Raw genomic sequence first — 144,179 nt, 5'->3', positions numbered from 1 at the left:
GAGGATGGTGTCGCCCTCCACAACACAACCATCTACTATTTCCATCAACTTGAAACCCATGAATACCAAGTCGCAATTTCTACTGAGGTCAGTAACTCCTATGTGCAAGACATTCATGGGGTTTCCTCATCGCAAATCCTCTGCGCTCTTGCGATGTCATTGATCATGATGATCTTTCCTATTGCGATGCTTGTGTGGCAGTCGTCCTCAATAGCGTCGTCGCATTATGTTGTAATATCTCTCATTTCAAACATATGGGTAGTGACCTCCTATCGTAGCAACGCTACCGTATGCATCAACGTCATTACCCAATGCAATGCCAATAATCACAACAAGCCATTGCCCTTCAAAATATCTCCATCAACAATATACTACCAACAATAGACGCCAATCAAAATCGAGAGTAGTATGTTTCAAATGCCCCAATACAGTAACTTCGTATCTAAATCTGCCCACGAGGGTAAGAAAACTTCTAACACAAATATGTAAACAATATGAAGGGAAAGATAACATATACAATATCCTAATGATCGGAGGCGATATAATTTTATATTAGGATTAAAATCAAATATTGTAAATCACAAACAAAGGGTGCATATTTTTTAACACAATAATTAATATGATATCTCGAACATTGCCGAGCAACGCATCGTGATGATATACATGAGTTGTGAATATGTATAGAAAAAAAACTAGATTCTTCTTCTCCTTTTTTATTCTATTTTTAGAATCATTATAATTAATTGATGATATACATCGTGATGATATACACTTCGTGGTAGCTGTCGCCGTCTCTCCCTCCCTCTCTCTCTTTCTCTCGCTCTCTCTTCCACCAATGGAATCATTCTGCTTGACTTGGCTGCCCTGCCCCGACTCTTGAGGTTGTCAGCCTGCAGCAGCTGCATGCAAAGTGCATGGTTTTAGATTCCATGCTTAGCTTCCTCCCTTCGCCTAACGTTGCGGCTGTGGAGTGCTGAGGCAGTTAGCAGACTGAAACCACTCTCATTAATATACGGCACAGTGATAACCAAACCGTAACTTACTCTCATTAATACTCAAGCTGGAGCGCGCTTTGACAGCCTGTCACACGTCTCGCTGCATCAGGTGATGCACCCACGTGTCACGATCTCTTTCGCCCGTTCTAGCTATAAGTAATGCCCCAAGGGATGGCGTCTTGTACCCGCATCAGCCCGCGTTCGGCCTTATACTCCGAGGAGTCGTCCTTCGCCGCCGGAGGAAGAGGAAGAGGCGATCAGGGTTTTGTAGTCATGGCCGCCTCTGGTTCGCTTGGTGCAGGTCGGGAACGCTTCGATCCGGCGGCGGGACGAGCCGGATCCCGCCTTGCACCAACTGAATCGGAGGCGGAGACGCGACCATCTCGACCTCCCGCCAGCCCGTCCCGTTTCTTGCATCCCAAGGTCCGATTCGTTCTTCTCTCTTTAGATTTTGTTGGGCAGTTTTCCTTCTCCGAGATGTAGCTTCTACCTATTCCGGGAAAATTTCTTGCATAAATGGAGAAAGCTTTGACCCTTTGCTTTCTTAAGTTGTCTGATCTGATTCAGATCTTAGGTTGGTGACTGGGTTTTGGGGGTTCGCTTCTATTTACTTGTTTCGCCTCAATTGGTTGTAGAAGGTGTTAGATATCCAGTTTGCTTTTTTTGTCTGATTTTGATTGAGTTGTTTCGACCTATATTTACCGATTCATAGCCTTGTCCAGAAAAATCTGGTTCAAGTGGGGTTCTTCATAGTCAGAATCCATTTTAGGCAGTAGATATATGTTCCTAAGGTTCATCCCAATTTGTGGTACATTCTTTTGCATACAATTGCAGTACATGCAATTAAATGTTTAATATAGATCATGCGTCATCCGTTTTTAGATAGAACTACGTTGATAAAAGATTTAATATGGTTTCAGAGTAAAAGAATGTGTCTTCAAATCTTCTTCAGGTCAAGCTTATTAAAATATGCATGTCTGACCAAAATTCATATGTTGGATTGAGCCATCTGTCATCTACACCACATGTGAGGAAAGTTGTAAGAATAGGATTGATGACCACATCGTAAGCGAAAGTCTAGTAAGACCCGAGAGAGGATTCATCGACGTAATGCTCCTCGTGGTTCCTTATCGCTTCACTTATAATACTAGGCGAGTTCATGAAAAGGAAAGAGAGATTACTTTTGTTAGCCTCTTTTGCATGTCTCTCCCTCTCACTCGGTCATGTTAATGTGCATTGATGAACTTCCTCTTCGAAAATAAGTTAAGCAATATTTCTATTTAACTTTGTTTTTTATGAGCTAGTTGATAAAATGAAATGTAATGACAAAGCTCAATTGAATTAAATGAATATAATGTCTATTTATATATATATATATATATATATATATATATATATATATGTATATATGTATATATGTATATATATATATATGTATATATGTATATATATGTATATATGTATATATATATATATGTATATATGTATACATATATATATATACATATATATATATACATATACATATATATATATACATATACATATATATATATATATATATATATATGTTAGAAGAGAAGATTTTCTTCAATTGATCAGTGAGATTTTTTTTGTGTAGTTGAAAAAATCTTATATGTTATTATACTCTCGCAATATTGAGCTCCTATTAAGGATGTCGATTTTAGAGTGATGCAACGAAAATAATTTGCGAACGAGAGGTTTCGTGAGTGAGTCTGCTAGTTGATTAGCCATATTTATGTGAGAAACACATAGTTGATGTCTGATAACTTGATCTCGCATGAAGTGAAAGTCGATGATAATATATTTAATACGTGAGTAGAACATTAGATTGATGCATAAGTATGTAGCTTTAACATTATCATAATATATTATAGGAGTAAGAGCGGAGTTGACGTTAAGTTCGTATATTCGTGACCCAATTGAGTTCTGCAGCAACGACGATGATGGCACAGTATTTAGTTTCAGTTGTAAACAATGTGATTGTCTTTTATTTTTTAGAACTCCAACGGATTAAATTAACTCTAATGAAGATAATATACCTCGATGTTGATGTTCTATCATCAATGTTTTATGCCCAATTAGCATCAACAAAGACAGAGTTGAAGTGGGCAAGTTTGTATAGAAAGAAGCCATGATTGCATCTCTTTAAGATACCATATAATTAGTTTGATGGTAGACCAATGCATAGTAGAAGGTTGATGTATAAATTGTGATAATTTATTGATTGCAAATGAGATATCTGGACAGGTGAGGGCTAAATACTATAAGGAGCCAAGTACTTATCGGTATTGAATAGACCAATTGTTTTAGGAATGTTTGAATCTTTAAATGATCATTGTTTGTGATAATAATATCATCAACATATACCAAAAGATATATTGTGCTTTCATTTTGTTATCGTAGGAATAACAAGGTATTAGACTTTGAGTTAATGAAACTTAGAGTTGATGAAGCTAGTTGATGTTAGAAATGAGCCAAGTTTAGTATACCAAACTCGTGATGTTTGACGAAGTCCATAAATAGCTTTAAGATGACCAAACTCGGGATAAGTCAGATTATTATAGGTTTAACGAGACTGAATGTCTTTGTGAAGTCAACATCAGGTCGTTGATGAAACCCTTTAGCTACTAGATATGCTTTATATTTGACAACGGATCCATTTGGGCTTTGCTTAATTCGAAAGATACATTTACACATGATAATGTTTTCTAGGTAATGAAAGGGTACTAGGATCAATGTAAAGTTATCGAGGAGGGTATCATATTCTTCACATATGGTTTTATACCAGTGAGGAGATTTTTGAGCTTGAGTAATTGTGGTGGATTCACTAGCCTCAAGGGAGGATTTTGTTATTGGATGTAGTTCAAGTACTTGACATGATTTGAAAAGATCACTTTTGGAGTGTGTTGTCATTGGATGTCTAGGGGCTATGGAAGTGGTAGGTTGTGTTGTTGGTATAGTCGGTGGTGAGTCACTAACACGGGTCGGGCCAGCTTGGTGTGATGGCTTGTGAGGTCAGGACGTCGATGATTATTGAAGTTGCCACCTTGATAGTTATGATTGAAATGTTGATAATGTGGATAAGGCAAGGGGGTTTGTTTGGGACCTATAGAGTCAGAAGGTAGCTTAGTCAAACTTTTGTGGACGTGCTTATTGTATTGGTTGTTCTTTCTCTTGGATTTTTGACTGACTTGAGCTATAATAGTTGGTCCGGGCAACCTATCCTCTTCAAATATGTCTAATAGTTAGTCAACTTGTCATAGAGTTCTTCGAATGATATTAGTGAGTCGTGTGTCTGAATTGCTACTGATAGTTCCTTGTACTTATCTCTTAGACCATTAAGGGTATGGATTATAGCTTCTTCATCACTAAGGGAATGACTTATCAAGTGAATTCATCGATAAAAACTTTGATATTTTGTAGATAATCAATAATAATACTTTCCTCTTGTTTCATTTTCATCAGATTGGATAGAAGACCAAGCATGCGAGTACATGAGCGATTTGTCAAGATGGTTTGTAATTTGTACCATCTTTCTATAACAGTCATACATGAAGATATCAGTGGGGCGACGAACCCAGCGATTAAGGCTTGAATAGTTTGGAGGATGAGATAATCTTAGCATAACCATAGTTTGTGGGTTAGATTTAGTACTGGACTGGATTCTCCTAGGATGTTGATCATTGCAGGTGGATAATGTAGACAGTCGTCGATGTAGCCTAGTAGATCATATTCAAAGAGGAGATTAGAAAGTTGTGAATGTCAAAATGCATAGTTATTGTCTTTGGATAATTTGAAGGGGATGAGTACTGTAGCATTTGATGGTGATAAGGCCTGCATGTTGAGAAGTGCTATGGTTCCTTATGGGGACAATAACTAGAGCGTTAGAGATAGATAATAAAGATATTTTGAGGATATGTATTTGAGGGAGCACGTTGATAGTCGTCGGTTATAGGAGGGTGGAAGATGGTTGCCACGAGGTGTAGTGCTTCTTCCTAGGGCACAATTGCTGTAGCAAGCAAGGCAAAGTTGTTGCAGTTCTGCAAATCTTGTGGCGGGAGATCTGAGTGGTGAACAACTTGTCGTCACGTCAGATTCACCTGGAGGGGAGAAACTCGAGGAAGGAACTTCGTCGAAGCTTTGCCGAAGAAGGAAGCGAACTGATCTAGTAGATCAGGGTTGCAACTGCAGTGATGTGAGCGTTGCTGGAGATGTGAAAGCAAGAGGTGAAGTCGAGTGTTTGTTTCACGATGCGGCGTGAAACACCTTTGCTGTTTGCAGTGAAGCTGGCTGCCAGAAGTGCTCCGGCTTTGGGTATAAAAGGTCTTAGATCCGCAGATATGAGCAGCTCTCGATGGGATGAAGGTGCATCCTATAGGAGGGTGGTTTTTGCTACGAGCGGTGCTTGTGGCAGTTGACGGCAAGGCAGCGGTTGGCAATAGGCAATAGCAGTGGCGTGAAGTCCACCGTGGTTTGCTGTCATCATGGGTAGTTGGACGGTGCAGTTGTGATGGCGTCTAAATTGTGAAATCTACTGGTGTAAGAGAACTAGGGGTAGAGGGAGAGATCAATAGTCGAGAAGCGTACCGGTGCAAATTGGGCTTGTGATCGCCATTAATGGAGAGGTGGATGTAGGCTATTGTGATGGGGAAGAGGAAGGTGCGGCGGACGACAAGGAACAGTGGGGAGCGAGTAGTGAAACCCACACGAGCATATGGTGGTGCGAGGGCAAATAGCGTAGTAGTTCGCTGAGGGCAGCGAGAGGGTTATCCGTATTGGGGATGCTGTGTACCTTCGAGGATAAGGCAGCAGGCGCTCAACCTCCTGCTTTGCAACCACTGAGAGGAGATGGTGGGCGCTTCATTGATGTCTTCTGTAGCTCCTATTGTTTAGGGTGATGAATGGAGAAAGGCTAAGTGGAAGCAGAGGCGAAGATGTTTCAGCAGCGATGGCAGCGGATCAACGATGTCCCAGTGTTAAAGGTGCTCTACAATTAGGTGAGTGGGCCAATTCTACACTCGGTGCAGAGTTGAGTGTTCAACGCAGAGTCAGAGATGTAGATCAATGCTCGGTAAAGGAAAGGGATTCTACGCTGGTGGTCCTCGATGAGGCCAGTGAATTTGATGGAGAGTGGCATCGGTGAGTGCAGCGCTAGAGGCATTGCAACGGGGAGATTGATCGCAGTAGAGAGTAGCGACGCTAGCTTTGGGAGCCTTTGCAATAATGGCAAGTGTAGTAGGGCTGCTCTTTGTAGTCGTCGAAGGAGTAAGGGTGGCATCATTGCTAGTTAGAGCTGGTGCGATGATGGCGGAGCTCGAGGACTTTAGAGGTGTCGTGGGAGCAGCGGGGCTAGTCATGTTCGTTGCAATCATTGCCTTTGAGATGTCGTCTGATGGCTTCACCGTCGGTGGCAGAGCTACGACTTGAGAGGCTAGAGAGTGATGACGTGGTAGGGGAGAGGAGAGGCAGTAGTGAGGCAGCCAATGTTGCGCTCTCGCAAAGAAGGTAGATCAGCCACTTGGTGGTTTATGCGATGTAGTTCTGCAGTCGAACCCGACTGAGGAGTTGTCCGTGGCGCTGCACCTGAGCTTAACGGTTGATTCGTCAATGGCTCTAGAGTTGGAGTTACTGGAGGAGTGGCTTGGATATTGAAAATGAAGGCGGATGTGCGATTGGAGGAGAAGAATGTTACTAGTCATGTGCCCTGCAAACCAATCACGTGAGTGATGGCATGTGTGATGTGATACACATTATTTTTGCTTATTATATTTTGGTATTTTATCACTTTATATTGCTTGTTACATATATGTATATATATTATGATGTTCATGAATCATGCAATAAGAATTAGATCGTGATGTAATCACGATAATGAGACCGATTCACCTTTAAACATAGACCATAAATAATCCTGGTCATAGGTTACTCGAAAGGGATATTGAGATAACTAGACAGACTGGTGTGTTGTATACCCGTCTATATGATGGAGCAGTGATTTTAATATACGCTCGGGCGCTCGCCTAGGCGCTTGGGCGAGGTGAGGCCCGAGCGCCTCGGCACTTCGGGCGAGCGCCTGGGTTAAAACAGGCGATCGAATCAGATTTTTAGGTATGGTTGGTCTCTGATGCTTTAGTTGGTTCAATCGAACCAACTAAATCATCGATATCAGGCTCCCTCTCGCGATTTCCTCGACTTCCCCAACCCTAACACTTACTATCGCGATTTCTTCTTTGCTGTCGCTGCTCTCTACTGTCATTGCCACTGATGCTGCTCGTCGCTACTATCGCTGCTCGTCGCTATTGTCGCTACTCACTGTTGGATCAAGAGCACTAAGAGGGGGGGGGGGGGGTGAATTAGTGCAGCGGAAATTTTTCAGCGATTAAAACGAAAGCTGCGTTCGTTCGATAAAAACGATTTCGATGTGAAAGCCGATTCTAAGATTAATTTAACTTGAGATTAAGCGAGATGACGTCAAAGTAGATCTACGAAGGCAGTTTGCAGTTTATGATGGAAAGCAGAATATAAGCGCAAACTGAAATGCGACGTTCGTACGATAAAAGTCGATTTACGTCTAAACGCAGATTTAGAAAGTTCTGAACTTAGAAACTTATTCGTAAGATTGCAGAAGGCAGTAAACAGTTATGATTGAAATCAAAACGTAAACGTAAACTGAAATATGATGATCGTACGAGAAAAGCTGATTTACGTCTAAACGCATATTCGGAAAGTTTTGAACTTAGAAACTCGTTCGTAAAATCGCAGAAGGCAGTAAGCTATTGAGAAGTTTGCAGTAAAGGTAAAATGCTCAAAGGAAATGCAAACCGAGATTTAGAGTGGTTCGGTCAATCTTGACCTACTCCACTTTTGGCTTCCTCCACCGACGAGGTCACCGACGTCAACTAGAGGCCTTCCTTCAATAGGCAAAGGCCAACCACCTTTTTACAGATTCACTCCTTTTGACGGGCTTAGGAGACAACCCTTACAGAAGTTTTCTCTCCTCTCTTTACAACTCAAACTTTGAAGAACAGAAGGAGGAGACCTTTTGATCTTTATAACAGTTTTGAGCTCAAAGAATCACAGAAAGATATCAAGATTTCGAGTGTTAGTTGCTCCTTTCAGTACTGAATGGGTGGGGTATTTATAGGCCCCAACCCAGTTCAATTTTGGAGCTCAAAACTGTCAATTTCCGGAATTTCGGGATCAGGCGGTTGCACCTCCTGACTGGGGCGGTTGCACCGCCTGGCAGAGCTCGAAGACTGAGCCTCTGGGCGGTGCCATCTCTGTCAGGGGCGGTTGCGCACCTCTCTGCTAGAGCTCGAAGACCGAGCTCAGGCGATTGCACCTCTTGACTGGGGTGGTTGCACCGCCTGGCAGAGCTCAAAACTTGAGCTTAGGCGGTGCCACCTGCACCGCCCAGTCTCACTCGGAGACTGAGCCCAGGCGGTTGCACCTCCTGGCTGGGGCGATTGCACCGCCCAGTCTCCCTGGGAGACTTAAGCCCAGGCGGTGCTACCTCCTGGCTTGGGCGGTTGCACCTCCCACAGCAACCAGGGTCCGAATGGGTTGATTCATTCGGCCCAATTTGGGTTTTTCAGGGGCCCAATTGCCCCAAGATTAAGCTAATGGGATCACCTCTCATTTTCAACTTAATCATTAGTGCTAACTACGATAAATCCTAAGACAATTTTTGCAGCTTGCTCCGGTGCGTCAATCGCTTCTTCCGTCGAGTTTTCGGCGAACTTCCGTCGATCATCCGATGAACCCTCGGTGATACTCCTGCGGACTTCCGGCAAACTCCTGGACTTGCGACGATCCACTTGGCAAGTTCCGACGAGCTTCTTTGGCAAGCTTCTGGACTTCTTGGATTTGTTCCCGCAGAACCTCCGACGACTGTCCGAACTTCCGTCGAGCTCTCGAACTCCCAACGTGATCATTGTCATGACTCCGGCGCAACTCCTGCTGCATGTCTTACTTTCATCGTAGTTAATCCTGCACACTTATCCTAACACATAGATTAGACAATAAATGACAATTGACTTCATCATCAAAATCCGAGATTCAACAATCTCTCCCTTTTTTATGATGACAATCAATTGATAATGGAGTTAACCTTAACTCCCCCTGTCTATATGCCATACTTGAGATAAGTCATTCTTGAATTTAAAACCTTATAAATTCAAGAGACATATTGATAAGTTAAAATCATTTAAACTTATCAATATTCCCATCATGATTCCTATCATGATGTATCTCTTTGAAGATGATGTCACGGCTTGACATTCATTTTCAAATTTTACATTACAAGTTTGAATGACGGTAATAGTAGCAATTCATGTCTTTGTAAGATATCAACATGTAAAGCTGTGAAGTAAGATTTTGATATCATTACATGATGCACACATTTCTTATATTTTAGCAAGTGTTGCATGGCATCTTTTCATATATCTCTTGATGATGCAAGCATGGGATAATCATAGCATTAGTGTTTATAGCATCAAATCAATTCATTTATTTCTCCCCCTTTGTCATCAACAAAAAGCATGGTAGATGTGATACCAGGAGAACAATATAAGCAAGTTATCAAGCGTATAAAGGAAGGCATGATAAGTATAATGCTTTGAATACTTATTCTCCTTGTATGTTATAATTCTTTGTGCATGAAGGAGGAAAGTCATTTTATCAAATCCATTTCGAAAGAATATTTTTCATAAGAGTGTGTTTGATTTTTGTCATTCCAGCTGTTAAGTGAGTCCGAAAATGAAATGAATTCTTTCATGTATTCGGACAAGATTATGCTACAAAAATCAAAACATTTCAACACATGGCAATCAAGTGATTTGATCATTTAATAAAGTCCGAAAAGTAATTTTAACTAGTTTAAGTATTCGGACACATCAACATTCCTAATTCTCTTCTTATAAAATCAAATTGTTCTTCACTTAGAGGCTTTGTAAAAATATCGGCTAGTTGATGTTTAGTATCAATGAACTCTATAATTACATCATGATTAGTAACATGATCTCGTATAAAATGATGTCTAATATCAATATGTTTTGTTCTTGAGTGTTGTATAGGGTTCTTTGTTAAGCATATTGCACTTGTGTTATCACATTTAATGGGAATATTTTTAAGATGAACTTTATAATCTTCTAAGGTATTTTTAATCCATACAACTTGTGCACAGCATGCACTTGCTGCAATATATTCAGCTTCGGTTGTCGATAGTGCAACCGAGTTTTGTTTCTTAGATGACCAGGAAATAAGGGCATGTCCTAAGAATTGACATGTTCCTGATGTGCTTTTTCTATCTAATCTACAGTCAGCAAAGTCCGCATCAGCATAAGCAATTAACTCAAGATTCTCTGATTTTGGGTATCATAATCCTAGATTTGTGGTACCATTAAGATATCTGAGTATTCTTTTAACTGCTTTGAGATGAGATATCTTAGGGTTTGATTGAAATCTAGCACAAAGTTCTACACTGAACATAATGTCTGGTCTAGTTGCAGTGAGGTAAAGTAAACTTTCTATCATACCCCTATAAGTTTTTTGATCGAAGCTTTCTCCACTTTCATCAATTTCTAACTTAGTGGAGGTGTTCATAGGAGTGTTAATAGCTTTTGAGTTATTCATATTAAACTTCTTTAGTAAATTCATAGCATATTTAGTTTGACTAATAAAGATGTCATTGCTTAGTTGTTTGATTTGTAAACCTAAGAAGAATGTTAACTCTCCCATTAAACTCGTTTCGAATTCAAGACTCATAGTTTTAGCAAAAGATTCATAGAGAGATTCATTCGTAGAACCAAAGATAATATCATCAACATAAATTTGAACAATGAGAAAATTATTTTCAAAGTTCTTGATGAATAATGTAGTATCAACCTTGCCTTTTATGAAATTATTTTCAATAAGAAAAGAACTAAGTCTCTCGTACCAAGCCCTTGGAGCTTGTTTTAAACCATAGAGAGCTTTAGTTAATCTAAACACATGATTAGGGAGACTATTATTTTCAAATCCAGGAGGTTGTTCAACATAGACTTCTTCGGAAATAAAGCCATTAAGAAAAGCGCTTTTAACATCCATTTGAAACAACTTAAAATTATTACTACTAGCGTAGGCAAGGAGCATCCTTATAACTTCTAATCGAGCCACAGGAGCGAAGGTTTCTTCGTAATCGATACCTTCTTCTTGGTTGAAACCTTTGGCCACTAATCTAGCCTTGTTTCTAACCACAATACCATTTTCATCTTGCTTGTTTCTAAAGACCCATTTAGTACCAATAACTAAATGGTCATTTGGCCTAGGAACAAGCGTCCACACCTCATTTCTCTCAAATTGATTCAATTCATCTTGCATTGCGATAATCCATGAATCATCTTTCATGGCTTCATCAACACATTTGGGTTCAATTTGGGAGAGAAAAGCGGCGTTGGCACAAAAAATTTTAAGAGAAGATCGTGTTTGAACCCCCTTTGATGTGTCTCCTAAGATTAGCTCCTTAGGATGAGCATCTACATACTTCCAATCCTTGGGTAAGGAAATCTGGGAAGTGGATGCATCCAAGTTGCTAGATGGAGACGGGGTTTCATTTAAATTCAAAGAATCAAAATTAACATCATCATCAAGATCATTTTTCCTAATTTCGGAAATCTCATTGAAAACAACATGAATTGATTCTTCAATAATTAAAGTTCTTTTATTGAAGATACGAAAAGCTTTAGAAACCGAAGAATAACCAAGAAAGATTCCTTCATCGGATTTAGCATCAAATTTTCCTAAGTTATCCTTTTCATTCAATATAAAACACTTACACCCAAAGACTTTAAAATATGAAACATTAGGTTTTTTGTTATTCCATAACTCATAAGAAGTTTTGGTGAGTAAGGGTCTTACTAGAACTCTATTCAAAATATAGCATGCAGTATTTACGGCTTCGGCCCAAAAGAATTTGGGTAGGCTATGTTCATTCAACATGGTTCTTGCCATTTCTTGTAAATTTCGATTTTTTCTTTCTACTACCCCATTTTGTTGAGGATTTCTTGGAGTAGAGAAATTATGGTTGTATCCATTGAGTTCACAGAATTCTTGGAAATCATAGTTTTGAAATTCTCCACCATGATCACTTCTAATTGACGAAATCATAGAACCCTTCTCATTTTGAACAAGTTTACAAAACTTGGTAAAATATCTAAAGCATTCATTTTTCTGTTTTAAGAAGTAGGTCCATGTATATATGCTATAGTCATCAACAATGACAAAGGCGTATTTGCTACCTCCTAGACTCAATGTAGAGATTGGTCCGAACAAGTCCATATGGATCAATTGTAAGGGCCTAGAGGTGCTTATTTGATTCTTAGTTTTGAAACTATCCTTAATTTGTTTACCTAACTGGCAAGCATCACATACATTATCTTTGATGAACTTGATATGAGGAATTCCTCTTGCAAGTTCTTTGGATGATATTTGAGTGATTAGTTTCATGCTAGCATGACCGAATCTTCTATGCCATAGCCAAGCATCCTCATTCAAAACCGAAAAACACATTTCATTACACAAATCATTGATGTCAATAGTGTATACGTTATTTTATTTTAATGCAATCATAGATATGTTTTTATGTGGTTTTTCAATGATGCAAGCATTAGATTCGAATTTGACAGTGTATCCTTTATCACATAATTGACTAATGCTCAAGAGGTTATGTTTTAAACCATCAACTAACAAAACATCTTCAATAAAGAAGTTGGATTTGTTACCTATGGTTCCTTTGCCAATAATTTTACCCTTGTTGTTGTCTCCGAAGGTGACATAGCCTTCGTCTATGCTAGTGAGCTTAGAGAATTGAGATGAATCTCCGGTCATATGCCTTGAGCATCCACTATCAAGGTACCATCTCTTGCTCCTAGCTTGCGATGGTGTGGGTTTCTACAAGAAAGGATGATTTTTAGGTACCCATTTGCTTTTGGGTGCCTCAAAGATAGATCTACATTGTCTATCATGTTGCATAGAATTTATCATGGTTCCTTTAGGAACCCAAATCAATTTGTTTGGACTAATTTTCTTGAATGGACAATAGTGTGTATTGTGTCCAAGTTTGCAACAAAAGTTGCATTTGGTTTGGTGTTGAATATGTAAGATGGGGCCTTTTATGAAGGTGGTTGGATTTTAGTGAGAACTTCTCACAAATCCAATTCCACTCCTTTTTGGAACGTGACCCTTGTTTGCAAGGATCATGTTTAATGACTTGCTACCAACCTCGAATTTCTTCAAGGTGTCTTTAAGTAGTAAGTTTTCTTTTTGGAGAGTTTTTAGATCATGGCATTTGATGCATGGATCTAAACTATCATGATATTCAGTTTTTAACTTATCAAAATCACAAGTAAGACTATCATGCTCCTTTTTTAGCAATTTATATTTTCTATTGATAATCTTGCATTCATCAAATAAGTCATGGAAGGCATTTAATAATTCATCAAAAGATAAATCTGCATCTAATAAATTTGTTACCTCCTCTCCGATGGCCATTAAGGCATAATGAGCAACTTGCTCGGTGTTGGACTCCTCTTCTTCGGACGCGCTCGAATCATCCCATGTTGCTTTGAGCGCCTTCTTCTTTGTTGTTCTCTTTTTGGCTTGGGGACAATCACTCTTGTAGTGTCCCGGCTTTTTGCACTCATAGTAAATAACTTGGTCCTTCTTGGGTTCAAGTTTATTTTTAGTGTCATTCTTAATCTTGTTTCTTTTAATAAATTTTTTAAATTTTCTTGTTAGAAGTGCCAAGTCATCGTCACAGTCCTCATCACTTGAGTTTTCTTTCAAGTGGTCTTCCAAAGTTCTAAGTGTCATATCCTTCGTGTTCTTTGGAAGGATGTCTTCTTGCTCTTCATGAGCTTTGCAAGTCATCTCCTAGGTCATTAATGACCCAATTAGTTCTTCAAGAGGGAAGTTGTTTAGATCTTTCGCCTCTTGAATAGCAGTGACTTTAGGATCCCAACTCTTATGAAGGGATCTTAGAATCTTATTTACGAGCTCAAAATCCGAAAAACTTTTTCCGAGTCCTTTTAGACCGTTGACGACATCCGTGAAACGGGTAAACATATCGCCAATAGTCTCACTCGGTTTCATCCGGAAAAGTTCGAAAGAGTGTAACAAAAGATTGATTTTTGACTCTTTCACTCTACTTGTGCCTTCATGAGTCACTTCGAGTATGTGCCAAATATCAAATGCAGTTTCACAAATCGAAACACGATTAAACTCGTTTTTATCAAGTGCACAAAATAAGGCATTCATAGCCTTTGCATTAAGAGCGAAAGCCTTCTTCTCCAAATCATTCCAATCGATCATTGGAAGAGAAGACTTCAAAAAACTATTCTCGACAAGATTCCAAAGTTCAAAGTCCATAAAAATAAGAAAGATCCTCATTCGAGTCTTCCAATAGGTGTAGTCCGTCCCATTAAACATGGGTGGACGTGTAATAGAATGACCCTCTTGGTTTCCGACGTAAGCCATCTCTCTTGGGTTTTAATCCGTTTGAGAGTTAACCGGGCTCTGATACCAATTGTTAGGATCAAGAGCACTAAGGGGGGGGGGGGGGGGGGGGGGGGTGAATTAGTGTAGCGAAAATTTTTCAGCGATTAAAACGAAAGCTGCATTCGTTCGATAAAAACGATTTCGATGTGAAAGCCGATTCTAAGATTACTTTAACTTGAGATTAAGCGAGATGACGTCAAAGTAGATCTACGAAGGCAGTTTGCAGTTTATGATGGAAAGCATAATACAAGCGCAAACTGAAATGCGACGTTCGTACGATAAAAGCCGATTTACGTCTAAATGCAGATTTAGAAAGTTCTGAACTTAGAAACTTATTCGTAAGATCGCAGAAGGCAGTAAATAGTTATGATTGAAATCAAAACGTAAACGTAAACTGAAATATGATGATCGTACGAGAAAAGCTGATTTACGTCTAAACGCAGATTCGGAAAGTTCTGAACTTAAAAACTCGTTTGTAAAATCGCAGAAGGCAGTAAGCTATTGAGAAGTTTGCAGTAAAGGTAAAATGCTCAAAGGAAATGCAAACCGAGATTTAGAGTGGTTCGGTCAATCTTGACCTACTCCACTTTTGGCTTCCTCCACCAACGAGGTCACCGACGTCAACTAGAGGCCTTCCTTCAATAAGCGAAGGCCAACCACCTTTTTACAGATTCACTCCTTTTGACGGGCTTAGGAGACAACCCTTACAGAAGTTTTCTCTCCTCTCTTTACAACTAAACTTTGAAGAACAGAAGGAGGAGAACTTTTGATCTTTACAACAGTTTTGAGCTCTAAGAATCACAGAAAGATATCAAGATTTCGAGTGTTAGTTGCTCCTTTCAGTGCTGAATGGGTGGGGTATTTATAGGCTCCAACCCAGTTCAATTTTGGAGCTCAAAACTGTCAATTCCCGGAATTCCGGGATCAGGCGGTTGCACCTCCTGACTGGGGCGGTTGCACCGCCTGGCAGAGCTCAAAGACTGAACCTCTGGGCGGTGCCACCTCTGTCAGGGGCGGTGCCACCTCTCTGCCAGAGCTCGAAGACCGAGCTCAGGCGGTTGCACCTACTGACTGGGGCGGTTGCACTGCCTGGCAGAGCTCGAAACTTGAGCTCAGGCGGTGCCACCTCTTGTCAAGAGAGGTTGCACCGCCCAGTCTCGCTCGGAGACTGAGCCCAAGCGGTTGCACCTCCTGGCTGGGGCGGTTGCACCGCCCAGTCTCCCTGGGAGACTTAGCCCAAGCGGTGCTACCTCCTGGCTTGGGCGGTTGCACCTCCCACAGCAACCAGGGTCCGAATGGGTTGATCCATTCGGCCCAATTTGGGTTTTTCAGGGGCCCAATTGCCCCAAGATTAAGTTAATGAGATCACCTCCCATTTTCAACTTAATCATTAGTGCTAACTACGATAAATCCTAAGACAATTTCTGCATCTTGCTCCGGTGCGTCAATCGCTTCTTCCGGCGAGTTTCCGGCAAACTTCCGTCGATCATCCGATGAACCCTCGGTGATACTCCTGCGGACTTCCGGCAAACTCCTGGACTTGCGACGATCCACTTGGCAAGTTCCGACGAGCTTCTTTGGCAAGCTTCTGGACTTCTCGGATTTTTTCCCGCAGAACCTCCGACGACTGTCCGAACTTCCGTCGAGCTCTCGAACTCCCAACGTGATCATTGTCATGACTCCGGCGCAACTCCTGCTGCATGTCTTACTTTCATCGTAGTTAATCCTGCGCACTTATCTCAACACATAGATTAGACAACAAATGACAATTGACTTCATCATCAAAATCCGAGATTCAACACTCACCACTGCCACAATCGTTGCTCGTCACTCGCCGTTGCTGTCGCCGCTCCCACTCCCGATGTCGCTCGTCGCTCCCGCTGTCGTCGCCGCTCCCACTCCAGCTACGGTTGTCGCCTGCTACCGTTGCTGTTGCCTTGATAGCCTCGGTCTTCTCACACTCTTCTCATTATATTGTTAACAATATATTAACAATATACTGCTAACTATATACTAATAATAGTATTTTTATTAGGTTAATAATATATTATTTTAATTTTAATACTATTATTTTTTATTTATTTAATAGTATATATTTTTATTTAAAAAATAAAAAAATATACTATTATGATTTATTTATTAATTATGATTTTGTACCTGATTTTCTTACTTTAATAGCATATTTTTATTTAAATAATTATATTTATTAATTATATTATATATTTTTATATTTTAGCATCTCGTTTCGCTCGGGTGAGCGCCTAGCGCCTCGGGCGTTCTTGGACCTTGACGCCTAGCGCCTTTTAAATCACTATGATGGAGGCAACTGGTCCCATAGTTGTTCATGTGAGGACACTAGGGCTACAGTGCAGTGCAGGTGCTCATTGGAGAATGAGTTCACTTATTGATCCACTCAAAAAATGTTGATGGTTAATGATACCTCATTATCAGACAGTGATTCTGTTATCCTAGTAGTGTACCTGGTCCTTAGACTTGAGACACCAATTATATCATGTATGAGTACTCCACTCTTTGATACTAGACTTATAGGCTTGAAAGTTTTAGATCCAACACAACCGGTCGTCGGAAGTGGTAGCCAACCTTATGAGAACTATTAAGTGTCGATAGAGGATAATCCAATCTCGGTGTCATGAGAGGAATATCCCATGTATTCTTGCTTAGACAAGTCTCTAGCCAGGGTCATTCGGATTGAGAGAGAAATAGTTCTCTAGGAGAATCCGATTAGAGCGAGACTTGAGTAGAAACCGTATGAGTCTAACAGCATCATGCTTGGTATATAGTCTCTGAGATATTAGATAGATGAGAGACTATATGTACATGATAACTGAGAATAGATAGGTCTAAAGAATTAGATTCCCTTGTATTGTCTGAGGACTACGATGTAGTGGCCTAATACGTTCGTAGTCGATAAGTTGAGTTAATTATTATGGAGATAATAATTCATTAAGTCAAAAGAAGTTTTGACATGTATAACTCACAGCCAGCTCGATATTGGGTCTAGAGGGTCACACACATATGGTAGGCGTTGCAAAAAGTAGAGGTTCAGATATGAGATATCCACTAGAGCCCCTACCTTATTGGATATCCAATAAATCTTTGAATTATTGAATCCTGCGAATGAGATCTAATAAGAACCAATGAAAGATTATTTGATAGAGATCCACGAATCTAAGATGTTTGGGTAGTTGGATGGTGATCTAATACCCAATAGGGCATGATCTATTAAATAGAAGTGAACTAAACACTCATAGGCCAGAGGTTTTTGGTTACCACTTCCTATTCTTCTCTCCCCTTCTTCTCCTCAGATAGCAGGTGTGGAGTTTGGGCAATGATTTGAGGAGCATCGTCATAGTCCTGATGTATGGATCACTACTAGTGAGGACGCTTGACTTCCTTCACCCTCTCCTACAAATCTGTAGGGATTCAGGAATATACGATCTCCCTAAGTCAAACATAATCTTTCATATACGCAATTTTTTGTTTTGCAGCGTGCACCAATCTTCGCATGACAATGAACATATCATTAAGAAATTTAAGGATTTTTATTTTTTGTTCTTCTATTGCGCATGTGGTGTCGCCCCTAGATTATCCTACAAATATCGTAGCATAGGGGATCCTGATAGCTCCGTAGATGCGTTCAACGATAGTGACAATGTACGCGGCATGCAGATCTCCACCGGAATGCTTCGGTTGGAGGAAGGAGCAGTGATCAGTGACAAAAGCAGGGGCTGCAATCGCTAAGGAGGATCAACCACACGTTATCACCAAGGAGATGTTGCTGCCATCCTTTGCATTGGATCGATCCATAATGTTAGACGGTATAGTCACAATGTCTTTGTATGGTCTTATAAAACACTGGTGTATTTATATGGTCTTATAAAACAATGGTGTCTTTCTATGGGCTTACAAAATACTAGTAACTGACAATAAAGTCAAGTTTCCTTTTCATGCTCTTATTCTAAATTAATAAAAATACCTATTTGAGATCCGACAAAGGGTGATAAGCTAGTTTGTATTTGTCTTTTTAATCATCGTTATTAGTTATAGTATTTTTATTAAATTTATTATATAAGTAGCAAAAGATTATAATCTTATTAAAAACTTTATGATTGGACTAATTCAAAGGAAAGGGTGAGAATTATTGTGGATGTCTTCTTAAGGGGATATTTTAGGAATTAAGAGACGGGGGCAGTCAGAAAAGCAAAATGTGAGGACGTCTTTTGGAAGAAAAAAAAACCTAAAATGAGGAGCTTTTCTCAAAAATTCGCATTGTTCTTTTACCTAGTTCAATACAAGAAAAGTTCCATATATTTAACTTTTAGATCGTTAGAATAGTATTAACTTGTCATTATTTTTATTTAAATCATAATAGAACTATTTTTTTGTGTTGATATATTTGCATGTATGCATTGAATCAGGCATGTATCTTGTTGTTTTGATAAAAATATGTATCAAGATTGAGATGCGTAGTGCATTTTTTAGTTGGAGCAGCTGGTGATCTCTAATTTTAATAAGGTATTTTTGGTGCTGTACTTGCTTACCTCTTTAGCTATCTTTTGATGTTCAATGATAGCTAGCTTCTATTTTGTTATTTATTCCCTTGGGAAGAATCAGATTAGTTTTCTTATCTTTGGTATTCGGTGTTTTGGAATAAGATGTTGTATGAAAGATTTGAAGAATCGATAGCTCTATGACCTTCAAATCTGATTATATTTTTATTTCCTAGTTAGATTGAACCAAGGTTTGTAATTTTGTATTATATCGGAGCATTGAGTTCAACTCGATATGATACAGTATACCAAGCGATACATTCTTTTATATATATATATATATATATATATATATATATATATAGTTAAAAAAAAAAAAAAAAAAAAAAAAAGAGTGACGTCGCCTCGTTTTTCTGCTCGCATGGGGAGAAGAAACCGAGGTTTTCTTCTTCCCACGTAAAAAAGGGTGACGAGACGATGTCGTCACCTTGTTTCCTTTGCCTGCGCGGGGAGACGAAACATCACCTCGACAATGCTCGATTTCTTTTCCTCGCAACGTCGTCGATGCTTCTTCTCCTCACACAGATGAGGAGAAGTCATCAATGATACTGAGACCTCATCACCACAGACGAGGAGGAGGTGATATCTTATCTGCGACATTCAACGAGGGAGGGTGATGACGGATCAAGATCGTCGAGGGAGAGCGCCATCGGATCTCCAAGTTCTCCCTTTCCTTCTCCCTCTTCTTCTCTCTCTTCTTTATTCTCCCTCAGCTAATACCATCCGGTAGCGGGCGGTGATGACCGAAGTCAATCATCACCGACTGATTTAGGATGGTAATAGGATGGAAACAATCTCAATCAACGGTACCACTCGATAACAGGCAGTCCGTGTACTGATCTACTGACGGACCGATACGGATGGTATTATTCAAAATTAAAATCCTTGGATTGAAATATTGTAATTGTGTTGAATGGTTTGGCAGCTTGCCTAGGCACCAGACAAAAACTCCTGAAGTGAACACCAAATAGCTATAAAAGAAAGCCCTAATCATTATTTCTGAGGTTACACTAGCTCAATCATTATTTCTGAGGTTGATTTTTTTCATTTTGCTTAACTGAATTGTTGTCATCTTCCAGAGTGATTTTGATCTCCTATGGCAATCAAGCTGTTTCTGCAGAAAGACAGACGAGATCCAATAGTTACACTAATCACAAGTGATAAAAAAAAAGGAAGAACAAGAAAAGAACAATGATAGAGGGCACGTTAGTGGAGACATGAGATTAGATGGTTATCGAAACCCATGGCTACCTCCGTTGACTTTTCATCTTGAGAGTAGTAATTACAAGAAGAAAACTCATAATTCTTTCTACTGATATTATTTATTAGATTATTGAGTTCTTCAATAAAATGATGGGTGATTTTTTTGGAAATAAAATATTTTTAGGCTTTTTTTGCGAGATGTTCTATTTTTCGTAATTTTCAAAGGCATTCTCTATTTGTTATAATCCCTAAATATTAGCTAACAAGATAATTGGAGTAGTTCCAACTCGTGTAGATCAATCTATATCTACAGGATGAATCAGCTTTAGTTTAGGAATAAACTTAGTGTTTTAGTGGATGTGTAAAAAAATAATGGTACATATTTGATTTTGTATATGAGCTAGTTTGTATTAGGTTTTGAGTTCATTTGTCTTAGTCATAGTGTTTTTCAATAGGTTTCAAGAACATTACAGGTCTATTTAAAAACAATATATTTAATGTAAAAGTTTCTTTGTTTGGTTGTTCGTATTCTTGGATCAATTAAGAAACTTATTTGAAATCTTATTTTTGTAGATGATCTAATTTTTAATGGGTTTTGAGTTCAGTTGCTTAGTTATTATAGTGTTTTTGATGGATATGCTAAAAACATTATATATCTATTAAAAGATAATATAATTGATAATATAAATCTTATACATGAGAATTGTGGATCGGTTCACAGTAGTATCCAGATATTGCTTAGTTATCTTATCATGAGGGCATTTTAGGAATTATATCAAATAGGGAAGTCCTTCCGGAAAGAACACCTCCCAAGAAAACTTCAAAAAACAAAAATTCCAAGAATTTATCCTAAAACATTGCATACGTGGAACTTCAAGTTCGACGTGACGCACATGTGGCGGGCAACTGCTCGCCACCCCCTTCATTCGAAACAACATCATCATGGTATAGTCGTCTCGAAAAGCTCGGGACGACATCGCACAGCGCCAATCCGTGCAGGTCGATCAGCGCTCACATAGAAGCTTAAGTCAGTTACCTGAAGAGCCGATTGTAGTTAATTAGCCCCGTACAATCAACTCATCCTCGTAGGTATAAAAGTTAACCCTCTTTAATGAGAAGGAGGAGGGAACTTTGGAGGAAAAAGCTCACTCTTTTTTTAAACTACACTGGTGCTAACTTAACCTTTGGAGGGGCTAAGTCAGGAAACCCCTCCCCTCCCGACTGAGGCCTCTATGCAGGAGTCTACTGATGACGAAGCAAACTATGTACCGATAGAAGGAGTGCGTGTGGAGCCAACTCTGAGTCTGACTCGACTCCGACAAAGGCCCCGTCATTGGAATAATCTTGAACATCGACAATTGCACCGTGTCGACACCTCGGCCACGGTCAGAGAAATCTGTTAACACCATCGACTAAGGTTCTTAGTTGTCACGATTGAATTGCTGTAGTTGAGTAGGATTTTGTTGCATGTCAGGTTTTAATGTTTTCAATATTTGTATGTATATGGTACACATGATTCCTTCCTCGTATCCATACAATTGTGATCTCGACCGTCCATCAAATAAACTCGATCAGCATATTCATTTTGCCCAATACGTGGCCGCACTCAAGATTAAGCTTAACCACGACGGCACCACGCTTCGAACCCAGTCACATTTGGGATCGCGACGGGTCAAAGACCTCACGCTTTCTCCGCTTTTTGCACCCTCACAAGCGTACGTGTGGGTCCCGCCCTAACCGCATGTGCGACTCCCACCGTCCCACGGAATCACAAACAACAAAAGAAGCCTTTCTTTCCTTCCTCTCTCTCTCTCTCTCTCGCTCTCGCTCTCGCTCGCCGGGCTTGTCGACATAGACGGCGATCCTTCTCTTCGTGTTCATCATGTCAAGGACATAGCACGTTTTTCTCGATTTAGGAGTTGATTTCATGGCTGCTAATATGTATACGTATATATATACGACTGTGCATCTGATCATGGCTTACTGCTAACATGGGCTTTGGTGCCGATATTTCAATTGAATTACTTGTTTTTTTTTCTCCATCTTTAACAGCCACAAAAAAAAAAAATTTTGAGAAAAAGGGAAAATAAGAGGAAAAGAAAACATGGTTTACGTTGTCTCTGCGGAACCGTCGACTGCACCGTGGCACATCCTGGGGAGTACGTGGACGGCCACCACCCGCTTCCCCGTCGGGGGCTCCACCGTCCACATCCTCCCCGGCCTCGACTTCACGTCCACCACCACCACGGCGGCCCCGCCGTGGCACACCACGCACGCCCTCCCCCCTCCGGCCGCCACCTGCTCCGCCCTGATCAGCCGCTCCGACTCGGCCAGCACCACCCACCGCTCCGCCCCCCAGTCGTAGGCCTTGAGGGCGCCGCGCTCCTCGTCCACCACGTAGATCGGGCCGCCCTCCTCCACCGCGGCTGCTGGCCCGGTCCATCCCTCGAGCATCCCCGCCGGCATCTCCTGCCACCGATCCGACCGGACGTCGTACACTGCCCCCTCCTTCGCGGCGCGTCCCCGGACGTTGACCATGCAGAGCTTTCCTTCCGAGGCCACCGCTTCCACTGCCTCCCGGCTGAACCGCCCGTTCCGGACCGGAGCCACCCGATCCCAGACGGCGCCAGGGGCGGCCGGGTCCCATCTCTCGGCGGAGCGGGCCACCTCGGTGTTGTAGCCCGTGCCGACGCCGGAGGCAATGACGACCACCCCGCCCGCCGACCCGGCGGCGCACCAGCGACGCGGGGCACGGAGGGGCGGTCCGAGGCGCCAGCTTCGGGAGGACGGGTGGAAGACCAGCGGCCGGGGGAAGGCCGGGAGAAGGCGATGGTCGGTGGCCGCGAGGACTACGAGGTGCCCGCCGGCTGCGACGGACTGCACCGGGAGGCTTCGGGCGATGAAGGATGGATGCCGCAGGAGCAAGCTCCGCAGTGGCGTGTGCGGCGGCGGGGACGGGAGCGGGCTCCACTTGGCAGAGAGTGGGTCGAAGGTGTAGAATCCGATGGGGTCGTCGTCCGCGGACGCGCCGCCGTCGTCCGAGGGGCAGACCACGGCATAGAGTGACAGGAAGGGCGGGAAACAAGGGGAGTACACAAGGCGGCGCCACTGTCGGCAGACGGCGAAAAGGAGCCGAGGTGGGAGACGAGAGAGGCAGCGGTGAGCCACGTGGTCGGGCAACCCAGGCAGCAGCGGCTGCTCCTCTTCCTCTTCTTGCACGACGCTGGATGAAGAAAGCTTGTGGCGCTTGCAGGCCGCGTCGGCCATGGTGCTTGGAGAGAGGAAGCGAGAGTTGTGGGCAACCTTGGTTCCCACTTCCAACTCGCCTATTTATGAAGAGAGAGCAAGTTGGGACGGTGGGATGACGTCACCCAAGTGGCATTCCTTCCCCGTCTTCTTCCTTCTTCACCATGCTTCCATGCAAGCTATCTATCCTGTCCTCGAGACTAGACATGGATCATTTCACTTGAAGCGATCAAAAGAAAACTTTTCCACACAATACTCTACATTTTATCTTGGATTCATCTCCTCTCTGGTAAATATCTGAGTCACAATGTCATGGTGAGTTCATCAGCTGTGGATGGAGATTGTGGTGTGGGGATGAGATGTATGTGGAGGGAGATGAGTGGTGTAGTTGGGCTCTGTTGGGGGAATTGGCCAAAGTCCTCCAAGAGATATCGCCAACACCGGCCATGCCTTCCTCCCTCTTCCCTCTTATCGGGTAACGCGCAAAGGCAGGGGAACCACAAAACCTCCATGAGAACAAACCGAAGCAACTTTTGAATCTTCTTGCCGGGCCGTCTGTGTTTGTCAACGTTCCCCCCTTCCCCTCCATCCACATCATCGGGGCCAAAACACACGCAAACCACAACTGCTTTCTCATCCCTCTCCTCATCATGGCGATGCCCTAAAAGTGTTCCACTGGCTTTATTATTAGAGGGTCAAGCATTTAACATTGGTGCATCTTCACAGCGTGATAAATACAATTGCTTGGATAATAATAAATTTTTAATTTTTAATTATAATTTTTAACCTGGAACTATAATCAAATCGATAAGCAGTCATATTTTTTTAATTCAAAATTTAGAATTTAAAAATTTTATAATTTTATTTTTAAAATTTAAAAAATAAATGTACAACTATAATGAGTGTGATGGCATAAAAATAATTAAAATTATAAAAATTTTAATCGCTTTGGAGGTTCGATACGTTAATCGTCCTTTCGTTTAATGTATCGAACAAATAGTCATTGTCTTTGCGAATGATCTTTTGGTTTCATTTTTGTCACTTTGGTCAAATTGTCGATGCATGCTTAAACTTTAATTGATTTGGAGGTCATGCTCAAGAATAAGAACTCTATACTTGTAACGTTGTCACTAAACTCAAAAGAAGTTAAATACGCATCAATCTTGGAGTTCAAGCTTGATGATCTCTTGGTTAATTTTATTTTTATAATAATAATTTCTCTCCCTTAAAGATTTTACTACTGGTGTGCAAACTTGATCCATAAATAGACAAGTTTCGAAGGGAGTTTATTGTCTACTATAATTAGCACTAGAATAATTATATAAGTTAATGATCAGTTTTTTATTTTTCTAATTTTATCATAAAATATCAACTTTTATTTCTAAACTTTCATAATAAGTAGTTAAATAATCACTTGAGCCATCTAATCAACCAACTAAATAAATCAATAGAATTCTAAAAAATAATTTATCCATTTTGATTTTATAGCCATTATAGTCATATTTAAATTGTTATCATGTTGATATTCTTCTATAGCACCAATAATATTCATACAAACAACTAAAAAATATATATGAACAATAGGATAATAAACACCAGATAAATTATAGTTAGCATCATTAAAAAAATAAAATTTTAAAATACTTTCATAAATATTCCAATGTTATGGATATGAAGTAACTTATCTGATATTATTTATAATAAAAGTACACAATAATTTTTTAGACTCAAAGTCACTTATCTAACATTTTTAAGAATTATTTTGAGTCTTATGTCATTTAATTTGGAAAATCTATCTAACTCTTTCACTACTTCTAGATAACCCCACAAGAATAAAATTACTTGCTTAATTGGAGAAAGAAGAGTTTCAAGAAACTATAAGCCTACTTATACACATAAATCTAAGACATGACAAGAACACCTAACATGAAATAAATACCACCAAAAGACAATTGATATAATTTTTATAATTCCGAAGAAAAAAATGGTATTTGCTACTATATTGTCAAAATCAATTGAAAAAATTAAAATTAAATAATACTCTTCTAAAATAGTTTTTATCATTCTATAAATATTATCACCAGTATGGCATTAATCAAAAACTCTAAAGTAATTATTCATTTTTATATGATCCAATCACTATTAATCCAATGATAAGTGATTCTCATATAAGAGTGCATTTGCCAATGATTACTACAAATATTAGCATAAATAAAAAAAAATGATCCTCAAAAGTTCAAAATATTTTTTTTTTAAATTATGTAAAATACGAGTAAGAACAGTTTAAGAAACGCGTTAGGTAGCAAGATTCAAAGCTTCTTAACAATAATCAACAAAATAAACTTTTTCACCAAAACTAAGAGAAAAATATTCAAAGAAAATTAATCTAGCTAATGTTTCAAGATTTTTTTTTCAAGAAAAAAGTGAAAAGTAGGATTAGTGGGGTACCTAAAAATTTATGTTTATTTTTTTTTTTCCATTGAATGTTTCTTCTTAATATATTGACAAAAATTCTATATCCATCTCTTTTAAATTTAAAATTTTGGTCATAGTAGTTGTAGATGACAAGGAAGGAGTTATCGGTGTTTCAGACTTTCTTAAAATACACCTTAAAGATATCTAACTTTGGCTACACCATATTGAATTTCTCGAACTTCAATTAGATGTTGATGAAGTGATGATTTCCACTTGCTAATAAGATATGGGAGAGAGCAATTAGAGATCCTATGAGAGATCAACCATGCTTAAGAAGTGCTTAATCAAATGTCCAAGGAAGCATGAGAGGTATAAGGGGGTATTAATACGATTTTTAGATTTTTTAAATATCCCAAAACTATTAATTATTTGATAGTCAGAAGAATACATATATTTTTTAAAATTTTTATATTTTAAATTTAAAAAATAATTAAAAAAATCTTTAAAAATAATCATTATATGATCATTAAGAGAGACAAATGAATAAGATTAAAATTGACTTATAAGGATCTGATGAGTATATCATTATCAATTTTGACGTAAGTATTTTAACTAATAGTATAAGCTAAACGAAATTGATAGGCTAGTTAGCCCATATAGACCAAATCATGATATATTTTCATAATAAACTTGATTTTTAAATGATTATTGGGGAAAAAAAAGTAATTAACTGTTCCTAAACCTCATATAGACCAAATCACAAAGAATAAATAAAACATCACAATTGTTTTGGATATGACAATTTTAACGTTTTAGCCGAATGAGTGCATATGGAAGGAGGTATGAGAGTGGCTAATCACATATTTAATATGTTGTAAAGGTGTGAGCAAGTCAAATCTACTTTATATGAGATATGTCATGAATGAATGTGCAATCTAGTTTAGGACCCAATTTAGCAATCCAATCCGATCCAATTAGAAGTCTGAAGACGTTGGGCTGTTTTAATGGGCCGGCCCATTAAGGTCCACGAGAGAGAGACGAAGCAAGACTCCAAGTTCCCAAGGTCACATCGTCCGACGATCCACGTGCACCACGAGAGGATGATTGGTGGATCCCACCGGACCCCACTTTCTCTGTCCAATTAAGTTAGTTGATTACCGACGCAGGGTGCTTATCGAACGGTCATGCAGATTGCCGCGAGAGAAATCAAATCGAAGACTCCGAGTTCCTACGGTCACGTCGTCCCCCAATTCACGTGAACTCCAAATCTCACCCGGCGAGGAAGCCGGGGCCCACCCACCCGAGCTACGTAATCCCGAAGCAGGTTTCCTTCGAACGCGTGGCCTGGACATTGCCCACCCTAATCCCGAGTTCCTAAGTTAGTTAATATCTTTGGCTCGGCGTCACCGCGAGCGCCATCTTTGCGCTCGCTTCACCCTCGCTTCCGACGGGCTTGGACTGGGTCTCGGTCTCCGACACTGAACGCCCGTCACCCGAGTCATTAGACGCCGGAGCACAGACGAAGTCCGCGAAGATGAGGCCCAGCGGCGCCAGGATCGCCTTCTGGTTCGCCCGGAGTGCCCTCAGATCGAATCGCATCGAGAGTTCCCCGGTCGGTTCCGTGAGATCCTTACTTCCCCCGTGTTTCGTCGTTCTACATGTTTCGATACAAAAGGTGTAAGCTTTTTGATCTTTTTTGCAGCTGGGGACTCCACTCGCGTACTGGCTTCGGGAATTTGCAGTTTCTCTCGGAGTAGTGTTGATGGAATGTTCGAAGTTGGTGAGTCGGGCTCTTGTCGTGATTCTTGTTTTTTGTTGGAGTTTGGGATGGCCAATATCTTATTTTCTTATCAATTATATTGTTCTTTTGTTTTCTTTTCTTTTTCTTGGGTGAATTATAAACAAGTCGAAGTTTTGCAGTGAGATTGAGAGGTGGGACATTGAATGGTGATTTTCACAGGCAATTTTGTCCTAGAGATCATTTCATAGTAAAGTATAATGATCCCTTTCTTTTGGATGAACTAGGAATAGAATCTTTTTTCTCATTGTTTTTCTTTTTTGTTTATATTCTTTCATTTTCTGATGCTTAGGAACACGATTATTGCCTTTGAGGGATTATTATGATGTGCTCGGTGTAAGCAAGGATGCGAGTGCTTCAGATATCAAGAAAGCTCACTACGGGGTAGGTTCTTTGCTACAGAGCATACTGATAATGATTGTGGATTCTGCCTGTGTACGAGCCTATGGACTGTAGTTATTAGCTTGCACAATATTAAGTTTGCAATTTGATTTGGCTTTTGTTTACAAACGAGCAGTTTTCAGTTTTGTTTATCTGTTGAATAGCATTACATCACATCTCTTGTTGTCTTTATTATGTTAAAGATCATTACGATGCGCTTAAAATTAAAACATTATGCGCTTCTATAATGAATTAGTTGAGCATGACCAGACTATCCGATTCATGGCTGCACTAGGAGCCTATGGTAAAGAGTGGCATGCTAAATTAGTCATTGGGGTCACATGTTGACTTTTGAACTTACTGAAATTTCATGAACATTTTCGAAGATGGTAGTTCATTTAGCCTATCTATATGCACTCCGCTTGTTTACTAGAATTCACTGCTACAAGTTATACAAGATTATGATGTCCTTTATGATTTATCATTATCTTAAAATAAGAGTGATACTTCATTATTTAATAGGTACATGCCTGTGCTTTTCTTTCCAAGTTACAGGTTTAAAAAACTAATCTAAAATATAGGCAAGTGTTTTCTGTTTGCAGCATTTTCATATGTTTGTATGGTGCACTGGAAAAAGCTCGAGTTTACCAAAACTCAAATAATTACTATGTCTATTATCAGGGAACTTAAATAGATTTTTATGTTGTCCTGCTTTATTGTGTCATCAGTTATATTTGCTAGGGATGTCCTATATTTGATGTATCATGTTTATCAACAAATGATATGCGATTACATCCTCAAAACAAAATTTAATGATGCAGATTGGCCAGGTTGCAGATATGAAGGTTTTTTATAGGTTTCTGTTCTTGAAAGTAACAAACTAAGTTAAAATTTGAATTAGTTGCAGCATTTCTTGATCGATGATGATCAACATGTTTTTCTTTGTCTTATTTGAGAGTACTTGCAGGAAGAATAATGCACAAGTATGTGCAAGTTAATATTTGTTCTTTTCCTGCTTTGTCCTACATCATGGGGCATGTCCTTTCCCTAAATACTATAATATCAGGCATATATTTTGTATGCCGCTTGCAAAGAAACTCCATACGAACGCAAACAAGGATGACACTGATGCAGAAAGGAAGCTCCAGGAAGTTCACGGGCATATGAGGTTAACCTTGGATATGTTCTGAGCACACATGATAAAAAAGTTGCCGGAGTTTGATAGGAAAATTAGATGTTCTATTTGTCATAAGTATGAAAAAAAAGATGTATTTGTCCTTTTCAGGTCCTGAAAGACGAGGATAAACGAAGACTATAGGACCAGGTGTCCCCCCTTCTCTTCAAGAAAAAGGAAGAAAAAGTTGAATGGCATGTTTGTTATATTATTTACTTGATGAATGTTTTAGTGCAGCTGATTTTGTTGGTTGGTTTACTAAATGTGCATAATATTCTCATACAGATAGTGCACCGAGTAAACAAATAAATACAAGAAAAAGAAGTTACACTGAACAAGATGAGATAGAAGAGATCATGAAAGTAGGAGAATGAAGAAAGCAAGAGAGATAGAGAGTCTAAGAAGAAGACAAAACAGTATATGCATATCCACTGCTGAAAAGGATATTATCTTTAAGTCACAAAAAAATTTTTCATCAAAAAATAATTTATACCGTCTCCATCTTCTTTGAGATTTGGACAGAAGAGCTGTGTTAATTAGGTTAGAGATGGATTCTGCTGGCATCTTTCCAGCCAATGAATAAAAGTGAAACTAAATGGAACATTATAGGTGTTTTCCCAGTGAAAGCAAAAAATTGAGTTATATTTCAACATCAGCTAGTTCAATCACTGTTGCTTTTTATTCTGCATTCTGAAAAGAAAAACATTTATGCTTTTTACTGAGCTAGTGCAATTTGCTGAGTCCATTCAATAGCTGTGCACCCTTCTTTCTGGTCCAATATTTATAATGTGGTGCCCATCAGGTCAGTCCCAATGTTGAATAAGCTGCTTCAGGTGGTGACCCTGGTGGGCCATTTGATGCTGGAAATGCTGAAGACGAATTCAGCATGAATGATGTCTGTAGACTTCCCTCAGTGATATTTCTATCTGCAGTTAAAGCCCTGTTTAGCTTATCATAATACATTTATTTAATCTTAATGTCATGAGATAAATTTCCTTGTCTTTTTGACATAGCTATAATACAGTAATACACCATTTAAATATGTCTCATCTGCAATTGTTAGACATATAATAACCCTATTTGTTTGAAAATTGTGTCCTTTCACCACTCTAGAGGTCTTTTTTGAGTCACCCAACTTTTCCATCATGTGATTAACTTTTGTTGTGTAGCAAGATTATGTTTTTTTCTTACTTCAGATGCTTTTGATAGTGATTTCAGTGTAGTTTTATTTTTGAATGGTGCTATGTAGTCTACCTTTCACTGCATATTTATGAATCTCTTCAATTTCATCTGTCGGTGCATAATCCATGTAATCATGTTAGTCTGTCACATACCAAATTCTTTATCATGCTTGACACTGCATTACTTAATTAAGCACATTGTCTCTCCTTATTTGATAGATGCCATACTACATTGCTACTATCATACGTGCCTGTAGATGTGTAAGCTATGTATATAAACTTAATAGCTGATAAGGCTTGGTATGCCTGAAAGCTGAACCTATTTTCCTTGGTTGTTAGTGGCTTTCGAAAATCTTGAACTTCAGCAACGCGATGGTGATTAGGGTAACCTGTTTGTGTGGGCTAAAGTGTTGTCTGAGTTGTAAATTTGCATTTGCAGATTAATGTGCTACTCTTGGAAGCACATTTCGAGTTGTCAAAGTCAGTGAACTAATTCCTAGTTTTTTATACGTGATATTTAACCAATATTAGTAATATGTTCTGATTGTTTCTTCCGTTCATGTAACCAGTTCTTTAGCAACATGTTCAGATATGATGACTATGGATGACAAGATGTCAAGGTTCTCTCTTTCTCCAGTTAATTCTTGTTATATTTAATGCCACTAATAAATAACGTGGCTCTGTATATCTCTCTGACAATTTTGGTAGGTTTCTCTTGAAATATCATTCATGGAAGCAGTTCAAGGATGCACAAAAACAATTACATTTCAAGCTCCTGTAAACTGTAGAGCTTGTGGTATGACACTGTCCTTTCAAGAAAGCCTACCATTTTCAGTGGTTCAAATATGAAATTTGATTTAACCAACATAAAGTGATGCTATTGACATACTACCATCACTTTTCTGTAGGTGGAAGTGGTGTCCCTCCTGGAACTAGACCTGAAACTTGTTGGCGCTGCAGAGGCTCGGGAATGGTTAGGTTATGAATAATTCTGTTCTGTTGATCTATCTTATGTAGCATGTTTTGCTACAGTTAATTGTCATGCTCTCATATGACTGCAGATTTAAATGCAAACTGGTCCCTTCAGGTTGCAGACCACACGTTCACGCTGTGGAGGTTTTGGGCAAACTGTAAAGGTAGAACATATTACATACACAAATTTGTTTTGAGATATAAAATATTGGCTTATCTTTACTCAGAAATGAACAACTTCTCTTCTGCATACTTCTTTGAAGTGTTGGAATTACAATGAGAACTTGTACTTATTTCTACTTGAGGAATGGTGAAGTGTTCTTTGGTAGAAACTGCCAGTGAGAAATATATCAAGAAAGCCAGGTAAAGAAAAATCTTGCATGGTTTGTCTAAACCAGAAGATGAAACTTTAAACCAATGTTTTCATTGAGTAAGTGTTGTGAGAACTGCTTCACAGAATTGTTTGAAGGTTATTAGGAGATAATCCTTCAAAGTAGATGGCGTGAGAGGTAAACCATTACACAAGAGAAGGAACACGGGAAGATGAAAAGGAACTAGTCAATACATTTTAGGAGTTAATCAACTTGTTTATTGAGTGGATCATCATAAGTACTATTGTATTTATAAGTGTCTGATCTTTTTGCTGCAGATATATATGAAAATGCATATTCATATAAAATGTATGCATGGATACATATATGTTGTTTGCATGATATTTAGTTTTGAAGCCTGGATGTTTCACTAGGTAGTTGGCTGCCAACTTGATGTTGAACACCCAAAGGGTTAAAGTGGCAGCTCAAAGTAATGAAGGGGTCCAGTCATAAGAACTTTCTTGTGGTTGAGAAAACATTGCTTATTTTCAGATTTTTTATACAATGCATATGTATTTTGTAGGAACCTTATTTTCATGTTGTAGGCACATTATGCAATTTATAATTGTCCTAAGAAAACTAATATGCTTTCTGATCACATTTCTTCTAATGTTTTAGAGCCTCTGCAAGTCATGCAAAGGACAAAAAGTTGTGAGAGGAACCAAGTCAGTCAAGCTGGATGTGATGGCTGGTATGTCTGAAAGATTTCTTAATTCCTCTTTTTTTTTCATCTGAAAAGGAGCAATGTGAATGAGTTGTTTGTTGTCCCTGAGGAGACCCACTAATAGTCATAATACTGATTGATTCAATGTGCTAACATTTAACCACTTACCAAGCACAGCTTCCTTACTAAAACAGAGAAGACTTAAAAAGTGCAATGCTGTCTATGCTTATTCATACCCTACTATGATCCTCAAACAATGTGATACATTGTTTATTTGGTTGCATATAAATGCTGGGGTGGATGACAATGAAACTATAAAAGTTTATAGAAGTGGTGGTGCTGATCCTGATACCAGGCAACCTGGTGATCTTTTTGTTACTATCAAGGTAACTTTTTTATAATGCTCGTCTTCATTAAACTAGACATGAACATGCTAACTCTCTCAAATCCTATTTTAGGTTCGGGAGGATCCTGTTTTTCGTAGGGACAAAGCTAATATTCATGTTGATGCCGTCCTCAGTGTAACCCAGGTATATACTGCTTTGATGTGCAACTTTATATTTATGCATACCTTAGGTATTCGAATGGATTTTGAGTGGGTCCATTCCATTCCATTAGGTAATAGGAAGGATCCATTTATATTTTGACACTGGAATCATTTTTCTGCTTTTGATCTTTTGTGCATTGGTTGGTAAGAAACTAATTGTTGGCTTTCTGCATAAAGTCGACATTGGAAACCATGTTTATGTTAATGTCTGATGTTTATGTTTGATCAGAACTGTGATTTTTTAATATATATCATCATTGTTTATCATTTATCATTTATCATCAACTATTATAATGCATACTCTGTGTGGCTAGTTTGAATTGGTTCTGCTCCAATTGAATGTTCTGTGTTTGACAAATTGATATTATTCAAGATAGAAAAAACAGCACTGCTTGGTTCATTCTTGAAGGAGAAACAGGAGAAAGTACAGCAAACCCTAAAAATAGGGCAAATGCTAAATTACACAAATAGTTAAAACAAATCCCTTTTTATTTTCATTACAATGATGTGCAGCTGTAACAAGCATCTCTTGACTAACTTCATTCTGTAAATTAATTGCACAAAACCAATATTTTGAGGAACCTATTATTTGCTCGAGAAGGGCATCAAACTAACAAGATGTTGAATTTTCAGGCAATATTAGGAGGAACTATTCAAGTACCAACTCTCACAGGAGATGTGGTTCTTAAGGTTTGTCAGATGCATCTTTCAGCCTTTTGACCATTAATGAGATCTCAAGTCGCATCATCTAAATGACATTAAGCATATGATGTGATGAGTGCTGAATATTTTTGTTTACAGGTTAAGCCTGGTACTCAACCTGGTCAGCAGGTTGTTTTACAGGGGGAAAGGTAACAGTAACCAGCATATGCTCACCAAATTTACTCGACTTCTAAGCATCGCATTTCTAGATTTTAGACTTAGTGCTACTTACTAGTTTATCCATTTTCATGTGAAAGAAAACAAATGTTGCGGAAGCTTATTACCAGCAGTTGGTCTGCAGGAATAAAGGCGAGGAGCAATTCCTACTATGGAGACCAATTTGTTCATTTTAGTGTCACCATACCGGCGTAAAATTCTTTTTCTAGTCTGATCCCGTCTTTGCTCTAAGCTTACTTGCTGGCTGGTTCCAGGTTCTTTTTTTCTCTCTATCGTGCAGGAATTTGAGTAAGAGACAATGCAATCTGAACGTGGAGTTTGTAAAGGAGGAACGAGATGATGATGAAGATGACGAGGCTGCTGCAGGAGCATCATGATAATATATTATTACACAGTTTTGAAATCATTTTTGGCTAAAACTACATGTTTTAGTTCTTATGACCTTCTTGAGTTTCTTATTTGATATTTATAGATGTATAATTTTGCTAACAATTACCAGAATTATTAACTGTAGAGATGATCCCTTTATGAGATCAGTTCTTTTTTGTAAATACCTTAGATTAATTATTATGATGATTGATGAAGTTGAACTCAACATTTGGGTATGTTTTATTTCATGTTGTAAAGAATCATGGATAATTATGCTCCTTTATTCTATAAGATTGGTGGCAATGCGTGTTATTTTAAGTGGAATGTCTGCTTTAAGATCAGTGCAATGAAGTTCGATTCGAGGAATTCTCTGCCACAGAGAATCAAGCGGTGGGGGGAGAAGCGCGAGGTGTCATTTCACGGATCTTACAGTGGGGATCACGAGAATCGTAACTGCCGATGTCTGCTTTAAGATGCGAGCCTCTTGAGAAATCCTTCGGCGTCCCGAAAGAGCTGCCCCAAACACACTTAGACGACGGGTTGTGGAGCTCACAACTGAGGTCAGCATGACATCCCCGTGGGCTTCGTGGGTGAAAGGCCTGCGTGAGAGCCACCGCTGAACGCACGCAGGGAGGAGACGGCTCGCTAGGGCACAGGGGCGACACACGGGGCCGGCCGCGCTCGAGTCGACGAAACAAGGAACAGCACCGGCTCGCCCTCCTTCCTCTCCCCCCGACCCCTCCCCGCGCGAGCGAGCCAACAAGTGCGCGCCATTTGCCGCACGCGAATCATCCCGTCCAAAAGCCCCCCCCCAGCAGAGACAACAAAGCGTGATTCGGTTGCACCGGAGCACCACTAAAGGCGCAACAGAAGTAACCATCGACTCCAGAGTGTGGTCCGGTCCGCGAGCGTAGGAAATAGTGGAGCAGAAAGAGAAAGAGAAATATAAGGAGGAGGAGAAGAGAGAGGGATCCGTTTCTCGCTCACCGATCTTGCTCGAATGAGGTATTTGGAGTCCAAATTTCCCTTTTGCTTCTGACGTTCGTTTGTGGTTACAATATAATTGCGTTCTTTTCTTTTTATTCCGTTTGCCGTGGGAAACTCGATTCTTTGGGTGCGGATTGGCTCGCCGATCGATTTCTTTCGTTTGTAGATGATTTCCGCCTACTTCACTCCTCAGAGCATCTTGATTATTCTTGGAATCATCGACTTACCTCCTGTGGGTAAAATAGCTGAGGAGGTGGATCAGCATGTCTAAGTAAAAGTGGAACTTTTGATCCGATTGATGTTAACGATTTATATATTAGAGGTGGCTTAGCGTTTTTTGTAAGTAGAAATCTCTCTAAAAGAAATAGAAAATTTTTTTCTTGCAATGGAACTTGTTTTTGTGGATTGGAGTTCCATGGGTATGCACATAACTGACAAGTCCTGATTGTTGCACCATTTTCTTGGTCTTACCTACCAAAGAGGTAGCAACATTGTTTTGTAATGGAGATCTACTCTGCCTGTACCTTTGTTCTCGCGGATGTTTATACCCCGGATTACGAGACTTGTGAATTGGAAACATTGTATTATGCAAGAATAGTTGCATTTTATTATTAGGTTATGGGTTTCAAAACCCCATTTGAAGAACTTTATGAGAGTTTGGGAACTAGAAAGAAATATAAATAGCACCTGTTGGAATTGAGACCAACAAATTGCTTGGGTTTAGTGGGGATTATTATACTTATAGGTAGAATGTGTGTCTTAATACCAAGGTACGATAATAAAGCTTGAGGCCAGTGATTTAGCATATTAATCTTGTACCGGGTATATGATGGTGACAGTAATGAACATACTCAATTTGGAAAGAAAACAATGGCAATGAAGTTAATCATGATTGTAAAAGGGAAAAAGTAAGGGAGCAAATAACTAATGTTTTATATCACACTGTTGCTGTGGTAACGTCTGATACTGAGTCTGATTTTGGACATGTACTTTACAAGATATTGTTTGATTTGACATGAAATAAGAGTTAAAACAGGAAGAGAGAAGAGAAATGTGAGAAAGCGGAAAAATATATGATAAGTACTAGCGCAGTTAGTTATTCCGCTTGCTTTTGTTTCTATGTTGCCAAAATCAAACCAAGAATCTGTCTTTGTGCTACCTGATCATTGTACCTAAGCTTGGTTACTGACTTATACAATAATGATCTTGTATGCCTGACCATTATTCACCAGTGGTACATCTGTCTGTTGTACGTCCTTTCTTGTCTATTGATAGTTACTGACCTTTTGTTGCAACATCATGAAAGAGAAAGGTTATTTGTTTCATGTATGTTTTTTTTGGTTATATTTTTTTTTTTTGCAGACTCTAGCCCTATGGAATGACTCTCCCTTTGCCTTAAGTTGTATCTTTCATAGGGAAAAGCATCTGCCTCTCCATTATCTTCTGAACTAGTTGCTTATCCTAAAATACTGGACTTTGGTGCGTGTATAGTGTAAACTTATAAATCATTTTTCCTCCAACACTTTGTTTCCTTGCTAGATGAAATCAAAAACAAATGGGACTGGAACCTCTCAAGCAGCTCAAAAGACGAATGTTCTTCAAGGTGAGGGCCCAAATTGGGTATTTGTTGTAGGTGGTGCCTTGTTGAGCACACTTTCAATTAAGCTTGGATGCCAACTGAAACGGGCCTTTGATAACAAACGACATGATGAGGCAAACAAAGGTCAAAATTTCTAATTCTTACTTGATCCTATATTCATTCATGATCCTACTCACTGTTAACAATCTAAGTTATTCACGCAGAAAATAGAAAATCTACTGCTGACAGAAGATCAAGAGCTTGCAATTTGCATAATCTCTATCACTTTGCTCAAGATGAGGATAATCATTATCACTTTCTTTCGGGTATGTTGCTTGATCTAAATTTAATTCTATATAGAAGAGCAAAGAGAAAACATTGTTTTAAGTAAACAATATAATTTGATGCACATCTCTTAGATTATCAGTTTGATAATATATACACTAAGGTTTATTATGGTGTATGATATTCACTTAGCTTGCTACCCTAATTTTCATTATTGTACATTTGTATATATGCTGACACATTAATGTTAGGGCATCCCTGTTATCATATTTGTAGTTCTAGTGATTTGACATGGGTGGCTGTAAGTAGTCGCACAATTACCTTAGTGAATCTCTCCATTTCATCTTATGCGATGGGCATAGATCTATTGACAAAATTAAGTGCATCTTTTTTCTGTGATTGATTGCTATTCTCATTTTACCAAAATAGTCCTATCTTGGTGTTTTACTATTACAAGGTTGAAATTGATGGATTGATTTTTTTAAAGTTTTAATGTAGCCATACCATTGGATATCTGGCATGAATTGCCTTTGTCGCATAGTTTCGTGGCCAGTTGTTTCTTTCTAGGTAAAAATCATTAAATTTGGACAAAAGTCTGATTAAATGGACTTGAGTGCATTGTATTCTATCATTTTGCATCTGCAAGTACTGATGACAAAATAAGATACACTTTCTTATTTAAAACTGTCATTTTGTGGCCATAGTGTAATTTTGATGACATAAGAAACAATATCTGATTTAGGGCAAACAATACAGGAGAAAAAGAGAGACACAATATATTTTGCCACAAAGAGAAACGCACTGAAGAGACAGGTTTAGATGAAAACAAGGTATTATAAGTCAGAAGAGACGATAACCCTTGCTATACAAAGCTCGTTCATTTTTGGTTTTTCTTAATGCCGCCAAGAAAATCTGTTTATAGACCCATTAGGTAATGGCTTTCCTTTAGCATGGAGTGTAACTATCAGTCTACCAATCCCCTGGTCAATCCTACCCAAAATGAACAACAGAGAGAGTTTTGAACGAGTGCTTAATCTGAGTGATGACCTAGGGTTTTGAAGGAGTGCTTAATCTAAGTTAAGAACCTGGTCTCTCCACACCTTTGGCAACTAGTCAGCCATCGTCAACATCAAATTCTAAAACTTTTTGTAGTTGTCAATTCAGATAAATCCTAGGCTGATTTCTGTATCGAGATGACTCCTGAGCATGAGGATTGCTGAAGTTCCTTGTCTGGATCATCATCCACAGGAGTATGGTGGAATTCGGTTATGCAATTTATGTATCCATCTTTCCTTGATGAGCTATTAATCATCACGGAACCTTATCTACTGTTGTATCAAGTTTCGACATCATTTAAAAGCTAATGTGAACCTTATGGGCAATGTCTTGTCATTTCAATTGATTTAGGACAAGCATATATCTTCTTGGGAAACAAGGTGAAGAAAATAAGAGAGGATGAAGTATATTAGGCACAGGGGTTTAAAGCGCCCGTGCGCTCGCCTAGATGCTTGGGTGAGGCGAGCGAGGCCCAAGCGTCTCAAGCCTCGACCAAGTGACGTGCTTTAGTGAAGCGCCGCCTGGGCGCTCGCTTAAACCCAGGCGTCAGACGCCTCAGGCGAGCACCTGATTGAAACAAAGCAATCGAACCAAACTATTAAGTTTGGTTTGGCTGAACAGTAGCTTATGTGGTTTGATTGAACCAATTAAGCTATATAATGTTACTAAATCTACACACGTAAACCCCGCCCCCCTCCTCCCCCCGCGTGACCCCAAACCATAAACCCTATTTTGTGCACAGTCACTGCCTTCACTGTCATTTCCTCTGCTGCTGCCTCTGTCGTTGACGCACATGATCGATGCTTCCTTTGTCGCCGACAGATGGGTCCAAAGGTCTAGCTTTCATGTGCAATTCCCTCCACTATTGCTGCTTTCATGTGCAACTCCTTCCATCGTCGAGGGAGAGGATCGTAGCTTCCTTTGCCACTGACAGATATATCTGAAGCTTCCTCCGCCCACGATGCCATCGTCCACAGTTTCCGTCATCGTTGCTATCATCGTCTAAAGCTTTCTCCATCACTGCTGCTGTCATTCGCAGCTTCCTCCGTCGTCGCTATCATCGTTCGATACTGCCTTTGTCGTTGCTACTGTCGTCCGCAACTTCCTCCATCGCTATCGTTGTCGTCCGAAAGTTCTTCCATCACTGCCACCCTCTCCTTCCCCACTTTCCACCGTTGATGACTCTTTTCTCCCCTCTAACTACTATTAACAGTAGATTGTTAAGTATTGTTATTATATAGTAGTCCCTATTTAGATTTTAGCACTGTTAACCTCTATTTATTAATTATATTTTATATTTTTATATTTTAATATTTTAGAACATCTTGCTTTACTCAGGTGGGTACCTAAGCGAGCGCCTAGCGCTTCAGGCATTTTCGGATCTTGACATCTTTTGATGCCTAGCGCTTTTTATATCACTGATTAGAGAACAAGGATTCCCTTTTCACATAACATATATCCATGCATGGAAAAAGAATTAAAAGGAAAAAAAAAGGAGAAACAAATAGTAGACAAGGAAGATAATGAAAAAAACACGTACAAGACTGTTGGCAAAAAGTCTAGTATTTTCAGCTGTGCTTTAGAGATGCTCCATTTCCTAGCCGTCTAAGCTAATTGGTCAGATAGAGTTGGAATTGTTTCAAGCCATTTGTGCACCATGGTTCATTACCTAACTAGATCAAACTGGTATATGAGCCGCAGCACACCTTGTATGAACTGGTACCTACTTGTTAGGAAAGATCAATTTGGATATCCAGTAACAGACCACCCAAAACGATATGGGTTGAAACATTCAGTGTTGCTGGATTGCTTTTTGGTGAATTTTTTACTAATTGGTCTAGCCATTATATATATATATATATATATATATATATATATATATAGGCAGCTTTTTCCTAACGTTGCCCTTGCACTATGAATTTGGTAATATTTTAATGCATCTTTCATTGTTAACTAATCCAAAGAAATATTCTTTTAAAGAATTTGTATTTGTTCATGTTGTAGGATGTCCATTAAGAAGCCTTTAAGGCTCACTACATTGAAGTTGAATGCATTTATTTCATGCACCAAATTTTTTAGCAAATAACCTATTATTTATTTGGTGCACATAATTCTTAGCAAAAACTCAGTAATTTCTAAAGGCAGCTCTTTTTTTCTAATGTCGTTTCTCCTGATATTTTGTTGCAATTGGTAACATTATGTTTGTAAATTGATGTAATGCTAGTTATGACCTGCCTGAGAAACTGGACCCTTGTGGAGCTAATTCACTGGACTGTTTCAAATTTAGTTTCTGGCTTTTTAGATGCCTTTTTTTTGGGATGTTATGTTATTCCTGAAGTTGTTCTACTTTTCCGACCAAAGATAAAATCAGAGTTGGGGAATTTGTGTGTTTTAGTAGCTCATCTTATGGTGCAGAAACTTCAAGAGTTGGAGTAGATGCCAAGCGACCCAAAAGTCCAATAGTAATGGAAGCAGATCTCTCTCTTCCACTGGTGAAAATCCCAGCCACCGAAACCAACAAAGTTGTCGAGGACATAATGCGAGCATCATCGCTTGATCGCCTGGAGCTCCCCTGGAAGCCATTCCACCACTCAAACTGCTCAGACTCATGCATCTCAGAGTCTGGATCTGACGTCTACAGCAAGAGAGAACTGATACAAAAACTACGCCAACAGCTGAAGCAACGAGATGAAATGATCATGGAGATGCAGACCCAGATTACAGATGTGCAGAATTCTTTGCATATTCAAAGGGCCCAAACTGCACATCTTCAGAGCCAGCTCGATTCTGCCAATAAAGACTTGTTCAATTCTGAGAGAGAGGTCCGCCGATTAAGAAAGGTTATCACCGACCATCATGTTGCGGAGGTGACCTCTCCCGACAAGCTCGTAGTGGCAGGAAACTGGCATCCAGAATCTGCAAATGGGCTGGCAAATGGCTATGCTGATAGCGTCAATGATTTGGAGTTGCATCGTGTTGGAGTGGACAAAAGAGAAATAGATGTTGAGAAAGTTGGGATGTTGAAGAGAGAGGTAAGCGAACTGAAGGAGGTAATTGAAGGAAAAGATTTCCTGCTCCAGAGCTACAAGGATCAGAAGGTTGAGTTTTGCTCGAAGATCAAGGAGTTGCAGCTAAAACTAGCTTCGCAAGTACCGAACATATTGTAATTCTTTTCTTTTCTTTCTTTCTTTTTTTTTCCCTTTTTTCTGCTCCACAAGCTCTTCCTTCGTCGATGTTGTCTGAAATGTAGTGTTTGTACAGGTTTTGGTATCTGGGTTTGCTTTCCTTTTATCCTTTTATTTTTCTAATTCAACCTGTTTTGCATGAGAGATCTTTATATTGTTTGGTCAAGGCAAGTCATTGATGATGTTCTTTTCCATTCTTCTCTGTATATGCTTTGAAGATGTTCAACCAAAATGAAATTCTTTATACCTAACATATTAATCAACACAAGGATGAAAGGTTTTGGAGGAAACTTACATTAAAACAGTAAATCAAACGATTGTAACCAATCCTGCTGCGCCGCAACAACCCAAAAAGTGAGATCGCAAGGTGGATATCTCTCTCCCAAAAATAATCAGAATGAGTTCTGGCAAAATTAGCAAGCCAGTTAGCTGCCTTGTTACCCTCCCTTACTGCATGATTCACACGAAACTCATTTTCTCGAAGAATATGCGTGTATCATCTTCAAAAACATCGATCAAAACCTTATAGTCTGTCTGCACCTGGATTCGTTGTAGCAGCTTCTATCCGTCTAGCCAAAAGCAGTCCTCGCACTGCAACAGCGGATATTTTTTATACAAAAAATATTAATCTAATAATGATGAGATGTATCACATTTAATCAGCAAAAATTAAAAGTTTAAGGTTTCATCCGATAAATTTTTCGGATGTCCCGTTAGAATCTGTAATAGCAACATTTTATCGTTTAGACATGAACGGTGGAATATAAACAAATAAAGAAAAAGGAATATGATGAAGCTTTTCCACTACCTAATAAGCTTGTAAGTAGTCCCAAGAAATTGATGCCATGCTTCACAGTCGGAAATAATTCGGAAAAAAAAAAGTCTAAATAAGCTTCTTTTTTTTTCTTTTTTTCTTTTTTGGAGAGAAGAGAGTTATGTGCTAATGGTTAGCATTTATTCAAGAATACATCAACACACTTTAAAATTACAGAGACGATAACTTAGCTTTTAAAATTAACAGCATTTTATACGTCCCTGAATATACAAATTTAATATGGAACAATGATGGATTCTATAAGCTCCTGAAGTGGCGCAAGTTCCTTCTTGTCAATTAGGCCAAACTCCTGTACAAACAATCACATGAAGATATTAGCCACTGGAACATGCTTTGCATGTATGGTATATATTTGGGCTTTTAATTAGAAATGCATGCTCAAGAAACAGCAAGCAATGGTTCGAAACACAATGATTCCAAAGTGAACATTAGCTTCACAACTCGACTGGGAATTCTTGATCGAAGAAGGATGAATAGAACTGGAATACAAACCAGGCATGAAAAGGGAGCCATTTTAAATTTGGAAGAACACCTGAAATTTTTTTTAAAATTTCAAAACACTTGGAACTTTTTAAGAAAATTTTCAAACTTCATCCCGGTAGACTGTCCGTAGTAAGAGCAGCTACTACTGCTTTAACACTTTCACTCTGAGCCGATTGCAATCTACTATGTCACCATCATTTATTTATATAATTGAGTCACCAGATAAAGAAGAGATTCATGGCACCACAAATGAAGGTTCATGTTCTTCAGTAGCGAGTACTTTAAGAAAAAGATTCCTCCAGGTGAGTTAAAAAAGTTGGCTCATAACATAGTTTAAGGTTGAACAAGTGATTTGGGCTAGGTAAGACATGGCCGGATTTAGGTCATTTATAGATCTGCCAAGGGTATGACTTGTCGTTTGACCATTTGCCTCGTGAAACTTTAAATTGGAAGGCACATCCCTGTGTTGATGCATCAAATAATCTTCTCAGGACATGTCTGAACTAACTAAAACAAGTTTTCCATAATTGTATTCTAGAACATTAACACACAACAATTCCCAGCACATCAGAATGTAATTATTCTTCTCAAATTCACCACACCTTTTCATAAGTTCCCATGCTTAAACAAAGCATTCAGGCAGTGGCTCTTTGGCAAGATGGTTGATCTTACTTTCTTCGAGAATGACTTCTTTCCATGTCTAAGAAATGTTGGATATTGTTCAAGTAGATCTTCCTCTAACCACGAATTTTGTCTTTTTGTGGCTAAAAACCGCTTCATGCCAAAAGTTACTAACATTTACACACCAACCATGGCTTCTCTCAATTTCGACTACTTGCACCTTTTGCCCCTTGTTTCTAAACCATCAAGATGATATCTGCCACTCAAAACTTCTTTTGTGGTCACATTATAACCTCAAATCCTATCCTTCTTCACCAGCACATCTCCATTTTCAGTTTTCATTCATTCTGCTTTTTAACCTCCATTCAAGTACTTGGTCCTTTTAGTATGTAGAAAATCACTATTGTATAACAAAGAATCTTATTTGAACAGTTGGTGAAACATTGCAGAAAGATCCAAACCACAGAAGATACCATCTCTTATTTATACTATCCTACTAGACTATTAATCATCAAAATAGTAAAACACCATTCTTCCTATGCTAGATTCACGCCCACTTGAAGCACCTCACTCGGACAATACCAAGGGATGCTTGAGTAGGGAACTCCACCATTTTTTTCTGAGAATTTAAGTGAATTTATTAGTTCCCATCTAAATAACAAAAAAAAGAACTTACCGCATATAATAATATTATTAATAAACTTTCATATTGAGAAAATTCTGTACCGGAGAGTAGGGATGATCAGGACCATATCTATCCTGTTTGACTTCCCTTTTGCTAAAAAGGTTTGGGCTACATTGGGCCACAAACTGGGCTAAATAACATATCCTGTTTGACTTCATATTAAATATTTTGGGAACCGGAAGCATGGTTGAGAGAAGGTAAGGATTCACCCAAAGAGACTGGGATGATCCTCAGAGCTATGATTGCCTACTGCTTACGGTTGATCTGAAAGGTCAAGAATGACATTACCTTTAATAAAAAGAGGGTTGGTTTCTCATCTATTGTATACAAAGTTGTTTCATATGTAATGAACAGCAGATTTGATGTTCTGTCTGAAGGAAACAGGGAGAAGATATGACACAAGCTTAAAACAGAGTAACTAACAGAGTAAGGAGGGGGTGCTGGATTTCTGATCAGATTTTCTAATGGGATTTGCATCATTGCAGGAGTTCTTATATTGCTGAGGGGAGCTGCTGGTTGAATGAGATAACTGCTATTAAGCAGAGGTTGAAAGCTGCACGAAAAGAAAGCATTCAAGGATCATAGAGACAGATGCGGAGGCGCCAGTGAAAGTCGTAAACATGGAAGAAAAGCCACCTTGATCTGTCTGTCCTTATTCTGGAGTCTTTATCTGAATGTTAAGTTGTGCATGCTTTCAGGAAGTGCAAATAGAATTGCCCATTGGCTTGCAATGTCTGTTAAAAACTATAAAATGAGTAGGTTTCGGAAGGATGACTGGCATCCTGCGTTGTATTCCATTTTGTGCCCCGTGGAGCATGGTCAAGTTTGTAGTTGTTTCCTTTCTAGAGAAATATAATTTTGTTTCTTGGAAAAGAGTAGCAAGTTCTCCACCATTCTGTCAGGAGGGCAAGAGGCTGATAAATCTTGAGGCATTCAAGTTGCACATCATGATTTTATTAGTTAGGAAATTTTCTACCATTCTGAGGATACCATACACAGTTGTCATCCTTTCAATGTAAACCTTCTGGAATTCATTATACACCCTACACCAAAACCATCAACCTAGGTACAGAACCATATCCATCTCCTGTGTCAGTTACACTAGCAGAAGGATAACAAAGGACCAAAGAAAAAGACTGAGGACTAACAACACCAGCTAATCTATATAATACCTTGAGAAAAAGGGGCTCGATCTTTAAGAATATCCAATCCAGGTCAATGGTACATCCTCTGACAATTTTTGGTTCGATCCACAAGAGTATGGAAGATTAAAATGATTGTATATAGACAATTTAGATATAATTGAGTGTTGCCTGAAGACAAATTAGTTTTCACTAATGAGATTCACTAGAATGTCATGAGTTTCTCCAGATTTTTTAAGAAATTGGACAATATCGATAATGTCTAGATCACAAAGTTGTTTGAGTTCGTCTTAACATATAGAAGAGAAAAGCAGATGCTAAAAAAGTGTTGCACAAATCATTATTCTAAGCAAGGTTCGCAATACCGTACCGTACCGGAGTTTCGATCTGGGCTCGGTACCGGTACGGTATACCGCTCGGTACACCCAGGTGTACCGAGCGGTATATTCAGGCGTGCCGAGCACTGTAGCAGTGCTACAGTACTGTTACAGTGTCGGAACGGTAACATATGGTCCGCATACCGAAAGTCTGTCGGACCGGTACTGCAAACCATGATTCTAAGTACTATCTGAATTTATGGGCATGTCAAGGAGCTATCATTAAGATGCAAGAAACATAGACAATTACAAGGAAGAAAAAAATGCTTACATATGTGAAAAGAATGAAATGCTTGAAGCAGGTGTTAAGATGTGCTTCTTCCTTAAGGCTGACAATCTTCTGAAAATGCGAATGGTATATATGGGCATAAACCCGAAACAAACGCTTAAAAAGTGTCTTTACAACTTCTTTGAAGTTTGGAGGGAAAGGTGCACCTACATAATAATAGAGATTATATGAGTAAATAACTTTGTACACTTAACGGAGAATTGAAATTCACTTGCAAAAAATGAGATTAATTAATTTGTCTCAATAGGCCCAACCTATCTTTTGAGGGAATATAGACTCATCATCAAGCTGAACTTCAATCCACTCCATGAGGTACTCCACATACTTCGGTGCTGACACTTCAATAGGCTTCTTTATTTGTACACCATCTGCCCATCTATATTCATACCTGAATATTCAAGTCCGCTCATAAACAGATGTTCGACATTAAAGCAACTAATATAACATGCGACACAAAGTGAGACAGCTTTTATATGATAGAAGTGAATTCTTTCATTCTCAAATTCAATATAACAATATATTCAGCTCATTTGCACCAGACTAAGTCTAATTTTGGACTATGTTAGGACGTCTTGAGTGGGGAGATTGGAACACCCAGTTTGGTTTGAGGCTAAGAACTTGAATTGACTTATAAGGGATTGATGGGACTATTGTTATTAAATTATGCTTACAAATTTTGGACCAGTATTTCAAACTCAACAAAGATAATCAATCAATTATCCCTTCAGGCCGGATCGTGACAAGAAACCTTTTCAGGTTCGAACAGTGCTTGACCAATTTGGTTGCAATTTCCTTATCTAGGAGACTGCCTTAGATGGGTATTACAATTTCCAATTCTCAAGAAAGCAAAACTGACAAGTATTACAAGTTCAGTAGTAAAAAGGCAATCAAGAATATTTTCAAAAGCGTGAACAAGTAAACATTTCTAATGTATTTGCTGCCGGAGATGTTACATAACAAAGATATGGAATCAACGACTTACAATTTCCTTATGTCAAAATGAATTAGATATGGAAGATCCACTGAAAAGATAAGATATAATGTTTTCCATAGGTATTCTTTGACAAGAAGTGATTATTAACAGGATACAAGATCCTAGTTTTACATATAGAAGTTTGTAACCAGACTGCCATACCATCAACTATGTTAAGTGTCATGGGATTGTTTATCATCACAAGAATTTTATGAATGTTATTTCACTTCAGGGTGACAAAAGATGGTCATATGGTCTAGTCTAAGAGTCAATCTTCCAAGATTTGTCGATTTCATCAGCATCACCAATGGAAGGTTTACTTGAAAAGACAACAACAGAGGGTGAAAATAGGCAGATTAGAACAAACAAATGAAGAAAGATGATTATACAACCTAAATCTTAATCTTACTTTCATTTTCTAAGCTCAGCTGCTCAACATTAACCATCTGGAAGTTAAACCAAAAACAATCATATAAAGGTTTTAGGATTAAAGAATTAAAGAAACCTAAGCAAACACCATTAACCAGGACATCAGCTGATGATGGTCCTGAAGTCTAGTGATTCTCAAAGTCAAACTACTAAAATCATAGTAGAATAATAACTGGCTGAAAGTGAAAAGACACCTTCTAAAAGCATGCTTTCATTGCACATTAAGTAACTATTGACAACTCAGACAGGCAAACAATAGTACTTGATTCAAAAGTAAATTATGAAAACTTTTGCATATAAAAGAACACTACCTAGTGGAGCATTCAACCATACAGCTTGGCCAATCATATACTCAAAACTGTCATGGTGCAGTATGATGATAAGCCTACTATAAAGCACTACTCACTAATAAAAAGTGCACAGCTTTCAACAAATTAAATACAATATACATCTTATGTAACATACTTTGGACCTGCAGTCATTGTAGGACAATTCTCAGGTGTGCAGAACTCTGTAAGTGTACCATAAAGCAGATTCACCTGATTGAAGAAATCAACAGCTGAAAAATAAAAAAGAAGAATTTAACCTCATGATCTGCATCTCAAATGAAGATATTTGATCTAATTTTGATCGATAATAACTTTTTCTGAACAAATCATGAAGCTGCATAAAACTATGATATCATATTAAAACAACAACTGATGAACTGACTTAAAAATAGCATTTGGTCAATTGCAAAACATCCAAAAAAAAGAACCACAAAATGCTTAGAAGCATCCATTTTCAAGGATGGAAAGAGAATTACTGTTGACGGCAAGCCATTCATTCAAATCCTCCCCAGGTGGGAGTCTTACTGCTTCCCTTAGGTTTCCACTACCTAGAGTTGCATCAATGTGTTTCCGGAGTTGGGCTCCCTGCAGATGAAAAGATAAAAAATTTAGGATGAGCTGCCTCCTTGCATTCATAGTTCTCCCAGCATCTTAATAAGAAGGTATCTAAGATATCACAACTCAAAGGTCCTGTATCAAATTAGGAAGTTGCCTTATATCATACCATGGACTACAGTAAGTGTTTAGGTAAGCAAAATTGTAAATGGAGAGTCACAAGAGCTTCCACTTTAACAAATCCTTTCCTAAAGGATAAGAAATAGCATCATTTAAGTGGAATCTCTTGTCCAGTGAAAGAAGTGACAATTGTTGTACTTTCCCACCTAAGTCATTCTATTTTCGAGAGATTTTCTTCCACCAGGATATGCCACCAAAGGGAAAAAAGGATATGCTCAAGAATGAAAGACAAAACTCATTTGTTGTGCAAATAAATAAATCATCACAACACAGGTTTATTGGCAGAATAATTATGTTCATATGTATACATAAAGATTGGCATTTGTAACAAATTTCATATGTAGTATAAGATCGTATGAGATTCAAATTTCATATGTAGGATATAAATGAATGAGATCATTTTGAGAATCACAATGAATGGAAGTCGAAAAAGTAAATTATTCTGATGCAATGAATTGTCCAAGTGAGAATTTTAAATTCAAAGAACACCAATGAATTATATAGACCTACGGAAATGAGAAAACTGATGTTTATAGTCACACATTTATACATGAAATAGATAACATAGAAAGAGACTACCTTACTACCAGATGGCGCACTTTTTTTAGGTCGAAAAGTCCTCTGGTTCCTGGAAAGAGCAAATAAATATAAGAGATGGAGCGATCGTAAAATTTAAAGTCATTGATTTGCTAATGAAGTTCCTTATGATTCCGACAAAGCCCTTTACTCCAGGATCCTAATATTTATTGCATGCCCAAAAAGATTTCGTCTCCACCTTGCCACAATGTAAATTCATCTCACTTTTGGATTTTGATCCGCTCTTGCAGAAACTGACTACTGGCTTTGGCCGGTTTCAAGGTCATGTAAAAACTACTTTCTATCATGGAATTCCAATAAAAATTGACTTAAAAAGAACGGTAAATAACACGCAATCTCCCAGCTTCCATCTTCAAAGTGCATGTGACCTGAACGCTGAATCTATAGAGTTCTAAAGGTTATTATTCCTTATTTTGCTGAACGAAAATCCAAGTTTAAGCGACACCGTTCCTACACTCCCACAATGGCAAAACTTCAACCTCATGATAATACTCAGCGACTCTAACCCAGCGCTTCGCGTTCTTGATCAAACCCACACAGCATCTAACCGCAATTCGGCTTCCTACTTGCATCCAAGCGATCAAAATCAGATCTCCAATCATCAAGAATCATCACCGATCCAAAAACGATCCCAACGACTAACCCACAATTCCTTGCCAGCTAGAAGCAGGAAAATGCGAGGACAAAAAGATAAAAGGGGAAGAACAAATCAAGAAATTGCGCAACCTAATTCGGATCGAGGAGGAAATCGAGACGTGAAGGGGCCGAGCGGTACCTTCCGAGGCCGAAGAGGCTCATGGCTGATCGGATCTGATCCCGATATCGACCTCCTCTTCTCCTTGCCTCTGTCGCTTCGGACCGAGCTCCTCCGACCCGAAACCACCCCCCGCGACCGACGATATAGAGGAAAAAGGAAATCTTAGCCACCGTGTCCTATTCGAGACAGGGAACGCAAACCATAACGGTAGAGATAACGTCATGGAAGAAAACACTGTTCCGCGTCTGGGACGAGACAGGCGATCAGTGAATGCTGCTCGGCTGTATCGCACGGGAGTACACAAGTCGTAATTTTGGCGAATTCCATAATCCCATTTTTGGGTTTTCTAGCAAAATATTCTCATTTTATTTTCTTTTCTACAAAATATCCTCAAAGGCACTTTCCATTTTGTTTACTTCAATTGAATTCGGTTCAATCGATCATTAATTTTTCAACCAGTTCAAATCATTTGTTTGAAACTGTTGTGGGAAACAACTTTGAGCGGTGGCCTCAGGGCCGACGTGGCTCGGTTCGGGTCCAGACGACGGGGATCTCCCTAGGGCGTTCCTCGAGCCCGCTGAGGCGGTCGGGTGCGGTGTCCGATCGGGACGGTGTAGCCGTCTCCTCCGGGCAGGAACTCCTCGCCTACGTGTTCGGAGGGGACCTTCGGCTTCACACCTGCACAAAGGTCGAGCCGAGGTGCTCGGCCCGAACCCTCCGACGATCAAGTTAGCAGATGTGGAGGGGGTTTTAGATGAAGAAGTGTTTTTGTGTGTCTGTCTCTCCCCCCTCTTTCTGATGAACGAGAGAGTATTTATAGGGAAGCTTACTACTTCCTAAGCTGCCCGCTTGTAGGGGGTAGGCGGGTAGCGTCTGACTTTGCGTTGGCATGGCGTGAAGAATTGAGCTTTGGCAGGATGTTAATGCGCCTCGGTCGGCGTTCCGATCTGCATTGACCAGGTGTTGTTGCGTGAGGCGTCAGTTGACGTCAGTCAAGTCTTATCATAATTACTATCCTCATCATATTCCCCCCCCCCCCCCCCCCGAAAAGAAGCTATGTGTCGGTCGTTGTAACGGGAGTCCGAGGCATGGGTTCAACCTTCAGGTGGGCTGGCCGCGCAGACGTGGTCTCGGGGAGCATGGAGCCAAGGCGGGCTGGCCACGCAGGCGTGTCTCGGGTCATGGGGCCGAGGAGCACGACGCAGGCGGGCTGGCCGCACAAGTGTGTCTTAGGGAGCATGGAGCCGAGGAGCACGTCGCAGGCGGGCTGGACGCATAGGCGCGGTCTCGGGGCATGGGGCCGAGGAGCCGAGGAGCACGACGCAGGCGGGTTGGCCGCGCAGGCGTGTCTCGGGTCATGGGGCCGAGGAGCCGAGGAGCACGACGCAGGCGGGCTGACCGCGTAGGTGTGTCTCGGGTCATTGGGTCGAGGAGCCGAGGAGCACTACGCAGGCGGGCTAGCCGCACAGGCATGTCTCGGGTCATGGGGCTGAAGAGCCGAGGAGCACAACTCAGTCGGGAAGCCGAGCAAAGGTCGTGGTCTCGGACAACGTGCGGTCGAGGAGCACGGTGCAGGCGGGCAGGACGCACAGGCGTGGTCTCGGGCAACATGTAACCGAGGAGCACGACACAGGAGGGCAGGCCGCGCAGGTGTGGTCTCGGGCAACACGCAGTCGAGGAGCACGGCGCAGGCGAGCTGGCCACGCAGGCGTGGTCTCGGGCAACACGCAGCCGAGGAGCACAACTCAGTCGGGCAAGCCGAGCAGAGGCGGACTCAGGAAGAATCGGATAGCCACCACGGGTGCTTGACCTCTGTTGCCGAAAGTCGCCGCTTCTCCTCATGGCTACCCAGGCCTCCGCCGCGATGTACTGGTTAGCCCGCTGGAGCATATCTGGCACCGTGGTGGGGGGTCGCTCCACGAGGGACCAAAGGAATCTGGAAGGTCGCAGGCCTATCATAAACGCCTGCACCAACAGAGAGGGATGAGCGTTTGGCCACCCCCGAATTTGTGTTGTAAAGCGATTCACAAAATGGGAGAAGGGTTCGTCCTCCCTTTGGTTGAGTCTGAGGAGCAGCACAACGGACGGCTTTGGCCGAGAATAGGCCAGGAAGTTGAGCTCGAAGTCTTTGACGAGCTGATCGAAGGAAGCGATTGTCCCGGTCTTTAGATTGCAGTACCACGTGTGGGCTGGCCCCCTCAAAATCGTGGGAAACGCACTGCACATCAAAGCGTCAGAGGCTCCGCACATTGGGCACTGAAAGCGGCCACGTGGTCCGCTGGGTCGGTGGAGCCGTCATATGCGTCCAAAGAGGGGAGCTGGAAGTTCGGGGAAACCGTCTGATCTCGTATCTTGGGCGCGAACGGAGACCCTTGATGTGTGTCCACCCCGAGCTCTCCCTTTGATCTGTGAACGTCCTCCTCTACTTCGTTGAGCCGCTGACTAACAAGGCGTAGCTGGGCTCGCAGGGAGTCCGTTGAGTCCGGAGATAGCGCCTCAGGTTCCGAGTGGCTCCTCGGGCCGGCCGCTGCTGGGTTCCCTAGTGGGGCCGATCGATCCCGAGGCAAAGTAGGGAGCTCAGGAGCTGGCGTGTGGACCCAACCGGGCAGCTCTCGTTGCCGTAGCGACTGGGCTGCCGACGGGTGCAGCGGACGAGGAATGAGCGGGATAATGGTTTGCACCATACCCGTCAGAGCTCGGACTTGAAGAGCGAGGTCCTGAAAGACCTCGGATGACACGGGCGTTGAGTCGGCTGGGGCACCACCGGGCGACGGCAAGCCCGGGTCATTGAATATTCGCCAATATCGTTCGGAGGTCGTGGCAGGGTGTTCGTCACGATGGTCTCCGTGCGGGGGAGGTTCCCCTGAGGCTTCGGTCGGGTGTGACCTCTCAGCCGTGGGCTCATCTAAGCCGCTCGGGTGGTCACCCGACATTCCGGGCCCTCCTTCTAGCGCCAATCTGTTGTGGGAAACAACTTTGAGCCGTGGCCTCGGGGCCGACGCGGCTCGGTTCGGGTCCAAACGACGGGGATCTCCCTAGGGCGTTCCTCGAGCCCGCTGAGGCGATCGGGTGCGGTGTCCGATCGGGACGGTGTAGCCGTCTCCTCCGGGCAAGAACTCCTCGCCTGTGCGTTCGGATGGGACCTTCGGCTTCGCACCTGCACAAAGGTCAAGCCGAGTTGCTCGGCCCGAACCCTCCGACGATCAAGTTAGCTGATGTGGAGGGGGTTTCAAATGAAGAAGTGTTTTTGTGTGTCTGTCTCTCCCCCCCTCTTTCTGATGAACGAGAGGGTATTTATAGGGAAGTTTACTACTTCCTGAGCTGCCCGCTTGCAGGGGGCAGGCTAGTAATGTCTGACTTTGTGTTGGCGTGGCGTGAAAAGTTAAGCTTTGGCAGGATGTTAATGTGCCTCGGTCGACGTTCCGGTCTGCATTGACCAGGTGCTGTTGCGTGAGGCGTCAGCTGACGTCAGCCGAGTCTTATCATAATTACTATCCTCATCAGAACCGACTTAAAGTAATGTTATAGTATTAATAAATATGAATAATATATATTTTTATATAATTAAATTAATAAAAATAAATAATGTAAAATTATATAAAATTTAAGATATATGAATATATTATAATAATATATATAATAACAACAATAACAATCATAAATTTTTAACTATTTAGGATTGATTAGATATTTTTTTGTGAAATCGATAAAAAGTTATATGTTTAGTTAAATTTAAAATATTTAAATCTTTATTATAATTTTTATTAAAATCTTTTTATATCTTCTTTTATCTACCATTAATATTAATTATTTCATGTTCTCAAATTATCACATCCGGAGGTCTCACCAGACATGCTCATATAATTTTAAATAATCTTCGGTTATTATCTTTTATCAAAATGGTATCTAATTATTCACGAATAAAAATATATGTTTATCTTTTTATATAAAAAATAATATTTATATAATTAGTTTTATAATATTTTATTATAATTTTTTTTTTATAATTTTTATAAGTTTATTAATTTAAAAAATATATTATTTATATTAAACATTATTTATTTATAGGTTTAAATGAATGGGTCCAACAGGTTTGAAAATGAGTGATTAGTTTAAATACTCTAATACTTTGATATAAAAATATCTTTCATAAAATTTGATTATTTTCTATAAGCTTCTTTTCAAATATGAAATTAATTTGACTATTAGTAACTTATATGATGTTAGAAGTAGTTCAGTGTGACCGGTTGGATTGACCCTCTGTCACGTCTTCGGTTGGGATTATCTAAGGCACACCTAAGCTATATTAGTTCATAAGGATCAGTCTAGATCTTAATCTCGTATAGTTCACAAAGGACTTGCTAAGCAAAATAAATATTAGAATGACAAACGTATAACTATTTTATCATTGTTGCAAATGAAAAAAATAAGATAATCAGGATCCAAAGCAACTAGTTTTTACGTCGCTAAAGATGAGATAAACGTATCATCTTTAGCGATGTAAAAAATGAGATGAACATATCTAAAAAATGAGACGAACGAGCACACACAAAGGGATCCTGAAAGTAGATATAGGTCCAATATTCACCTAACACTTTTGTGAAGTAAAAAATGAGTATGCTAAAGATGTTACATTTTGCTGCAACTAGAAATCATTTTGTGGTATACAAGAATAATACTGTTTTAGGTCATTTTTCATACCCCATACAGCTAAAAATATTTTGAGTGTTGCATGGTGATAACATGAAGCAAAAACATTATAAAACAAGAATCGCATCAAAGATCATTAAACAAGAACCTCAAACACTTTGTTTGTATTACTTCATAAGACTACGGGTCTTAATGTCTTTAGACTAACTGAAATGATATATTTTTAAACCTGTGACATAGCTAACCTATTATATATTTTTAAATAAAAAATATTTTTAAATGAAAAAAAGTCAGTTATGTCATTTGCTCTAACAAGTCTTTTTTTTTTAATCTTTTCAAAGTATAGGCCTAATTTCATCATAAATTTGGGCTACTTCAGACTAAATAGATTTGTTTAAGATAGTCTTGATTTACAGCCAAATCCAAATCAAGTTGGTCTGATCCTAGAATTTTTGGGTGTTAGATACCATATAAAATTTTTTGCTAATAAAAAAAACTTTAGTTAGAGTGAGTTCTTCACCTGGCAGATCTTTAAGCACTCATATGCCTCTAAATGGTGTGCTTTCAATAACTTCATATCTTCTTTAGCATTCAACAGCTTTGATTACGTGGAAGAATTAATAGCAGACCTCCATTGTTAACAATACATTCCAGACAACAAGTCTATTCACCATGATGTATTGACTTAAGCTAGCTATTTATTTTCTAGCAATCCTTTTAGTTGTTGTGTGTTATTTTTCCACTAACTTTTTTATTAATAATTATGTACTTTATGGAAATAACTTTTTTTTTCCTTTTAGTTCTTCTTCCTCTCTATTTTTGCATTTGTTTGCAGGGATCAGTGAGCTGCTGAAGTTAAGTGTAACAACTATAACATAAAATAAAGAGAAAGAAACACAAAGAACTGCACAGATGCTTTTTTTTTTTTTCAGACCTTAACTTACACCTAAAATGCTGGGTGAATTTTTAGGAAAAGTTTCTCATTTTGGCTTTTAGTCTTTTCTGTGATCTAAAAATCTTTTCCTTAGTCTAAAAAATACTTTTGATAAGATATATTTCTGCACCGATCCATGATATGAATGGATTCAGTTAAAATATTTTTGTGAAAATGCCAAAAACATGTAATCCTAAGAAAGAAAATTGTAAAACAATTTACAAAGAAAACTAAAATTATTATTATACAATATCAATTACAAATACCCTTGAGTTGAAATTCAACTCAACCACAAATCTATCTGTTCAAAGAGAAAGTTTTCTCTCACTCTCTTTGGAGTTACTAGAGAAAAATCTAATAATATTTTCTCTTTCCAGATCAAGATTTAGAGATACATAGAGTATTTATTGAATAATTAAACTTTAATTTTCAGATTTCTTTGCTTGGTAAGAAGTCATTTCTATATTAGAATTCATTTCTAAAAAGTCTGATTTACTTTATGAATTGATCCAATACAGAGTTTTTTAGCTTATCCATCAGCAGTATTTTAAGAATATAAAAAAAGTAAGTACACTGGTAGGGAAAACAAAAGGCTAAAAGAAAAAACCTCAAACCGAAATTTTTTTTTTTTCTGAGGATTCATCCTAAAATTATGTTATTTTTTTATGAGTTTGAATTTATTTTTCAGAACTCATGTACACTTTTCATGACTCACATCAGGGGAATTGCTTGATTGTAGGCTGTGGAATCAGTGTATGAACTTGCAGAGATCATGAACAATGTCTCAGCCATCTCTTGTGATGGATTAGGCACAGCCTCTGTTCTTCATAACTGCTGGTGCCCAACTGGTTAGCTCCTGAAGCATGCTGCATGAGCATGGCACACATGGTGATGGAATGGATTACAATATCTAAACTTTGAGTGTGTGTGTGTCCACTTCTTATGTGTTCTTGCAGCCTTTTGTTCAGACTGAACTAGTTCTGTCATGCCAAACCACCTGCCTATTTGGGCCCATATCTCAGATCAGTTGGCTATTGAAACCTGGAGGTGTTTCTTCTTTGGTCATAGTTTGCCTGCAGTTTGCAGGGAAACTCAAATGACTTACTTGAAAGTTCTTGGAAGTAATCAGTCAGTCATTGGATGGGGGCATCTCTTCTCCCCAAGGAGCAAAAAAAAAGGGGGGGGGGGGGGGGGTTTTGTGGATGCATATCTCAAGGTAGAGGCTTTTAGATTGAGACAACAGTATCTCTTTCACTCATGCAAGTCATGTGAGCATCCAAACATTAGTCTCTGGAGCCCACCTGGTTTTAATTGGAACAGTTCTGCATTTAATGCCTTTCTTAGCTTTATATATGTGTGTATTAGTGAGAAGAGGAGTTACATTTATCCCTCAGCTGACTCCAAACAGTGAAGTAAATGCTATGTTCTTGTTGGATTCTTGGTTGTCTTCCTCCCCCCTTCTTGGTGTTTCCTTGCCTGCCTGGAAATCTCTGTCACTGGGAACTCCTAATCCATGACCATCTTATCCTCTTCAATTAATTGTGACTTGCCATTCCTATGTCAGATCCATGTATTCATTTTGTTCTGCCACATTTTTTAAATTAATTGCCCAATAACAAAAAAAAAAATATTGGGTTTTTTCCAATAACTTTTTTTATTTTTTTTTCTCCCCAATATATATTTTTAAAAAATATTATTAAAAATAACATGATATATATATATATATATATATTATAACATAATATTTATTTTACTGCATTATGGTATTTTCATGATATTACTGGAAATACAGTGTCAAAAAAGAATAAAAGGAAAGAGGAAAAAAGATAAGTGATTAATTTTCAAATCAAAAATATTATATCATTAATACATTCTAAAAATGAGGGATAATTTAAAAAAAAAACCCTAAAAAATAATTATTTATGGGATTCTTCCAAGAAATTAAGTGAGAAAAAAGGATCTGAGAAAAGTCACATTTGGCTCGTCTAATATATATATATGTGCTTCTCCTTTTCCTACTTATCTCGCAGGCAGTGAGAGAATACATGTAGATTAGCATTACTACGTAATTGCTGGCACACAAAGCCACTGTTCCTCACTGTGCTCATAAGATTGCACATACACAATTGCTGCACACAGGACTCTCTCTCTCTCTCTCGCTCACAGCAGCGTACTGCTCCTCCATCTCTCCTTATCAGCCTCTCAACTACCGACAAGTGATGGTCCCTGAAATCTACATACCACCTAAGCAGCAGTTCTCTTTTGGGCCGGTCGCGGACGTACCCATCACATGCACTTGCTGTCATGCCAAGGAGCAGCAGCTCGCTGTGGGGACTCCTCCCTTCCCTTCGCCATTGAACCCTAAAGCCACACACAGCTAAAAGGACCCTCATCTAACATCCTTAATCGAAGGAGTGTCGCACAAGTCATGCCTCATAACCCTCATCATTGCACCCACCTTTGATTCCATGGTAACACAGGAAAAAGCAACAAAAAGTTACTGAGCTTGAAGATTCCGAGTTGGCTAAGGTGGAGTTCGTAGTTGTGTACTGCACCAAAAGATGTGGGCCTCCTTCGACTCGGGGAGTCATAAAACCCACATGCCATGCTCAATTATTTGAGCTAAAGGATGCAACCACTATGGTCATACAAGACGGTAAATTTTGGTCCGGTCCGCCAACGGATGTGAGTCGGGTCGGGTGGGGGGGATTGGGTCCGAACGGATCGGATCGGACTCGAGTCGGGTCATGGCGTGGATACGTTTTTTCGATTTAGTCCTTCGAAGTTGAGTGTTTTGTGTGTTGGGCCTCGGGACATTGCCATGGTCCTTTGCCCTATAAAAACACTGCCACCGTCTCTCTCCACCGCAACATTTCAGCCACACGGTGATGGCGAAAGTTTCTGGGTTCCCCGCAGCGGCGGAGGACGCGACTGTCTGTCGCGCCCTCGGCCGTGAGTGAGCTCGAGAACGAGGGGGGTTCTTTGTCGTCTTTTTCTTCTTCTTTTTCTCCTTCTTCTCGGTCCTTCGCTAGTTCTTGTCCCTCTTTACGCGATGAACAGCTTTGCGGCCGCCGCGGCGGCGGTCGGGTGCCGGCCGCCGTTCACGGCGACACAGTGGCAGGAGCTGGAGCACCAGGCGCTGATCTTAAAGTACCTAATGGCGGGCGTTCCCGTGCCGCCGGAGCTTATCATTCCCATAAGGAGGAGCTTCGAGGCCTTGCCCGGACGATACTACCACCCTTCGCGTAAGAGGCCGACGCCAAGTTATTGTCTTTTTGTTCTGGCTTCTCCATTTTGCTGTTGCTAGGCGTTTTCTTTGGAAGTTTTTATGATCATGGTTTGTGTCGAGGTGGGTATTTTTCTTGCATCGGGGGTTTATCGTCTGCCAAATCAATTTACTTTCGGTTTTTAGCTCTTACATGAGTTTATTTTTGGATATTTTGGCTACGATGTTGCTACAGTTTTTGGCGATCATTGGCAGTGGTTTCTGAGTTTTCTGATGGGATTTGCGTTCCATAAGTTGTCGACTTTTTATGTATTTCTTGTTCATTTTGCCCTTTTTTGTTGGATTATGTGAAGGTTCTTTTTAGCTTAGAATACGTAATCTTGTTGTTATAATTGCAGTCTCTTGTTGTTTATACTGCTTTCTTTAAATCACTTTATTGCTAGGTTGGAAAGCCAGGATTTGTTCTTTTATCACTGCAAACGATGAATTTTAGTTTGGTGGGAAAAAAATGGTAATGACAAGTTGAAGTTGCATACGGAAAGCATTTTGGAAGTTCTTGTCAATCCATATTCTACTCTATCTTCTTCCACTGCCTTGTGGCTTCAGGAACTGCTAATCCTGTGGCATTTTTTGGGTTGTCTGTTCTTTCGGTCCTCAACTCTATTGTGTAGCTTTTGTGGACTATGAGAACTTTTATACCCTGTCTTCGATTTTCATTGACATTTTGATCAGCTACAGACTTACCCTTTTATTTGACAGTTGTTCTCTATGCAGCCCCTGTTTGGTACAGTTACCTCTTGTGCTGTTACTTCATATAATTTTGGATGGCTGTCTTCGTTTTGAATTCAGTGAGTTACTATTCCTACTATGGGAAGAAACCGGACCCAGAACCCGGGCGGTGCCGTCGGACTGATGGAAAGAAGTGGCGCTGCTCCAAGGATGCATACCCTGGTTCTAAGTATTGCGAGCGTCACATGCACCGAGGCCGCAACCGTTCAAGAAAGCCTGTGGAATCACAAACTGTCTCCCCATCTCAGACTTCATCATCGACTTTGACATCCCTCTCTCCCTCTGGAAGCAATGCCGGCGGAACTGGTGTTGGAAGCCTCCGGAGCATCACCCTGCAGTCAATTGCAGGTCCGAGCAATGCGCAGAATTCATGCCTTGGTGGTGGTGCTAGTTCATCTCGGCTACCGATGGACACTGACTCTCTTGGCAATAGGTACCTTAACCTAGACTTTTTTACTTCAACATTGAAATGGTTATATGTCTCTTTTTAGGAATCAGGATTTTGATCTGGTAATCCTGTTTGCTGGATGATTATGTCATTTGGAATTTGATCATGATTGATTAAGGGAGATTTTTTTCATTAAGCTAAATTTCATCTCACTTGGTTGTTTAACCAAAATCTCATTTGGTTAAATTCTTTAAGATGACACAGACTCTAAACTTCCACAGTTCCATCTAAGTTAATAAAAAGACAACAACACGGATGAGTGTAGGATATAATACTTTTCATTCACAACCATTTTGGTCAACCTGTGGACTACGGATTACGGAAGAACCAGGGTCTGAATCATTCAAACGATCTTTCTGACTATAGAGGCAAAACTGTGTTTATTTACCCTCCTTAGACTTCCCTGCCCATTGGCAGGCCATCTTCATTTTGTAGGCTATGGAAAGTAGATAAAGAAAATCTTTTGTGGGTCTGTAGACCAATTAATATCTTACAGTCAGTGCTGGAATATTTGGAAGCTTTTCTTTCTGAATCTACTTTCTTGTTGATGTGGGGTATTACAAATTGGTCTGACAATTCTCGTGAATTTCCAGATTCTGTTTGCAGTAGTCTGGACTCCACAGCTCCACTTAATTTTTTTTTTGTTTTGTCCTAGCTCAGGCTTTGTGTCAAGCTCTGCAGTCTGCAGAAAAGGTATTCTTTGTCAGTTTAAAACTTAAAAAAATAATCTATGTCTTGAACGTGTTTGTGGCAGAGAAGGTCCTTTTTCCCCTTTTGAGGGATTAGAATATGTTAATAATCTGGTTTTTCTGGTACCAGTAGTCAAGTGGTCAAAAGATGGCAGTATGCAATATACTCTTGAAATTTTTTGGTCCACTATGTGAATTTTTAAATAGCTGATTGACTATAAGTCCTCTGACTATATATGTGGAAGATGATTTCGAGAATGTTTTAGATTTCTTCTGGGTTTCTTGAACTTTACTGATTGTTGTCGAATAGGTTGAATTGAGAAAATTTTCTGTGTCAAACAAAGCAATGCATATCTTGAAGATTAAGATCTAGATCTATCCAGTTTATGTGACATCAATGGAACATGTCCAAAACTTCAAATCTTAGAATATCCGGACAAAGCTCCTATACCGGGTGCACACACTACTAGGTGTCTCCATCCGCTTAGTTTGATGTTCTTGTAAGATCTCTTATGTTTTGTGTCCATGATCTTCCAACAGGTGCAACCTGATTTGAAATAGTTTTATTTTAATTGTTTTGAAATGATTGATTCAAAATACTTTTCTCCTTTTTTTTTCTGGATACTTCGTAATGTTTGTGTCAATCATCCCAGTTCCTACCGGTTTCTAGCCACACATCTTTGCTGCAGCTAACGAAGTTTAGTAGTCATCATTCTAGAATATGTAAGTTGCCATTCCCTATTATGTCAAGGTCTAATATGCAATCTTCTATCTTTTTCATCTTTCCTATTTATGTGATAAGTTGCTCATCTAGACGTTGTCGGTAAATGGCCATATTTTTGTTTCCAGTCTCTGCTTGTGTCAGCTAAATTGGTAGACCACAGTAAGTTAAATCCCTGTTATTTCACAGATGCATTTTTCACCTGTTGTTTCATGTCTATTAAGTTTTCATTGCTTTTTGCTGGAGAATGTTTCCAGGAGCTTATCTTGATATAATCAACAGATGCTGTCAAGTTGTTTTTGTCTTGTTACATGTCACATCAAAACTATTTAAAATGAGATTTGGAATTCCTCAGAAGGAATAATATTTAAAAAGGAAGAATATAAAAAGTGTTCTTTGATATAGCATTCATCTTCTTTTACACATTTCAACCTTCCATTATCTACTTTCAGTATTTGCATATTGCAATGCTCCATGTACTTGGAGAAAAAGAATCAAATATCAAATACTTCTCATTTGATTGCTGAAACATCATTTGCCATTGTGGGATTAATCATTCTCTTTTACTTAAAGCTGCAGTAGTTCAATCATTTGCAACTTGAAGAAAAGATTCATGGTGGTGCATTCTTCTTATTGTTTGGAAATACCAGATGCAGTAAGATTATTAGATTTGTTTCTGGTGTTGCTCATCATTTTAATGCATATCCTTATGTGACTTGACTTAACAAATGAACTAGACCAGTTATATAATGGTCTAGAATGTGGCAAGATATTATGAACTTTAAGCATGAAGTTCAATTCTTCATGTTGGATTTATACAGTGAAAATAAGCATGCTTGTGATAATTTACTTTGATGTTGTACCCTAGGATATTCTTACCTGAAGTGAGAACAAGTATGATCACAGATCAGGGGACGCATTGCTTTGAAAGAAATTTGGACTAAAATGCAGCATGTAATAAAGGCGCCATTCCATTCGTGTGGGGAATTTTGGAAGTCTTGATAGAAATTTCTAGCCTCTCATAGTTTTCTTGTCAAATTTGAATTTCTTCCGTTGGATTTCTTAATATGCTTTCATTATGGATGTGGTGGACCCAATTTTTTGCAGGTACTCCTCTGGACTTAAACCTGATGTGGATGAGCGTAGTTTCTTTTCTGAAGCTTCTGGCACTGCTAGGGCCCTTGGGGTGGACTCCTCTGTGGACAGCTCATGGCTCCTGATGCCACCACAAGCGTCCTCTTTCCCTATGTCGAAATCCCAAGACCTTTCCATTCTGCATAGTGCTTACTCTCAACTTCAGACGGTGCAAGATCTTGGGCGGGCTAAGATGAGCTCACTGTCTAGACAGGAACAGCAGCAACATTCTTTCTTTGGAAGTGAGTTTGGCTCATCAGAGCCTGTGAAACATGAAACTCAGTTCCTCCGTCCTTTCTTTGATGAGTGGCCCAAGACGAGAGATGCTTGGTCAGACCTCGAAGAAGATAGGTCAAACCGGACCTCATTTTCCACAACACAGCTCTCTATTTCCATTCCTATGGCTGCATCAGACTTCTCCAGCACCTCTTCCAGGTCCCCTAATGGGGGGTCTCTATCCTGAGCCGCATTTGCAACTCCTGAGGTTCTAGATTTCAGAGTTTAGTATTTCCTCTTCTGGATCTTCATCCTTGAATTTTATCACTGCAGATGATCAAGAGAGGTGGGTCCTTCATGCCTCTGAGCCTTTCTCTGAGGTTATGAGTTGACAATCAGACATCGGCATCGATTCAAGGTCTCCTTCAAGGACATCAGCAATGCTGGGGCATTGAGTAGTCCCTTCTGATGTTGCTTGTAATTTTGAAGCTGTTGAAGTGCTGTAGTCTGATACTAAGCATATTTGGGCTAAAAACCCCTTTTTCCCTCTATTCTTTCACATTATTTTCTCGTGCCGAACTTCCCGCAGAATGCATGCAAGAATCTTGTATCTGGCTGGAGCCACAAATCTGACTTTGCAAGCTTGTTTTTGAACAATTTAGACTGGTGTTTTCGATAATTTGAGGAGTCCATGAGTTCTTAGTGGAGATCCTACCTCCTCTGATCTGAAAATATGGAACCTCAGATCATCCCTCTCCCATTTAGCAAAATGAGGTTGTCTCTGGGTGCTCCTGATCAATCACAGCAGCTCTGCTACTTCAGGCCAGCAACATGTGTGACCTGGTAAGGTTCATCCCTTTCTTTGCCTCTTTTATGGATCTCGTTTGCATCTTTTTGTTTTATCTGTTGGAATCTGAAGACAGGGTCTTAAACTTCTTGTCTTTGCATTTGAACCCAGAAATGAGTAACAATGCCATAGATTTAGGGTTCTTGTTGCTCGATTTTCTATTAATGTAGGCATGAACAATGTGATTGTTTGTATTCAATCAAAGGGTAAATACTAAATTCGAAAAAGGTGGAAAATGACTTGTCTAGAAATACTATCTATCATATGGAAAGAAAAGTATATCGATTCAGATACTTCTCCGGGAGTCGGATTTGAATTAAGGTTGAAATCGTTGTTTAACACCTTGGCATTTGTTACCTCGTCCCACCCGCCTTATGATTGGACGAGCTGAAGAGCCGCCGGTGGGATCCACATTAGGCATCGTCATTACTTCCAATCACGAGGCGGGCAAGTGAGCACGTGGCCCGTCGTGGGTTGCTTCGGTAATTTTCTTTTTCCTTATTTCTCTAGAAACATGTAAGTAAGAGGAAGCGAAAGGTGTCACGCGTTCAGATGCTGATGCCTCTGGGCGCCACGTGGTCCCTTGGGCCCACCTTTCCATCGGCGATTGTGTTGTTCGCGGCTGGGGCCCGCAACTTGCTTCTATTTTAGACGCAGGTAAGGGTGGGGGTCGCGTGTGTACGTCCTTCGTCCCAAGGGCTCTCTCGCCGACCGAGGTCCGGACGCGAAGTACTTCATGAGCTTCTTTTATTCGCACACGACTTCAAACACACTAATTAGGCGGGAGAAGGGGAAAATTTCAAAATACCCGTTCGGTTCCCGCCACCACAGATAGCCAATTTCTCATCTGCCTCGCCTCTCATCCTACCTATTCTCTCTCTTCCCATTAGATCTGGCTTTCATGATTCTTTCACGACGCTCCTCAATCGTTCCTACGCCATGGCTCTTGACGAGATCCTCGCGCCAGTCTACGGAGACCTCGAGGTAGTCTCGATTTCTCTCTCTCTCTCTCGCATTCGTATTTGGGGAAATTAAGGTTTCTAAATACTATATCTGTTGTATCGATATCGAGTTTTCGTAGCGTAAGCATCTACATTCGGGATCCTGATTTTGAAGTTCCTTGTGAGCGATGTCATGTTCTTATCTGGGCGAATCAGGATTGCAAATTGTTAATTGATATTTGGAACTCATAACTAAGCCTAGATCTGTTGCATGGATATAGAGTCGTTTTCGAAATTTGAGCGCCTGCAATTAGGATCTTCATCCTAGTAGCTATTCAAATCATTCCACATGTTTGACATTGCAGCCAGCGTATTCTACATGGCTTACTAGTAGAATAATCATGAAATTAATCCAGATGTCTTGAGTAAGAACGACGAAATGTTGGTGATAAATAAGACAGACACTATGAGCATCAATGAACTCAGGAATCTCGTAGGTATCAGATGAGATGCCTGAGGATATTGTGCTTCGATGTCTATGGTGACCAACTGTTCCATCAATAGCAGCTAATAGTACAAGGACATATAGAAATATGACATGTCTAGGACATGATAGATTGATGCTGATGGATGTTAGGGGCATTGTTATGAATACCAAACATCATGATTGAGAAAAGGGGTTAGCCATGCTTTTGCATCTATATCATCAGCCGTATCAGTAACAATCCTGTTGTTATGTAGGCTCTATCTGCCCATATAGGAAATATTCTTCACTTAGAAGAGAGTTGTGCACAATCTTCGAAGAATTAAATCCATCTGTGTTTGGTGGACTTGCATAGTGAACAATAAAAAGGAAGAAGCAGTCATGACCATATGTATTTGTTGATAGAACTACACGAGAGATTCATAGAATAGTTAGGGAGTTGATGAGCAAAAGGAGATACTGTGGATTGTGCACCTTTCATTCGCAGTACATGAAATTCTGAACTCTACTGCTGTCTCCGCATCTGATCTCCCAGAGGGTATTTCCCTCAGTTTGGTGAAGATCCTGAGCTCAGTCCTGATTCTTTTTTCCTATGGTAGGCGTTCCTCTAGTTTATTTCACTTCTGTTCTCCCTGACATATCTTCCTGCCATTAAGGACCATCTGCAAAGACAGTAATAGAGAAGTCTAGGTTCTGCTAAATAAGCAAATCACACGTATACAATCCTTATGAAAAACTTAATTTGAAGCATATTTAATTTTCTGATACAGAATTTCTATGTTTGATATTGTACATGCATTGCTGGTTAGGTGATCTGGTGTTATTTTCAACCCAGGGCACTACTAGTTGGTCAGCAGGTTATCAATTTCTCTAGCTATGTTCTGATTTGAACTTACATGATATGCTTTCAATTATTCTCAAAGTGTTTTCGGGTCCTATTAACGTAACTCTTTTTCATATTTTATACATAACTTTTTGCTAGTTTTCTTAATTAAATCCTGTTAAGTTTGATTTCTGCACCAAAAGAACTTCATAGGATTTAATCTTAGTCTCTTTGGGAAATAATTGACGTTGATTCCTACTTTCTTGGATTTGGTAAAGTTTTCTTTTTTTTTTTTCACTTCAAAAACGTTTTTATTTCAATTGCATTAATCACTTCTGCTATGGTTGTCTGATGAAGCTGGAGGTCATCGTCGGGATCTTCATTTAAGTTCAAATTGGATTAGTAGCTGAAAAACAATCTTTCTTTTGCTATATATTGATTAGTTCTTGGTAAATGTGCTTGGAAATTTGTTGGTGCAGAATTCAAAGTAAATCAAATTTAATCAAGAAAACTAACAAAACTATGCTTGAAATATACAAACAGACGTATAGTGATGAAATCCGGAAGTATGTTGGAGACTGTCCAAAGGTAAAAAACCTCATGTTCATGTGGGATGATGTGGTAAAGTTTTCCCCAAAGATATGATTTACAAAAGAGTAGAGTTGTAAGAATTTTTTTCTTAAGATGTCAGTTAGTTTAGCTATTAAAGATCTTGACAGTTTATCGTAAGATCATGGGTACGAAGAATTCAGCCTTCGTTATTTATCCTTTGCTAAAAAAAAAGGAAGTGAATAAAAGTGAGGAAAAAATAGTAGATTGATGGAGATTTGGATAGTTCCAATAAAAGTTCAAGAGCGATCGTTTTAGTCCTTAATGACCCAAAAAATTACACATTAGTTCAGTTATAATAAGAAAGGAAAACAATAAAATGCATTAAGTCAGGTCAAACAAAAAAATAGTCAACAGTTCAAACTTAAAACCAAAATGGAAAGGAGAAAGAAAAAAAAAAGAGAGAGAAAATGTCTTTCCGTGATCTTCTTCTCTATCTTCATAGTAGTTCTAAGAAATCCGGAACGAGAATTAGAGTGCGTTACTCTGTAATTATACTTTTTTCTATGTGGATGCTACTTTTTCTGTCATAAAAATGAAATAGCATGGACTGACTAAGAAAGTTGGTTTCCTAAACTCAAAAGAGCATGGACTTGGGCGATTAGCTTCAATCAGAATATCCTAATGTTGTGTATCCGCTGAAGATTACATAATGTTCATCTAATGCTGAAGATATTAGCTATATCTAAATGTTCTTATAGCTATACCGAAGGATGATCTAATGTTTATATGGGCATTTTGCCTGCATCTCAGCCTGGTTTTCACATATTAAACACTGGTTGTATTTGAAATATGTTCAACCAGCGGAGGAAGCGTGTTTGGAGAGAGAAGAGGCAGCACCGGTTACTGTTGCCTCTTCTCTTAGATGCAACCATGTCATCAGCTTCTCCCTCAGCTGTTATTGCTGCCTCTTCTCTCTCCAAACACGCTTCCTCCGTTGGATGAACATATATCAAATACAACCGGTGTTCTGTACCTGCATAACAAAACAAATTTATTAGATGCAAGAGGGGCTACGGGAGGGTAGATTAGCCACAGGGTGGTGTGGAAGAACTGCGCCCACTGGCTTGGATGAAAAGGACAGTTTGGTGACCACATGCCCTTTTATCGCCACACTGTTGCACCGGTTGAGGCCATCGGTGCGTCAACTTCGTCGTCCCTCTTCGATAATAAGACAACCCACAGTCGGGAGTTCATCCGCTCCGGGAGGTATGGGACTTCAAGAGGTGATCCATCACGTCAAAGATGGAGTAGTAAGAGAGGAGGTAATCCTAAACTTAGCTACTACAGTATTCAAATATTGATAAAAATCATTTTAAAATAAAATAAATAGTTAAATGAGTAGAACTCACGCAGAAGTATTAAATCTTTAGCCATTTGAACAGTAAAATAGAGATTGAAGTGTTAAATAAGGTAAAAAAATTGATCTTTAGAAAAGAAAAAAAAATAGGAGTATGATTTTTGCATACTATTTGGATGTAATAGTATTAGGGAAAAAAATTAGTTGATATCATAATCACAGTTCAATATAGTCTAGATCTGTATACACAGAATTATTTAAGGTATTTTAGAAATGTAAATACTAAACTTTTAAGTTTTATCATATGAATGAATGAAGAGTGAACTCAAAAGAAATTTTTTAATCTAATCTCCATGGTATCTAAAGTTAATAAGTATGAAAATATAGATGTGAATAGTTAGAAAAAAAATTATCCATTTTATTATGTTAAAAATATATTTATATATTTAGTTGGAGGATAATCTCTAATTGCAAGGGAAAGACAATATCAAATTTTATGTCTTAGATCTATTTTAGATTATTATTCAAGCGGATAGATAGATAAAAGTTATATATCAAAGTCTTAGATCTATTTTTTTTCACTCATTGCAAACTTCATGTCAAACTCATACATCATTATATACTTCCAATCAAATAGTAACTCTTTAATCTCTTTGTATCTACTATATTCTTTCCTTGGCATTATCAGGAGCACATGACGCATGTTTTGATCATGTCTTTTGGATACGTACCAAACATGATTACTAATAGCAAGTTGGTCATATTCCCATAAGATATATGTCGAGCATCCATCCATCTGGTCAAAAGGTTCAAATTAGACTTTGGACCCACAAAAAAATATCCATGAATATATTAACTCAGTGGATCTGGACTTTGCTTATGTAGCATGGTGCTTCAATCTTCTAAGTCTTGTTTTATCCACCAAATTGTTTGTAATGTGACAAGGAATCTTGAGTTTCTATGCAGAAGTTGAATCTCTGCACCTTCCAAAAGTAACATATGATGATGATACACAAGGAAATGTTCTTTTTTTATTAGGAAAGGAACTATCTATTTATGTATAACAAATCTTTCTCATTGGCCAAATTTATATGCGTATTATTAGTATAAGATATAAAATTAAGGATTCATTTCGAAAAAAAAATTCTCTTATTCTTTGGGTACATTTTTGGGCTAAAGATATTCATGAATTGTATAATTATACTGTTTAAAAAAGATGTCGTAATTAGTCTAAAATCCATGAATCTGATTGAATCAGCTCACAACATTTACATGGAGTTTGTTTTTTTTTTTTTTTTGAGGTGTTTTGATCGTTTAAAAAATGAAAAAATTGTGAGGATAAATTAAAAACAAATAGTTTTTAATAATTTATTCTAAAGTAATATATAATTCATGAGTAAAAATTAATATCAATTGATGATTTAGTGGATGAATTAAGCTACTAAAAATTTGGGTAGCTAATTAGTCAGTTGGTTAAGACCTGAATACCACAACTTACAGTTGGTCTGTAGCCATCAACAGTCTCCCCATGTCCGACCTCGGACGGACTACGTGTCGCCTTCCGAGTCAAAATCTCCCGTGTCTTCGCCGCTCCCTACTCGACAGCCGATCCCGGCTCTTCTCCTTCCCCCTTCTCCCCGGTAGCCGCCGCCTCTTCCAACTCTCAAAGAGGTCAAGTGAGATTTCGTCGCCTCCATCTCCGCCGCCCTCCTCCCTAAATCTCCTCCCGGGGAAATCCTACTTCTTCCAGCCGATCCTTCCAAGGGAGGACGAGATCTGGCGCGGAGCTTCGCGGACCCTCGCCCTTCGCCGCCTCCATCCATGGTGGCGGCTGCCTTTCTCCTCCTTCCCCTCCTCCTCCCCCCGCTTGTCTCCTCCGCGGACGCCGGATCCGACCCTGCTGCCCTCCTCGATCGCCATGAGTCCCAGCTGCGCCGCCTTGAAGCCCTCGTCGAGTCCCTCTACAATACAGTCGCCACCCTACAGGCCTCCCTCTCATCCTGCCCCTCCGGTCAATCCGACCACACCTTCCCGTCGTCCGCTGCGCTCCCCATGGATCTGGAGACCGTCACCCCCGTCCTCGCACCGCCACTAGCGCCAGCGGCGCCCGGGAGCGCGGGCGGCCAATACTCCTCCGGCGTATCCGTGACCAAGCACAAGACCTCCTGGTCCGAGAGGTTCCAGTTCGCCGCAGCGGCGCGGCTGGAGGCCGCCGCCACCGTTGCCGTCGTGCTCCCGTACGAGGATCTCGACGGCCTCAGCAAGTACTTCGCCGTCGGCGACACCCGTGGCCAGGTTTATGTTTTCTCCGCCGCTGGCGATATCATCATCGAGCTCCCGTCCCTCTCTGGCTCCCCTGTGACCTCCATGCTCTCCTACCTGTCCTCCCGCCGCAACGAGAGCCTCCTCTTCGCTGGCCACGCCGACGGCTCCGTCACTGCCCACCGGCTCTACGAGTCTGCTGCTAATAGTGATGATTGGCTCACACTCTCGGTTGGTAGCTCCAAACCCTTCATCCGTGGATCCCGCGAGTTGGATTCCCCGTCGATCTCCGGCCTCGAGGTCCATCAGGTTGGTCGCGCTCGCTACATCATTGCATCAGATGGTGGCGGGAGGATCAGGGTTTTCACGGAGAATGGCACCCTCTATGGCACCGCTATTGCTTCTAGCCCGCCCCTGGCTTTCATGAAGCAAAGGCTTCTGTTCTTGACCGAGACGGGTGCTGGGTCGCTGGACTTGAGGTCTATGGTAGTGAGGGAGACTGAATGCGAGGGGCTAAATGGCTCCATTGCCAAAGCTTACTCCTTTGACTCGTCGGAGCGGCTAAAAGCATATGGTTTCACTGCTGGAGGTGACCTGGTCCACGTCGTGCTTCTTGGAGATGTAGCCAAGCTCAAGTGTCGGGTTCGGGCCATCAGGAAATCAGAGATTGATGGTCCTTTAACGATCCAAACCATCAAAGGTTATCTACTTGTTGCGAGCTATGACAAGATCTCGGTGTACAACATCTCGTCACAGTTCTATGGCAGGGTCGGGGCACCTCGGCCACTGTTCTCTGTAACGATCCGTGAGATCAAGTCCCTGTTCTTGAATTCAGAAGCTGCTGCATATGGGCCATTAGATGTGAAGCCATTGATAGCTGCAGATCGTGAAAAGCTTGTGGTTTTGGGGCTTGGTGGAGGGTACATTGGGATTTACAGGTCAAATTTTCCAGTTTTCAGAGTGGAGACTAATGCTGTCGTGTGGAGTGGTCCTGTTCTTCTGTTTCTTTTGTTTTTGATTGGTATATGGCAGTTCTATGTGAAGAAAAAGGACTCCTTGGGGTGGACACCAGAGGAGTCCTTCAATGCTCCGGGTGCCCCATCGAGTAGTCTCTTGGGTCCTGGAGCCACTGAAAGAGCCTTTGCTGATGGTGTGAGGGCTGGCGAATTGAGGGAATTAAGGGGAGGAGCACTGAGAACTCCAGGTCGAAGGTATGGGTCTCCTACTCATTACACTGGAGGACCAGGGATACCATATAGGAGTGGCACTGCAGATCCTGGTTTTAGAGGTCCAGGGGAGCTGAAGTTTAGAGGGCAGAGCATGGAACCTGCAGGTTTTGCCAAGAGAAGAGAAACATTGTTTCCGAACAGCCAAGTTGCAGATGATAACATCGATTAAGAATTTCCTTGATCCAACAAATCCCCTTGTGAAACTTATCTGAACACGTTTTGTTGTGTCCTTTGAAATGTCATAGCACCATGGTAAGGTCACACTGTGAGATTACACATGTTGCATCTGCCCAATAAGCCCATTTTGTAACATGCACTGCTTACAATTAAACTCTACTTTAAGCAATATCTATCAGTGATCCTTATCATTTCATGAGCTGTCAGCCCTCAGCCAATAAAATGGAGTGAACATGTCATCACCATCTTTTCTTTTCTTTTTTTTGCATATTTTGGAAGTTGTTAGATGTGTTTATGATAGCTCCGATAGCTCCAAATGGAACTCTTTGGTTGGAAGCTTCTATAAGTTGAGAATTTACTATAGCTTGCACTTCACAGTCTCTCGCTGCTGAATTTTGGTCTACAACATCCATCGGTCTTGTCGGCATCATCTGCCAGAGAATAGAGAGCATATTTGTACACTGCTCTCAGTTATATGCATGCTGAGACCTGTTCTTACTCTCTTAATTATATCCTCATTTAGATGTGTTTAGCTTAGTTATAAATAAGGTCATTTGAAATGTTTGCACCCCTCTCAGTGTGAACCCTATATCAGAGTGTACCTTTGCTTTTTTGTTTTTTTTACTGTCTGTGTTCTTGAGTTAGTGATGTGACTAGTGTCCTGAACCATTGTGGATCTTGTGCTTATATCCTTTTAGAGATGCTTGGAATAAAAAGTTAATGGAGGTATGGCTCTGGCTATCCTTTTGGTCAGCTCGGAAGCAATCTAAACGAGATTTGCATCAAACGTCCGAGGATACCTTTTTCTGTCCGATCCTTGTTGATTCTATTTGGTTGTGAAGTTTGTTTTTTTGCTTTGTATGTAGCTTGTTCTCAGATTATATTTGTTAATGCTGTCTGATTGATAGTCTTTAGTTACTATGATGATCAGATAAGAAATTTGAAAGTGGTTATTTTTTCAATTATATATTATATTTCTCCTAGTAGCTGAGATTAACAAGGTTGTGCCTTTGATGGTGCTCCATCACCTATCTGGATAATATGAACCTTTGATTTAAATTTACTAACTCTTCTTGTATGTTTAGTTTCCTTGCAATTATGTTCTGGAACTTTGTTGTTTATGATGTGAAGAACAATATTTTTTAGCTGCCTCTACATCCTTTTTTTCTTTCAACCAATATCCAAACTGGCTTCTTTTGGTTAAACACTATTCAAGACAAAGTGTGATTGCATTTTGCAGTGTCTTCTCGACAATTCAATATAATACTGACAGCAAACCGACAGATTCAATCCATTGTCAACTGCTTTGGTCAAGCAATATTTCTTTGTACCATCATCTATTGGTGCAATTTTTCTTCATCATCAATCACATCGAGCTTGGTTATTAATTTTTCAGAAGATTAAGCTGACATCATCTTCATGTTGTTATTTTGGCAACTTTTTTATGTGGTTAATTGTTGCTAGAGGAAATGAACAAATAGTATGTGAAAATATGTTGAAACATGTGCAGCATGCATTCACAAGTGCACACAGAAGTGCATAATGTGAAACGCAGTCCTGAAGATTTGGCATGCCATCTTTCTAGTCTTTTGAACTACGCAAACCTTAAAGATATTTGAAAATGAGAAGTCTCTCCAGAAACTTGTGCTATCAGAGTACAATGAGCTGATTCAGATTTGAAACTATATCATGTGTAATTGATTGGTAGAATGGAAGAAATAGATGAGGAGGGGTCAAATGGAAACAAATGGGATGATGGAATTACATTTTTTTTTTTATTGGTGGTGTGTGCGTGCGCGCGCCTGTGTGGGGAGAGGGCGGTGAGGAACTAATGCAAGCAAGCTAGAAATTTAATTGCAGTCTTTGTGTAAGTACATAATGCAGTCACAAGTTATATTACAAAATCAAAATATGATCTTAGAGAAGAACTTTTCTGATTAGATTCTTTTAGTTTATTTTCTAGTTTTACTTTTGTCAAGAGTTATTGACATTTGATATTTTTATGTTGATTCTTCTCTGCCTGTTACTATATATACATTCTGTTCCTTGCATGGATATACTTCATTCTCCTATTCATGGTCCACTTTTTTGCATTCTTGGATCACCTCTAGACTGTCATGGTGGGACATAAAGTCTACTGATCTGTGATTCTAGCCTTACTGAAATGATCAGAGATTCTAGCCTATTTTTTTTTATTTCTGTAACAAAATTCTACTGATCTGTGATCTAATGATTTTTTTATCTGTAGCCAGATAATTGAATTAGCTTTCTTTATGTTCTCATTCTGTAGCTTATGGCTTTGGTAATTAAACAAAAAAGGGATCCACTGATAACTGATGCCGGATTAATTGTTTCTGTTTATCAGATTTGATGGTTTGGATTCAGAATATTTTAATAGTTTTTCCTGAATTCTGAGTCCTCCAGACCTATTTTATTGCCTGAAAGACTTGATACTGTGTTGCTCAAAAAGCTAAGAAGCTGTAAATCCTAACTATTTGCGGTCAGGACATGGATCCTTTCCGGTCATTGAGTTCTGTTGAAGGTATATGACTAGTCAAACTAGAGCCATAAATTACTCAACAGCCAAATGGTAAAAGTCAATATTCTGTTTCAACAGAATAGTTTACTTTATAAAGGAGATGATATCTTTTGATTAGGTCTTCCTGGAAATGACTGAGGTATGCATCCAACATTATTGAAAGATCTTGGTGATATATCCTCCAATTCCTTTTATGCAGCTTGGTTTTCAGCTAACATTGGCATTTAATGATGGGTGAATATGCATCTTCGGCTTTTGAGTCTCTTGGTGAGTTCTGCAGTCTCATGAATTATCAATACTTCTTTCACCAATTTGCTTAGTGTACGGTAATATGCACGTGAAATGCTAAATTTGCTACATTTTACCTTCTTTCCTGTTAGATATGTTTTAGTGAGCTGATTATCTATTGTGCTCTCTGTCAGGTTGACAGGCATCATGGACATAATGATGAATTTAAACTGGAAAACTAAATTCTAGTCTCTGTATTGTGCTGTTCTTAGTGTGAACTTTGGCATTAATCTGATCTGTGCAGTGTCTTTGGAGACGATATGTTCAGATCTTATAGGAAAAGATGATTGAAGGCTATTATTTCTACCCTAGCATTGAAGTTGGTTCTGGGAACTAGCACTGACGTGTTATCTTATGGGTCCACAATGTGATTTTATCAACTTCAGGTTCAAAACCAGATACTGCAGTCCCTCAAGTGCTTACCTCAATTGATGGCACAGGTTTTTATTCCTTTTTGACTTTGAGCTTTAAGGAAATTTTGAAGGGATAGTCAAATTTATCCCATGTATCTATGGTATGGCACATCAATTTTTTTTTCTCATCTCAACACCTTGCAGTTCTAAGGATTATATATTATTGGCTTATGGCAAATTCAGTATCCAACTCATGGAAACCACCTCAGACTCCATTGTTTCTCATCTTGAATAACCTCTGAGCTTGCTTGTCAATCCATCCAACTTACTTCCTCTGGTGGCTGAAGATCCAGGAGAGATATTTTGAAAATACTAAGCCGGTAGATTATCTCATTCATAGTAGAATTTTGAGGAACATTTATTCTTTATTGGTGCTTTGTAGATGACATTCACATGGTAGAAGGCAAATTTGTATTTGTTGGTAAACTTTCTTGTTTTCTCTAGTATGCATGGTATATAACATTTATTTCTTTTATATGTATAGGTTCCATAATGCTGATGACAAGGAATCAAATATCAGTCAGACCAATATTACTAATGCAAGGAATCAATACTGGAAGGATCAGAACTATATAGGTTGGCACTAGTCAGTATCTAATTTTTTTTAATTCGGTATTTGTTGATCAATCGTAAAAACTGATACTGGACATACTGATGGTACATTAGGTCATGATAAAGTGAGTGGTGGATTAAACAATCTTAGTCCCTCAGATTTTTTGCAATTACCATCTGGCACACCAGAACATCTCCAAAGCAAAGAGACTGCTTGGAGAACATGCAATGAGCTTCTTCTTAACACAAAATTTGGCAGAGAGCCATATATATTGATACCACTTGTGAAAGATGTGATTGTGGAAGTAAAATTCCAATCGATTTGGTTGAAGTGAGATTTAATTGATTAGATCAGAGTTTAATTTTTTAGATTTGGTTTGATTGGTTCAGAGTGGTTTTAGGTACTGTTCCATCAGAAAAATACTTAATCAGGTTAAATCCTATTAAATCTAACATGTTTCTTTTTTTATTAGGAGGGGGCTGTTGGGATTTTGATCTTTTTGTGCAGGTTTTTGGAAGTGTTATTAGCAATTTAATCTGTAATTTGGATTTAACCCCTTCTTGTGATGATGTGAGAGTTTGGGAGGATCTGAAAGGGTAACCATCATCTAAGTTCTTGATTGGCTCTAATGATCAGCAACTAGTTAATATATTTTGGATTAATTTTTAGAGAATTTCTGTTATTCCTCATGTCAAAAATCTGTTGGAAGCTCCTTAAGAAACTTCCTACTTATTGTCGATTGGCTGAACTTAGCATATGCCCCCCTCCTCGTGTTACCTCTGTCGTAAAGAGTCTCATGAGCAGAATCATATATTTTTTTCTTGCATCTTTGTTATTAATGTTTGGCAACGACCGAAAGTTGCTTTCAATGTTACTTGCTCTAATTCTCTGAATGGCCTAATGCAGCCTAGATTACCGATTGACGGATCTGGAAAAGAATAATTGCCAGTTGCTTGGAATATCATCATTGCATATAGAGTTTGGATGATCTGAAAGGTGATCTAGTTTTCAAGGGAGTTAAGCATGCTCATTCATCTATTATTTACAGAACTACAACATATATTATGGGTTGTAATCAAACTCTCTTTATCTGAAGGATGTTTAGGGTCAAATTTTGTTTCAGTTAGATGGTTTGAACTAAATAATGATGGTAGATTTAACATGCAGGAAAAAGAGGGTGGAGCTGGACGTGTGATTAGAGACAGATCGGAAAATGTGCTTTGACAAGCTGTTCCTACATATTCCTATTAGCATGATTGGTTGGTATTAAATGACTTTTGAGGTAGACTCTTGATGTAGAATACATTATGAGAATGCTGAATGAGGAGGATCAACCATCTTTTGAATAAACAAATCTCTAACTTAATAATGTAATTCACCTTTTTTAACTCGCACAATTTGCTAAAAATTTGATCAAAAAGAAGTAATTGGTCGAGTAGGATTGTATTTTATGCTCCAATGAACATGGCATGCATAGTCTGTAATATAGACTGTTGGGTTGTATTTTATGCTCCAATGAACATGGCATGCATAGTTAGTTAACATGGCATAGTTTGTAATGATAGACTGATCATGTAGGTCTATTTCCATTTCTTTTCTTCATGGTGATTTGGGTGATTTATTCTGACTCAATCTGCAACTGTGACTGCATGGAAAGTGGATCAAAGCTTAATGCAGGATCAAATTATATGGATTTTGGAAGTGATTTGTCATGTTTCCATCTCAAGCTTTTGTAAGTCTTCAATTACAGCATATTATAAGGCATCCTTTCCACAGAATAGAGTTCAACCTGATGCATTTTGATATCCACTATGAATGATGCAAATTGGAATAGCAACCTCGTTAGAACAACATAAATACATGCCAACCATAATTAAGTAGTACATGATATCACTAGATGGAGAATGACAATGAAGTTCCATTTACACATCTGACAGGTTCATTTGAATAGCCATAAACACCAACTCCCAAAGTCTGAAGATACTTGTGAGAAAGTAACTCACTGCAAGTCACCGAGGGTTCAACATTATCATTCATCAAAGGTGACAGTAAGCTGCTCTATTAAGTCACCATAATCTATCAACTAGAATAATGGCTTAAGTAAGACAAGACTGATATTAATGATAATTCCAATTGGGGAAGGCAAAAAGTAGCAACCTGAAACATACAAAGACCAATCTCCAAGTTGCTTCATGGCAAACATAACACCCAAAATGGTATCTATAATTTACCAGTAAAATAAGATTATTAGTAGGGAAATAGTCTACTGTACATTCGATATGAGAAGCAATGCCGGTATGAATGCATATATAATCTTTTTGCCAAAGCTCCCTTTGCCTTAATTTCAAGCTTTCATTGCCCAAACACCGTTTCTTGATGGCTCCCCTCCAATCGACCGAAAGCAATTACTTTTTAACAGTCAAGTTAATATCTTCAATTTCACCAACAGTCGATCCACAGAAAACCAGTGAGGAAAAGCTTGCGCAACAGTGTCCCGTGGCTCGATATCTATTTGAGCAAGCAGTCAGCAGGCAGAAACAGAAGCAGGATAAGAGAACATGGGAATTCAATGGAAGTAATGACCCCTAGAAATATCAGAATACAAAGTAACCTCTGAAGTGATGATATGCAAAACAGGAAGGCAAATATATGAGTTAATAATTTTTTATATAGGATAAATCTATTCAGCCGGCAGGAGTTTCGGTTCAACTCAAAACAATATACTTCTTTAACAACATATTTTGCTTCATCACATGAACTTGTTAATCAGCATTTTATCAATTGCACAAGCAAGTAATCAGAAGCTGTGCTACCTAAAGCATAAAGAACAAAAATACAATTTGACAGCTAAAAGCTACTACATTTCCTTTTTTTTATTTTTCCACCTTATGTTTTCATGTTAAATACAATTCTCTCAGAATATTCTTTAGTTTGCAGTGTTATAACATAATGGAGAATTTAGATTAGTATAAAGGTCTCAGTAAAATAGATGTTAGCAAGAAAAAGAAAAAAAGGAAAAATGGGAATACAAATTAAGGCACGGGAAAAAGGAAAATTTCCATTTAATTTCTTGCTTTCAGTGTATAGGAACTATATGAAATTGAAGAAGAATAATGCAACAAATCTAATGCTAATTGCTGGCAGTAGAAGACAAGATAAGAGATATGATGATAGTCACAAATCACGATTATTAGTAGAATAGAGATGGGGAAGGTGCATGTGATAGATCAATTTTATCAAATATTGGTATGGTCAACTTGCATTCGGGTAGTAAGTGCAATACTACTAATGACCAGAGAAAATTTTGCCCAGCCAAACAAGTTAATCAATTAGTTGTACATTTGACTCACACTAGGGTAATAACAAATGGCACAAAAGAATACCTGTAACATTCCAGTTTAGTTGATAGTTGTGAGGATACATAAAGCTAAATGAGTCTATTACTATAAAATTAGGCATGAACATTTTTTACAGTGTGATCTCAGACCTCTTAAGTAAATCAACCAGTTAGCTCATCAGGCTGTGAGGCATGACAATTGGTATTATCTCTAGGCATGTGACAGGCCCAAGAGGAAAGGTATGGAAGGACCGAAAGAAGACAGTTTGAGGAGTCGAACCATCACTAGGATGAGCATCATATGTCACTGCTTCAGTTTTAATGAGAAGGTTAATCTAGTCTTGCTTTAGAATGGAAGAGAAACTTGGACAATTTATATGGCTAGATGGACCTACAACACAACAACAACAAAATCACAAGTCCCAACCATTTGGGGTCGGCTAAAATCTTTTTGTATATATTGTTTCTTCACTACTCAAGATACTAATCTATAAAGCATTGTTGGTCTCACAACTGTCTTTTAAAATTTTTCTTTTAGTCTTAAAAGTATCCAATGACCACACAAGACTCCTGATGTTGTTCATCATTTTAACTATCATATTTTTACTCTGAATAATATTTTCAGCATCTCTCCATCTTGTTCAATAATTGATTCAAGATACCTATAACTTTTACTAAAAGAGACTTCTTGTCTATCCAATTTAACTATATTCTTTTGTCCATTTCTATAATTACTAAAATTATATTTTATATATTCAATTTTAGTCCTACTTAATCTAAAACCTTTAATTTCTAAGACTTGCCTCAATAACTAAAGTTTATAATTAATTCCACTTAAGCTCTCATCAATTAAGATAATATCATCAGTAAATAACATATATCGGGGAGATTCATCATGTAAGTGACTAATAAGTTTATTCGTTATCGATATGAAAAGATAGGGACTTAATACGAAGTTGTAATGTAATCCTATGCTAATAGGAAACTCACTAGACACATTCTCTATAATTCTAAGACTAGTAGCTACATTATCATACATATCTTTAATAACATCAATATTATTAGTGGATATTTTTTTTAAAAATCCACAATAATAAATCTTTAATAACCCTATCATAAGCTTTCTCTAAGTCAATAAAAACCAAATGCAAATCTTTCTTTTTCTCCCCATACTTTTTCATTAATTGTCTTAATAAATAAACAGTTTCTATGGATGATCTTCCAAGCATAAAATCAAATTGATTGTCAGAGATATTTATTTCAAGCCTTATCCTACTTTTAATAACTCTTTCCTAAAGTTTCATAATATGGCTCATGATTTTAATTTTTTTATAATTTGAATAATTTTATGTATCATCCTTAATTTTGTAAATTGATACTAAAAAACTCTTTCTCCATTCAACAAGAATACTTCTAAATCTTATGATTTTATTAAATAGGCCAATTAACCAAAATACTCTCTTATCCGCTAAACTTTTCCAAACCTCAATAGAGATATCATTAGGCCCCACACTCTTTAACTATTTTCATCTTCTTTAATGTGTCTTTTACTTCATTAACTTTAACTTTATGAATAAATCTATGATTATTAAATCTATCATTATTATTTATCGTTAAATCTAAGTCCTATGTGGAATATTCATTAAATAATTTATAAAAATAATTTTTTCATCTTTCCTTAATCTCGTCATCTTAACAAGTATTCTTTGATCTTCGTCTTTAATGCATCTAATATTATCTAAATCCTTATGATTTTTTTCCCTAGCTTTAGGAATTTGATATATATCTTTTTCACTATCTTTAGTACCTAATTTATTATAAAAATTATCATAAGTTTTTTATCTTACCATACTTACCCTTTTTAGCCTTTTTTAGATACTTTTTATTTTTTTCTCATTTTTATAATTTTGCCAATATTTAAAACATGATCTTTTAGTAAAAATTACTTTTTGAACTTCCTCGCACCACCACCAACTTTCTCTTAAGATTACATCGCTATCTTTAGTTTCATAAAAAATCTCCTTTATTAAGATTCTAATCTTATTAGTCATCATAGTTGAAATAATATTAATATTCTCCTTATCTAAGTTTCATATCATCTCCCTTTCCATCTTATTCTAAAAGTGTTTACATTATCATCCTTAAAATTCTACCATCCAGTCCTAGTAAATTTTTCTACTATCTTTTTCTTCTTTTACTTTCTACAGTAAATATCTAACACTATCAACTTATGTTGATTCGTCAAACTTTCACCAGGAATAATTTTACAATTTTTACAAATAACTTTATTTAACTACAGTTGTGACCACTATTATAAGTAATCAAATGTTCACCTCTCTTCCTAAAGTGAATATTTACAATTCTAAAATCATACGAAGTAACAAAATCGAAAATCATATCACAATGATTTACAATGTTCACCTCGCTTCATTTCCAGGCGACGCGCTTCAAAGAGGCGTCGCCTGGGCGCTCGCCCAAGCCCAAGCGCCGGGCGCTTCGGGCGAGCGCCTAGGTTAAACTAGGCGACCGAACCAGCGTTTGAGGTTTGGTTCGGTCTCCGATACTTTAGTTGGTTCAATCGAACCAACTAAAGCACCGATATCAGTGTGACTTCCCCAACCCTAACCCTGCTCGTCGTTCACGCTACTGCCGCCGCTGCTTGCTGCCGCTCCCACTCCCACCGCTACTGTTGCCACTGTCTCCGCTCGCTGCCTCCGCTCCCGCTCCCACTGCTCGTTGCTGCCGATGCCACTATCGCCGCTACCGCTGTCGTTGCTGCTGCTTGCTACCGCTACCACTGTCGTTGTTCGCAGCTGCCGCTCCCGCTCTTCCCAATCAACACCCTTGGTCTTCCCTTACACTCTTCGATAATATACTGTTAACAGTATACATTATACAGTTAACAGTATACTGTTAACAGTATACATTATACAGTTAACAGTATACTGTTAACTGTATACTAATAATAGTATTTGTATTTATTAAATTAATTTAATAACATATTTTTATTAAAAATTTAAATAATTATATTTATTAATTATATTCTATATTTTTATATTTTAGTACCTCACTTCGCTCGGGCGAGCGCCTAGCGCCTCGAGCATTTTTGGACTTTGGCGCCTTTTGGCGCCTAGCATTTTTTAAATCACTGTCATATCATCATCTTCATTTCTCACCCAAAAACCCTTTATATATTCACCATATGTTTTTCCTACATGACCATTCAAATCTCCTCCAATTATAAAATTTTCAATTATAAGCATTCCTTGAATGATATCATATAAAGCTTTCCCAAAATTCTCTTTTGGTTTGATCATCCAATCCGACTTGAGAAACATAAGCACTAATGACATTTAAAATATCTTGTCCTTTCATAATTTTTAAAATTATAATTGTATCTCCAAATCTTTTTACATCCAAAACATTGTTCTTAAGATCCTAATCAACAATAATTCCTACACCGTTTTCATATTTGACTTTTTTAAAATACCAAATTTTAAATCCAAAACTATCAAACTCTTGCCTACTTGACACTACATCCAGGCACCAATCTAAATGGACCTATTACCTTTAATTTAAACATAAGCATTTGAAACAAATAACTCATACTCATCAAGATGAAGGACAAGTTCTCCCATCTATTCAAATGGAGGTTTCCTCATGTGAAAAGCGATGAAGTTTGCCTTCCGCATTCTACTTGTATGATTTTTTGTCATCTTCCCCCCCTAAAGATTGCAAAGTTCCAATAGCCTCTAAACAAAATCTTCCACTCAAGTCTCTTTTTACACTGCACAATACATAATGACACATTTAATTGGACATCAATATTGACCCCAAAAGTCAAAGAAGCACATGCTGGTCCAGACAAATATCAGTCTCTTTTCATCATCTGTCCAAGCCCTTTTAACACTACTACATCTTTTACACATCACCAAGTAACTTATAAAAAATTAGCACCCAAATCTTCCATATAAAACTAATATATAACATAACCTTGTTACTAAAATAAGTTATTAAAACATGACAAGCAGTTTAAGTAAAAGAAAACGGCGAAGAGAAGTCACTGAAATATTCACCTTGAAAGATAAAGAACACTTAGTTCAGCCTTCTATTACGTGTGTTACGAACTCCATCAACATCAGAAGAACCCAAGGCAGAGTTTCTTGCTCTTCTTCTACCAGAGTTAGAAGGTCCTGCTGCACTGGTTCCTGCAGAAGGGTTGACACCAGCAGTATCTCCATGTATCACAGCAACAGAACTTGAAGCTGATGCCTGATCTGAAACCATCACTGGCTCAACTCTATGACTATGCTGATGCAAAGGTTCAGGGCTATGATGATTGAGAGAAGAAGTCGGTGAGCCAGCTGGACGTGATAGATCAACTCCATCCTGAAAGACTGCAGAGGGAACAAGTGGATGGCCTGATGTGGGGTCTCTAAGCAAGCCAAGTCCTGTAGAATTAGACCCGGTACCCTCTTCCCTCTGAATTCTTCGCATCCTTCTAGTAGCCAAAGTACGTGCAGCACCGAACCTTCCCTGTCTCCTTGAAGGCCGATATCCTTCAATTCTGACTCCATCATGCACCTCTTCATCCACATCATTTCTCCTTGAGTTTGCAATTCCTTCTTCCAGTCTGTCCCGTACCTGCTGCCTGAAACTCTCAATTCTATTTGCATGGGGTCGAGGGGGTATCTTCAGACCAGATTGCCCGTCTTCTCCACATTTCTTGTGATCTTTAGTTTCTTCACCCCCACGACCGTATATAGGAGTGACATTAATTTCAAGTACATGTCCTTTGCAGACAGGGCATTCAGAATTCACCGAATGAGCATGAAGCCACTGATACAAACAAAACCAACAAAAAAGATGACCACATGGAGTAACGACTGGATCCTTGGCAAGCTCATAACAAATATTGCATTCAAAGTTAGCAGCAGCGTTTCCGCTCTTGTCTTCATTTTTCTTGTCTAAATATTCAACCTCCTTGCCTTCGGCACACTTCCTGGAAGCTTCTAATGCCCTCTGAGACTGTACTATATCATGCATTAGCCTTTCTGGGCTAGTCAAGGAATGTGCACCAGAATCAAACCGCTGGCCATCATTAGAAGGCCTACGATTTCGGCCCCATAACCGGTTGGTCAACTCTATCAACCTCTGGAAACGATATTCAGGGTGTTCGCGGAGCTCTTGTTGGACGGACAGTGCATCACCTTGGGCAGTCAGATCGCTCAGACGAATCTGCGAGTACACTCCAAGGGTGGCCTCGACCTGACGATGAGCAGCTCGCGAGGAAAGCTGAGGAGGAGGTGGATAACCAATTTGGGCATCGACGCCACAGGCTGAAGGTTGCCTAACGAATTGAAGAGGAGGCACCGGCTGAGACGGCACAAGAGGGCTTCTCTCTGGGATTATTGGTTCGTTGCCATGGACAGGAGGCAGTGTGTATGGGTCATCAAACGACTGCGATTCTGGACCATAGTTAGGCTCACGAGATGACGAGTTTGGATTGTACTCAGAACCTGGATTGTTGTTGTCAGCAGCATGAAGAGGATCGGCCGGTAGTATGTCCGGAGTGGACAAGGCGTTGGACGGGGAGTAGGGTGCAGAAACGTGGGCTTCTTCGGCGATCGGCGACCAGGGCAAGTGCACGGAACTAAGCGTGAGGTCGGAGCCAAGATCCCGGCTTTGAGATCGACGTAGAGAAGGAAGGCTAAGATAAAGATTCAGATCCATTCGGCTGCTGCTGCCGCCGCTTGCGTTTTGCTCACCAGCCATACTTCTTCTCAAGACCCCTAATCTTCAACACTCCATCGAAACCCCCACCGAATAAGGGTCAAGAAATCCTCATCTATTACCAAAACGCACTATCAAAGAGCGGATTTTTCTACCTAATTTCAACGAAAATTCTCCCGCAATCTCATTCCAACAGCATGTCCGCCTTGCAAAAACAAGATCTAAGTTAGGGTATGATCAATTCGAACTAGGGTCATATCAGAAAATCGGTGGGGGAAGATCGATTCGATCGAAGAAGAAGAAGAAGAAGATGAGAGCAACAGAGAGGAGTCCAACAAAACGACGACGGCAGATCGAAGAGAGGATGCGTCCGGGAATCGTACCTTGAGCAGATCGGCAATCCATCATCGGAAGTGCGAGGTCGCGTCCAAGGCCACCACAAGCGTCCATCTTAGAGCAGGAGATGACGAGAAATGACCGAGTTCGGCTCCTTTCCCTACCGCCTTCTGTATTCTTATTTTATGCTCATATATATATATATATATATATATATATATATACACACATACATGCATGTATATACATATACATGTATGTGTATATATATATACATATGTATGTATATATGTACATATACTTATGTATGTACATATATACATATATATCTATATACATATGTATATACATATATATCTATATATGTATATATATATATATACATATATATGTATAAATGAATATACATGTATATATATATATATGTATGTATACATGTATACATACATAAATACATATATATAATAATTATGAGCAATTTCCCTAAAAAGATTTTTTTTCAAACGATGCCTCGTGTTTTTCCGTATAATGTCATTATTTTGTATGATTTTAAAAATACTCTTTCCTTCCCTTCTCTATCCATCACCTTCATCTTCTTCACCCTATCAGTAACGCCAGCCTTTCCTCGTTCATCACACTTGTTGTCCTTGCCTCTTCCGCGCACGTTGTACTCATTGCCTCCACCCCTCTCGATCACCACCATTGCCAACACAACGAGCGATAAGTTGACAGCAAACCACTACCTATGATAGGACTGACGAGTAAGGAAGGGAGTCGAGGCGACATCACAAATGAATTATGCCAAGAAAGACAAGTGGAGAACGCAGAGAGAGAAGAGAAAAGAAAAACATTTTTTATATTACAGAAAACGCGAACACCTTCCGAAAGAAAAACTTTTTCCAAAATATCAGCTTATAATTATTATTATTTTTTAATTAATAAAATATATAATGTATAAAACACTCGATGCTTCTAAATATTTGAGTATCACAATGAAGATTTTAACAGTAAATAATAAAGACAGCATTAACGCATGCAAACAGTAAATAACAAAGACAGGATATAATATATAAAACACTTGAGGTTTCAGAGGCCAGAAAAATGATTTCTAAATCTGACAGCATTAATACAAACATTTAATTGTTAAAATAGATCAGACAGAGAACATAGTGATAAATAGTCCATAGCATTTTTTATCACAAGAAGCCACTTAAATCTAATTTCAAAACGAATTGCCAGCTTAATGCAGTTCGCGTCATGGCAGACCATAAAACACACCATGCAAAAACGAGCAACTCGAACATTACCAACACTAGGTAGTGATGGGAAACCGCAACTCACGTATCACAGATAACTGCAACATATTAGTGTTGATATCACGTAAAGCCAACCCCATCAATAACCAAAAAGTATCACATGAATCATCACTTATTCAATGATTGAGATCAAGCAAAAAATGCATCCTACCAGCTCTTAAGATCTGTCATGCCAAAGCAACATATGATGATGATGTCCCAACGGGTAAAGTTCAGAACAAGTTGCAATTCGTCAAATGTTAGATCTGCCATGTCTTTGCATACTATCTCACGTACCCGACTTGAAGTTGCACTAACCTCAAGAATGAAACTAGGAGCTTGTTTCTTGATGTAAAACATCAATAAACAATAAGCAGTAAATACTAGATACTCTTGCATACAAGGTCCAAAGTGCAATCCCACACATGTTATTACAGTTCACAAGAAAATGATACTAAACAGCATCTCCAGCAACCCATGGAAACATCCAGTCTTTTTTTGGGACAACACATCACCAAAAAGTAAATAACCACAAGGAAAAACTTGATACCTGAAGTTCAATAACATTGTAGAACGTAATACTTGCATTACTTCCACTCGCCTCACGATTCAGATGATTTTACAATAAAGTTCTGCCGGCTAATTGGATTCATCACGACTGGTGGTCCAGCAGTACGAGGCCAGGCCTGGAACTTCTTATCAGTTGCTTCCCACCATTCGTCCGAGATAGTTTTAGGTGTTGTACCTGGTTTTAGGTTAAGACAGGAGGCAAGGTCAACTTAAATCAAAATTCAAATGATAAATCATATACATTGTGATTTAACCGACCTCCAAAAATTTTTTTATCAGCAATCAGCACATCACATGCATATGCAACTGCAAAGGATGCAACAACAGCTCCGATAATTTTGCCTGTTGCCATGTTTGAACTGCACCACCAATTTCCAAAGAAATTTTAAGTTCTAGGCACTTATAACATGGAACAAACGAGCAAAGGATAAAAAGAAAAACAAGCAAGAATGAAAATGTAAGAGAAAGATGCTACACAAAGAAACAATGATTAGTTAAAAAACACCAAGATTAGAGACTAAAATCATTAAGCAATATATTCTACACAACCTTCTTGATGAATATATACCCCACTCAAGAACACTACACATTGCTGGTATTAATAAATGGCATGGGGGCAGGAAATGAGAACGTCTTATTGGCACCAGCACAGATTCCATAATTTTAAAGAGAAAATGTGTGGCTGAAATTACAATCTAAAAGACACCAAAAGCCCCCTTTCTCTAAAATGATGTGAACTTATCCTAGTTGCACACTGCTCTGCTCATGTATCATCTTCTCTCACTAGCCAATGCAGGTAACAACCAAGCACAAAGTCACATCCAGACTTCAATTTTTGCTGAAACCAATACCTGTTTAGCTGATTTAGTAAAGACTTGAATCATCAAATGATGACACATCTTTTTGCAGTCTGCACAAAATAAGAAAATTCTGTTGAATCCCTAAATAGGCCTGCAACATTAATGGACTGACCCAAAAGGTCAAAACTAACTCAGACGAATGATTTTAGGCAGGCTTGGCTTGAGTTTTATTAACAGGCGCCAAGCCTGGGTTGCAAATTTAAACCAACTGGTACGCAGGCAGGATTGGACTCAATTGTTAGACAATCCAGTCCAATCCGACCAGATAAACCATGCAGATCCTACAAAACAAAATGTGCAAACCCCAGTCTAAACCTAATTTTTCCCTCTACCACCGTTCCCAGTCCCTCCTTAGCACCGACTCACCCTTTCTCTTTTCCCATACCCTTGGCATCCTTAGTTCAGCAATGTTTTAGTCCCCGGCTTCATTGCAATGTCCTTGCTTCCCCGAATAAAAACCAATCATCATAAGAAGAACTCGAGCCAAGTATCTCACCTGCACAACTACTTTAGGCAAAAGCTCAAGTCACAAGAGAAGCATGGACAAATTATTTGCTTGCCGTATAAAATATCTATTTTGGGAAAAATGCCAACCACATAAGCACAACACTATGCATATTCTTATCAACCTACAACCATAGTGTTGGTTATCGAATTAAAATGATAAAAAAAGTCCAAGATTTCCGAGTCCATCAGTGCTACAATCTTGTTCTTGTGAAAGAAAGATTTTTTCGCTGTAGTTATCTAGTCAGATCTCATAACCCTGACCAAACCTACCAAACTTGCTGCATACATGACGGATTTGTGGTTTCCATTGTCATACGCAAAACAACTTGCCTTATTCCTCTCATAGAAATCAACATGGTCTAGCGCACCAGTTTGAGATGAATGTTCGAGATCCATTGATCCCGTATCCAAGGAGACCATCCCATAATCAAAATACACTAATCACGACATATATTATAGCACTTTTGCAACATAAAATAGAAAGAACGGGACGATGCAAGCATAGAATTGAAACCCTAGTTCTCCGGCCTTAAAAAGAGGTGCGAAGCCAGAAGATATCGGAAATTCGGAAGAACATCAGACAAGAAGAATTCAAGAGGAAGAATATGAGAGAGAAAGAGAAAGAGAGGAATCACCTCCTTCAACCTCTCGCCCAGTTGCAGCGCCGCTGATCTCGAAAGAACCAAAGTGCAAAGCGCCGCGAGAAGCCTCAGGAGAAAGGAAAGTTATAGCCACATTCTCTCTCTCTCTCTCTCTCCTCGGAAGAAGACCAAGATACTAAATCTGCTCCGTTGGTTTAGAAAAGAACGGTGGAGATTAAAGTTGGGATGCGAATTAGCGATCGAGCTTCTAATACGACACCAATCACCCATGGACGCGTGTCCATAACATGGGCCGGGCATTAATCCGTGTTGTAATAACTGTGCCTGCAGCGTTTTAAAATGACCTATTTACCTTTATACATTTTGTTATGACATATATGTCCTAAAAAAATCGTACCGTATCATATTATCCATCAGATACGCAAGTTTTTTATATTTTTCATATGTTTATAACAAGCTCAAGTGAAAACCTACTCTAGACTCAAATTGTGAACATCTATGTAGCAAAAAATATCATATGAAGAATTTATTGTGAAAAAGATTTTTTCATTCATTCAATAATATGTATTTATCTTAAATATGTGTTTAAATTATGCATTCAAATCATACACTTAAATATATTATTAATTTGAGAATCAAAATATATAATAAATACATAGTTGTCATTTTATATCATGATCTTTTATCATGCCCCTGAAAGATTGAACTTTAATCAAGGATGTCAATCTTACACTAATACAACTAAAATATCTTATAGATAAAAGATTCTACTAATTACTCAAAAGTATGGATATAAAAAATACATAATTAACATCTAATAATTTTATTTTTAATAAAGTGAGAGTCGATCACAATATATTTCATACATGAGCATAACACCAAGTTAGCGTATAAGTAGGTGGCTCCGATATAATCATAATATATTATAGGAGTAGATTAAAATATAATGTCAAGTTCGTGTAGTAGATTGGTGACCCAATTGAGTATTGTAGTGATGGTAGCAATTATTTAGTATTCAACTTCAATAATAGATCCTGCATCTATATTTTGTTTCTTTGAACTCGATCAAATTTGCTCCAAATAAGATAATAAAGGCTTAAATGTCCTATCATCAGTGTTGCCTACCAAATCAACATCGACGAAAGCATGAAGATGAAGTGATAAGTGTTTTTGAATGAGAAGTTCATAATTGAAAGTTCATTTAAGATATTGCATAACATGTTTTAGTGCAAACTAATGCATAGTAGAAGGCCGATGTTTAAGAAATATCTGCATGTGTAAAAAATATATACTACAAGGAACCAAGTACTTGTTGGTACTATATGAGATTTGTAGTAAAACTACTATCATATAATTTAAGTGACTTAATTGTGAAGGAGTGGAGTAACAATTTCTTTGATATTTTGTATATTTATCTTTAATAATAAATATCGAATATATCTTTTTTTAAATAAAAAAATCCAGAAGATATGAATGTTGCTTCTACTCCTAGAAAATAGCTTAAGGTTTCTAGGTCATTGATGGAGAATCGATCGATCAATTGCTTAAGGAATTACTTAATCTCCATAATATTATTACCTATAATAATAATATCATCCTAGACCAGTAAATATATAATATATCTTTTTTATTATCATAGGAATAAGAAGATGTCATACTTATAGTTGACAATGACAGTTCACATAAAAAATGAGCTAAGTTTGGTATATCAAGCTCTTGGAGCTTGATAAAGTCAATAAATAACTTTTCATATTTTATAAATATGATCAAGATAATAAAGGTGGATGAAGCTAGGGTATTATTGCATAAAAACATCTTCAATTAAATATCCCATAAGAAAATATTATTAACATCTATTTGCTATATATGCTAGCCTTAAGTGATAGCCAAGCTTACGACGAATCAAATTATTATCAGTTTAATAACTAGATTGAAAGTTTCTATGAAATTAATATTGAGAAATCTGATCAAAGCATCACATGCATTGCGGAAGAATAAAAAATAAAAAGCACAAATTTTTAAAAAAATATCTCATTGTCATGTGAAGATTGGTGTGCATAAATCATAAAACCAAAAACTATGCATACTAAGTGAGATTTGTCACATAGGGAGATTGTATATCCTTAAAAAATCTCAGATCTATAGGAGTAGATGAAGAAGGTCAATGGTCCTTATCTCTAGTAGTGATCCACATGATAGATGCGATGAAGATGCTCCTCAAATCACTACATGATCTTCCTCTCCACGTGCACCATGTAATCAAGAAGGAGCCGACCCTTCGTGTTGTCCACATGCTCTCAACTGGGGTTGTTTACTAAGGGAGAGAGGAGAGGAAGAGTATAGGAGGAGCGGCCAAGAGTTGACTAGCCTATACCACCTTTTGGCCTCTCATATTTATAGAGGTTCCTACCACTTAACCTTCATGGATCGTATCCTACTGGTATTGGATCTCTATCTAATTACTCAAACCTCTTTGATTAGTGGATATCTACCTAATAATTTCTTATTGGATTTTATCCATAAGATCCATTAATTCATATGCTTACTAGATATTCAATAAGATAATGACTCTAATGAATATCTCATATCTAAACCTTTACTTGTCATAACGCCTACTATATGTGTATGACCCTCTAAGCCTAATATCGAGTTAACCTTGAGTCATACCAGTTAGAACTTCTTTTAACTCAGTGAATTATTTTCTCTATAATAATTCACTCGACTTATCGACTATGGATGTACTAGGCCATTATGTCATATTTCCCAAACGATAAGGGGGATCTAATCAATTGGATCTCTCTGTCCTCAATTATTATTATTATTATTATTATTATTATTATTATATATATGGTCCCTAATCTATTTAATATCCTAGAGACAGTATATCAACTATGATATTATTAGGCCCATGCAGATATACTCAAGTTTTGCTCTAATCGGATTCTCTTGGAGAACTCCTACTCTCTCAATCTGAATAACTCTGGTCGGGGATTTGTTTGAGAAAGAACACATAGGTTATTCTTCTAATGACACCGAGAGCAGTTGATCCTCTATCGACACCCAATTACCCTCGTAAGGTTGGATACCACTCTCGATGATCGGTTGTGCTAGATCTAGAACTTCCTAACCTATAAGTCTGGTATCAAAGAGTATAGTACTTATACATGACATCCATAGTGTCTCAAGTCTAAGAACCAGATACATAACTAAGACTACGGAATTGTTGTATGACAATAAGATATCATCAACTATCCAACATTCCATGAACAAATCAATCAGTGAACTCATTCTCTAATAAGCATTTACACTATATCCCTAGTGTCCCCACACGAGCAGCTATGAGACCGGTCGCCTCAATTATATGGACGAGTATATAGCATATCAATCTGTCCGATTATTTTGATGTTCCTCTCAAATAACCTACGATCATAATTATTTAGGATCTATGTTTAAAGGTAAATCAGTCTCATTATCGTGATCTCATCACGTTCCAAATCTCATTTTACAGATCCATTGATATCACAATATATACAACATGCAACATCAACTGAGAAAATATCAATAATAATAATAAGCAAAAAGATTGTGTAGCGTATCACATATGTTATGACTCATGTGATTGGCTTGCAAGACATTTATGACTAGTAATTAGCACATAATAATTGGTGAAACTCTTTTACTACTGGTCGTATTTTATATTTTACAATGGATCCATCTAAGTTTTACTTAATTCAAAAGATTCACTTATACCTAATGATATTTTATGTTTGGTGAAATAGTACAAGGGTTTATATGATATTATAGAGTATGTCATTCTATTTCTTACACATGGATTTATGTTAGTGTAGAGACTTTTGAGCTTGGGTAACGGTTGTGGATTCAGTAGGCTTAGATGAAAAGCTTAAGGTAGCATAGAGATCAAGGATTTGTCATAGTTTGAAAATACTAATTTTCGAGTATGTTATCATGTGATATCCAAACTCGATGTTATTATTGAGTTATATTGAAAATATGAGAATTAGTGAAGAGTCAATGACAGTTACCTCTATAAGAGTGGTATCAATAAATCATAAATTGATTGAGAATTAAATCATTTATAATAACTTCTAGGTTTTGCATATAATCAATAATAATACTTTCCTCTTGTATTATTTTTATCACAATTGATAAAAGACTTAGCATGCGACTGCGATAGTGATTGGTGAGGGTAGTTTGTAACATGGATCATGCTTCTACTATAGTGTTGCATGAAGAGATTAGTAGTGTTATATATATAGGGAAATTTATGGGTGATATCATATGTGCACGGAAGAACATAAAATAAAAACCCCAAATTTTTCGAAAAGGTGTTTGTCGTCGTGCGAAGATTGGTGCGTAAAAACTCCAAAACTAAAAGGTCATGTGTGAGATAGTTGTGTTACATAAGGGGATCGTATATCCTTAAATCCCTATAGATCTATAAGAGAGGATGAAGGAGGTCAAGCATCCTCCTCTCTAGTGATGATCTACATAGTAAGGCTATGACGATGTTCTTCAAATCGTTGCCCAAATCTCGACACTTGTTATCTAAGGAGACGAAGGAGAGAGGAGAATATGAGGTGACAACCATGAATCCCCAGCCTATGGACATTTGGTTCCCTCCTATTTATAGAGGTCCTCTATCAATATAACCCTAATGGATCCTACCATATTGGGTACTGGATCTCTATCCAATAATCTCTTATTAGCTCTTATTGGATCTCATCCGTAGGATCCAATAATTCATGGACTTCTTGGATATCTAATAAGATAGGGAGTCTGATAGATATCTCATATTCGAACCTCTACTCGTCACAATGCTAGTCATAGGTGCCCAACAAGCCAATCACGTGAGTGATGACACATGTGACTTGATACAGAATCTTTTTGCTTATTATATTTTGACATATATCACTTTATAACTATTGCATATATATATATATATATATATATATATATATATATATATATATATATATATATATATATATATATATATATATATATATATATATTGTGATATCCTTAAATTTATGCAATGTGAATTGGATCGTGATGAGATCACGAAAATGAGATCGATTCACCTTTAAACACATATCCTAAATAATCCCGATCATAGGTTACTCGAGTCGGACATCGTGATAACCGGACAGACTGGTGTGCTATATACCTGTCCATATGATGGATGCAGCGGGTCTCATAGCTGCTCGTGTAGGGACACTAGGGATATAATATAGGTGCTCATTGGAGAATGAGTTCACTGATTGATCCGCTTATAGAATGCTGGATGGTTGATGATGCCTTATTGTCAGACAGCGATTCCGTAGTCCTAGTGGTGTATCTGGTCCTTAGACTTGAGATACCAAGGATGTCCTATATGAGTGCTCCACTCTTTGATACCAAACTTATAGGTTTGGCTGTCCCAGATCTAATACAGGTCATTGGGAGTGGTAGTCGACCTTACGAGGGCTATTGAGTGTCAATAAAGGATCATCCACTCTCGGCGTCATGAGAGGAATATCCTATGTATTCTTGCTCAGACAAATCCCTGGCCAGAGTCATTCGAGTTGAGAGAGAAAGAGTTCTCCGGGAGAATCCGATTAGAGCGAGACTCAAGTAGAAACCGTATGGGTCTGACAACACCATGCTCGATATACGGTCTCTCGGATATTAGATGGATGAGGTGTTGGGAAATCATTGGGGGCGACATCATATGCGCAACGGAAGAACAAGAAAACAAAAATCCCCGATTCCCAAAAAGATGTTCATCGTCGTGCGAAGATTGGTGCGTAAAAATCCGCAAAACACAAAACTGCGTATAGAGATTGTGTTACCTAGGGAGATCGTATATCCCTGTTTCCTTGCAGATCCTTAGGAGAGGGTGAAGGAGGTCAAGCGTCCTCTTCTCTAGCGGTGATCCACACAGCAGGGTTGCGACGACGCTCCTCAAGACTCCAGGCCTGCTCTGAGGTGGAGAGGGAGAGGAGAATAGGAAAGGCAAGCAAAGACTCTAGCCTATGAGGCTGTGAATCCCTCCTATTTATAGAGATCCCATGTCAAACCCTAATGGGTCCTTCCCTAGTGGGTATTGGATCTGCATCCAATAAGACAAGGGCTCCGTCGGATATCTCATATCCGAACCTCTACTCATCGCAATGCCTACCATATGTGTGTGACCCTCTAGGCCCAATATCGAGCTGGCCGTGAGTCATACCTGTCAGAACTCCTTCTAACTCAGTGAATTATTATCTCTGTAATAATTCACTCGACTCATCGACTACGGACGTACTAGGCCACTACGCCGTAGTCCCCAGATAATACAGGGGAATCCAATCCATTGGACCTGTCTGTCCTCAGTTACCATGTACCTATAGTCCCTCATCCATCTAATATCCCAAAGACCGTATATCGAGCATGGTGCTGTCAGACCCATACGGTTTCTACTCGAGTCTTGCTCTAATCGGATTCTCCCGAAGAACTCTTTCTCTCTCAACCCGAATGACCCTGGCCAGGGATTTGTCTGAGCAAGAACACATAGGATATTCCTCTCATGACGCCGAGAGTGGATGATACTCTATTGACACTCAATAGCCCTCGTAAGATCGACTACCACTCCCAATGACCAGCTGTACTAGATCTGGGGACAACCAAACCTATAAGTCTGGTATCAAAGAGTGGAGCACTCATACAGGACATCCTTGGTGTCTCAAGTCTAAGGACCAGATACACCACTAGGACTACAGAATCGCTGTCTGACAATAAGGCATCATCAACCATCCAGCATTCCGTAAGCGGATCAATCAGTGAACTCATTCTCCAATGAGCACCTGTACTGTATCCCTAGTGTCCCTACACGAGCAGCTATGAGACCAGCTGCATCCATCATATGGACGGGTATACAGCACACCAGTCTATCCGGTTATCACGATGTCCCTCTCGAGTAACCTATGACCGGGATTATTTAGGATATGTGTTTAAAGGTGAATCGATCTCATTATCGTGATCTCATCACGATCCGATTCCCATTGCACAAATCCAAGGACATCACAATATATGTATGCATTTATGCAATAGTTATAAAGTGATATACGCCAAAATATAATAAGCAAAAAGATTATGTATCAAGTCACACGTGCCATCACTCACGTGATTTGCTTGCTAGGCACCTATGACTAGCATGAGGGACTATAGGTAGATAGTAACTGAGGACAGACAGGTCCAATGGATTGGATTCCCCTGTATCGTCTAGGGACTACGGCGTAGTAGCCTTGTACGTCCGTAGTCGATTAGTCAAGTGAATTATTACACTGAGTTAGAAGGAGTTCTGATAAGTATGACTCACGGCCAGCTCGATATTGGGCCTAGAGGGTCACACACACATATGGTAGGTATTGCGATTAGTAGAGGTTCGTATATGAGATATCCGATGGAGCCCTTGTCTTATTGGATATCCAATAAGCCCCTGAATTATTGGATCCCATGGACAAGATCCAATAAGAGCCCATGAGAGATTATTGGATAAAGATCCACTAATCTAAAAGGCTTGGGTTATTGGATGTAGATCCAATACCCACTAGGCGAGGATCCATTAGGGTTTGACAAGGGACCTTTATAAATAGGAGGGATTCAGAGCCTCATAGGCTAGAGCCTTTGCTTGCCTCTCCTATTCTCCTTCTCCTCTCCACCTCAGAGCAGACCTGGAGTTTTGAGGAGCGTCGTCGCAGCCCTGCTGTGTGGATCACCGTTAGAGAGGAGGACGCTTGACCTCATTCACCCTCTCCTATGGATCTGCAAGGAAACAAGGAAATACGATCTCCCTAGGTAACACAATCTATTCTATACGCAGTTTTTCAATTTCGCGGATTTTGCGCACCAATCTTCTCACGACGATGAACATCTCTTTGGGAATCGGGGATTTTGTTTTCTTGTTCTTCCGTTGCGTATGTGATGTCACCCCCAAAGATTTTCCCAACACACAACACCTGTCATATGTATGTGCCCCGCTAGGCCCAATATCGAGCTTGCCGTGAGTCATACCTATTAGAACTCCTTCTAGCTCAGTATATTATTATCCAAATAATAATTCACTCAACTCATCGACTGCGGACGTAGTATGCCACTACGCCTAAGTCCCTAAACAATATAGGGGAATCCAATCCATTAGACATATTTATCCTCAGTTACCATTTAACTATAGTCTCTCATCCATCTAATATCCCAAAGATTGTATACCGAGCATGGTGTTGTTAGGCCCATACGATTTCTTTTCGAGTCTCGCTCTAATCGGATTCTTCCGGAGAACTCTTTCTCTATCAATCCGAATGACCTTGGCTAATGATTTGTTTAAGCAAGAATACATGAGATATTTCTCTTATGATATCGAGAGTGGATGATCTTCTATCGATACTCATACATGGGATATAGCCCTCGTAAAGTTGACTACCACTTCCGATGACCGACTATACTAGATTTGAAACTTCCAAACCTATAAGTCCAGTATCAAAAAGTAGAGTACTCATACAAGATACTCATAAAGACCAAATACATTATTAAGATTATAGAATTACTATCTGAAAATAAGATATCATTAACTATCTAGCATTCTATGAGCGGATCAATCAGTGAACTCATTCTCCAATGAGCACCTGCACTATGTCCATAGTGTCCTTACATGAGTAGCTATGAGACCAATTGCCTCCATCATATGGACGGGTATATAGTATACCAGTTCGGTTATCTCGATGTCCTTCTCGAGTAATCTATGATCAGGATTATTTAGGGTATGTGCTTAAAGGTAAATTAGTCTCATTATCGTGATCTCATCATGATCCGATTCCCATTGCATATATCCATAGATATCATAATATTTATTCATGCAACAAGCAATATAAAGTGATAAAATATCAAATAATATAATAAGCAAAAAGAGTGTGTGTCATGTCACATGTGTCATTACTCACATGATTGACTTACAAGGCACCTATGACTAGTAATCTCTTACTTGACCTAAAGTCAACCACCTTTGTGTCTAATCCCCATCAGATCTCTGTGATACTTAAGACAATATGAGAAAACGACTTTGTCAATGGATCTATGATGTTATCTGCAAATGAAACTCTTTCCACTACTATATCTTCTCGGGCCATGATCTCTCTAATAAGTTGGAACCTCCTCAGAATACTTCTAATGAGATCGGAGTTTCCTCATTTGAGCAATCGTCCCATAATTGTTATAACATAAGGGAATTGGCTCCTTACTGCCTGGCATGACTCTTAGATCTGTGATGAATTTCTTCGTCTAAACTCACCCATTTGCTGCATTTGCTACAATAATATACTATGCCTCTATGGTTGAGTCAGCAGTAATATCTTACATGAAAATCTTCTAGCATACTACTCCTCCATTCATGATGAAAATATATCTTGAATTAGACTTGTTATCATTGACATCAGATTAGAAGCTCAAGTCTGTGCAGCCCTCAACCTTAAGGCTACTACTTTCATATACTAGTAAAATATCCTTAGTATTTTTCAAGTACTTAAGGATACACTTTACTGTTTTCCAATGCTCCATGTCTGGATCCACCTGATACCTGCTCGTGACACTCAGAGCATGTTCAATATCAAGCCTGGTACATAACATAGCATATATAATATATTATATTACCGATACATAGGATATCATATCCATGTTTGTCCTTTCTTTAGGAGTCATTGGGGATATACTCCTAAAAAGTGATATCTCATATCTCATTGGTATGAGACCTTTCATAGAATTTTTCATGTCAAATATTTTGACAATAGTATCTATATACCTGGACTGGGACAAGCCAAGTATCCTCTTAGATCTATCTATATATATCTAAATCCCTAGTACGTATGATGCTTCCCCTACTTTCTTCATAGAGAAGTGTCTAGATAACAAAGCTTTTACTGTGGAGAGTATTCCTATATCATTCCCAATGATTAGGATGTCATTCACATATAACACCAAAAAGGTGATAGTGCAACCACTTACCTTCATATATATACAAGGCTTAACTTCATTCTTAACGAAGTCATAAGATTTGATCGTCTCATTAAATCTTACGTTCCAACTTCGAAAAGCTTACTTTAGTCTATAGATGAACCTAAGTAATCTGCACACTTTATTTGGACTATCCTTGGACATAAATCTCTCAAGCTGTATTATATACACCTCGTCCTTGATGTTGCTATTAAGGAACACAGTTTTTACGTCCATATATCAAATCTCATAATCATAGTGTGCTGTAATAGTCAATAGAATTCAAATGAATTTTAACATGGCTATGGGTGATAATGTTTCATCATGGTCAACACCTTGCCTTTGATGATACCTCTTAGCCATTAGCCTTGCTTTATAGGTCTCTATCTTTCTATCTACTTCGATCTTCTTCTTGAAGATCAATTTGCAACCAATGGGTACAATACCCTTGGGTGCATAAACTAGATTCTAAACCTTATTAAAGTATAGGGAATCCATCTACGAATTCATGACTTCTTACCACTTCCTAGAGTATATATTTGTAATAGCTTCCTCGTAGATCTGAGGATCAATATCTTCAATATCCTCTCCTCTAATATGTCCCACATATCTCTCAGGAGGATAAGATACTATATTGAACCTATATAAAATTAGAACTTGTGTATTAGGTACATAAACAGACTCGGGTTGTAGAGTGGTAATTGAGCTAGGTTCTTAACATCGCTCAACTGTCTCCACTAAGAATATATTCCTTCTCGAGGAACACCGCTCTTTTAGCTACAAAGACCTTTTGATCATCGGGGTGATAGAAATAATACTCACAGGTTTCCTTAGGGTATCCCACGAACTTGCTTCGCTCCGTCCTTGGTTCTAACTTATCAGGATTGTGTCTTTTAATGTGGGTAGGATAGCTTCAGTTCTTAACAACCTTAAGATCGAGCTTCTTTCCTTTCTATATCTCATATGGTATAGATACTACCGACTTAGTTGAAACTCTGTTCAGAAGGTAAGCTACGGTTTTTAGGGCATATCCCCAAAATTAGATGGGTATATCAGCAAAACTCATCATGGATCGCACCATGCCTATCAGTGTATGATTTCTTATTTCATATACCATTAAGTTGAGGTGTATAAGGAGGTATCTATTATGATAGAAAATCATGGTCCTTGAGGAATTAGGTGAACTCTGTACTCAAGTACTCTCCTCCTTGGTCTGATCGAAGAGTCTTGATATTCTTTCAAATTTGGTTCTCCATTTCATTCTTATACTCCCTGAATTTCTCGAATACCTCAAACTTTTACTTTATTAAGTACATGTATCTGTACCTAGAGAAATCATTAGTAAAAGTAATGAAGAAGGAGTAACTATCTATGACATGAGTTGACATGGGACCACATACATCACTATGTATACATTCCAACAACTCAATGGCTCTCTCTTCAGTTTCACTAAATGAAGAGTTGGTCAGTTTTCTATGAAAGAAAGGCTCGTAAGTTGCATATGACTCAGTCGAATTGATCTAGCGTTCACAAGTTGCATTCATGATATGTAGAGCAATGTCTAGCATAAACAAATCATTATGTAATATCCCTCTAGTGATGATCTTATCATCCTTAATAATTGAACAACTATTGTACTAAAAAACTATTTTATAACCATTCAATGTCAAACATGAAATGAAAATAATATTTTTAATAATAGAAGGATTAAAATATCATATATCTAATGCAATAGTAGTTCTATTAGGGAGATGTAAAGTGACCTCATCGACAGTAACAATAGCAACCCTTGCTTCATTATTCATCTTGAGGTCTATATTATCTTTCACCAATCTCTTAGGTCTTGTTAGAACTTGCACTGAATTGTAGATGTGATAAGCACTATCGGTATCCAACACTCATGTTTTATCATAAGAATCTGACAGATGGAGACTGATCATGAATGTACCTGAAGCTTCTCTAAGCTTCTGTTTTACCCTTTTTATAATGTACTCATTATAGTTCCTCTTCTAGTGCCCATCTTTACTGTAGTAGAAGCACTAACATTTGTCCTTTGTCGGGTCTTTCTTAGCAACCTTTGCTTTACCTGGTCTGCCCTTGCCCTTCTTAATGGACTTTTCTGCCTTCCTTTTCTTTCTAGTATTACCTGTACAAAGAACTAGTTTCTCTTTCTTAATAGTGCTCTCAACATTCCTCAACATATTGAGGAGTTCAGGGAGAGTCATCTCAAGTTAAGAAAAGGAATCTAATAGAGATTGAAGCACAAGATCCACACATAAGCTATCCTCTAGGATCATTCCTAGACCTATGAGTTTCTCTATCTACTTAATCATTTTTAGAACATGGTTCTGAACTAGTGTCCTTTCAATTATCGTAGCGCGGAATAAGTGTAGGGAAATCTAGGGACAACATCACATGTGCAGTGAAAGAACAATAAACAAAAATCTTTAAATTTCACAAAAATATATTCGTTGTCATGCGAAGATTGATGTACAAAATTCATAAAACTAAAAACTATGCATGAGATAGTTGTGTTACTAGGGAGTGTGAGGGAAATCTAGGGATGACATCACATACGTAACGGAAGAACAAAAAATAAAAACCCTCAAATTTTTCATAAATTGTGTTCGTCGTCATGCAAAGATTAGTGCATAAAATCTGTAAAACTAAAAACTACGTATATAAAAAAATTATGTTTAACTTAGGGAGATCATATATCCCTGAATCCCTATAGATCTGTAAGAAAGGATGAAGGAAGTCAAGTGTCCTCCTCTCTAACAGTGATCCACATAGTAGGGCTACGATGATGCTCCTCAAATCTCCAAGCCTGCTATCTGAGGAGGAGAATGAGAGAGGAAAATAGGAGATGACAACCAAGAGAAGCTCTAGCCTATGAACTTTTGGTTCCCTTTTATTTATAGAGGCCTACTATTAACTTAACCATAATGGATCCTGCCCTATTAGGTATTGAATCTCCATCCAGCCACCTAAGCCTATTAGATTAGTGGATCTTTATCCAATAATCTCTCATTGGCTCTTATTGGATCTCATCCATAGGATCCAATAATTTAGAGGCTTATTGGATATCCAATAAGATAAGGGTTTCGGTGGATATCTCATACCCGAACCTCTACTCATCGCTACTCGTCGCGATGTCTATCATATGTGTGTGACCCTTTAGGCCTAATATCGAGCTGACCGTGAGTTATACTTGTCAGAACTCCTTCTGACTCAATGAATTATTATCTTCATAATAATTCACTCGACTCATCAATTACGGACGTACTAGGCCATTACATCGTAGTCTCTAAATAATATAGGGGAATCTAATCTACTGGACATGTTTATCCTTAGTTATCGTATACCTATAGTCCCGTCATTCATCTAATATCTCAAAGACCGTATACCGAGCATGATGCTATTAGACCTATATGAATTTTACTTGAGTCTCGCTCTAATCAAAATCTCTCGGAGAACTTTTTCTCTCTCAATTCGAACGACCATGACCATGGATTTGTCTAAGTAAAAACACATGAAATATTTCTCTCATGACACGAGAGCAGATGATCCTTTATCGACACTTAATAGCCCTCGTAAGGTTGACTACCACTCCCAATAACCGACTATACTATATTTGAAACTTCTAAACATATAAGTTCAGTATCAAAGAGTGGAGTACTCATACATGACATACTTGGTGTCTCAAGTCTAAAGACCAGATACACCATTGGGATTACGGAATCATTATCTGACAATAAGGCATTATCAACCATCCAACATTTTGTGAGTGGATCAATCAGTGAACTCATTCTCCAATGAGCATATGTATTATATCCCTAGTGTCCCCACATGAGCAGCTATGAGACCAACTGGCTCCATCATATGGACGGGTATATAGTACACCAATCTCTTCGGTTATCTCGATATCCCTCTCGAGTAACCTATGACCACAATTATTTAGGGCTTGTGTTTAAAGGCAAATCGGTCTCATTATCGTGATCTCATCACGATCTGATTTCCGTTGCACAAATCTATAGGCATAATAATATATATTCATGCAACAAGCAATATAAAGTAATAAAATATCAAATAATATAATAAGTAAAAAGAGTGTGTATCATCACTCATGTAATTGGCTTGTAGGGCACCTATGACTAGCAATAGAGCCAGCAATTAAAACTTGAATAACTTATAGAATAAAATAATATTGTCATAGTCATAACTTGCGATCAATTTTATCATTTCGATGAGTTCTCTTGATATTTAGATTTTTTTTTTTTTATGAACAACCGAGATAGCCAATGATGTAACCTAATAGATCCTAAATAAGTGATTGATGAATTGTACTTATTAAGATAAGATGCATAATTGCCATCTTTCAAGAGCTAAAAAGGATTAGAGTTGTTATCTTGATATATATATATATATATATATATATATATATATATATATATATATATATATATATATATATATATATATATATATATATATATATATATATATATATATATATATATATATATATATATATATATATATATATAAGTCTTCTAGGTTGAGATGAGCTATTATTACTTAAGATGTTATAATCCAATAAGAAAAATCAAGAACGAACTGATGGTCGGATGCACAAATAGCGGAACTCTAATCTATTTGAGGAGATCAAATTTGAGAATTGCACATGATTTGATCTGATGAAGGAAATCATATCTGAGAAGTGTATAAGGGAGGATCTGATCAAAAGATAATGATATTTTTCATTCTCTCTTGAGTCATTTTCTTGATTATAAGTGTTAATACACAGTCGAAAGGATGATGATAAACAATAGACTATCATCTAGTTGTCAAATGTGGATCCAAAATGCCAGGGAATGCCCACCAAGCAAAAATATGTTATAGAGCATATTACTCTAGGAGATTGATAAGGAGTCGCAGGTCTTCATATTCGATGTAATGCTAGAATTCGAAAAAGCAAGAAAAATTATAAAGCAGCAATGGGATACACAAGGAAGAGAAATAGTGGTTGCCAGTGGGATGAGAAAGAGGGAGCATGGCTTGAACCAAGAAGGCTCTAATACCATAAAGAATTTATAAAGAAAGAGATGATATTATTGAGGTAATACATATTTATATGAGAAATTTCTTTTAATCATATGCTAAAATCATATGATTATAAATATATTATTAATGCTTAATTGATTGAGAATTAAAATATAAAAAAAAATCATTCTATATTATGATATTCTATCACCAGTGACTTGCATGATGACTGACTTCTACAAAGACACAATTCCAAGAGAATCTCCAAACTCCTTCAACATCCTTTGCAGCCAACATTAATACAAACTGACCAATCAAATCAGATCAAATTTACAATAAGAATGACAACAGAAGCGACATAGACTCCTGCATGTATCTACATTGCCAGTGATGCACAGTAAGTGTAAAAGAATCAACATGAACTCAAACGGGACTCAGACGGAGGCATCTGCGCAACTGCTCCCTCTTCAACCCATGGCTGCTGTCTCCAGCAATGATCTGCTCATACAGTTGCCTTATCTTGAGACCAATGATGGTTTGGAAAAGGCCAGTCCCGTCGTTGCTGCCAGGAAAATCTGCATGCTTCAGCATCTGCTGTGTCACCTCTCCATAGTACTTCGTCGACAGGTTGCTCAGATGGCTCTCAACATATATCAGCTCATCTAGTCTGTCAAACTGCCCATCCATCTCCAGTACTGAAGCCTGAAGAAGAAGAAGAAGAAGACACAGTGGAGATTCAGCTTGGAGAAGTAAAAGAATGTGACTTTGAATGTGAAGTTACCTCATCAGAGAAGTATGTGTCTGGGCCATAGAAGAATCTGATGCCAGGATATGAGCAACTTAGCTTTCCACCACAAGGTGTCCATGAAATGGTGGAGCCTTCATCGAAAAGGTAGACCGGGGTGAAGTGCTTCACCCCTTCCCTCATCACCAGTCGAACTCTCAGTACCTCTGTTGCACTCTTATCTGGAATCAACCGGGTTGGTAGAACTTCTATTACGACATCGGCGAACTGCTTTTGTGGATCTGACAGAGAAGCAATGTCATGAAATCCATGTCCTGTGATCCAAGTTGCTAGATTAAGAATCAGGATGTACCAATATACATATCGAAATCGGATTTCCGAGCTTTGATGCTGGCTTTGATGCTCTCGAGACTCTCCCCTCGTTCTGCCATATCTCGCTGCAATGTGCATGATGCCGTGGAACCTTAGCTGCGAGATTGACAACAGATGTTTCTGACCCAAATCAGAAGCGAGTTCTGTTTCTACTGACCTGAATTTTCCATGCAAACTTCACCTCGTTGCTTATATCCAAGTAGATACTGAAGTCCAGGAGACTCCTTATGCGTGGATCAAACCTGAGAGCAGAACATAAGAAAGCCATTTGTCAGTCACAGTAGCAAATGACACGAACATTAGACTCTAATAATACTATCAGGTCATATCAGAGATTGGAGATGCATGAGGAGCAGCAGGAGGAGGTAGCAGCAGCAGCAGCAGGAGAAGAGGAAGGAGAAGGAGAAGAAGTAGCAGCAGCAGCAGAAGAAATTATGACAAATCAGACATTAGTGAATGATCCAAAACTATAAGAAATCACGACAAATCAAACATATAGTCGTGACTGGGATCAGAGTAACAAGTGATATGTAACTCACAGTGGATGCAAGCCTTCGATGAACAGGATGTTTGGTGGGCGTATCAGCTCAGGTGGATCCAAGCGGCCAGTGACATGGTTGTATACAGGCTTTTCCACGGCCACCCCACTCTTGAGGGCTCTCACCTGCTCGTACATGAGATCGAAATTGTTAGCCTTGGGATCCAGCGCAGTGACACATTTCTCCTTCCTCCCTTCCCTGTCCAAGGCGTGGTAGTCATCGAGGCATATCACGGTGGTGGCGTCACCGACAAGTGTGTTGGAGTAGGCGTTGCACCCCCTCGGTGGCTCCGCCACCCCCCCGAGGACACTGGTCAGCCTCCTCATGAAGGTGCTTTTGCCGCAGCCGGAGTCTGCCGCCAGCCCGATCACCACCGTCCTGGTCTCAGCCGAGCACGACACCCGGGTCCAAGCTCTTCTCCTTGCCTTCCCCCGGCTGACGCAGAACATGAGCTGCTTCCGGCACGAGCCGAGGTGGCTCTCCGAGCAAGAGCACGGCATAGTAACGCGGTATAGCGAGCAAACCGACATGTTTGCGAAGAAGAGAACGGGATAGTACACAAGCTGTGCCTCTCTCTCTCATGGCTGTCATCATTATATAGCAGTGATCGGACCTGCCCACTGTATCGGACATGAGCGTTGATTCAGTGGCGGCGAGTCAAAACATCGTCAAGCTCCATGTCCACGTTGATGATCAAAGCGGTGCTCGAGCTCTCTGAATCGATGGGAGGCACGCCATCTGCCCAAACCTACAGGCTGCCGCGGATACCATGTCGGTGTACGCCAAAGCCACCTGGACTTGTCGGCTGTTCTTCGAGCGGGCTTCGTGGGACGACGCCGGCCCAGATGAAGCCATGCCGAGATGCCACCAAAACCGCACCCGGTAACGCTTTATCGAACGCCCCGAAATGAATCCATGGGCTAAAGTGCCACCACATCACAAGCAAACTTTGCGACGTCAAGTATTATAATCTACATCGTCTTTCCACTGATGAATCCAGTGTTAGCAGGCCACAGAAGGAAGCCGAAAGCATACTTTTCGTGTAGTTAGCACTTTAAATAATGTCCGCAAACAGTATCTCGACACAATGTTGGATCAAATTTCGAAGTAATTAAAGCGTATACTCAATATTTTTTTTTCTTTCTTCATCTGTCTATTAAAGAAGTTTTAAATATACCTAAAATTTTAGATATATTTAATAATAGTTCACATTTAAGACTAGTAAGCGAGCAATGACATTAATGATTCTAATAACGGTAGCTTTTTAATTTATCCTTCTATATAAAGCCTTAAAAACATTCCTACAAAATCTAAAATATATTCATCGTAATTTTTAATAAGCTATTCTCAAACCTTCAAGATTCGTGTTTTTGCAGATCAATGGATCTCGACGGACGGAGGATTTGAACTCGGAAAGAACGCCACGTGGGCTTTCTTTCCCACGGCGGTTCATTATCACGTGCAAATCACGTGACATCAACACATAATGATACCTTAGTTCTTTCCGGGGACAGGCTCCGTCTCCGCCCTTCACCACCCTTTCGGCGCTACCCTCTCTCGCTCTCTCTCTCTCAGTGATGAGCTTCGAGGGAATCGACGAATGGGATGAGAACTTCCTCGACGAAGCGATTCGCATTGAACTCGAAGCTCTATCGTCAAGAAACCTCCCTTCCGACCCACCGGAGCCAACAATCCTTCGCCCTTCTTCCTACGCCGACCTTAATTCATCCTCTCGCCCTCACCGTGATGCGATCGAACCCCCATACGGTCGCGTCCAATTGCATTCGGAGCGGGAGCCGGAGCCGGACTCCTTTGCTCCCATACCTTCTTTTGGTCTCGGCGCAAGGGGTCTGGCTTTCGACGTTCGCGGTGGAGGCCTTAGCTTCTCACCCCCACGGGAGCTCTCCCAGAGACATGTGGAGAAACCTAACTCGGAGATGGATTGCGAGATCTTGGAACCTTGGATTTCACGGGGTGAACGGTTCAGCGGCGGGGGCATAACCGAGAGGGACAGGGAAGTAGAGAGATTAAAGGTTAGCTTTCATTTTTGGTTGACGTCTCAAGATTGAAGGGTTCTTGCTACTTTTCTTCGTAATGTTAGGGTTTATTGGAAACAGTTGGTGTTTTTCTGCGACGACTTAGTTTTGTGGCAAAGTTCAATTTTTTTGGGGCTTTGGGATCTGATGGAATGAAATGATAGCATCCGAATATGCCTTAAAACACCTTATCCCTCCTCTCCCTCACTTCAGTCTCCATTTTCTTGTATTCAAACGGTGCTTTTCCTCCTGAATTGGCCTTGGCACACCAACCTCACTCCGGTCTCCATTTTTTTTCCGTCGTCTAATGCGCAATTGACAATTTAATGGACAAGAGACAGAGGCCTGAACGCAGGGCTGAGTCTCCAAAATGGAGGTATCATGATTTTCTGCATCATTTGACTCACATATTAAGAATCTGGAAACCAAAAAAATAAATATTTCTGAGTTAATTACTCTGTGGTAACTGAATCCACATGTTCACAAGTATGTTCTTTTCGTGACACTTGAACGAGTATCAAAGTATTTTTTTCTCATATCTACTTATCTTTTTCTTAAATGAGCGATGAGTTGCGTGTTTGTCTATACTCTTCCTGTTTTGGATTTGAAGTGAGTATTCTTTTGGAATGTAGGCCAAAACTGTCTATTCGGGCTTGACATAATTGTACCAATCTTTTTTCTAGAAGAACTTGCCTTTTCATTGACACAGTTATACATCCTTAGGAATCTGCCGTGTTTATTTTTTCACTTATTTTTATTCTTGTACACTATAAAAAATGAAGTGCTGCTAGAAATTGGTGTCCTTTTTTCGTAAATGCTTTTGAATTTTGTTGTTATTCTGAAGAGGATCTGACTTATCCTATATGCACATCTCAGAGGGAGTTAGGCCGTGTCTCCAAGCATCTCAAACACTTGGTACATTTCTAAACCTTTGTATTCCTCATACTGAAATTTGTTTCATGACCATTAGTGATAAATCACTTGGGACCTTATACATTTTTTAATGCATTATATACTATTTAGATGGTAGCATTGCTATTCCACTTTGTTGTACATAGTAGTTTTAGTCAAACTAAGAGTCAGCAAATCCATTTGTATTGTGTTTGATAAAGTTTTATCAGGTCATTATCTGCTCACCCTCTTCTGAAATAACTAGCATCTCAAACACTTGGTACATTTCTAAACCTCTGTATTCCTCATACTGAAAATTGGTTTAATAACCATTGGTGATCAATCACTTGGGACCTTAAACATTTTTCAATGCATTATATACTATTTAGATAGTAGCATTGCTATTCAGCTTTGTTGAACATAGTAGTTTTAGACTTTTAGTCAAACTAGGAGTCAGCAAATCCATTTATATTATGTTTGATAAAGTTTATCAGGTCTTTATGTGCTCACCCTCTTCTGAAATGACTCATTTTGTTAGTTGGCTCATTTTGTGGTTTCTTTTACACATGTTCAAATCATTTTATTTGTGTCCTCCATGTTATATCCTCATTCAAGTTACTTCTAATTGTTCACAAATTTAAATTTTATTTTATTTTTCTTTATTTTTTTAGTGATAGAATTACTAAAGACTCTTCTGTTGCTCTCATACTGGACTCCCCAGGACCAGTTGATGGAATGATATTGGAGGTTATCCTCTGCATTCTTAGTGCAACTGCAAAATCATTCCCTGCATATTGCGATATTGATATTGGAAGAACTGTGACCCATAATATGCATTTGGTTGACTAATTGGGTAAGGCATGCCTACACCCTCAACGTCCTCCAAGTCCACAACGGCATTGATTTTCCTAAGCAATGAATTATTTTATTTTGTGTTACTTTTTTTTAATTTCTCAATCACATGTTCATGAGCCATTACCTGTATAGCTTTTGCATTTTTGTGTTCAAGAATTTGTAGCAACAAATGTATGTGAAAATTGGGCTATTTGCATGAAAAAATTGTGCTTGTCTATTACTTGTCAACTTAAGGGTTTTGTTTTGTTGTGGATGATGCTATATGGCATTGGGTGATCATGTCATCTGTTGCAGTGTGTGATGTTTGTGATTGTGCCAATCACATGGCAATGCATGGGCACATGATTATTTCATGGTCGATCAAGGGTTGCTTTTTTAAAGGTATGGTATGTTCATGCCTTGTGTTGCATTAACACTATCACCTTGCTGAGGGTTGTATAGGCACTTCCTTAGCTTGGTGAGAGATTATGTTGATGTCTTTTATGTATGGAATGTAATGATACATCTTTAATTAAACAACGTCTTATATTTAATGCTATATTAGTCAACTATTTTGTTTTGAGTTATAAACTCATATCCACATATATTGATCTCACCTTTTATCATTAATCCCAAATGGTATATATGTACAGGAACGTGAATGCACGGAACTAAAAAAGGAAAAGACCAAGAAAGATGAGCAACTTAAATTGGTCTTTTCAGAGATAGAAGCTAAAGAAGCTGAGATCTACAATTTGAAAAGTGGGAAATTGTTAGTGTATCTGCTTTCCCTCCACTTAATCCTTTTCTGTTTCCTGAATCTCTTTTGTTATTTTAGTCACCTAGATAAGGTATTACAATAAGAATGCTATATTACTGTTAAATTGCATCTCATGACATGGTTATTTCTCCTAGCTAGATGTGGTTATGCTATTACAGTAGGATCACTATTCAATTTTCATTTCTTGGTCAACTATTGTACTAGCTGGGAAACCGTGAGAATTCTTTGACATATGAATTCAAAGATATCTGCAGCAAAATGACTTCTTTTTCAGTTGGTACAATTTCATACCAATCAACTGCCTTATCTGTTGATGTCTTGCTGATGGCATATGTTATTGGTCATCATCAACCTGTTGAAAACCTGCCTTTTTAGCCATCTGATCTCTTGAATATGTGCTTCAAGGTTACAAGGATACTTTGGTATTCTTGCATGATATTGAAATGTTTCTGGTACTTTTTGGATATTTTTTGATATATGCTTGACACTTTATTGAAGTGTCCAATTATTTTAATGGTTTTGATTAATTTATATACTGATAAGACCCTGGGGTTTTATCTTGAAGAAATGGGAGAAAAGGGGATGATCACTTCGAGGGGACCGACCTCCTAGGGTTTGTCAAAAGACTAAATAATATTTCATTGCTTGTCGAAAAGAAACGGTTACATCACTATTTATAGAGTTCCACCTAAAGTCCACCAGGACTTGGACTCTTAATAATAAATAAATATTAAATAAACTTCTATCCGGCTCTAACTGAACTAAACAGACTCAATAAACATTATTCAAAAGCTCAGAAAATAAAAGGGTCCTAATAATTCCTCCCTCTTCAAATCAGCCTTGTCCTCAAGGCTGAGCAGCATCAAACTCAGGGAGTTTCTCTTTCAGCACTTCAGTCATAGGGTATCTACGGCGCATCGCAATTCATTGATCGAGTAAGTACGGTCTCCACTTCTTGATAGTGTAAGTAATAGGTTAGCCTTTTGGTATTGTAGTCTTCTGAAAAACCCTCTCCATCCGATGGCTAGTGGCAGTTGTGACCTTACTTCCACGTCTTCCCTTTAGGATCTTCTGCTTTTCATTAATAAAAAACTTCACGATTAGTTTAGAAAAATTTCACAAAACATCACCCAAGGTTGATAGTCATTCAATTCCGAGCACCACTTCGAAGTCTTCTAAGGGTAGCAAAAAGAAGTCCACAAGAAACTATTGGCCTTGAAAAGTCAATTTAATCCTTGAGCACTTGCTATCATGGGTTAAAATCTATCCATCGACGACATTTATTTCTAATTTGTTAGTCTTCAATGTGGTAGGTCAATCAATCGGGAACCTTACTGTCCATAAAATTATTAGTGCTACCAGTATCAATCAAAACTGTAACATGTTAATGTTCCAAAGTTCCTCCAACTTTCATAGTTTGCGAGTTTGAGTAGCCGGCTAATGCATGCACTGTATGTATGATAGGTCCAACATCGTCATCAGAATCCGTACCTTCATGATCGGAGTCTACATTATTAGCTTCCGGTTCCTCCTCAATTGGTTCAATCATAGGAAGTTTCCATTACATCGGTGCTCCCTACTCCACTTTTCATCATAGTGCCAGCACAAACCCTTCTCTGATCTTTCCTTGAGTTCTTCTCTGTTAGTCTTTGAGTGTTAGGGTTCCGGTTGGGAATAGTTGGGGCGGGTGGCTTGTTGATCATCTGTTTGTTATCACTTATGTTTCGACGATTTTCCCTGCTGATTTTTTCCTCATGTAAACGTGCAAATGATATCGCAGCGATCATAGTGCGGGGTTGACGAGCTTTGACTTCACACCGAATACCTAGATTAAGTCCTTCGATAAATGTACGCACAAGTTGTTGTTCAGACCAATCTCTAGTTTGATTTGACAATCTTTCAAATCTGCTCTGATATTCCAACACTATAGAAGTTTGATGAATTTTGGCGAGCTGTCCATCAACATTCTCGTATTCAGATGGGCCAAAGCGAACAAGAAGCCTCTTTTGAACTGCTCCCACGAAGGAACTCCATGGCAAGTTTCATACCAATCATACCACTAGATTGCATCTCCGTCTAGCTGGATTAAGGCTATTTCTACCTTGGATTCTTCTGGGGTCCCGTGAAAACGTAAAAAATTTTCTGCGCTAGAGATCCAACTAGTCAGATCCCCATCTTCCCATCTCGGAAATTCTACCTTAATGCGTGGGTAGTTTGTATCACAATCTTGGGGCTCTTTTCTTGTATCTCCAAATCTGTTCAACATAGAACTTGAGTTCCCATCATGTTGAAATCTACTAAAGTGCTCCAATAAGCTCTTTTTGAAATCGTGAAGGGTTTCTTGTGGCCAATTCTCAATTCTGGTTTCCAATACTTCCATTTGTGTTTTTACTGAGTTAACGGTAGCCATTGTGTAAGATTGTAAATCTGTAATCCCTTGTTCTTGTTTTTGATGTCTGGTCAAGGGCATCAGCACTGTCCTATTTGGTGTTGTTGCTATAATGCTAATCGGTGGCAGCACTGTGGGAGTGAAGGGATGCTGCGAGGTTGCGAGATGTAGCTATGGTCGCTGCGTGGGAGATAGCGATGCTTGCTGCGGAGGGCCGGGAGGCAATGATGGTGGTGCGGTTGGGGGCAGCGCCGTTGAGGGCTAGTCATTACGGTGGCTGCGGCGGTGGAGGACAAGGCTGTTGCGCGGATGGGAGGCAGCGTTGCCTTGTCTCTATTGAACTGCGAAAGGAGGCGTTGGCGACGCAGAGGGATCGCGGGTGGTTGAGGAAACAACGACGGCTGTAACGGTCGCTGTTGATGCCGGCGGCGAAGAGGGGAGGAAACAGCGGCGATCATAGTTGCCCAGTTTTAATCACTGCGAGGAGGGAGGGTCGAGCGGCTGCGGTTGCGACCCAAAGGGAGGCAGCGAGGGTCGCGGCTGGGAGCGGGTGGCGGTGGTGGCAACCGGCGCCTGCGGTAGCAGAGGGTGCTCTGTTTCTATCGCACCATAGAAGGAGCCGCTGGCGATGCCGAAGGATCACGAGCGGTTGAGGAGAAGGCTGGAAGCGATGGTGGCTCGGGTGGGATGCGGTGGTGTTGTGAATACCGGTGGAGAAGAGAATTGGTGGTGGCGCGGTTGGGAACAAGGGCAATCGGTGAGTTGCCCTGTTTCGGATGCCGCGAGGAGGGTCGAGCGGCTGCGGCTATGGCTGAAGCTGTGACCTAAGGGGAGGCAGCGATGGTGGTGCGGCTAGGGGCAGCGTCCCGACGGTAGAAGCGACGAGGGGGTGGTCTGCTGGTTGGGAAACAGCGGCTGTGGCGCAACGGCGACGGTGGTCAAGCGGCCGGGAAGCGGCGGCGGCGGTGGAGAAGGGGCAGTGGTGGTCGCTGGCTGGGAAGCAGGGGTTCCTTCTCGGTCGAGAAGGATTGGCATGCGTGGCTGCCGGCTTCACCCTTACTCTTTTTTTTTTTTTATGATAGCTACGGCAATACTGCAGCGAGAATGCCAAGGATCGCCGCTCTGATACCAAATGATAAGACCCTAGGGTTTTATCATTGAAGAAAGGGGAGAAAAGGGGATAATCACTTTGAGGGGATCGGCCTCCTAGGGTTTGTCAAAAGATTGAATAATATTTCATTGCTTGTCAAAAGGAAACGGTTACATAACTATTTATAGAGTTCCACCTAGAGTCCACTAGGACTTGGACTCTTAATAATAAATAAATATTAAATAAATTTCTATCCGACTCTAACCGAACAAAACAGACTTAATAAACATTATTCAAAAGCTTAAAAAATAAAAGGGTCCTAACATATACCTACTGGGTACTTGGGTGATGCTTGATAGATACTTCAATAGAGGAATTTATTTTCTTTGTTAGTCTTTTGATAATTGACTACACTTACTAAATAGATTTTGATTTTAGATGTTATATGCTGTTTGCTTTGATCATCCAATGATGCTTAATGAAATCTATTTCTGATCTCCTTGATTGTAAATTTGTGCTGCCTTCAATTCATTTTAAAACATTATTATGTTACAAATAATTTTTGCTTTAAAGAATCAGGGATACTTCGTAATTAATTGCTTGATATGTTCAATAAATTACAGCGTCATATCCTTCAGTGCTTTAATGGTGCAAGCTTTTGCATATAACATTATATACATTTGACAAATTTCTAGAGTTATTGATGTACTTGTACATATGATGTGAGCATCTTCTGTTGGTATCCATGTTTCATTTATGAGCTTGAAATTTCATTTTCTATATCTGTTTTACAATGAAAAAGTGTTGAAGGTCAAAATGATGTTGGTGTTAAGTGATAACACATGTGTTGGTACACCGATACATACCGGTGTTTCGGAAAGTAAGAAAAAGAATAAGAGGAAGGGGCAGTGTAGGAAGAGGATGAAGGAGTAAGAAAGAAGGAAGAGGAGGTGGAAGAAGTAGGAGGTAGAGGAAGAGGAGTAGAGGCGTACCTATGAGAAGCGGGGCGGTGGAGGAAGAGGGGAAAGGAGGAAGACGCAGAGGAGAAGAGGCAATTGTGTGAGAAGCGATTTGGGCAACGACATTGCATGGCGATGGTGTGACGAGAGTTCTCGGCATGTATGGGAAGTGGAAGAGGCATACCCATGAGAAGCAATTAGGGCAAAGACGATGCATGGTGGTCGTGTGCGACAAGGTCCCGGCGTGCATGGGAAGCGGAGGTCGCATTGAGAAGCAGAGGTTGGAACATGCAGTGCGCATGAGAAGCGATTAGGTTAGGAAAGTTTCCTATTTATATGACCGGACCGCACTGCTTTAAATAGGGGTGGTCTGCGTATTGATTGACGCTTGAATTTGTATGTACCACCTGTTTCGTACTAACCCATGACCGGTATGTACCGGTCAGTACCACATGGTACATTGGTATGTATTGGTGACTCAAAGAGAAAGAAGGAGAAGAGGAGGAGAGGCAGAGGAGGAAGGAGGAAAGAGGTAGAAGAAGAGGAAGGAGGAACGAGGAAGATAAAGAAAGAAAGGAGGCGGTGGAGGAAGGGGAAGAGGACGAAGCGTACCCTTTGGCGTTGGGCGACAATAGGAGGCAAAACGTGCGAAGAGGGCTCGTGAATGCGAGCCCTAAAGAGTCATAATTAAATATTTTCATTTTTGTTAATGGGTCGGAGAGGACCACCTGAAAAATACCACGCCAGGACCAGTAAATGCTGGCCATTTGGTCCTGGTCCAAAAAAAATGGTGGTCCATGCTCAATATGTCTATTTCCTCGAAGACAGCTTAGAATTGTAATAAAATATCTTAATTCTTGCTTCATTGTATTTCCTGTATTCGATCTTGACATGCATCAGATGGGACAGTATAGATATGAGCCTGTGCCTTCGTCCCTATGGCCCTTCAACACAGCTTTGACTATGATTTATATTAGTGTTTATTGTTACTAAGTCATCATCATTATTATTATCTTTTTGCAAAACCACAATTGAAATCAATGTTATTGTATTTTGCAGAGACCACCGTAAGTTGGATTTTCAAAATGCTGGGACTTTCATTGACCAGGCTTGTCATCATCCTGTTAATGAAGATAACTGTACTTGGCACACATCACAGGCTTTGGATGGGACATCAGATTTTGTGTATAGCAAAACCAAAGGAGAAAATGGACCTTCATCATCACTCTCTTTGGAGCCACGTATGTTTGAATGCAATGAACATAAAGTAGAACATGTTCAAACTACTGGATTAGCTGAGTACCATGGTTTGGTTGATAATAGTAAGAGTCAAATTACTTCCACTTTTTTCAACATTAGAAATATCTGCAGTTACATGTCTTCTGTCCTCCTGATGATTTTGCTTGTCAATTTTCATTTTATTAGGTTCGATTACCTGCACTGGTGTCAATATTCAGGTACTGACAGTCTTTTTTCTTTTCTTTTTTTTTTGCTATTTATTTCCCATACTTTTGAGGAAATTCTTGCTACTTGTTTTCTAACAAAATTGTTTTGGCTTCAATGTTAATACAGAAGAGTTGCTTTCCTAAGAAGGCTGCACAGTCAAAAGGGTGTAGAACTGTAGGAACACAAACAGAAATTTGTCAGGACTGGGGCCATTCTTCACTGGAGGATTTGACTGAGTACCACATTTCAAGCAAGCTGCTTAATATCTGGGATTTTCCAAATAGCCTAATGACAGGGAAGATTATGATTTCAAGGTTGCTTGTCTCTTGCACAGCGGATTTTTGTGTGCTTTTCAGGTGCATGAGTATGACATCCCACACAGATCTGGATTGTCATGCAGATAAAAGCTTTTCTCATCACATGACTTTGCATGATGATGCACAATCAGAACTATCACTTGATGCTTCTAAAGTGTCACGTCTCTATGCAATACTTACAAAGGTACAGCAGCATTCCTAAAGCACCATAAGTTTGTATTTGATCTAGCATCTTAATTATGCTAATTCGGAGTATAATCATTTTGTGACTTGCTTTTGCATTTAATATGATAGTGGAAAACATATAAAATTTAATCACAATACAAAGATATATACTCTATGACCATAACCAAGTTTCGTTGGAGCAATCTGGGGTAGGCAGGGTTCACCAACTTGGCCCATCTGTCACTGGGTCAAGATATTTTGAGTTGGATGGCTGGACCTGATCTATTTAAGGGGTTGGATAGGTTGGTGAGCTTTACATTTATTTATTCAGGAGAAAGCATATGGTTTGAACTTTGAATAGTGTCTAATTAATCTTCACTGATAAGGGAATATATGCTTGAATTAAAACATGACTTAATCTCCAGGTCAAAATTCTCCCAGCTGGTCCTGAAGAATGAAACCATCATATCAGTTTAAACAGGGTCAGATCTAGGTTCAGGAAACATGACATTGAGTGCCATTGAGTGTCAGCCAGGTTTGCCATCCTAAAATCGTAATTTGTAACTATGAGCTTTTATACTTAACCAGTTACGGTCCAACTGCTGATTCATGTCTTATTTTTATTACTTCATCTAACACAAGACTGGTTGATATATTTCTTGGCTAGATGGGCTCGAGACAGGCAACCTGATAGCTGAAGAGCTTATCTCATGTAGGCTGTAGAGCATGAATAGGGATCTTTGTAGCCTGAAACTTCTATTAATGGGTACGAACCTGCTAGGGAAGCTCCTTTGAAAACTTAATTATCTATCTGCTTCCACGACGTTCTGTTAGATACTTTGTGTTAATTAAGTATGGACTTGCAATAGGGATACAATTTGCTGCAGATATGCATTTATGAAAAATCTTGAACTAAAAGATACAAACTTATGGACAGACAATGAACAGGTCTGTGATCCTGTTACAAATATTGCTAGTTCCTCTTTTATAATATTGGAATAGACTATATGAGTATTCTAAAAGCTAAAAATTTAAGTGTGTACCATCATATTGAGAAAATAAGAACTTAAGAGTAATCAAGCAGTACTAAATGACATTGAGATCTATTAACCATATCAGATGCTTCACCTGATGGTATTAGAAGTGAGATTATCTTCAAGAGTAATTAACAAGAATATCCAGTAGGTAGCAGAATTTGTTTTATCCTGCAACTGTGGCAGAAGAATTTGTTAACATTGCTATCTAACACATGGTCATTTGAATAATATGCTTTTTAAAGTATTATAGTTCATAAGCTGCAAGAAAGCTGTGGACATGGAAAGAGTGGAGGAGGTTGAGTGTTTGGTGGCATAGAATGTTCCCTCTGAGGGTGGAGGTGAGTGAATGATGTGTCCCTGGAGAGTACTAGAACCTCCAGAGCTATTTTATGTTGGCATGTACTATGTGCTGATTGCACAAACTATTCACCATTGCTTGTTGTTGTGTTGTTGTGCACATCGATCAGTGGCTGCTGGTAGTGCTGAGTTAGAGTGACCTGTATGCAGCTCATTCAGATTTTTTTTTTGGCCTAACCAGGAAAAAAAGGTCCTGTGGTTTGCCCAAGCACTTCGATATGACAGATTCACATGCTTCTCTTGACTCTCGTATGTGATGTTTTAATTTGAATATTGGAGTATACATTGGATCTGAAGCTTATTATCTCTCATATCAGCAAAATGTGTTTGAAACAATCATTATTTCTAAAGAATTGCTTGCATGATTTATAATTTGCCAGAATAATTTTGTTCTTTTGGTACTTGCAGATGCATAATGGGGTGTCACAATTACATGATTTGCTTGAAGCCTTACTTGAATTATGCACTCTTGAAAATGTGAGTGAGATAAATTGACTATCGAACTTTCATATGCAATCTGTAGATTTATCTTTAATTATTACAAACCTTTGCATGTGAGATAAATTATTACAAACCTTTAATTATTGCAAACATTTGTCAACATGGCATAGAGTCTCTTAAATAACTGTTATAAGCGTGAGATGGATTGCAACAACTTAAAGGTTGCAGGTCAAAAGAACAATCCTTGTTGTTAACATTTGAACAAAGGACGAACACCAGTAAACTTCTCCTGGATGTGAGAAAAGAAATGTAGGGGCAAATTTTGCTGTAGGGAGCAACTTATTTCAAGGCATAGATGAGTTATAGAACCAAAGGAACAAACTCTGAGTCCTATAATTCATTTTCTGTGATCTTGTATAATAATTTAGTTATTTGAGCAAGGAGATTATACTTATTGCATGCTGATAAGTTCCAGAATGTTTCTATGTTCATTCAATTATTTATTAGATTACCTTCTTGAGTTCCTTCTCATGTTTTCTCTTTCCAAGAAAGGCTATTATTTTAGGGTTTCACATTATATCTGTGAGGTTGGCCAAGCAGCAAGAATCAATTCTGGATAAAGGCTTTTCTGCTTGGCTTGATGAGAAGATTTTGTTTCTCTTGCTAATACACTTAGCAGAAGTCATTTTAGTTGGCTAGAAGGATTCAACAATATGTGCTATACAAAGAAACCAAGACATGGAGTCATCAATAAATAATGAGATGACTATAGAATGCTTGTTTATAAATAATGTAGAAGAAATAGAATGATGTTAGACCATGAGAGTTTTATAGCTCTTGCCAGAGCTAAATCACCAGAAATGATCCATAAAGCGAAATTTTTTTGGTGGTGATACTGAAACTTGCATTTGGATAGATACTGCATATTCCTGATGGTGGATTTCTTATAGGCAATGGCCCCTTATTAGATAATTCTGATGTTTATCTACCATTTTTTATCTATTTACCTGTATGTCTTAAAGGAGGCACTGATTCCTAAATGTCCCTCCAGTTTAAAGCTGAAATACTGGAAGTGTGACTTTGGTAGAGCATAACAAAACTTGTAAATAGATTAGAATTGGTGGGAGTGCACTGAGCCCCCTTTTTAGTGCAAGCTTAATAGGTTGCATCAATGTTATGCATCTTCAATGAGTCCTGCCATAAAGAATGTGGGCCTAATCTGTTTACAGTCTGAAAAAAAAAGGCAGGGAATGTTTTGAAATGTTTGAATCTAACATGCTCTTCCTTGATTGTTATGTGAACCATACCCATCTTTCCATACAACAGTTTTTAACACACTTAACCAAGTGACAAATTAATTGGAAACATTTTGTCATAGTCAAAGTGGTAATGTTCTTGGAAGGAACGACTTAATGGGATCTTGTTTTTGCTTATAGGATTATTTTCCTAGGTGCTTGCATGTCGATGTACTTAGATCACTTTCTAAATATACCATGAAATGCTGTCAATGGATTTTGAAAATTACTTAAATGGTTTTACTGAGATGCCACTAGCTTCCATTGGTCTTTATTGTTGAATGCTGACTAGCATCCATAAAATACAATTGAAGTTCTCTTGTCTAACAAACTGCAAAATTCTTCTTGTTTGTTGCTCCACCAGAACTGTATAATTGTTCTGCCTTATAATACATGGATTTTTCTTTTTTGCAGGTTGTTGTTGTTCATAGATCCTTACGTATATTGCATATTTTCTTGCAACACTTGTTGAGTTATGAGAAAAGGTCCATCAAAAGGTACAATTGCTGCTTGAGCAAACTTGATCATTAGATCATTGATTTTACACTGACATGCAGAAATTCATGAAAAATTCTCTTTTGAGCCAACATTATCTAAATATTTATCATCTTCCTTTCCATTTTTGAATATTATATAAAAATGAAAATCATCTAAAATTGAGGAACTTTGATCCTGAAGTGTGTTATCTAGTTTTTGCTGGTAAAAATAAACAATGGATTCTCATGCATTAGTCATTGACTTCTGTGGGTGACCTATGAATGTCCAGTGCCCATTAGGATCTTACATTGTTTATAGCAAACCTTTCCAGCATTTTATAGAGCCCAACATTTGTTCTTTACAATATAAGCATCAATTTTCATCTTCAACTGCTTTTAGCATTGTTTTTTCTTAATATGATCTTATATATTTCTATCTACCTAGTGCATTCACAATTATGGAGTCTTTTTCTAGATGATGATTTCGCTCGTCAGAGAAGCATAAGACAGTGGTACACTGTGATTCATTTATACATTCCAGTATGCTACTATAGTTGAATTGGAGTAGTCTCTGAATGTTCAAAGGGTGTCTTTTTTTTTCATGTAAATGGTGAAAAAAAACCTTAGTTTACTACATTTTTCCTCAACAAAGACATGACAAAAACTAGTCAGACAGCATAAATCCTCAAAAAATTGCATTCACCTCTTCATCATGGGCTTCAACGCTTTGGGGCACTTATTCTTGATAACATAAAAACTTATGGCCAGGGAATATGTCTAATAATAGAACAAGGAACATATCTAATAACAGAGAAGGATTCAAGCTACAAAATGGTCTATACAGTGCACGGGGCTTCCCCTGATGTAGGACCTGGGGAGGGTCCATGTACAATGTTATATGAGTTTAAATGTATTTCTTCATCAGTGGACCCTTTAGACATTTTGATGTTACAGATAAAAGTTAGCAGTCATCTATTTAACCTTGCGACTAGAATGGGAGGTTTATAGGCTTGTATAGGTTTGCACTTGCCATATATGGTCCTTGGATCAGGTCATGCTGTTCTAAAGCACCTATTCTCTTTTGAATGTTGGTATAAGTTACAAATCTTAGGTTATTTAATTTCATTTCATCTGACAGTACTTGCATATTTGTGTGCTTATGGACTTCAAATTTGATTTTTTCCAGTGTACCCTGCTCAGGAATAACATTCTCGTTGGCCAACCTTTGAATGACAATATGCATAGAGGTCTGAGACATCAAGACTGGTATCAGAACATGGACATTCATCATAAAAGAACATATGGCGAGAATGAAAATTCAGGGTTACCAATGGCAGATATAAGTTCTTTTGATTTGGAAAATCTGTGCATGGACAAAGTGGGAAGTGACTGTGACATTAAGTTTCTTTCTTCAGAAAGTTTGGTTTCAATTTTTAAATGTATGCAGCTAGTAGCCATGAAGAATATGAAAGAGGATGTCCGAATTGAAGCCTTAGGTGTGATGATTCTTATTATGATGGAAAGTAACCCAAGTACAGAGAGGGATAAGTAAGTTGTACTTAACATTCAATCAGTATGAGTCATTTTCCCTTCTGTTTTATTTAGTTATTCACCTCCAGTATCATTGGAACTATGCTGCCACTTTTGGTACATGCAGGTTTGGGCTGATGTCGTTGTTGGAAGTTCTACCTAAGTTGCTTCAAAAGGAAGCTGGCCCACATGTACAAAAGCATGCTCTTCGTCTATTGTTCTTGCTCCTGAACTGTAAGTCCTCATCTTAGATATATTGTCAGCATTGCCTATCTTTATCTGCTTATGTAAAAGGATAAACTCTATTGATTAAATTATAAATACTTGGTCCCAAAGTTTCATCCGGTCTTTTCTAAGATATCCAACCTTCTTGTTGATCCCTTGAACAAATTATTAGTTTTGTTTTTTATGAAGATGTTGATCAATAATCTCTTTTCCATCGTGCACTAAATCTAGATATTCCAATGTTTTCTCAGTAGTGTGAGGAAAGAAACTGAAACAACTGTATGAACATTATGCAAACCTCATCTTATGTAATCAGCAACTTAACTAAGGTTCACTTGGTATTATGATCCAAAGTAACTAATAACTAATTGTATCCTCATGTACCATACATTAAGCTTAGTGGCACACCTAGTAAAATCACACATGACCAGCCCCCAGATGTTTAATGTTGTCATCCATCAATTGGTATTCTCATCTGTATCAACTGTAGCAACCATGCATACAGGTTCAACCTACCTGCAAATAGCATAACTAATCTTGCCATACTGGCACTTCAAAACCTATATACCATATTTTGTATACTGATGAACTATACTAAGACAACATACTGTTAAATGTGGGATGTGTCAGTATTTGAATCCTTGGTTCCACAGCAATGGGCCGTAAATCCTGTAAGGTGTTTGTGGAAATATACCACAGTGTCTTTGATATTTTTGCAACAGAGTACGAACTCAAGTCATTCAAATGACATTAATTTTTCAATCTATTTTTTCTTGCTAAAGAAATTTTATTCTCATTCAGATCTGATAATCATCTCTTTAAATTGTAGGTCCGAAGATGCTGTTACTGTTTTCTAATGGAGGTAAAGAGAATGATGAGCATGCAGAAACAGTTGATCATAGTGTTGCGCTAGAAGATGCAGTGAACTTGATTCTTGAGGGCTTGTCGAAATGTTTATTACCTGCTGGAACTGGTGATCTGGTAAGCTAACAGATTTTGCTTTGTATTTCTCTAACTAGGGCACAAATCAGTGAAAATTCTGGTGTTACTTCTTTTAATGTTAAAATCAATTTTGTTATTCCTAGCATATCATTTTGCTTATGAAGAGTTGTATCAAATAAGCTCTATTAATCTTTAGTTTAGTCATCCTGCATCTTATGATTTTATCTTCTAAAAGTTAACACCATATTTTTTTATCCTTTGATCATATAAGGTCTGCATTGGAATATAATTTCCTTCACCTCTATAATAATGAAAAGAATCTGATCATTTTTTCACTCTGGAAATTGTTGCTCCGTGAGCAAATGATTAGTTTGCAATGAGGGTTAATGCACCAGACTTAACACACCAGGTGTCCGTGCATGACTTTTGCCTAAAATTATGGTGTCTTTATTGCTACTAAGGAAAATTGCATGAAATTCAGGAAAATAAAAATGTGCACTGATGACATTGCAAATTTGAATGAGGTGGTTAAACATGTATTGATGCTTGCAAACTGATGATTCGTACATAGCTAATAATTCGTCCAATTCTGTTGTGCAATCTGCTAATGAGTACTTGTCTCATCTCTTTCTTCAGGCGGTATATTGATCAATCTGCTAGGATTATTGCCATTAAAAATCCCTGATATTTGACTGAGTTGGTACAGATTATAGTTAATGAGCAAATATTATCAAAGTTTATAAATTATACCATCACTCTTTTCCAATTAAATAATGGGTCAAAGATTTTAAGGATTTTTTCAAAAAAATTATCCATCTACTTCAATGCTGTTTTTTTTTTTTCACTTTTTCCCCTTCATGTTACTAAAATTACACCATATTTGATCATGAGAACTTTTAATACTAGATTCACTTGTTACTCCTCTCATTTCAAATCCAACAATTTGAGTCATTTGTGTTCATGTTTATTCAGTAACAGTAAAGATCCTAGCCATCATTGCCATAACTTTCATTGATGATACAATATATAAATATATTTCTGTGCAGTTTTGCCTCTGATGTCTGTGTTATATGTCCAAGTTATAGTTTGTTTTTATTGGAGTTCAGTTATTTCTGCAGTTTTCTGTTTCATCATGGTCCATCTATTTTTTCAGCTCATGTAGAAAGGGAATTTTTTTTTTCAGGAACTCAAGCTTCATAAACAAGCAATTATACTGTTAGCTTATGTAGCATCATGCGGGAAATCTGGTTTTGAAATACTTTTAAAGTCAGTAGGGCCTCGGGGTGTAAATTTCTTGCAGATAATTATACAAGTTTTGGCATCTGAGTTGGACATAGAGATTGCTGGTTGTGCCCTTCCTCGAACCCTCTGCAAGGAAAGGTAACTTAGATGTAGGAAGTAGATTTTGTTAGGAGCAAGCTGTCATAGCTATTACTTTTGATAGTAACCCAAAATGGTGATGCAGCAGTTGCAACAGCTAATGAAGTAACAAAGTTCAATTTTCAACATGTCTTGCTTAACTAGTAACACTGCACTGAATTAGTGCATTATTACTATACTCATTTTTTCTTGAAAGAATGCTATCAATTAAATGGTTCCCTAATTTTGAACTTAAACTTGAAAGGAACTAAAGAACTTTCAAGGATCCCCTTTTTTTAATGTTCAACAGAGTGTAGCTCATTCATTTTGAACAGTAAATTGGTTCGTACACATCTTCCAGCAGGGTTGCTTGTATGCCATCTTTATCGTCTTCTTGTTGGCTAAGTCTCAATGTTTTAAGATACCAATCTAGATACAAATAGTCTTACATCACATTATCCCGGTGTATAGGTTACCAATATCAAGAACCATTGTTTTGGCGACCGGAGACAAAAAAAATTCTGATATATTGCCTAGTTATATTGTCCAAAAAAGCAATAAAATTAGCAATGTCATGTGTTAATATTTTATTTTGACCCATATTTCAAATCAACTTGTTTGATATCAGTTCAAGTAATTAGGTCCACCATGTTCGATTTCTCCTATCTATTGGTGCCTGATGCATAGATAAACCAAGATTTAGTTTCCACCGGAAGGATTATACAAGAGAATAGATGTGACATCAATTTTTTTGTTGTGTACAGCAGTTTTATGTTTTCCTCTCCAAAGATGCCATCAGTCTGCAATTTTTTACTCTGATGCGTACCTCCTTAAATTGATATCACTTGTATTTCTTTGCAGGACCTCATTGTTCAGAGAGGCACTCATTCTCTTGAATCGATTAGCATCACATCCTATATATTCCAAAGCTACAATGGAAGCACTCACAAGCAGCAACCCGATTGCCAGCTTGACTGTTGATGTTGTGAGTAGGTTACCTCTTAGAAGCAAAAGTTTATTTAAGTATGATGATGCAATGAAGTCACAGATGGAGGCTGAGACCACAGATTTAGCACAGTTGTTTAGAACACGAGTTTTTGCCTTCGTAGGAGGAAAACATATCAGTTGATTACTCCGAGAGACGGTATGCAACTGGCTGTCAGCTAGTTTATTTCTCTGAGAAAGAATTCCTCTTTACCGAGAGCTCGTGCTGCACTGCAGACGGGAACTGTTTTTTGATGGTTTTGCATTACTTTTGCAGCCATGTTAAGCCGTATATAAGTTAAATGAGAATGTCGAAGGAGTTGGGGTCACGTAACGTAACACGATAGCATTATTAGTATTAGTTGATGGATAAACTGACCTTTTTTTGTCAAATTATGGAGTCTATTTATGGTTGAGAGTCACAAAATCTTGTACAACTAACCGGATGATGAAATGAAAATTTTGACTTGGCATGAGCATCAGGAGATATGTTCTTGCTTGAATCATTCTCAAGAGTGTTTTCAGAACTCATTAGTCTTGTTGATATCCTCATTTTGTACCACTTCTGGACCATAATGAAAAGAACTGTGAAAATTTCAGATTAGTGATGATTAAACATTTAAACCCTTCAATTGGCATATTGCCAAATCAAGATCTTGGAGGATTGATGATTGTAGTGATGATATTGAACCATAATAATCTGGCACCTTTTGCATCTTCTTGAATTGTGTTAACAAGTTCATCCAGGTCGGCAAAGAAAATAAATCACAAGATTTCACATGCTGCTTAGTTCCCCACTTCCAATTAATTGAGCAGTTACAGGAAACTCTGATCAACATTTGTTGGATCATAAAAAGCTTTAAATTGCTCTGAGAAGAGAGACAACACAGAGTCCTTTACTTGATCATCACCCAACCTGCCCTCAGTATTACAGACCATCTTCGATGCCTATTTGTTATCGTTCATGCTTCCATTGTGCGAAAACTTCATTACCAACAGTCTGGATTTTCAGATGTTTTCACCATGAAAAGAACAATTTATTACGATTCATAAACATGAAAAGAACAATTTATTACAATTCAATATCAATTAACCAAATCTCCATTTGTAGTACACGGAAAGGCAAAGTAAAAGAAAAGACTTCAGAAACTGAGAATTTCCGAGTAGATTATACATCAGATAGATCAAACGACCACAAGACTGATAATATACACAGCAGTTCGAGCTATACGGCTCTTGAGATCTATCATGCCTGCCTGATAAATGGTGAGGAGCTCAACTCTGTGGTGCTATAAAATGAATCCTCCATAAAATAATTCTCCTCATTTTCGTCCATCCACTTAAGCACCTCTCTCATATACTTGAAGGCTTCATCCACGGTTGGACGATCTCGAGCCCGTGCTTGCCAAACAAACAACTTCCGGTTGGTCAGCGAGACATAGAGGTCCTTAAACTTCATGGCAATGTAATAGTATGCCTGGTGCGCTAGACTCTGGTTGCTCTGGTGAGTCCTCACTGGGCGGAATTCCTTGAGCCACTCACAGGATGACAACGGCGCACGGTTTATCTTCTCTTCAAACAAGTCATACTTGTTGAGCACGAGCACAAATGGGGTGTCTTGGAAGCATGGTTGCCTGGGTAGAATAACCCAAGTCAACATGACTAGAAATAACAATTATATATGAAATCATGGATAACAACAATTATGTTATGGGTTTACTATTGAACTAACTAGGATAAATTAATTTCATTAATCTAACACTTAAACTTTGTATATTTCTAATCACAAAAGAAATTTTATCATCTTAATTCTTTTACCAATAGGACTGAGCTTCTACTAGCAAATTCCAGGCAACATCTCCAGAAATTAATACAAAAAAAAAAAAATTGAGAAAGTGAAGTAAACACCTGACTGTCGCCTCGAATAACTCCTTGCTCTGGATCATCTTATTCTGAAGAGGTTTACTACTGTCATTAGCGGCGGCGGCCAGTTGGTCGTAATCACTGAGTGCCACACAGAAGATTACTAGGCGGACATCTTCAAACATTTCCACCCACTTGCAGCTTTCATTCATCCCCTCGGCACTTACTCTAATCAGTTGGTATCTGACAAAGAAATGATGAGCAACAATGAGGAAAATATAAGAAATTGCTATAAGGAAACACAGGCAAGCACAAGAGGAAAATGTAGAACTACAGACTCAAACGGATGAGAGAGAGGCCAAAGATGAGCAGAATTTTCAGCATTATATGAGTGATAGGAACTTTTACCAAAACTTAAAAGACAGATCTTTCTTGAATATGAATCAGATCTTTTATTCTTTGAGTCACTTGTCTCTAGCTGTATTATGCTTAAGTTATGTATACACTTAGCTTTTTTGTGATAATTACTGATTATAACCATTGCTTGGTCATGTACACTGATCCATGTTACGTAGCTGATAACAACAGCAGAAAGGATAGATGATCGAATAGAGAAATTACTTGGTAAGTGGTTGGGAGTGAACATCAGGATTATCATTATAGAGTTCAGACATTGGACTGTGGTCATCAAGTGAGAACTCGATAAAGGCCAATCCATTCCCTTGAGTTACTCCTTCCGCATACAGTATATCTTTCTCTGAAGGCTCATACTCGTTGCTTGATACCTCAATCGCCTGCAAGAAAATATTTGACATACATAAACATATCTCAAACAATGTTAAACATTCTATTATGACCAGATTACTAAAATATTAACACCAGAGAATTTGAAACTATGTATTTTGGAGTTAAATTCTACCTTTTCTTGGCTATCTGTTGACTCACAGCACAAGATTTTCAATCTCTAGGGAAACAAATTACACGAACAGAAATTTCTATTTCTACCACTCTATTCTATCGCATGCTATCTCCAAAGCATACACTCATTTTGTTTAACAGATTAAATGGCTAGAAGCACTGCATGACACTTGGATCATGTGCTTCCATAAAAATATACAACCTCAATGGAACACTTATTTTTCCTCAAAGTTGTATCCACACTCCACGGCAACATTTACCATGACAGTTCAAGCAGGCAAGCACCTCAAAGTGACAAAAATAAATCACATCTCACAGAACCATGACAAGAGCCGTTATGAACAATCTTAAAAATTCAACTCTCATAGAAGTATCAGCATGTACAAGGATTTCAGAGATTGATTATGATCGGATTTTAGTTATCTACTTGTTCTTATTAAGAATGTGTTTTTTCTTTCTTTTTTTTTTTCTCAACTGTGAAACTTGAGCTGGTGTTTGCTTTTTGGTTATCTCAACTGTGAACTTGATCTGGTGTTTGTTTTTTTGGTAATCTTGACTGTGAACCTGATCTGCTGTTACTACTCTATTAGGTTAACAGGATGGTTGAAGACTAATTTTCAGGTTTCTTTTCAATTGAAGCCAGAGTGGAAGTTCTGGATAGTTTCAGAAAAGTTTCAGCTATTTTTAATTAAGTTATACTAAAATATAAGTTATATTAATATACATATATACACTATAACAAGAAGGAAGGAAAGATTAAAATGGGGAAATATCATGCATTATGGACAACAAGAAATATTAATAAGCAACTTAAGTGCAACCCTCCACCCTAACAAATTTATTATACCCCTCCTCTCTTTCCCTACACTAGCAATTGGGATGAGCTGGCATTTAAAGGGGTGTTATAAAAAACCTATTAGGTAGGGGATCATATAAAAATTAAAAACCCTACTATCTAATGCAATTCTATGACATTGTCTATGGTGTGAACTTATAAAAGCATAAACAAATAAGAAGGCATGAACCAATAAGAAAATTAAGGTTTTTTTGTTTCAAATGATAAGCAATAAAGGCAGGATTTAGTTCTAGGACCTTGCTATCAGTAGCCAAGGTATTTGCAAGTTAAGCTAGTTGATATATTCTAAATTTGTACCTTGCAGTTTCAAACTCTCTCAACCAAGGATGAGTCTCATAAGAAAATAAGTTCATTTAGAGAAAATAAAGATCTTTCAAGTATTTACTCATTGTCATGATATCATACCATTATCCTCAGAAGATAAATTAGTTCCATTGGGAATACATTATTCCATGAACTCCAACAAAACATACCAGTATCTTAGCTAACATGGAATCTATTGAATCGAAGGAAACTGGAAATATCAAAAATCTCTTATTTTACATGGATTTTAGTTTTAAAAAATGGTTTAGAAGAAACATGGAAGTTATACTAAATATGAGTACTATCATAGACAGGATCCAAATGTCCTCGGAAACGGATATAAATCTGAGCCAAATATTACAGCTACAAGAGAGTTAAAAGGGTGCCCCAGTGCATGAAGCTCCAGCATATGCATGGTCTGGGGTGATTGGAACCTGATCACCCAGATGCAACACCACTAACCAACAACATTTAGCAATGTTTATAAAAGAAGCAAGTGAAGGGAAGGCTTCTAGTGAATATTCAACACAATTTCATTTCTGCAACCCCACAATATTCACTGGACTAGCATGTATTAAAAAAATGAGTGAGCATATAAAAGCAGAAATATGCCTACTTCAACACTTTCAAGTCTTAAAATAAAGCACAAAGTGATATAAAAATTTTGAAAAAAGAGGTTTACCCACAAGAATGCAAAATCAATAATTAGTTGTTCTAACCTGCATTAATAACATTGTTTTATAACTCCTGCTAACAAGGATTCAAATACAAATAGGACTAGTACATACTAATTGGGACTAACCGGTCCTTGATCCATACAGCTCCTTACCGATCATTTTTTATTTGCATTATTTTCTTTTCAGTCATATGAAGTGGTACAGATCAGTGTGTCGTCTGGTATACTGATGCCATATTGGTCTTACAAGGTGTTGAAATCAGATTGAGAATTTAAACCTTACCTGCTAAAGAATAGTCTATTAAAATTAACGATTTGATCCCTTAAAACAGAATTCACGGAACAAATGTGGTACTTTTCACTTTAATTGACATCAAATGCTATGCATTTTGGAATAAAAAAACAACTTAATAATGTCATAAACCAACACCTTGCTCAAAAAGTATTCAGCAATATCTGGAAGATAGTGAAGCTCGTTTCTTCTCTTATATGTTTCCTGTATGGCAGGATCTTTCCACATCTCATCAACCAATGGAGCATACTCACGTGTTGCAGCAGGAAAAAAAGCATCCAAGTCCCCCATGGCAACGATGTCTAAAAGCCAGTCAGAGAACTGCTTCAACTTTCCATTGATAGAGTAAATACACTGATTTGGCCGACTAGTTTCACTTTCAACTTGACCTGAAATATGAATTGTTTGTAACCATTATATGGGATTCAAAGAGCAAAACCATTTGTTCTCTACCACAAAGATAAGTATCTAGAGAAAAAGATAAAGTCCAAAAGACGAGCTACACAAAAATAAATTTGAGTAGCCACCTCTGTTACAACTTATGAGGCTTCCAAAATGGTACAATGTCTGACATAATTTTAGTCATGAAAGTGGCCTTTGTCACAAGGTGCACAGGGTTTTCTTGATGGAAATCATTCGATGGATGGTGAACACAATGGGAATACATGCCAAAAGTAGGAAGATAAAGTTACTGTTAGGATATGCCCTCCATATTCTGCTGTAAAGGAAGGGGCAAATCAAAAAGCTAGTATCAATAAATGTAAATACAAATGTGCTACTCAGCAGTGATTTAAAAAGGCGCTCGGGCGAGGAGAGACGAGGCCTGAGCACCTCGCTTCACTTCCAGGCGGCGCGCTTCAAAGAGGCGCCGCTTGGGCGCTCGCCCGAGCCCAGGCGTTGGGCGCTTCAGGCGAGCGCCTGGGTTAAACCAGGCGACCGAACCAGCGTTTTAGGTCCGGTTCGGTCTCTGGTGCTTTAGTTGGTTCGATTGAACCAACTAAAGCACCGATATCAGCTGTCGCTGCCCAACCCTAACCCTGCTCGTTGCCGCTGCCACTGCCGCTTCCGCTCCCGCTGCTCGCCGCTGTCGCTGCTCGCTACCGTTGCCGCTGTCGCCGCTACCGCTTCCTCTTTTCTCAGTCAGCACCCCCTTACACTCCTCTTCCTTCTTCTCCTTCTGTATACTATTAACAGTATACTAATAATAGTATTTGTATTTATTAGATTAATAATATATTATTTTGATTTTGTATCTTAAATTTTCTTAATTTAATAGCATATTTTTATTTAAAATTTTAAATAATTATATATTATTAATTATATTATATATTTTTTATATTTTAGCGTCTCGCTTCGCTCAGGCGAGCGCCTAGCGCCTCGGGCATTTTTGGACCTTGGCGCCTAGCGCTTTTTAAATCACTGCTACTCAGTAAAGAAATGTAAAGCAATGAACTCTTTAAAAAGTTATGTAATATAGTGGCTATGACCATGGTCATTAAATTGTAAAAAAGTGAACAATTATGTTTATGAAGTCTTAAGGATGTAGGGGGTAGCCTCAGCATCACAATAATGTTATCATTTGAGACTTGGGTAATTGAAGCTCGAGTCACGGAAACAATAAAGTTACATACATTAACTTTCCATGGACCTGAGATTGTGCATCAGATTTGCACTTTTTTAAATCTTAAGGGTGTGTTTGGTGCGAAAGATATAAGAATTTTTGGTGATACAATTCAATAATTTAGTAGGTTGAATGATGATAAATCATGCTCTTAGTGATTGAAACTGTCTTCTACAGCAAATAATGTAAAGATATTAATGAAACAAAATTATTCTTAAAATGCACAGTTGAGATTAGAATTTAAGAACTAGTTAAATTAAGCTAAATTTATTCTTTAGATAAGCTTAACAAAGGGATTTGCTTCAGGAGGGCAGGAAGGAAGGGGCGAGGAAGAGCTGGTGCACATATTACGAATAAATTTAGATAAGGACCATAACAAAGTCAAGCAACTGTTAGACAGTGCTGCAAAAATGAATGGTAAAACATATACATGCATATTACCTTCAGTGGAACTTTGATCATGTGAGCCTGTCCTTTCCAACCTAGCCAAGGCCTCCTCCTCAAAGCGCTCTCGTTCTTCAAGTAAAATACTTAGATATTTGTACATATTGCTTTGTATCATTAGCTTGATGTTCTCCAATTCTTCTTGAGAAAACTCATTTCCATACAAAAACTTCACCTATTCAAACATTGAGCCATCAAATGGAAGTCTAGACTAACTGGCATATTCATGACACATGCACGCACTTGCACGTTCATATAACTACAATATTCGGTTGTAATCATACAAAAGAAAACCAAATGGAACACAAAGGAATCAAAAGAAAACTAATTTTCATACAAAAATTTGCCTGGCCAAAACATTGAGCCATCAAATGTTAAATCTTGACTAAGCTGCATATATATAGCATAAAAAGGAAGCAAAGTTATATGGATCACAAATAAATCAGAAAAACAATCAAATCAATCTGAATCAAGTTATCAACTTCATTATGGACTTGAGAAACGTGTCAGGTGACTGAACTTTGTCACAGTTGTCTCTTCTGAAGTAATATACTGACATCCACTAGTATCTACTAGAGATAAAATATGCTCACTACAGTTGACCTGAATCCTAAGCTACGATAGTCGCCTCTTATTAAGAAAAATACTAACACCCATTATTATCTACTCCATTAAATTACAATTGATCTGAATCCTGACCTATAACCATTAGTGAAAGCAACACATACTGTTGAAAAGGATCTCTTCTTTGATCATGAAAAGACTATCACTTAGAACAATCAAACAAATGTGATTCTATATTACTAGCAACATACATGAATCATAACAGAGGAACTTGTAGGTTTCATATATTCATGATTAATTACATTTTTTTTGAAGTGATTTATTTATGCAGGTAGATATCCTAGAGTGCTTCACATAGTTGCATCACTTGAGATCCAATGCAAGAACAGCACATATTGCTATGAATCAACTGATAGTTCAACAAAAGTAATAAAAGAAGTTATTGGTGTAGGAGGACCAATGAAGGAAATAAAAGAAGGGCAGTAAGGAGGAGCTGAATTATGTCCAAAGCTGAAGGGTGCCTTTCTCATGATTTCTATAGCTTCACAGGTAAACTTATCTACGTACAAATCCTAGAAGCAAAGAGAACACAAATGCACAAGAATCATGCTGTACAAGTGGCCTAAATTGCACCCCTGCTTGCAAAAAGACGGCTCTGTGTCACAAAAGGAGACTATGAAAAAGAATGATAAAAATTTTGAACTTGTAGCTTTAAGAAAAAAAGGGATAGCAAAGTTTGGCAGGAAGAATGAAGCCATCTTTAGAACCTAATTTAGAAAAAATATCATAATCCTTGAAAAGTAATGATGTAGTATAAATGACAAAATAATTCATACAAACAAATTGTAAGCCACGAAGAAAGTTGGAATTTGACATATGAAAGACATAGAAGTTCTTTAGCACCTTACATAGCAAAGCTTTTAATAAATCTAAAAAAAATGATGTAACATGAAAAACCATACACCACCAAACTGCAATACCATTTAGAAAAGTGCAAGATCTGCATAAATATTTGGGTGCTGGAATTCCCCTATGTAGTTTGCTAATAATTTTGTTCAGGTCCAATTTGTATAAAGCTTATGTACAAGATCAAAAGATCTCCATGCAATCACTATCATACCTGCTTAAAGATGGTGCTTGTCCCAGATCCCTGTGGTCCAAGTAGCAAAAGCTTTTGGACTCTCTGCTCAAGGTAATCAGGTACAGGTCTGGCTACATAGGGAGCCTCATTTCTAGAGCCAGTTGGAACTGAATGAGGTACAGGTAAAGAAAATAAAGAACATGCCAATCTTGTCAATGTCTGCCAAGCAACAACATAAGTAGCAAGTAAAAAATTAGAACAACTATAATCCCAATCAGTTATGACAGATTATAATCATAATTCAGTCAGACGTATAAAAAAGAGAATGTTGAGTTATTGTTCACACCGATTCCCAGATATTTCCCCTGATATTATTTTGACCTTCCTCCTCATAGCGACCATCATCATATACCCAGAAATGTGTATCACGTGGGCATTGCACATTGGCAAACTGCAAAATTGGCATATGTTCAAAAGTTAGCAATTGAAGAATCAGATTGGAGATGAAAATCACTTTGGCAATATCAATAACAAATGATGCATACAGAAAACTAAAAGATCAAAGTTTACATTCCAATATAAAAAAATTCACATGTCACAGTCCAATTTTGTTTGTCTACTTCCTTGTTCTCATAGTTACAGTAAGTAATTGGTAATATAAGCAAGATAATACTTAACTAAAACTACAGTTGTTGAAAGAAGAAAAAGAAACAAAAGATATCAAACATAAATACCCTAAATAGGGACAGGATAACTAGTTTCAGACGGGTAAAAAGAACATGATTGAACATCGTGTGATCCAACAGGCAATGACTGGCCTAACTGGGATCACGAAATTGCTACATAACTGTATTATTTGATGTTATTTTCAGTGGATATGCCATAAAATTATTGGGACAGCAAATAAATATATAATAAAGGGAAGATAAACCAGGAACAAAAGGACGGTAATCTTGGTGCAGCCATAAACAATGCTGATTTGCCCTTATTCTCTCAGTATAGAAAGCTACATATCTTCAATTTTCTAAAACCAGGATCAAGGGACAACTTTGCATGCCACAATGATGACGACGACTGCTAATTGTAATACCCCAATGCACAACTCTGTGCAAACTTCACAAAATCATTCGTTCTTGAATACTAAATTGAAGTATAAACATATAAGGGACCATGCACCCCATAGTTGATAAATCATAATGGATAGCACCTACATATCATAAAACAAGTTCATTGTACATTGCATACAAGGTCAAACAAGTAGTGATATACACAATGATGTGCAAGACTCAAATTGAGAGACATTGATAAAAAACGATCATAAGTAGTAAGTAAACGCGGTGATGGTTTGAAACTCGGATGAAAGAAGGGGCAAACAATATCAACTATAATGGACATGAAGATTAACAAACTTCTGAATCTTCTGTGCCTAGTTATTAACATGATGTAAGAAAGTAGACTTTATATCAGTTCTCAACCTGAAGCATATCTGCAATAGATGAATCATAATATTTTCATGTGAGACACCAGGTTGGATGGATTAATGAGCCCCAAAAACTCATAAAGGATGAACCTAAATGAAAATTCACTGAAAGGGGATATAAGTAGGTACTAAGTAATGGTTGCTCGGCAACAAAAAGTGGCTACTGACTGCACCGAGTTTCTACCTTAAGCACCCTTCGTTCGACTCTTGTAATTTCCCTGCCATTGATATAAACTTCAGTATTCCCATTGCTTGCTTCAGCATGAAGCTTGCCAGTGAAATTCAAGTTAGAGCTGATGATTCTATCGGGTTTCTCGCCCTCCTGAAAAAGGAAGAAGCATAGGCAAAAGATCAGTTTCACAACAAGAAAAATGACAGTTCACAACAAGCACGTATTTTTAAGGTTCTTGCCTTCCCCCAGAAGCCTGACTCTTTGTCATACCAATAGCTTCCAGGCTTCAATTTTAGAGGTGGTATTTGACAACTGAGCAACTCTGCCATCTCTTCTGGCTTAAGTGGGAGTCCATTTACGATGAGTTGCTCTGGGCGGAGTTGATTTGCAGGGCATTCCTTTTCAGCTTTCAAGATTTGCCTGACTTCCAGCGGATTGAGAAGCCGGGACAACGTCCTCGAGCTCTTTCCTAATTTGGAACGCTTTGACTCATCAATTGGCTGGCCAATGCAACTAACACACTTGCGCCCCTCTGGCATTGATCCCATGGCTCTAAGCACACAGTAGCTGCAATACCTGGCATCACAGACCAGACAAGCTTCTTTGCTCTCCCACTTCCTCTTGCCACATCTATAGCACACCCTTTTCTTTTTGTCGTTCCAGGTAACTGCAACATATTGAGGAGAACCCTTCACATCTTCATAAATCTCCTTGCTTTCTGATTTCTCCTCAAAAGTGACAACAGAAGCCCTCCTCCCCTCATTTACTGGTTGGCTAGGCTGCCCATTCGGCATGCTATGGGCAGAAACTGGAGACCCCGAGCGGGAGTCATCGGAGAATTCTCCGTTCTGCAAGACTGAATCTACAGACTCGGAACTTCCTGATACCTGCGGGCTTCGCTGTGGGGGGTCAGCACAGCGAGCAATCCGAGAGACAGGCAAAGTAATTGGATCAACCACCGGGGGAAGGTCATCATTCACCAACCGATGAGAGCCAAGCACAGGCTCAGCCGTCGGAATCAAATCGACAGGGTCAACCCTCGGAAGCTCGTATGACACCGGCGGGCCATCATACTCGATGGCAATAGAGTAATCAAGGTTGGCCGGTGCCTCCGGGATGGGGGTGCCTGGAGGCAATATCCTCCGTAGCATCTCCTGCCAGCTATTTTCATCCATATTTTCGGACATTTCTCCAAGCTGAGCAATCGAGCCGGCAGCTTTTTGTTTGTCACTCTGATCACCGACCCGATGAAATACAGAAACCAGCCCCCCCCCCACAAAATCCAATCTTCAAAGCAGAAACGAGCAAATTTTGCAGTGATAACCTCAAAGACACAGAAATATACCGTAAAGAAAAAGAAGAAACCCAAGCTTTCGCCGTACCAAATAATCCGCAGACTTTTATTCAACAAAGCGGACTCCGGACAAGACCAAAAGGTTTCGGGAGCAGAATAAAACGTTTCCCTCCCCGCGGGGGATCCACCGCTGGAGCCGGAGAACCAGACTGGAGAGCGAGCACCTCGAATTGTTCCACTGGACCGGGTCCAAAGCGCCTCCTTTTCTGACGAAACGGAAGTAGAAAACTCGAACGCGTCCAGCAACCCTAGAAATCGGGCCCCGCGGAGAAAACCGAGTGCGGTGGTGGGGCGAGGGGGAAGACTGCGACGGAGTCCGACCAAGAGAGAAGGGGACTATTTGGCGTTCGGCATCGGGAACAACAGTCAATTCCACGGTGAGGACTGGCGGAGTGTTGGGTATTCTAGTGGGGCAGTTACTATCCCATTTATTGTCCACATCATCATTGACTTCCCTCAGCCGGCACATCCCGGCTCGGGGGCCCACCTAAATCCTTCGAGATCTGGTAAACAACTAATCAACGTAACATCATTACCCAATTGATCACCTTTTGACCATACTATTAATTATCCAATGGTTGATAAAAAAAGAAAAACTTTGACCATATTATTAATTTTTTTTGGGTTTTATCGTATTTTCTAGATAGATTTATATATTATTAACTATTATTATATTTCAAAAAAGTTTTTTTTTTGGGGGGGGGACGAATAAGTACTTTTTAACTTATTGGTTGTGTTTGAGAATATATTTTATAATTTTAATATAAATTTTAAATATATACTGATGTAAGTTTTTTATTGTTTGGTAAAATTGTATTTCAAAAATCTATTGAATATTATGTGATAAATTAATCCATCTTATATTTTTAATATTTATTTAAAAGTATATATATATATATATATTATTTTTAATTAATAAGTAAATAAAATAAATGATTGCATGTAATTTTATAACAAATTTTGTGTGACCCAAATGCATAATAAATTAAAATATAATCATATAAATGGTTTTTAAAAATAAATAAGTAAAAAATTCACCTGAATAAATAAATCATAGGGTTATGGTTTTTATTATTTAGTGATAATCTTGTGATTCTATATAATATTATAAGATACTTTAGATAATTTAAAGAATCTTATTAATATCCTACAAATGCTGAAATGCACATTTCAAATGTGAATTGATGTTTAACAATTTTTTTAATTCACATTTTAGCTTGGATGCTGTATTACAAACGCTCAAATATTAATATTACCTTAGCATTAGTATTTGAAAATTTTCAAGACACCAGTATAATTTTTTTTTAATTCTCAAAATACTCTATGATATTATCTAAAATTGCAAGACTACTAATAAGATTTAGCTACAAGCCAATATGATTTATGTCTTATATAAGGTAGAATTTTATTTATTTATTTATTTATTTTTAAAAAAATATTTTACATTCATTTATATGATTATTTATTTATTATATCTCATCCATAAAAAAATTTATATTATTTTTTTTATTTTTTTATTTATTAAAAATATATATTTATTTTATTTATTAATAAATGTTAAAATATAATTTTACCAAATAATTACTTACATCAATATATTTTGAAAAGAATTTATCAAATATCAATTTATATTTAAAAGATACATTAATGACGAAGTATGAAGCTCAATCAAATCTTTTATGATTGCATCAATTTCGAGGTAGGCCTCATCAAAGATCATAAACTTTTTTAAGCCCAAGGGTTGACTAAGTCAAAATAAGATTAATAAAATATATAATAATAAAAATTATCATTATGAAGAAATCAGTACTCCTTTGAATAAATTTTGGAGTCAAGTAAACTTATTAAATATTGGTCGACCAAATAGTGGAAATTTTATGATTGATGAAATTAAATCAAATAAGCTCATATTTGAAACATGATTAAATGATCTGGTCTCATTAGACCAGTCAAAATTATACATCGAGTTAAAATTATTTTAGTTAGCAGTTGATCTAGTAACGTCAAAATAGACTCAACTCACACATCACAATCTTCCCCTTAATCTTTGGTTTCAGTCTCAAACAATATTCTATCTCAGTTTGAATATAAGCCATGATAAACTATAGTTTTATATGAAATAATCCCTTTCAATATACATAAGTTGTTATCTCACAAATAATAAGAATTTAGAATAAGATAACATGCTTTCAAATAAATACCAAAATTTTAAGCTACACTTTAAAAAAAATAAAAGGATGAATTCTTATAAACAAGTTTTAATTTTTTTAAAAAAAATTGTAAAATATTTCTGTAACGGTTATTATTAAATATCTTATTTAATAATAACGTAACCATTCTTATTAAAATTCATAATTCATTATCATGAATTTCTTCATTTATTATGGTTAAAATGATTTCAGTTTCTTATTCTTTATGCATGAAACCGTTATTATTAAATTAAATATTTAATATCATTAAGTTCTTCATTATGGTTCAAACGTTACAAATTTGAATTAATTTTTGAACGTTATGAGTTGGTGATGATAAATGTTCTTGATGGGAGAACATCTATATATACATGAGGATTCTGGTCCCTTGGCTCAATCATCTCTTTGAAGCGAAAGGCTTTCCTACACCATCTAAAGCGAGAGTTCTGAGCCGAGAAGAACCAAAGTTCAAGAAGAAACCTCTGCAGAAATTCTTGGCGACAATGGCTGGAGGTACGCTATTTCGTTTCCGCATTAGTTTTATTGTGTTTCTATTACAATGATTTAGAAACACAAGTTGACTTCATTAAAATTTCTTACATTTGGTATCAGAGCGGAATGACCTCTGCCTTGATATGAAAAAGTTTTCATTTTTATGTCATGAAAATGATTTGATTTTGGTTTCTTCTTGGAAACTTGTTGATATATTTTGTTGAAAATCATGAGGAAATATCATTTTCAATATTTTTAGTCGGTAAAATGCTCATATTATGTATGCATATTTAGTTATATTAAATTATGTTTATGAGCAATTTTTTTATGTTTAAAATGTCTAGTGATCCATATAATCTTAATTAATTAAGAATTAGCCACAGCATCCTTAATTAATTAAAATTATATATAAAGTTAAAATAAGGATCACATAAGTAATTAGACATCATATTGTGATTGATTATATTTCGTATAATAATTGTTATCCCACATGATCTTTTATTATATTTAATATAATTAATCAGGATAAAATATCAGATTATTTTCATAATTTACCCACAGGGATTATGAATTGGAATATAATTTGATAGTTTTATCATAAAGACCATATGAATCTATTTGAATTAAGAATTTAGCCCACAGGCAATTTTTATGTCATGAGATTCATATTTTTGGCATGTTTCATATTGGTAAAATATGTAATTTAGTATATTAAGCTTCAAATTTTGACATAAGCATGTTTGATTTTATGCAGTTTCTCAACTGTTAATTTCTCTAATATTCGATGTGATATTCCCGAACTTAGTGGTGATAACTATAAGATATGGAATGAGAGGGTTCTCCTCCATTTAGAGTGGATGGATATTGATTATGCTATTAGAAAAGACGAACCACCTATAGTCACTGATACCAGCACTCTAACTGAGATCGCGTTATATGAGCGATGGGAGCGATCCAATCGGCTCAGCGTGATGTTTATCAAAACTAAGATAACTGCTGGCATACATGGTTCTGTTGACCAACATGAAAATGTCCGAGACTTGCTAAAGGCTATCGATGAACAATTCATCACTTCGGATAAGGCACTAGCAAGCACCCTTATAATGAAATTTTCATCCCTTAAACTCACCAACATAAAGGGTGTGCGTGAGCACATAATGCAAATGCGAGATATTACGGCTCAACTTAAGAAACTTGAGGTTAATATGTCAGAATCCTTCCTGGTGCACTATATTCTGAACACCCTTCCACCTCAATATAGCCATTTTTAAATTTCATACAATACACATAAGGACAAATGGTCAATTAATGAATTAATGACCATATGTGTTCAAGAAGAAGAGAGGCTAGTAATGGAATTGGGTGAGACTGCATTGATGGTAACCACTCGAGGGAAGAACAAAACTGACAAACATCAAGTCAATCAAAAGGCTTATCAGCAGGGAAAAGATAAAATACCACCCCAAGTTGATATCAAGAAAGAAGCAAGGTGTTTCTTTTGTAAAAGAAAGGGACACATGAAGAAGGAATGTACGAAATTCCAACAATGGTTTGAAAAGAAAAGTAAACCAACCTCATATGTATGTTATGAATCTAATATGGTCAATGTTAATATTAACACTTGGTGGATTGACTCTGGATCAACAATCCATATTGCAAACTCTTTGCAGGGTATGCAAAACCTAAGGAAGCCAATGGGAAGTGAGCAAAGCATCTTATCAGGAAATAAGATGGGCTCACATGTGGAAGCAATTGGAACATGCATTTTAACTTTAAGTAGTGGTTTTGTTTTAAAATTAGAAAGAACCTTTTATGTACCAAGTTTCTCACGAAACTTAATTTCTGTTTCCAGACTCGTACCATTTGGATATTCCTTTAATTTTAAAGACACATCATTTTGTTTATTATATAAATCTGATTGTGTTGGGAATGATATTTTGTCTGACGGTCTTTACCGTATTTTATTACAAATTGATAATACTCAAGGTTCAATGCATGTTCATGCTAGCATTAAGAGGTGTAATATTAATGAGGACTCCTCTATATTATGGCATCGGAGATTAGGATATATCTCCATAGAGAGAATTAAAAGATTAGTTAAAGATGGGGTACTTAGTACTCTTGATTTTACTAATTTTAAGACTTGTGTGGACTATATTAAAGGAAAACAGACCAATAAGTCTAAAAGGGGTGCTAATAGGAGTTCAGACTTATTAGAAATAATTCATACTAATATATGTTGTCCAGACATGGACATACATGGTTAGAAATACTTCATCTCTTTTATAGATGATTACTCACGATATATGTATATATATTTGCTTCATAATAAAAATGAAGCATTGGATGCTTTCAATGTCTTTAAGGCTGAAGTTGAGAACCAATGTGGTAAGCAAATTAAAATTGTGAGATCAGATAGGGGTGGAGAATATTATGGTAGATATACTGAAAATGGACAAGCACCTGGTCCTTTTGCTAAGTTTCTTCAAGAACATGAGATTATTGCCCAATACACTATGCCTGGTTCTCCAGACCAGAATGGTGTTGCAGAAAGAAGAAACCGAACATTATTGGACATTGTGCGAAGTATGCTTAGCAACTCCAATCTTCCTAAGTTCTTGTGGACTGAAGCATTAAAAACGGCTATGTATATATTAAACCGAGTTCCAACCAAGGCTGTCCAAAAGACACCATTTGAACTATGGAAAGGTTGGAAACCAAGTTTGCGACATATGCGCGTTTGGGGATGTCCGTCTAAAGTTAGGATATATAATCCACAAGAGAAGAAACTGGACCCGAGGACTGTTAATGGGTATTTCATTGGATATGCCAAAAAGTCCAAAGGTTACAGGTTCTATTGTCCATCTCACACAACTAGGATTGTGGAATCAAGAAACGCTAAATTTCTTGAGGATGATGTGATTAGTGGGAGCGATCATTTCAGGAACATAGTTTCCGCACATGATCATATAGAATCTTAACCTTCCACATCAAATGATAGATTGGTTATAGTTTATAGCACTCCTCAAGTACAGTGCTGAACAACCAATCATTGAAATTCCACAAGTTGTTGATAGTATTCTAATAGATCAAGCAGTTCAGGAATTACAACAAGCTCCTGAACAACTAGTTGAACCACAAGTTCCTCAAGGAACCATTAGTACAACATTAAGAAGATCTACTAGAAATAAAAGATCAGTAATTCCAAGTGATTATGTTGTATATCTACAAGAATCTGACTATAATATTGGAGCCAAAAATGATCCTGAAACATTTTCACAAGCCATGAGTTGCAAAAAGTCAAATTTGTGGCATGATGCTATGAAAGAAGAGATGAATTCCATGATGAGCAATGGAGTCTGGGATCTTGTAGAGTTGCCTAATGAAGCAAAGGCCATTGATTGCAAATGGGTCTTTAAAACTAAGAAAGATTCGTTAGGCAACATTGAGAGATACAAGGCAAGACTTGTTGCAAAGGGATTTACTCAAAAAGAGGGAATCGATTATACGGAGACATTTTCTCCTGTATTTAAGAAAGATTCTCTGCGTATTATTTTAGCATTAGTTGCTCATTTTGACCTTGAGTTGCAATAAATGGATGTGAAAACAGCATTTCTTAATGGAGATCTAGAGGAAGAGGTTTATATGAAACAACATGAAGGTTTCTCCTCTAGTGTTGGTGAGCACTTGGTTTGCAAGCTTAGGAAGTCTATATACGGCTTAAAATAAGCCTCCCGCCAATGGTATTTTAAATTTCATGAAGTGATTTCTTCATTCGGATTTGTTGAAAATCTCATGGATCAATGCATATACTAGAAGGTTAGTGGGAGTAAAATATGTTTTCTTATTTTATACGTAGATGATATTTTGCTTGCAACCAATGATAAGGATTTGCTGCATGAGGTGAAACAATTTTTTTCTAAAAATTTTGACATGAAGGATATGGGTGAAGCATCTTATGTCATTGGCATTAAGATCTATAGAGATAGACCTCGAGGTATTTTAGGTCTATCACAAGAAACCTATATTGATAAACTTTTAGAAAGATTTCGGATGAAGGATTGTTCACCAAGTGTTGCTCCCATTGTGAAAGGTGATAGGTTCAATTTGAACCAATGCCCAAAGAATAATTTTGAAAGGGAATCAATGAAAAACATCTCATATGCTTCTGTCGTAGGAAGCCTTATGTATGCTCAGGTCTGTACAAGACCTGATATTGCATTTATTGTGGGGATGCTAGGTCGATATCAGAGTAATCCAGGTATGGACCACTGGAGAGCTGCAAAGAAAGTGATGAGGTATCTATAAGGAACCAAAGATTACATGCTTATGTATAGACATACAGACAATCTGGATGTGATTGGTTACTCAGATTCAGACTTCGCCGGTTGTGTTGATTCTCGTAAATCAACATTAAGATATATTTTTATGATGGCCGGTGGAGCTATTTCTTGGAGAAGCGCTAAGCAGACCTTGACTGCTACTTCTACCATGGAAGCTGAGTTTGTCTCCTGCTTTGAGGCTACTTCACATGGTGTATGGCTTAAGAGTTTCATTTCTGGGCTTAGAATCATGGATTCTATTTCTAGGCCATTAAGAATTTTCTGTGACAATTCAGCTGCTGTCTTTATGGCTAAAAACAATAAAAGTGGAAGTCGAAGTAAACACATCGACATTAAGTATTTAGCCATAAGAGAACGTGTAAAAGAAAAGAAAGTGGTCATTGAGCACATTAGCACTGAATTGATGATTGCTGATCCTTTGACTAAAGACATGCCACCTCTAAAATTCAAGGATCATGTAAAGAAAATGGGACTTAGTTCCACTTTGTAATGATATTGAAACTCTTATATATTGTGAAATTTTCTCATTTATGTGCACATTATTTTGAGAAAATATATTGTTGTTGGACCAAGAATAAACATAAGGTTTATTCATAAAGTAATATTACCACATTAAGATTAAGAAACTAAATACATCGTGATACATGGATGATAATACTCGCTCTTAGAGGACTTATCGCTATGATTCATGTATTTATTTCTTAAGAAAGTTGTTCGAGAAAGATTAATTCAAATTATTAAGATAAACGTATGGACCAAGTGAGAGAATGTAACGGTTATTATTAAATATCTTATTTAATAATAACGTAACCGTTCTTATTAAGATTCATAATTCATTATCATGAATTTCTTCATTTATTATGGTTTAAATGATTTCAATTTATTATTCTTTATGCATGAAATCGTTATTATTAAATTAAATATTTAATATCATTAAGTTCTTCATTATGGTCCAAACGTTACAAATTTGAATTAATTCTTGAACGTTATGAGTTGGTGATGATAAATGTTCTTGATGGGAGAACATCTATATATACATGAGGATTTTGGTCCCTTGACTCAATCATCTCTTTGAAG

The 144,179-nt window shown here is 38.4% G+C and overlaps 10 protein-coding genes and 1 pseudogene across 11 annotated transcripts; 5 read left to right on the top strand and 6 right to left on the bottom strand.

Annotated features, from left to right (window-relative positions):
- Nucleotides 1–22,306: 22,306 nt before the first annotated feature.
- Nucleotides 22,307–24,012, bottom strand: LOC103997744 (F-box/kelch-repeat protein SKIP25-like). Its single transcript, XM_009419058.3, has one exon. The coding sequence runs from the start codon at nucleotides 23,591–23,593 to the stop codon at nucleotides 22,436–22,438; it is 1,158 nt and encodes a 385-aa protein (XP_009417333.1). The 5' UTR covers nucleotides 23,594–24,012; the 3' UTR covers nucleotides 22,307–22,435.
- A 3,509-nt stretch (nucleotides 24,013–27,521) lies between these two features.
- Nucleotides 27,522–34,538, top strand: LOC103997751 (chaperone protein dnaJ GFA2, mitochondrial-like; annotated as a pseudogene).
- Nucleotides 34,539–34,871: 333 nt separating this feature from the next.
- LOC103996060 (uncharacterized) lies at nucleotides 34,872–41,609 on the top strand. The gene is made up of 4 exons (XM_009416872.3): nucleotides 34,872–35,328; nucleotides 36,850–37,033; nucleotides 37,114–37,215; nucleotides 40,646–41,609. The coding sequence occupies exons 2-4, from the start codon at nucleotides 36,850–36,852 to the stop codon at nucleotides 41,395–41,397; spliced, it is 1,038 nt and encodes a 345-aa protein (XP_009415147.1). The 5' UTR covers nucleotides 34,872–35,328; the 3' UTR covers nucleotides 41,398–41,609.
- A 687-nt stretch (nucleotides 41,610–42,296) lies between these two features.
- Nucleotides 42,297–49,840, bottom strand: LOC135598943 (MOB kinase activator-like 1A). Its single transcript, XM_065093458.1, has 7 exons — nucleotides 49,685–49,840; nucleotides 48,892–48,940; nucleotides 48,054–48,162; nucleotides 47,714–47,807; nucleotides 46,101–46,234; nucleotides 45,829–45,992; nucleotides 42,297–42,538 (listed from the first exon to the last, which is right to left on the bottom strand). The coding sequence occupies exons 1-7, from the start codon at nucleotides 49,705–49,707 to the stop codon at nucleotides 42,464–42,466; spliced, it is 648 nt and encodes a 215-aa protein (XP_064949530.1). The 5' UTR covers nucleotides 49,708–49,840; the 3' UTR covers nucleotides 42,297–42,463.
- An 8,307-nt stretch (nucleotides 49,841–58,147) lies between these two features.
- On the top strand, nucleotides 58,148–63,152 carry LOC135598942 (growth-regulating factor 5-like). The gene is made up of 3 exons (XM_065093456.1): nucleotides 58,148–58,495; nucleotides 59,326–59,698; nucleotides 62,231–63,152. Exons 1-3 carry the CDS (start codon nucleotides 58,303–58,305, stop codon nucleotides 62,718–62,720), a joined length of 1,056 nt encoding a protein of 351 aa, XP_064949528.1. The 5' UTR covers nucleotides 58,148–58,302; the 3' UTR covers nucleotides 62,721–63,152.
- A 5,757-nt stretch (nucleotides 63,153–68,909) lies between these two features.
- LOC135598941 (uncharacterized membrane protein At1g75140-like) lies at nucleotides 68,910–71,341 on the top strand. Its single transcript, XM_065093455.1, has one exon. The coding sequence runs from the start codon at nucleotides 69,299–69,301 to the stop codon at nucleotides 71,135–71,137; it is 1,839 nt and encodes a 612-aa protein (XP_064949527.1). The 5' UTR covers nucleotides 68,910–69,298; the 3' UTR covers nucleotides 71,138–71,341.
- A 5,693-nt stretch (nucleotides 71,342–77,034) lies between these two features.
- LOC135598940 (uncharacterized) lies at nucleotides 77,035–84,528 on the bottom strand. The gene is made up of 3 exons (XM_065093454.1): nucleotides 84,392–84,528; nucleotides 82,352–84,213; nucleotides 77,035–77,446 (listed from the first exon to the last, which is right to left on the bottom strand). Exon 2 carries the CDS (start codon nucleotides 84,048–84,050, stop codon nucleotides 82,371–82,373), a length of 1,680 nt encoding a protein of 559 aa, XP_064949526.1. The 5' UTR covers nucleotides 84,051–84,213; nucleotides 84,392–84,528; the 3' UTR covers nucleotides 77,035–77,446; nucleotides 82,352–82,370.
- A 1,474-nt stretch (nucleotides 84,529–86,002) lies between these two features.
- On the bottom strand, nucleotides 86,003–88,351 carry LOC103996104 (uncharacterized). The gene is made up of 3 exons (XM_009416932.3): nucleotides 88,212–88,351; nucleotides 86,468–86,568; nucleotides 86,003–86,384 (listed from the first exon to the last, which is right to left on the bottom strand). Exons 2-3 carry the CDS (start codon nucleotides 86,559–86,561, stop codon nucleotides 86,242–86,244), a joined length of 237 nt encoding a protein of 78 aa, XP_009415207.1. The 5' UTR covers nucleotides 86,562–86,568; nucleotides 88,212–88,351; the 3' UTR covers nucleotides 86,003–86,241.
- A 15,175-nt stretch (nucleotides 88,352–103,526) lies between these two features.
- On the bottom strand, nucleotides 103,527–105,453 carry LOC103996111 (phosphoribulokinase, chloroplastic-like). The gene is made up of 5 exons (XM_009416947.3): nucleotides 104,901–105,453; nucleotides 104,519–104,603; nucleotides 104,342–104,426; nucleotides 104,026–104,270; nucleotides 103,527–103,946 (listed from the first exon to the last, which is right to left on the bottom strand). Exons 1-5 carry the CDS (start codon nucleotides 105,428–105,430, stop codon nucleotides 103,668–103,670), a joined length of 1,224 nt encoding a protein of 407 aa, XP_009415222.1. The 5' UTR covers nucleotides 105,431–105,453; the 3' UTR covers nucleotides 103,527–103,667.
- A 965-nt stretch (nucleotides 105,454–106,418) lies between these two features.
- Nucleotides 106,419–124,957, top strand: LOC103996119 (protein SENSITIVE TO UV 2). The gene is made up of 13 exons (XM_009416958.3): nucleotides 106,419–106,933; nucleotides 107,813–107,851; nucleotides 109,315–109,433; nucleotides 114,940–115,202; nucleotides 115,306–115,337; nucleotides 115,453–115,827; nucleotides 117,611–117,679; nucleotides 119,353–119,435; nucleotides 120,615–120,962; nucleotides 121,072–121,178; nucleotides 121,999–122,150; nucleotides 123,295–123,491; nucleotides 124,332–124,957. Exons 1-13 carry the CDS (start codon nucleotides 106,478–106,480, stop codon nucleotides 124,597–124,599), a joined length of 2,508 nt encoding a protein of 835 aa, XP_009415233.1. The 5' UTR covers nucleotides 106,419–106,477; the 3' UTR covers nucleotides 124,600–124,957.
- A 547-nt stretch (nucleotides 124,958–125,504) lies between these two features.
- Nucleotides 125,505–136,439, bottom strand: LOC135585282 (extra-large guanine nucleotide-binding protein 3-like). Of its 2 annotated transcripts, XM_065093453.1 has the most exons (10): nucleotides 136,107–136,439; nucleotides 134,964–136,011; nucleotides 134,737–134,874; nucleotides 133,419–133,523; nucleotides 133,112–133,291; nucleotides 131,425–131,602; nucleotides 129,501–129,751; nucleotides 126,939–127,111; nucleotides 126,363–126,560; nucleotides 125,505–126,088 (listed from the first exon to the last, which is right to left on the bottom strand). In XM_065093453.1, exons 2-10 carry the CDS (start codon nucleotides 135,909–135,911, stop codon nucleotides 125,701–125,703), a joined length of 2,559 nt encoding a protein of 852 aa, XP_064949525.1. In that variant the 5' UTR covers nucleotides 135,912–136,011; nucleotides 136,107–136,439; the 3' UTR covers nucleotides 125,505–125,700. The 2 variants fall into 2 exon arrangements, with proteins under 2 accessions (XP_064949525.1, XP_064949524.1); XM_065093452.1 differs by having other exon boundaries at nucleotides 134,964–136,439.
- Nucleotides 136,440–144,179: the final 7,740 nt, after the last annotated feature.

This window comes from Musa acuminata, chromosome BXJ2-1 (genome assembly GCF_036884655.1).
Source record: "Musa acuminata AAA Group cultivar baxijiao chromosome BXJ2-1, Cavendish_Baxijiao_AAA, whole genome shotgun sequence".
In the NCBI taxonomy this organism is placed as follows: domain Eukaryota; kingdom Viridiplantae; phylum Streptophyta; class Magnoliopsida; order Zingiberales; family Musaceae; genus Musa; species Musa acuminata.
The sequence above is the reverse complement of the archived record's forward strand: the minus strand, read 5'-3'. Positions and strand labels throughout refer to the sequence as shown.

Bases quoted from the DNA above. Each gene is read 5' to 3' on its own strand.
- LOC103996104 (XM_009416932.3), bottom strand. From the start codon at position 86,561: ATGGCAACAGGCAAAATTATCGGAGCTGTTGTTGCATCCTTTGCAGTT. The intron at 86,385-86,467 runs GTCGGTTAAATC...ACCTAAAACCAG, and splicing joins TGATAAAAAAATTTTTGGAG to GTACAACACCTAAAACTATC.
- LOC103997744 (XM_009419058.3), bottom strand. From the start codon at position 23,593: ATGGCCGACGCGGCCTGCAAGCGCCACAAGCTTTCTTCATCCAGCGTC.
- LOC103996111 (XM_009416947.3), bottom strand. From the start codon at position 105,430: ATGTCGGTTTGCTCGCTATACCGCGTTACTATGCCGTGCTCTTGCTCG. The intron at 104,604-104,900 runs GTGAGTTACATA...TTCTGCTCTCAG, and splicing joins ATCGAAGGCTTGCATCCACT to GTTTGATCCACGCATAAGGA. The intron at 104,271-104,341 runs GTACATCCTGAT...CTTCTCTGTCAG, and splicing joins CGATTTCGATATGTATATTG to ATCCACAAAAGCAGTTCGCC.
- LOC135585282 (XM_065093452.1), bottom strand. From the start codon at position 135,911: ATGTCCGAAAATATGGATGAAAATAGCTGGCAGGAGATGCTACGGAGG. The intron at 134,875-134,963 runs GCAAGAACCTTA...TTCCTTTTTCAG, and splicing joins AGTCAGGCTTCTGGGGGAAG to GAGGGCGAGAAACCCGATAG. The intron at 127,112-129,500 runs GTGTTGGTTTAT...ATTTTCTTGCAG, and splicing joins CTGAATACTTTTTGAGCAAG to GCGATTGAGGTATCAAGCAA.
- LOC103996060 (XM_009416872.3), top strand. From the start codon at position 36,850: ATGAAATCAAAAACAAATGGGACTGGAACCTCTCAAGCAGCTCAAAAG. The intron at 37,034-37,113 runs GTCAAAATTTCT...TTATTCACGCAG, and splicing joins ACATGATGAGGCAAACAAAG to AAAATAGAAAATCTACTGCT. The intron at 37,216-40,645 runs GTATGTTGCTTG...CTTATGGTGCAG, and splicing joins TCATTATCACTTTCTTTCGG to AAACTTCAAGAGTTGGAGTA.
- LOC135598940 (XM_065093454.1), bottom strand. From the start codon at position 84,050: ATGGCTGGTGAGCAAAACGCAAGCGGCGGCAGCAGCAGCCGAATGGAT.
- LOC135598941 (XM_065093455.1), top strand. From the start codon at position 69,299: ATGGTGGCGGCTGCCTTTCTCCTCCTTCCCCTCCTCCTCCCCCCGCTT.
- LOC135598943 (XM_065093458.1), bottom strand. From the start codon at position 49,707: ATGAGCCTCTTCGGCCTCGGAAG. The intron at 46,235-47,713 runs GTATGTTACATA...TTGAATATTCAG, and splicing joins ACAATGACTGCAGGTCCAAA to GTATGAATATAGATGGGCAG. The intron at 42,539-45,828 runs GTAAGCATTTTT...TTGTTTGTACAG, and splicing joins ATTTCATTCTTTTCACATAT to GAGTTTGGCCTAATTGACAA.
- LOC103996119 (XM_009416958.3), top strand. From the start codon at position 106,478: ATGAGCTTCGAGGGAATCGACGAATGGGATGAGAACTTCCTCGACGAA. The intron at 109,434-114,939 runs GTTAGTGTATCT...TGTATTTTGCAG, and splicing joins AATTTGAAAAGTGGGAAATT to AGACCACCGTAAGTTGGATT. The intron at 115,203-115,305 runs GTAAGAGTCAAA...TCATTTTATTAG, and splicing joins CCATGGTTTGGTTGATAATA to GTTCGATTACCTGCACTGGT.
- LOC135598942 (XM_065093456.1), top strand. From the start codon at position 58,303: ATGAACAGCTTTGCGGCCGCCGCGGCGGCGGTCGGGTGCCGGCCGCCG. The intron at 58,496-59,325 runs GTAAGAGGCCGA...TTTTGAATTCAG, and splicing joins ACGATACTACCACCCTTCGC to TGAGTTACTATTCCTACTAT. The intron at 59,699-62,230 runs GTACCTTAACCT...AATTTTTTGCAG, and splicing joins ACTGACTCTCTTGGCAATAG to GTACTCCTCTGGACTTAAAC.